The following is a 128,721-nucleotide window of genomic DNA, read 5'->3' as shown; positions in this document are numbered from 1 at the left end:
TGTCCTGGAGTATGGACTGTCTAACTAGTAGACCACAGTTCGTGTGGTCTACTAGTGTCAGACAGTGTTGTCAGCAACACAGGAGCTCCACAAGGGTCTGTCCTCTCTCCCTTCCTCTTCACCCTCTCCAACTTCAGCTATTGCACTGAGACCTGTCATCTCCAGAGGTTCTCAGATAACTCAGCTGTGGTTGGTTGTATCAGTGAGGGTGATGAGTTTGAGTACAGGGCTGCTGTAGACAACTCTGTCATGGTGTGGGCTGAACCACCTGCAGCTCAATGTGACAAAGACCAAGGAACTGGTGGTGGATCTGAGGAGGAGGACCAGGACACCAGTGACCCCTGTTATGATCCAGGGGGTCAGTGTGGACATTGTGGAGAACTTTCTGGGAGTCCACACTGACAAAAAACTGGACTGGGTCAAGAACACTGATGCTGTGTACAGGAAGGGCCAAAGTCGCCTCTACTCCCTGAGACGGCTGAGGTCCTTCAACATCTCCCGGACTTTGCTCAGGATGTTTTATGACTCTGTGGTTGCCAGTGCCATCCTGCATGCTGTGGTGTGCTTGGGCAGCAGGCTGACGGTGGAGGACACCAATAGTCTGAACAAACTGATCCGGACGGCCAGCGGCGTCGTTGGAGTGGAGCTGGACTCTCTGACAGTGGAGTCAGAAAGAAGGATGCTGTCCAAGATGGGGGCCATCTTGGACAACGAGTCTCATCCACTCCATGACGTGCTGGCCGGACACAGGAGCTGCTTCAGCCAGAGACTCATTTTACCAAAGTGAACCACAGAGCAACACAGAAAGTCATTTCTGCCTGTAGCCACTAGACTTTACAATGCCCAAGTCTGAGCTAATTAATTCAATTTTTCTCTGCACTCATTTATAGATTATCTATTGATTAATATATTTGCATGTGTGTGCTTATTTATTAATTTAAATTTAGACATATCTCATCATTCTTAGGTATATGGTTATATTTGCATTATTGATATTTAGTATCTCAGATGGAGTAGCAAATCCCCCTGGGGATCAATAAATTCTATTCTATTCTATTCTATTCTATTCTATTCTATTCTATTCTATTCTATTCTATTCTATTCTATTCTATTCTAATTAAGTACAACAACCACACCTCTGCCAGAGCGGTGTACCATCCCAAAGAGATCCACATGTACAGAATAACAACACAGATGTCACACAGCAGCGCACAGCTTAAAGAAGTAATAATGATTTGCGCCGTCAATGGATCAGTTTCAAAAATAGTTGAGCAGACAGACCAGACAGTATTGTCACAATTTTGAGTTTATTTATTTTGAACATGATAGAAGTATAAAATCAGACACATGAACAAGGAATGCAAAGACACATATTTTTGTACCACAATAATCTTAACATGTTCAAAAAGGAGTAGGAAGAAGTAAGAAACTTATGAACTGCGACTCCATAAACTCATACAATATTTTCAGATGGACCCTCATTATTAAATAAAAAAATAACAAACAGGTTAATTAATTTTCCATTTTATCTGGGTTTACGTATGTCTAGATAAAAACATCTATACATTCATATACACACACACACTCAATTTACACACATTAGTGCTATCTCTCACCCATATTTCTATATCTTGTGAAAATGACCTCCTTATATTTCCTTTTAAATTGTATTAAATTTTGACTTTGTTTTACCTCCTCATTTAACTTATTCCATAATTTCGTTTGTAAACTACAAATCCTTAAGTTTGAGTAACCCCTTAAGTTAAATCCCCCTCCTCTTTCCTTTGCTCCCCTGTATCATAATGCCAGTTTTCTCATAAAAAACCCATTTAGCATGGTTCATGTCTCTGAATTGTTAAATGATTGCTGGGACACTTAAATTCAGCTAATTTATTTAGTCTTCTTCTTAAATTGATAATAACCCACAGATTTCATCTGAGGAAGCGAAACCTTCAGCATCTTGTACCTTTATTGCATCTTCTTGGAGGGCAGTAGGGCCTCACTGACAGAAAATGTTTCACCACCACAGCGGCGAACAAGATCAGACACACGCCCAAAACAAGAAAAACAATGATGAAAGTGAAGGACTCTGCAAGACAAATGCAAATATGCTTTCAGTAAGATTCATAGCAAATCCAGCAAAATTCATCTAAGAACAGCAATTTATTGTTCAGTTTCAGCCATTGGTTCCCAAAGCAGAGACATCAGAATACCTCCATTGGGTCAGCATGTCTAGGCCACCCACTGGGGATTTACAAATCAGAAAAAAAGTTGTTGGTTTATCTTTGTGCTTTTCTAACAAATTCAAATTGTGTCCAGTTAATTTGCACAATATTATAAAATGATCCTGTATCATAGTTGGTGTGGCTGAGCCAAAGCACAGACAGGTGAGAGAATAAGATTTAGTGAAGGAAAAACAAAAAACCATATAGGTCTTACAGCAAAATGTGGAGCCATATGGACAAAAAAATAATATGGAACTTAATAGTTTTAGCATAACTTCTGTTGTTTTTACTGTTGTGGTTTTTGCATTTTCTGACCCTCCTGGGCCACTGCAGCAAGGTAGTAAAATGGCTCAAAAGGAGCAGAAATGTTGAACAAGGGAAACTGATGATGAGACTAACTGAACTATAAAGATCTGAAACAAAGTACAAAACCTGGCAAAAGTTTAAATGAGATAATATTCATGCAAGGCAAGGGAAGGCAATTTTATTTGAATGGTAAATTTTCAGCAACAAAATAATTCAACGCGTTTTACATGACTAGAAAGAAAATAAAAGAACAAACAGGCATAAAACATTACATTGTCGAGGCAAAGTAAGGGACAAAATCAGACAACACTTTATGATGTCCCAGTTGTTATTAAAGATAAATCTAAAAAAAGAAATAAAATAAAATTTCATCCTTAATTTAAAGGAACTCAGTGTTTCAGCATTTTTGCTATTTTTTTTCTAAGTGCATTCTGGATTAGTGGAGAATAAAAACTGAATGCTGCTACTCCATGTTTGGTTCTGAGTCTGGAGATGCAAAGACCTGAATGTTCTGGAGCATTGATATGGCGACAGCAGGTCGCTTAATGTGTTTTTGTGCTTAAACCGACAACGCATCTTGGACTTGGCCATTAAGTGATTTACAAACTAACAAAAGCACTTTAGAATCTACTGTCTTCACTTCAGGGAGCCAGGGTAGGAAATTTAGAGTTGGGCTTCATCTTTCTAGTTTTTAATGAGAACTAAAAAGCTGTTTGGTTGAATTTTAAGGCAGACATGTGAAGATACTCCATTACAGGAAACAGAACAAAGCAAAAACAAACAAACAGAGGAATTACCTTATACGGCAAAGCTTTAGAAACAACAGAAAAATCAACAGAATTTACCAAGAAAAAATGAATACAAATAACACAAGGTAAATAATCAAACATACACAAAAACCAACCCAAATTAACAACCAGCATGCTGATTGTTAATTTGGGTCAGCACATTATCACCAGCGACATAAACAATCGCTTATCATAGGCAGAAGTTGAAAAGTTTAGGAATGCATCCTGACACTAACCATCTTTCTTCAGAGATAAAGTTGCAGAGTTTACTGTATAGAAGCCTGAGCCTTTGCACTGAAACTTCTTCTCGAAATCTTCAGCTGAAACCTCTGCGATGGTCAGGATTGCTGTGGAGAAGGTTTCCTTTGAAGGAACCTTGATGTCTCTAAGAAATAAAATAAAATTTACTTCATTAAAACATTGGAACATGAAGTGAAAAACAATTACCTGTCAAGTGCTTACTTCAACATAATACATGATGAATAAATCGCTATGACACAAAATTGTTACGACATCAATTTAAATGTCAGTTTTCTGAATGGACATTTAAATAACTTTATTCAACTTGTTAAATAGATTATTACGAAATGTTTTGTTACCATAATGGATATCCGTAGGTGGAAAAAGTATAAATTCATAATAATAATCTAAATTAACCACAGCATAGTTAACATAATGTTCAGACTTACAATGTGCTGGTCTCGGTGTATCCTTTCATCTGCTTCACTGGGTTTCCATTAATCCACCATGTGGCCTCACAGTCCCGTTCTGCATTAATCCCACAGTAAACGGTGCAGTTCAGCTTCATGCTGGAGCCTGTTGAACACATGATGGTTTGTTACGTTAACATATAGTTTCCATTCACGGTGTGTGTGTATGTTTTATTTGTACTGAAGGGTTATTTGCATTCATCTGCAACCAATCTCTAAATCAGAATCGATTTCACACCAAAAACATTAATAATTTTTATATTTATAATTGTACAGAAATTCATACTATTTACTTGAAGTAAATATTCAGCTGAATCAAGAAGCTTTACCAAAATAAAGTTGTGTGGAATAAACAATATGAGAAGTGATTAAATGTTGCTCATAAACAGTGTCTAGAAAATTGTCTTTTTTTTTTCTTTTTAGTTTTATGGAGTCAGTGAAGTGTCAGTGTGTCAGTGTATTGCAAATCTATGCCAGACAGATAACGCCTGTTTGAACATGGCAGTCCAAAATAAAAACAAAGTTAACAATGCAACAAATACCACTACTACTACTAATTACATATAGGACCACTTTATACCTTCATCAACATCTCGTTTTATCAGATCATGAATCCAGAGGAACCCCTACTAGGTTATAAAATCTTATTTTTATTAAACATGGGGAACCAATATGAACTTCTATACTTTTATTTTCACTTGCTTTTGTTTTGTTTTGTTTGTATTTCCTTCCAATTCATGTACAGCACTTTGAATTGTCTTGTTGCTGAAAATGTGCTATATAAGTAAAATTACCTTATCATAAATATAATGAGAAAAAGTATTATTTTTAAGCAGTGAATTTTCTCTGACAACAGCTTTTCTGTGATAAAGCTCAGAAACTGAGACTGAGGAGTTGTGATGTTAATGTTTTAGGAAGTTTTCTTACCTTTCTTAACCAGCTGCTCTTTTGTATTCGGAGAGATGATTTTTACGTCTTCATAAACAGCTTTCTCTGTAAGGGAGCAAAGTTTGATAAAGTAAAGGTACAATTCCCTTTTGTTAAACCATAAACTATCTCTGATTATCCACGTTTTAGAAAGCGGAGTGCACTTTCACGAGCCACAGACTTAAATACTCCCAGATCTGCAAAAATCGATAAATCACTTAAGCAGAAGGCTAAAACGTCTCAAGAATAAATAAACCCAAGAACAGATCAAAAACAAGTTTATTAACGTCTATCAGTCTGGAGATGGTTATAAAGACTAAAGTGAGCCACAGTAGAGCCATTACTAACAAACGGATAAAACAGGGAACAGTGGAGAGTCTTCGTCAGTCTGACCAAATTACACCAGAAGATCATTAATTGCAAAAGAATCCAGAACAGCATCTAAAGATCTGCAGGGTCTCGGTTAAGGTTAGTGTTTATGATTCAACAACAAGAAAAAGACTTGGCAAAACTTGCCAACACCCAGCTAGTAAGAGGATGGCAGCAAACACACAATAGAAAAACAAAATGAGGATCGACAGGAACAGAATTGATCAGCTGAGCTCATAATGACCTTTTACCACCAAGAAAGACGCAACATACAATTAGGTTTAGAGGTAAATTACTTTTATACGAAGGTCGGGTTGGTTAACTTTTCCCTTAGTTTATGGAATCAGCATTAGATAACTGCTTTTAGTGTGCACTCAAGTTATCTTTGATATCAGTTTGATGAAACAAATGTGACAAAGAAGCAAAAACAGAGTGGAGGGAGCAAATACTTTTTCTCTTCAATTTATAATTATTAGGGCAAAGCACATGCCTGTCTGCATCTGAACAGCCAACAGTCTAAAAAGACTCACTTAAAACAAAAAGTCTCCTGGATCCAGAAGAGTTGTACAGCTTGTGGTTGTGAGTCCAGGTACATATGCAGGTGTAGATGTCCTCATCGACTTTTGTTGCATTAATTACCCACAGGCTTTCTCTGTGTTGACCAGGAATCAGATTCTTTCCCTGCAATAAAAACAAGACAGACGTTAGAAATGATGGAACAGAATTAAATCTTTTAATGTCTTAGAAACCGACCACTTTATGCGATGTGTTTTCACAAAATAAAGTAATCAGAGATTCCCTTACCTTGAACCATGTGAAGTTCCCATTGAATGTTTTGCATGTGTCTTTAACAGGCTGTGGACAAGGAATGTTTATGTTCTGGGCAGAGTTTCGGATAGCTCCATAGGTCAGATTCTCTCGGCTTGTTTCACTGAAGACCTCGATCTTCAGATGATAGTAGAAACATTTATCTGATGGCTCAATGTGCCTGTGGAGAAAGAAACATTCACAGATTAGCTGATCTCAAACATCAAAGACGAAAAAGGATCTTGTAGCCTAGAAATACAACAGAGTTAAAATACAAAGCTACATTAATAAATCTTCTAAAGGTCATGAATGTCCTCAGATCTGTTGCTGTGACTAAAAACTGATAATTTAAGAGTAAAAGTGCAGAATACACTACAACACACTACCTATCCACGGGCCAATAGTCAGTATCAAGGTATATTAACTAAAAGCTTTGGTTTCAAACTAATAACATTTTTCTTTGCATAAGATGAAAACCCAGAGAGTATCCCGTAGCAACCAGATATTTTTGTGGTTGTTTGCTGACTCCCAGTCGGCTGGCTGGTGCACCGTCCCCTCACTCACAAGAACACCAGATTATCTGGTTGCTTAACACAACCTCGCTAATTTGTCAGCCATGATCACCTTGTGGACTAACAGCATTAGACCATAAAATCATTATATATTTCACTATATATTATTGTATATAAATATTTCACTTTGCGGTCGACTAATATAACGTTTTTTAAAAAATCCCCTTCTCACCCTCTGCGGGTGGTCTCTCTCTTGTCCTCTACCAGAGGCCTGGGAGCTTGAGGCTTCCAGGCCTTCTCCAGTTCCTCTCTGAGGCCCTGGTATTTCTCCAGTTTCTCGTGCTCCTTTTTTCTGATGTTGTGGTCACTTGGTATTGCTACATCCACCACAACGGCTTTCCTCTGTTCTTTATCCACCACCACAATGTCCGGTTGGTTCGCCATTACCATCTTGTCTGTTTGGATCTGGAAGTCCCACAAGATCTTAGCTCGGTCATTCTCCACCACCTTTGGGGGTGTCCCCCACTTTGACCTCGGGGCTTCCAGTCCATATTCTGCACAGATGTTCCTGTACACTATGCCCGCCACTTGGTTATGTCGTTCCATGTACGCTTTCCCTGCCAGCATCTTGCCCCTGCTGTTATGTGCTGGACTGTCTCAGAGGCCTCCTTGCACAACCTACACCTTGGGTCTTGTCTGGTGTGGTAGATCTGAGCTTCTATGCTCTGGTGTTTAGGGCCTGTTCCTGGGCGGCCAGGATGAGGGCCTCCGTGCTGTCCTTGAGTCCAGCTTTCTCCAGCCATTGGTAGGATTTCCTGATATCAGCCACTTCAGTTATTTGTCGGTGGTACATCCCATGTAGGGGCTTGTCTTCCCATGATGGTTCCTCCAGCACCTCGTCCTCTGTTCCCCATTGCCTGAGACATTCGCTGAGCACATCGTCCGTTGAGGCTTTGTCCTTGATGTATTTATCCTGGACAGTGGCTCTAACACTCACTAGTCCTCTGCCTCCTTCCTTACGGCTTGTGTACAGTCTCAGGGTGCTGGATTTGGGGTGGAACCCTCCATGCATGGTTAGTAGCTTCCGAGTCTTAACGTCCGTGGCCTTTATCTCTTCCATTGGCCAGCTAATTATTCCGGCAGGGTATCTGATTACTGGTAAGGCATAGCTTTTTATTGCACGGATCTTGTTCTTGCCATTGAGCTGGCTTCTCAGGACTTGCCTTATTCGTTGGAGGTATTTGGCTGTGGCTCCTTTCCTTGTGACCTCATCGAGGTTGCCATTTGCTTGTGGCATTCCCAGGTACTTGTCTGTCTCTATGTCTGCTATTGTTCCCTCTGGGAGTGAGACCCCTTCTGTGCGGACGACCTTCCCTCTCTTTGTAACCATCCGACCACACTTCTCTAGTCCGAATGACATTGGGATGGCTTCAAGGGTGGTTTTCCACAGCCCCATCGAGTTTGCAATGAAGGCTTTTAGAGTTCTATTGATGTTGTACATCTCTAAGCATTCAATGATCCAAGTGTGTCCAAGTGTATTGAGTCATAGGCTCAATGCCACATATATATACGTTCCGGGCAAGAGGCGGGGTACACCCTGGACAGGTTGCCAGTCTGTCGCAGGGCAACACAGACAAACAACCATCTATGCATACACACACTCACACCTAGGGGCAATTTGGAAAGGCCAATTAACCTGACATGTTTTTGGACTGTGTGTGGAGTACCCGGAGAAACCCACGCATGCGCAGGGAGAACATGCAAACTCCATGCAGAAAGACCGTGGCCGGGAATCGAACCCAGATATATATATATATATATATATATATATATATATATATATATATATATATATATATATATATATATATATATATATAGTCCTGAGAAGCCAGCTCAATGGCAAGAACAAGATCCAAACTGGAGCAGTGGCTCAAACAGATCCCAGGAACAACATCAGACATCTCAGTCTAGAAATGTGCAGTTCTAGGCACAGCCAAGATACTGGAGGAGAACCCTCAAGCTCCCAGGCCTCTGTAGAGGACCCGAGCTCAGAGGATGAAAGAGAGAGACCACCAGCAGTGGGTGAGAAGGGAATTTTATATATATATATATATATTAGGGATGTGCCGATCAGGTTTTTTCCTCCCGATACCGATACCGATCACCCATGATCGCCGATACACCGATACAGATCACCGATACCGATCACATAATTATTATTTATTTATTTATTTTTTATCATAAACACTACCGGTTACATTATGTGGAAAAAGGAACCATGAATTCACCTTAATTTAGACAAAAACTTGTTTTTAATAACTTTTTCCAAGAAGAAAACTAAACAAAACAGGCATTGTGCAAATTGTACTGCTATTGATAATACTATCTTTAACAGACTGAAAACATATGAAGGCTCTGAAGAGGCTAAATAATGCAAAGAGTCAAAATAAAACCTCTCAACATTGCCAAAAAGTTCAAGTATAAAACTTAACATTCAAAGGCAAAAACAGGTTCCATTACAATAAACAATCCAGAGTTACTGAATGAAAACTTCCTGTTAGCATGGCGGCTAGCTGATTACTGCTAGCTCTGAGTGGCTGTTTCTGACTGAGCGGAGTAATTATGCAGATCAGGGAGGAGATCGATTATTTTTTCAGAGATTATTTGTCTCATGTTAGGACAGCGGAAGTTTTAATACGTAGGTAAAATGTATTTTTTTAGGTTAGATACTGCAGCTTTAAGCGGAGGTTCGGTGTGAGAGTCACTACCAGGTGGAGCAGAAGCGAAGCTCTGTCTGTCAAATATTACTACCTGTAGCGTAGCAGCGGTTCAACAGCGAGAGCAGAACCAGCGTTTTACATCGCAGCTCGAAGACTTAAATCATTTTGCGGGTTATTTGTTTAGCTTTCTGACCGTCATGCTAATCCTGGTGAGTGTTTGTAGCTGTGCGCTGCTTTACCTGCTATCTGATCCTCCGTATGTCTTTTTTACTGCAGTGAGCCTCGATGTAGCCAAATTCCGTCAAGTATGGCATTGTTTTTATGTCGTATTAGCTTCGCTGTGTTGATGCATTTTGACCTGCTTCAATTTTCCGCCGCAACACGCAAACTTCCCCATTCACTCAGTGCGTTATAGTTGCACATCGCTTAGGATTTGTTGTTGCGCGTTTGCACAGAGTGAAGGAAAGAGGAGACCAGCTGCACAGGCAGGCTGGGAAATGAGAAGCAGATGATCGGTATCGGTAAAAGAGACAATGATCGCCGATCACCGATCATGCTCTTTTTCACGAAAATCGGCCCGATTATGATCGGTGACCGATCGATCGGCACACCTCTAATATATATATATATATATATATATATATATATATGTGTGTGTGTGTGTGTGTGTGTGTGTGCGTGTGTGTGTGTGTGTGTGTGTGTGTAATAAACTGAACAATTATAGTTTTCCAAAAATAAGTTAGTAATTACTAATTATCTTGTTGAGACAGATCTCACACTTAAGCTAAGGTAATTTTATTTATATAGCTCATTTTGAGCAACAAGGCAGTTCAAAGTGCTTCACACTACCTGCTACATTTACAGTTAGAAAAACACTAAACTAAAACAAAAACTGGTTCTGGATTCACATTGAATCCAGAACCAGTTCAGTTTTTTTGTAAGTCATTGTGATATAATCTGTCATCTGAAGTTGTTTTTTTTTAATTGAATCTCACAATTGTGCAGTAAACTTTATGGTTAAGACTTGTGGGACTTTAGCTTTGTTTGCCACAGTTATTCAGTTTGTTCTTTAGTTTTGATGTTCATAGCGTTTACTTGGATTGTGTTTTCTAGATCTTAAAGGTAAACTAGATAATACTTCAAATACATGACGAGGCTTGAGGTTCTCTTCATTTCCGCATGTTAAGATCCACATAAGATAATTTTTTCAATATCCCAACGTGTATGGCAAAGTAACAAAACTAAGTGAACTTACCTGGCAGAATAGTAGCCAGCATCATCAGTGCTGATGTTTAAGAAAAGCAGCGCTCCTCCATGGTAATGTATCCTGTGTGTCTCGTCTGTGGTGATATTCATGACCTCTGAGCCGTTTTTGAACCACGTAATGTTTTCATCAGGCAGGTTGGGGTCATCCATATCGAAGGGCACATAATAAAATGCTTCGCCTTCAATAACTTTATATCTATCCTGGTCCAGGTGAAAGCAGGAAGAATCTGATGTTCCTGAAAGTGAGGAGAAAGAAGACACTTACAAACAAGAATGTTCAGCATAGAAAAGCATTACAACATTTCATTTTGCCTTCCTTTGACTACCTTTTTGCAAAGCTCTTTGTGGTTTTTACCTTTTAAAAATAAAAATATATTTTTTTTTAATTGAGGACTTAGGGGAGTAACCAGGATTCCTAGAATATTTGTTTTTCTCTGTCATTTGTCATGCAAGTCAGTAAAAACAAACTTTGCTTTGTTTCCTTTATATTTGCCCTCTGGTGTGCATGTTCACATTATGAACTGCATCTCTCATCATAAGCCATAAACTCTGCAGTCACATCACAAAGTTGATGATTTTTCTTACATCTTGCGTCTCATTCCTCTAAATGATGAAGAGTAATATATTTTTTTTGTCTATGTTCTTTGTGCACACACTACCTGATATCCCATCAGATGTGGACATCACCATGACGACGGACAGGAGAAGCCTCGAGACGTCCATTAGCTGAAAGAGACAAAGTTCATTCTCAAACTCTTCAGATCTTCAAATTCCTGTCTGCTTCTCACACATGTAGATAACCTTATTTTTCCTCCGTCTCTTAGGTAGATTTTCTTTGACAACAGGGGCTCTAGAAAGTTCATCAGTAAGCTTTCTCAGCAGATGATTACGATCTGTGCAGTTACAAAATCATTTTCTGAAGAACGTTATCAGAAATCATGTTTTGCAAACGAGAAAACTGCAAAAACAATGTCCTGTTTTTCTTTTCTTTGCAGAAGTCAATACAATAAAGCAGAAGCTGTTGTCAGTAAAAACTATATTTGATGTTCTTTCTCTGTGGTGTTGCTACTGCAAGCCAGTTTTCATGTTGCACATTAAGCTTTGCTTGGAGATTTGACTGCAACAGTGACTCAAACTTAAAACAGCTATTTGGCAAAGTGGCAAAGTGAGTAATTTAACTTCGGACCACTGAATGAACTCATATGGCATTGTTCATTTTCTTTGTGATTGGGTAAGGAACTGCTCAGTTGCCATTCTTCAAATCCAGAAACTTGACTGAAATGGTTGAGTGATTCATCAGCCTACAATACACAGTTTATAATTTTAACTTACTATCCTGAGTGTGAGGCTCCACAATTACATACACAACTGTAATTCGGATCGATAGACAGCTGATCCCTACATGTATTTTGTCAAAAAGTTCTTCTCATATTAAAAACAGCAAAGAATAAACTGCAAACAAAGTGAGGTCTTTGGGGAATATTTCCAGCATAATCATAGATAATACATATGATTTTTCTTAATTTGCCTCTGGGTGTACAACAGATACCTGACCATGGATGAATAAATGTTAAAAGAAAAGAAGAAGGTAGATTTAAGATTGAAGAAAATCTTTCAATAATCCTAAAGGGGCAGTATTGTGTGTTTTCACACCCCGATTGTAAGACGTATCGGGAGTTTCAGGGGGGTCGGCTAATATAAGCCGTACCCCGAAAGTAAGACATATGTCTTACATTTCGGGGAAACACCTCTCAGCTGTAGCTATGCACTGGCCACCTCTGTGGGAATTAAAGAAACATGATGCAAAAGTTTTATTTGTAGCTCGGTCACAGTTATAAAACTGAAAAAATAAAATAAAAAAAAATTAAAAAAAGAAAATATATAAAAGCAAACAGTAAAAAAAAGTAATGTAAATTTCTGCTTACCTCTTCTGCTCAGGTTGAGAGACTTCTGAGGAGTGGCTGCTGTTAGCGCAACCACTCCGACCTTTTTATCAACCGTCTCCGTGCGCAAAAGGACCAAAACAAACCAAAACAAAAGCAACAAAATAACCAGAAACAGGTTTACCCAAGCGCGCACTCACCCTTACGAGTCACCGCTCCGAGGCAGTTTAAGGAGAACCGGATGAAGAAACAAAGACGGCGCTGGATGCGGTCCTACTGCTTGTGGAAGAAATTCTTCACAGTTTGCATGTCTGTGGTCTGGCTCACGGCTCCCCTCTCTTTTTATAGAGCGCTGTAAGTGCCGAGTGATGGTCCTAATGGGCTTGTTTTCCCTCCTTTAATATAGACTCGTCAAAAATAGACGAGTCAATGTTATTAATTCCATGGAATTAATGGGACACGCATTAAGCTCAGGGTTCCTGGCATCACCATCAAGCTGTTGAGAGGCAGAGGTGCATTTTATTTTTATGTTTTCAATTCAGTCATGGTTTTGCCACTAGTCTGTTGATATTCCAGAGAAACACTGTCTTGTTTTGGCGAAAGCTATGGAAAAGCCTTAAAATGAGTTGATATTTTATTACAGTAATAGATCTCATGTTGATGATAAGATAAGATAATTTTAATAGTTTCCCATAGGAGAAGTTTATCTTGGAAGCAGGGGCAAAACTGCAATACCACAATAAATGCCCATCAAAAAGTCCAGTAACCATGAATAAATACATAAAAACAAAACAAAACAAAAAAAGCAGTAGGCTGTACATCCCCATAACCATGTCCATTCACGTACAAACATCCTCTACATGCTACTCTTGGTCATCGTCTGGACCTCCTGTTTCTCTCTCTGTCCAGGCCCCATTAGTCTGCCATTTATCAGCTTAATGGAGAGAGGTGCAAATGAATGTTTCAGACGGCTGTATTTGCACAGGGGGACCCTGAACCTTCTCCCAGAGTTCATAAGAACGTGTTCTGATGCGAGCACATGTGACCCATCAGACAAGATGTTCTGAGCTTGCCTGATGGTAGCCTGCTCAAACAGGTGTTGTGGAGAACATAGATCCAGAGTGTTGACAATCTTACTTGCCATCTTCACCAGACTTTGAATTTGAGTTTTTAATTTGACAATAACATTTCCAAACCATCCACTTGATGCCATATCTAAGAAAAGACTCAACGGTTGCCCTATAAAAAAAAAATCAACATTATCATTTTAGAAACACCACACAATCGAAGTCGTCTAAGAAAATAGAGATGCTGCTGAACCTTTGCGCATACATTTGTCACGTGTGCGCCAACTCAGATTGCTATCTATGTACGTACCTAAATATTTAAAAGATCCAACCTGTTTGATGGAGCAGCCATGTATGGCTATAGGTCACTGACTGGTGAGGTGTTTATCTGCAGCTTATGAGAGTAAAACAAACTTATCTACAGCAGCTTTATGACTGATAAGAGACCCAGAATAACTGTATCATCTGAAAGTTTTACTATGTACTGATTGGGTTGAGAACTGACACATTGATTTGTGTACAAAATAAAAAGGGTGATAATCGTTGTCAGTTTGAGGACATGCAATTTTTGGAACTGGAATGACAATTGAGTTCTTCCAATTGTCATTCCACTAACAGTATTAATTTTAAAAAATATATATTTTATTTTAAATACATGTAATTGAGAAGGGGGAAACATATGTAGAAAACAGTTATTGATAACTAAAAATAAATATAACGTAAATTTTTTGGCTTATATTTAACTTTTGACTTATTTAACGACATTCAAACAATAATCTTTGACGATACCTTGTCTTGTAAAAGTATTCATTCAGCTTAAAGTTTTCCTGTTGTGTTAATGCTGTATAACAAAAACAGGAAATATCAATAATAAATAAATACAAAGTAATAAATCATGGGCGTCAAACTCATTTTAATTTTGGGCCATTTGACAAATCTGAATGTTCTTAAAGGGGTGGTTGTGCCTGTATAGTTAAAACCAATAAAACTGTTAAAATATCAATAAATAACAGTTTTTTGCAGTCAAAATTGAAGATTTTGCGGTGCCACTTAAGAAATGTATGTATGATGTTCAATGTGACTTTTTGATTACTCGCCGTATCAATTACTTGATATCTAGTAAGGCTGAGGCTGCAACCCCAACGTTTTTGACCAATTCTGAGAAAATTTGCAATTTTGCAAATTTATAAAAAACTGGACTGGATTCCAAATTACTGATGTAATTTGGAATCTAGATGGCCACAAAAAAGCTACGGTGGGCCAGATTTGGCCCCCGGGCCTTGAGTTTTTAATCATCTCACAAAACACATAAAATGTGCAGATAAATCACATTATCATTATGCATGATATTTCTTTCTTAAATTTAACAAGCCTGCACTCTGCCGTGTTCCTAGACATAAAATTAAATACGCAGATGTTTGCAGTTGTAAAATTTCTAAATGACAAAATGTTCAAAGAGTATAAGGAACTTTCTGAGTCACTGAAACTTTGACTGGACAGTCATTCGTACATTGAAACTCACAAACTTCATACGTGCCACATTGGTAGGCATTTCAAACGAGGCGTTTTCCAATTTACTCACCAGATCATGTATGACTGAGTCAGTGACTCAAGTGACCACAATATCCTTGCTAATGTGATCGGTATGAATTATGATGTAGAAGACTGGAAATCTCCAAATGTGATTACCGTCAAAGAACAGAAGATGAATCCAGTCGATTTTTTTTTTATTCACTTGCAACGGTCATTTCCTTCATAACCGAGATTCTACGACCACTCTGTGTGTCACAGTAAGGAAATAAGGAGCTGGCCGATACAAAGTACAGACTTCACTCTGCCTCTTTCACTGCAGTCCATGTTTGAATCTACTGAATACAGTCGTGTGTTTTGAATATTGATAATTGTGATCCTCTGTGGTATTTTTGCTATTTTATCCCCACTGAAGCAGAGAAAATCACGTCTGCATTTATAAATATTTAGGTAGATATTGTTGGATCAGTTGAATAAGCATTTATTCTGCCAGTTTCGTTGTAAGTTTCAATTCCAGTTTCCTCCTCTGCCACAAGTCAGCAGTTCACTGGGAAAGGAAGAAATGACACACTGATGTGTGTATCTATCTATCTATCTATCTATCTATCTATCTATCTATCTATCTATCTATCTATCTATCGATCGATCGATCGATCGATCGATCGATCGATCGATCTATCTATCTATCTATCTATCTATCTATCTATCTATCTATCTATCTATCTATCTATCTATCTATCTATCTATCTATCTATCTATCTATCTATCTATCTATCTATCTATCTATCTATCTATCTATCTATCTATCTATCTATCTATCTATCTATCTATCTATCTATCTATCTATCTATCTGGAGAGGGAGAGCATTTGTTTGAAGTGTAATAGACGATTAAAGTGGATCTGATTGTTGTCTGCATCAGGATGAAAATAAACGTCCATTTCTTAGGAAAGAGGGAGTATGTTAGAGCCTCCTAATAGCCTTTTCACTGCAAATTACACAAAGGAAGTGAGTCAGTTGATTTTAAAGACTAAAGCAGAGGAATGCAATCCTTTCTTGAAATGGATATCAAATGGCCTGGTGTCTTTCTCGAGTACTCAAAGATTGGAACCAAATCCCTGCAATATTTATTTAGAATCCCAAAGTATGTGGGTTACCAATATCATGTATAATACATTACTGGTAAAAGCTATTTTTAAAATGCAACTGAGTGCTTTTCATTCAAAGAAACTCCATCCGTGTCCGAGTGAGAGCTAAAGCAAATGCTCTGAGTGAATTGTTGGAAATAAGAGCTTATGGCAGCCCTTTCCATTAGTGAGGCTTTATTCCAACAATAAGGAATGCTGTTAAGGCAAGAGTGTGAGATAACTTTGCTGTTATAGCTTCTTCTGAGAGTCTCCGAGAACTACGTTGCAGATGTTCAGAACACCTGAACGCTGCGTCCTCGTTGAAACATTTCTTGTTCAAACCAACGTGAGAAAAAAAGTCCCTCCTTTGTGGTTGAAGTTGTGTCCTGTCAGTGATTCAGTTTCCTTCCAGACAACTGCGTCATGTAAGATGCTGTAAAGTGTTTGCAGGTGTGATCCTGTGTGCTCCTTAGTGTTTACTCCCCTGCGTTCTGGTGAACTCAGCGGTGGGCTGTCATCCACTAAACAAAGTCGTGGCAAGTCACAAACAACAAAGAACTGAGTGGGGGAACTTTATTTGTTTAGGTTGGCCTTTTCCGTTTATTGTAGGTCGCTTTGATATTGACTTCATTTTTTGTATTAAGTTTAAGTTATTTTGGCTTGATTTGTTTTATATATGTTCTTTTTGCTAAGTTTGTAGTTTTTGTTTCTTGATGTTATACGTCCCCCTTGTGGTAAGTTTTGGTAAATCCTCTCCTTTGTTCTTTATCTGGTTTGTTTGAGATCAGTTACTGTTCAGTCGAGCTGGGCCCAAATCCTCGTTGTTTATCATTTGATTTATTTTACATTAGTGTTTGGGTCTTTGTTATACATTTTTTGCATCATTAAATTGATTCTCCCCCCTCCATTTTTGAACAGCTTTTGTTTTTCGGCTGTCAATCCCTGTGGTAAAGACTACAAAGACAAAATTACTTTAAAAACAGTTGCTTCACATGTTTCCTGCTGTGGCTAAGATGAATCAGTTGGTTACTGTCACAAACTTACTGCATCTCTGAATAGAAGCAAATGGGACAGTTTTTTTTTAACAATAATGTCCAACAAATATAAGAAATCAAAAATACTAAGTGTATTTATGGGATTTTTTCAGTCAAAACCAGTGCCTCCATTTTCATCAAGAAGAGATTTAAAAAAAAATGATTGTTTCTGGTCTCTCAAAATGCTGGATCCATGTGGATGCAAAAAAAAGGCTGCAGATACGCCTAACTTAGTGAGCAACAATTACTTTTACATACATGTCCTCTTTCCTCAGCTAAATGTTCTCAAAGTGAAATGTTTTTTTATTTAAATATTAGTCATTAACATACGAGTGCATTACTGCAATAAAAATATGTGTTAATTTTAACATTTACCACAATTACTCATAATAGTTTCCATCAAAACAAGACAGAGATTCTCTGGAACATCAACATGCAGGCTAGTAGCGAAACCATGAATGAATGGAAAATGTAAAAATAAAGTGCGCCACTGCATGCTGAGAGCTTGATAGTGATGCCAGGAAAACCAGGCTAGCTTTAATGTGTGTTCATTCAGAAGATGGCGAATCTGTGCAGTTAGAAGACACTCAGTCTAAAGTCAGATGCACTTACATATTCATTGATGGTATTCCATTAAAAATCTCTTCTAGGAACACAGCTTTTTATAGTATATGGTCTATTTATGAACTATATGTTGGTAACCTCTATAAGGGATTTACAGTACATTCCATTTGACCAATTCCATGGATGTGGGCAGATCTGGACCTTTACCAGAAGTGCAGTAGGGAGAAAAAGTGGCCCAGGAGATGTGTCAGTGATTGACAATAACATAATGGCAAGGCAAAGCGAGCTAAGTTGCTGCTTAGGGGCCCTAGACCTTCATGGGACCCCATTAAAATGCTTGAATTTTAACATTTGTTCACTGAGAATTGTAACAGTTTCAGCAGAGGTACATTTAAAGATTTTAACGTCAATGCCAACTTTATTTGTAGCACATTTCCAATAACTCCTGCTGCACAAAGTGCTTCAGAAGGTATATGCAACTATGAAAAAATAAAATACATAGGATCAAATATTAAAAAGCAGCAAAAAAGCAATAGAAGAAAAAGAGAGATATTTGGATTGACGTGCTAAAAGCCAGGTCATAAAAGTGAATCTTCAAGTTTAATTTCAAGTTGCTTGACGTTCACATTTAAGACAGGCTTTGTAAGAAAACGCGGGCATTTCAAACGTCACTCCGCACATACAAAGCTGGACAGAGCCATACAAAGATGCTTTATTTCATCTTTCTCTGCTTGTAATTTTTGTTCTTTTACCTGCCGTAAGCTTCGTCGATCTTCACTAATTGCTTATGTTCTTGTAATTTGTTGTACATATTTGTGTAAATAAAAAAGAGCCATACAAAGATGGAGTGAACCGTGAACCCTGTTCTCCTACGGCGATTCGTGAGCGTGAATGCGCATGCGCGTTCATTTCCGTTACTTCGTGGTTTTTTTTTTTTTAACCGTTAACACGATGGATAAAGATCCGAGCGCGAGCGAACAGCACACTTTTCTCAGAAGTCAATCAACGAGGGCGGTCGAGGTAAGCAGGAACTTACATGAAATCTTCTTACGCTCTTGTACAAATTGTGCTGTTAGAGCGGGAAACTAAACTCCCCAAACGGTATACTTAATAAGTAAAAGTTTTAAAATTATTACTGAAGAGCAAATAAAACTTTATGCTTCTTTAATGGCAAGGTAAGCAGCAACTATTTCGCAAAGGAAGTGAACAGGACCTCATTAGTTAATTCAGTGATATGTTACATCACCTTGTATCTTTTTCAAAATAGCTGTTGTAAATTTGAACCACTGTCACAAACTTAAACAACATGAGAAACAGCACCCAACATCTAAAATTGACTGTGACGTCACACTACTCTAATAAGATTACTGTAGTAGCACTGCAATAAAACTCCATAAAATGTCTGATGAGTTTTTATTAACAGTTTCTGGTTTATTGCATTGACAGCTGCAAAAAACAAACAAAAAAACAACAAAAAAAAACAGGACGATGTTTTTGCAGTTCTCTCGTTTGTGAAACATGATTTCTGATAACGTTCTTCGGGAAATGATTTTGTAACTGCACAGATCGTAATCGTCTGCTGAGACAGCTTACTGATGAACTTTCCAGAGCCCCTGTAGTCAAAGAATCTACTATGAGACGGAGGAAAAATAAGGTTATTTAAGCCACATGTGTGAGAACCAGATAGGAATTTGAAGATCTGAACAGTTTGAGAATGAACTTTGTCTCTTTCAGCTAATGGACGTCTCCAGGCTTCTCCTGTCCATCGTCATGGTGATGTCCACATCTGATGGGATATCAGGTAGTGCGTGCATAAAGAACATAGACAAGAGAAAAAAGTCATTACTCTTCATCATTTAGAGGAATGGGATGCAAGATGTAAGAAGTATCATCAGCTTTGTGACGTGACTGCAGAGTTTATGGCTTATGATGAGAGACAGTTCATCATGTAAACATGCACACCAGAGGTATATAGAATAAACAGGCAAACCACTGAGACAGCATAGCGCTGTCTATGTATTATGCTAGCGGCAACAATTGTTGCCATGTTTACATTCACTCTTCTTATTATTAAAATATGGATGAATGGATTAAATATCCACCTTGAGGATGGCATCTGTGTGACAAACTTGTTTAACCTGCCTCTTCCTGCACTTGCTTCTTTTTTTTTTTTTTTTTTTTTTTTTTGTCCCTAGGGGGCCACCCTACATGTGAACAGAGCAGGTTCCAGTGTGACACAAATCGCTGTATACCGCTGCGCTGGATGTGTGACGGTGATAATGACTGTCAGGACAGCTCGGATGAAGATCCTCGTTATTGTGGTGAGTTGAAACAAAACATGCAGCGATAACACTCAATAAAAACCACACTTAAAAAGTAAAAACAAATTTCCACTGTGTGACAAATACACACTGCGTGTTGGAAACCTGTGTTTGTTGACTGACTTTTATTTATGTATTTTTTATGTATTTTTATTTTGATAGCTGCCGATTAAACTCATTGTTACACATTGACATGATCATATGAGTAGTTTTTACCGAGAAATCGATCAGAAGCGCCGTGAAAATGGTCAGATTGACCGGTCCGCGTCTCTGGCTGCAATGCGCGCTCCCGTCACAGGGGGAACAGATTTTCACGGGGAACAGAATTTCTCATAAGACCTCTTAATAATTCCTGTAATGCTGGCACCCAGTGGACAGATTGTACTACAGCCATTTTGCTATTTTTAATCAATCAGATTTATTTATTTCTATAGCACATTTAAGCTACAAGTAAGTTAAAAGTTCTATTTATATATTTAAAAGCACAAATATACTAAGTAATAGAACATACAGTGAGTCAACAATCGAAACTTATAGTTTAGGATCTACGCATGCGCAGTTTGATCAAAAAATTATGCCCCGCCTCTTCCGTGACAATTCTCACACATTCAAAAAAAGGTTCGCGCTCTCACATTCAAAAAACGAGTCTCGCTCTCACACATACATAAAACGAATCTTCGTACTGTGTGTGTGTTCAACTTTAGTCTTGTGTATGTGAGAGATAAACGTTTGTGAATGTGCGAGCTGGTAGTAGTGAATGTGAGGGAGCTGGTAGCAGTGTATGTGCGCGAGCTGGTAGCAGTGTATGTGCGCGAGGTTGTAGTAGTGTATGTGCGCGAGCTGGTAGTAGTGAATGTGAGAGTGAGTTTGTGGTAGTGTGTGAGAGACAAGACGTAATTTTTTGGAGTGTGCGTGGCTATTTTTTTGAGTATGCGTGAGTTTGTGGTAGTGTGTGAGAGACAAAAGTAAATTTTGTCCTAAACGGCCCCTCATAGTCTGGTCATGTGACCATTCACACACAATACATGAAATGGGTATTACTTAGAGAAGACACCCTATTATTAAAATTTTAACTTCAATTAGTTGCCAAAAGCCAAACGAATACTTTTAGAGATTTAAGAAGTTAGAAAAAATGTCTGGTGACAATGTCCGGTGCTGCAACAGCGACAATGACTGCAGAGACTGGTCAGATGAAGCCAACGGCAGAAGTTGGCAAATGACCACAAACTACTGCAATATATAGTAACTACTGGATAAGTGATTCAAAATGTAGAATGTTTATAAAGTTGCATCTAGAAAATTCAATAGACATGAACCCATAATCCAGCCTGTGACACAGAGGAGGCTCCACTTTCAGGATGGCATCTGTGAGAAAGTTGTTTAACCTGCTTCTTGCATTTACTTCTTTTTTTGTTTGTCCCTATGGGCCGCCAAACGTGTGGACCGAGCAACTTCCAGTGTCGCACAGGTCACTGTATACCGCTGCTGTGGAAGTGTGACGGTGAAGATGACTGTCAGGACAGCTCGGATGAAGATCCTCGCTATTGTAGTGAGTTGAAACTGCTCCCCGGTGTGTTGCTTCAGGAGGAAGAAGTCGTGAAAAAGTGCTTATCAGATATTAGAGCAGGGTGGAGCTCTGCAGCTGAATTTCTGCCACTGATTTACAAGTAACGTGCAAACTGACATACACAGACTGATTTTATGTGTCATTTACGTGATTAAAAAAACCGTAGAAAGAATATTTCAAAGCATGTTTCAGTTGTTCAACTTTGCTTCTTAAAGTTTAACATTTTCAAAATCAAAGGCTTTTGAACAGTTACGAAAGAAAATGCAAACCGAAATTTGCAGTTTTGACACATCCATTTCCAATAACCGTATCTTCAACATTCTTCTTTTCCCTCATTTTCAGAAGCATCAGATTCTTCCTGCTTTCACCTGGACCAGGATAAATATAAAGTTATTGAAGGCGAAGCATTTTATTATGTGCCCTTCGATATGGATGACCCCAACATACCTGATGAAAATATTACGTGGTACAGAAATGAGTCTAAGATTAAGTTTATTACTGAGCTTGTGAATATTACCAAGATTGTGAATATTACTGAGCTTGTGAATATTACTGAGCTTGTGAATATCACCAAGATTATGAAAATCACCAAGATTATGAAAATCACCACAGACGAGACACACAGGATATATTACCATGGAGGAACGCTGTTATTCTTAAACATCAGCGCTGATGATGCTGGTTATTATTTTGCCAGGTAAGAATATTTGTTATGTTTGCTAGTATATTGAAAAATGTGTGCTACATGAGTTTTAAATATGAGGAAATTAATGGATTTTGTTAAACATTAAGTCTATACGGGAATTTTTCTGCCATAATTTGGTACCACACATTTTAATTTTGAATGCAGAACTTCATGTCTTTCGTCTCAAAACCTGCAATGCTTGTACTCAAAACTTCTGCAAATATTCACTGTGGTTTCTCAAACCTTCCTCCTCACACTCAAAACCTGTCTCTGCTTTTATCAAACCTCCACTTGCAAACATCTCTGCTCGCTTGCGTAACATTTTCTGCTCAAGCGTGAAACAAAAAAGTACTGTCGCCTGGGTGCGTTTGTTTCCTTCTAGTTTGTGTGCCTGTGTGGCTACTATTGAGACAGACAGACAGACAGACAGACAGACAGACAGTCAGTCAGTCAGTCAGTTAATCCGTTTGGGATTTTACCCTCAGGGAAACTGTAGTTCCCGTCTTCCTCGCAACACCAACACATCAATTACAGTTTTTACAATAATGCTTTCCATCCAAAACAAAAAAGAGTGACATAAAGTGACATTGCAATGCGTTCGTCTGCTGATAGACTGATAAAAAAAGAAAAAAACAACTCAAGCGAAAAACGTTCTTCCTCCTCTGCCTCAAAGGAGGAAGTGATGGTTTTAGTGCAGAAACATCCAGTTTCAGAGATTGTATTATCTGTTAAAGTAACGTTATATTAGTCGACCACAAAGTGAAATATTTTGCTGTCATAATGATTTTATGGTCTAACGCTGTTAGAGTCCACAAGCTGATCATGGCTGACAGATTAGTGAGGTGTGTTAAGCCACCAGAGATTCTGGTGTTCTTGTGAGTGAGGGGACGGTGCACCAGCCAGCCGACTGGGAGTCACCAAACAACCACATAAATATCTGGTTGCTACGGGATACTCTCTGGGTTTTTATCTTATGCAAAGAAAAATGTTATTAGTTTGAAACCAAAGCTTTTATAAAGAGTTAATATACCTTGGTACCAACTATTGGCCTGTGGATATGTAGTGTGTTGCAGTGTATTCTGCACGTTTCCTCTTAAATTATCAGTTTTTAGTCACAGCAACAGATCTGAGGACATTCATGACCTTTAGAAGATTTATTAATGTAGCTTTGTATTTTAACTCTGTTGTATTTCTAGGCTACAAGATCCTTTTTCTTCTTTGATGTTTGAGATCAGCTAATCTGTGAATGTTTCTTTCTCCACAGGCACATTGAGCCATCAGGTAAATGTTTCTACTATCATCTGAAGATCGAGGTCTTCAGTGAAACAAGCCGAGAGAATCTGACCTATAGAGCTATCCGAAACTCTGACCAGAACATAAACATTCCTTGTCCACAGCCTGTTAAAGACACATGCAAAACATTCAATGGGAACTTCACATGGTTCAAGGTAAGGGAATCTCTGATTACTTTATTTTGTGAAAACACATCGCAAACGTGGTCTGTTTCTAAGACATTAAAAGATTTAATTCTGTTCCATCATTTCTAACGTCTGTCTTGTTTTTATTGCAGGGAAAGAATCTGATTCCTGGTGAACACAGAGAAAGCCTGTGGGTAAATAATGCAACAAAAGACGATGAGGACATCTACACCTGCATATGTACCTGGACTCACAACCACAAGCTGTACAACTCTTCTGGATCCAGGAGACTTTTTGTTTTAAGTGAGTCTTTTTAGACTGTTGGCTGTTCAGATGCAGACAGGCATGTGCTTTGTCCTAATAATTATAAAGTGAAGTGAAAAAGTATTTGCTCCCCCCACTGATTTATTCTGTTTTTGCTTCTTTGTCACATTTGTTTCATCAAACTGGTATTAGATTCTCACTTTAGTTGATTTCAGTTCATATGTATAGTTTTTGTTCTTAATGCAACGCTCTGCAGTGCCTAACGAAGCACAACACAGTGAAAACGTTTCAAATCTGCTCCCTTGTAGAAACAGCCATCTTTCGAAATGCAACAATTGTCTCTCCAACCAGCAAGGAGCAGTTGGCTGATGAAGGTAAGAAAACAGCTTAAAACCTTAGAAAGGCTATCAATCCCTCCCTTAAACTCCTGGTGAGTTCTGGTCTGATGCTTTGCTTTAAACCATAACAGGGCATAATTATGTTGTAACTTTTTTTCCTAAAATCACAGGCAAGCTGTGAAAATTCACTGATTAAATAAATACTTAGGATGGATTTTCTCATTTCTTGTGTTGCTAACAGAAGTTTATTTTGTGCCGCCATGTTCAAATAGTCATTATCCATCTAGTAGCACATATTAGCATAAATTACAAAATAATAAAAATTAACACAATTTTGTTGGCACCAAACATGCAACATTTAATGGCGTCTGGTATTTTTTTTTTCCACACAACTTTAGTTTTAGTGTAGCTGTTGCTTCAGGTGAATATTTTATTGAATTAAATAGGGTTCATAAAACAATATGTTACCTTTAACCTTTTACCATCTGAAGTTATGGACACATAACACAGAGAGATATTTGTATTATTTCTACACTTTTGCTTTGTTTGCTTTTGTTTTAAAATTATTTTGTTTGTATATGAGTTTGTTTATTCTTTTATTACACCATGTACAATAAAGTCAAACTCAAATGTTTTTACTGATTAAAGTTTCAGTAGAAATGAAACATTGTTATAAAACACACACACATCCATCCATTTTCTAACACCCTTGTCCCTTAGTGGGGTCAGGAGGTCTGCTGGTGTCCATCTCCAGCAAACGTTTCAGGCGAGAGGCGGGGTCACCTTGGACAGGTCGCCAGTCTGTCGCAGGGCAACAAAGAGACACACAGGACAAACAACCATGCACACACACTCACACCTAGAGAGAATTTAGAGAGACCACTTAACTTTTTGGACTGTGGGAGGAAGCCGGAGTACCCAGAGAGAACCCATGCATGCACAGGGAGAACATGCAAAGACCTCGGGCTGGGAATCGAACCCACGACCTTCTTTCTGCAAGGCAACAGTGCTCTCTCTCTCACACACACACACACACACACACACACACACACACACACACACACACACACACACACACACACACACACACACACACACACAGTGAATGGAAACTATATGTTAACGTAACAAACCATCATGTGTTCAACAGGCTCCAGCATGAAGCTGAACTGCACTGTTTACTGTGGGATTAATGCAGAACGGGACTGTAAGGCCACATGGTGGATTAATGGAAAACCAGCGAAGCAGATGGATGGATACACCGAGAACAGCACATTGTAAATCTGAACATCATTATGTTAACTATGCTGAGGTTAATTTAGATGAAAATTCTGAATTGTAATCTTTTTCTGAGGGGAGTCAATGTACCATTAGAGTATTTTATAATAATGTATTAGAAAAATGGAGGAAAGTTAATTAAATATCCATTAAGGAAACTGACATTTAAATTGATGTCCTAGTAATTAAATCAATACTCAGTAAGCATTTATACACCACTGATGTTTGTACAACTTTTAATGAAGCATAATTTTATTCCTTAGAGACATTGTGGTTCCTTCAAAGAGAACCTTCTCCACAGCAATCCTGACCATCCAAAGGGTTTCAGCAAAAGATTTCCAGAAGGAGTTTATGTGTCGCGGCTCAGGATTTTATTCAGGAAACTCTGTAACTTTAACTCTGAAGCAAAGAGGTTAGTGTTGGTGTTCCCCTAAACTTTTCAACTTCTGGCCTAAGGTATCAGGGCTGCAGAAAATGAATGATCCTTAATGTTTGTGGTGATACTGAGCTATCACCAACACACCAATAAAACATGAATATAAAAGCCATTTATGCAGAATCAGCAATTAGCTTGCTGTCATATCCATGGCGGTTTGAGTTGGTTTTTGTTTGATTTTTTATTTTTTATTTTTTTGCTAACAACTGAACAAAAATTAGTTCAGTTTAATATTTTTTTGTTCTGCTTCCTGTAGTCAAGTTCAATGCTCTTAATACACTGCAGTGACTATATTTTTCAATTTAATTTTAAAAATGTGTTTATTTACATGGGGTAATAAATAAAAGGTTGGATATGTACGTTTACGGAGCACATTCTCATTGCTCACTGTTTTACTGTTGTTTGAGCCTCTGATTCTCCACCATTGCCTGCTGGATTCCTCAGTTCCATGAATGTTTCATGTTTGTCCGCATGCCACACATAGATGTAATTTCTGTTTTTCTTTCTTCATTGACCGTGTGTGTGTGTGTGTGTGTGTGTGTGTGCGCGCGTGTTTGTTTATAATATCTTGTGGGGACCATTTTCCTGACACATACTACGTTGTGGGGACCCACCGCTCCTTGTGGGGACCGAAGCCTGGTCCCCACAGGGGAGATGTTGTTTTTGGGTCAGGGATCAAATTTAGGACTAAGGTGTGAATTAAGTTTTGGTTAGGGTTAGGTTAAGGGTAAGGTTTAGGCCAGTGGTGCCCAAAGTCGGTCCTCGAGGGCCGGCATCCTCCATGTTTTAGTTCTCTCCCTGGTTTAACACACCTGCATCAAATGATGGCTCATTAGAAGGCCTAAGAAGAACATTGACAAGCTGAAAAGGTTGTTACTACCATCAGGGAGAAAACTAAAACATGCAGGATGCCGGTCCTTGAGGACCAACTTTGGACACCCCTGGTTTAGGCTGTAGAAATGAATGGAAGTCAATGGAAGGTCCCCACAAAGATAGGCACACAAACGTGTGTGTTTGTGTTTTTTTTCTTTTGTTTTGTTTTGTATTTTAAATCTTACCACTTTACTGTCTGTCTGTGCTTTGGTTCTGCTAAACCAAACTATGCACATGCTATTTTCTTTTACATTTTTATCAATGACTTGGATATCATTTACATTTGTTAGAAAAGCACTTAAACAAAAAAGTTTTAAGGTTTTGACATGATTTTTTTTTTTGATTGAATAATTGTGAAAAATATTTAACTTCATACGGGCGGCATCGCCAGAGGACCTGCGGTCGCCAGGAGGCCAGAGCGGCGCTGAGCTGAGGGCCGTTCCAGACTGCATGCAGCTTTAATTGTTGTTGTTTTTCTGGTTTTGTCATGAAACTCACTGAAGCCTTATTTATGCTTGTCTTCCAGAGTCCATCATTCCCTTCAGTATATTTAGAGGGTGTGTGTTTGTGATTGTTGTGATCGTCGCTGTACTGGTGAAATATTTTGCCATTGACCTCGCTCTGTTGTTCAGGACCTGCTTCCCTTCAGAAAGATGCAATGAAGGTACGATAAATTCAAGGTTTTCTTTGAAAAGATGAAATCAGGAGGTTGATATCAATCAAAGGAGATTACTCCAAACAAATGAGCTCAATTTAAGCTATGCAGCAGTGCTTTAACCAATCAGGAGAATGAATTGTTTTGACTCTATGGTTTGACACTTAAGTCAGCTCTCATCAAGAAACTTTCTTCACCTCATCACATACACTGTGTGTGTGCAGGCACCTTATTTTGACTTTTTTGGTAAAAATGCATTCATTTCAGCTTTTCTGATATTAAAGTAAGTCTGCTATACTTTAAGCAGTGTTTAGAGATCAATGCTGAGTCAACCATTTGCTCCACAGAGCCATAAACTGCTGTATTATTATTATTTTATTTTTTGGCAGAAGGGCATTTTCCTCAAACAGTAATCATCGCTCCACTTTATCATCTCTGGCTGGATATTAATGTTCATACAACAAATACTATTTTTTTCACTAGCCTTTGTTGTACCAGAGAGAAACTGCTGAGGGCAAACTTTAGACATTTTCCTGGTTTAGTTGAACATTAAATAACGAATGAAGAATCTGATGTAAAAATCCTACAATAGAAGAACCAGTCACTGAAAAATGTAAGATTCATTGTATGTAAGCCTAAAAAAACAGTACCAAATCGTTGTTTTTTGAATATACATACTCGTAGATGAAAAATCGATACTTTAAAATATCAATAAATGTCGTGCAATCGATAAAATTACACAGACCTAATACATGCACTAAATTTGAATATTATTGGAAAGTTAATTTGCTTCCATAACTTAATTCACTTAGTGAAACTCATTAGATTAATGATACATGCTGAGGTTTTGAATGTGTTATTTCTTCTAATCATAATTATTTTACAATGAAAACACGACATTTAAGACATTAATATAGTAAACCAATGAAAATCTTTATTATAATATGAGGGCTTGGTGAGAAATATGTTTAAAGATTATTTAATCTGATCAGTGAGCTTATCATGTATATGCAGTGTAAATTCTTAAGTTTTATTATAAAAATTGCATTTTTCAGGGGGCGGGGGGTTAATGGTGCATTAGGATTATTGTAGGCAGGCCTAAAACTAGATGATACAACAAACAACTTTAATACATCTTAAAAGCAAAAATTTGGTGCACAAGTTTAAATTTACTGTTCTTTATTTTTTAGTTTTTTTTAACTATTATTTTTACAGCTGCAAATATGTATTCATAAACCTGCTTCTGGCAGAAAAACAAAAAATGTCATTTCATTTTTATTGGTCCCTCATTACTCTTCACCAATAGTCTGAAAATAAAACAATCTGATAGTCAGAATCTTTAAACAGCACGTGATTTAAGTTAGCAGAGCTAGTCACTTCCTGCTGAATGTGAATCTTAAAGATCTTGTTTGTGTGACCCAGATATGAAGATGTACGATGCCTACGTTGTTTACCAGCCACAGAGCTTAGACATGGAAATAGAAAACCAACCGTTCAACTTTGTCACTGAGACTCTGCCCTCGGTTCTTGAAGACAAGTGTGGATATCGACTCTTCATCCAGGGAAGAGACAACATGCCGGGGGAAGGTCAGTCATTTAGTGCATTTCATCAGTGGATGAAATGCACTTGAACTAATAAGTATTTTTCTGGTCCATCAGATCGTGTGGAGCTGGTGGAGAGCTGCATTAAGCAGAGCAGGAGGCTGATGGTCATCCTGACACCAGGATCAGGACCTGAGATGATGGAAAATCCCACCTCAGACCAAACCTCAGCCATTGGGTTTGACTGGCAGGTAAAAGAGTCTGGGGGTCAAAGGGCATGGAGTGGGATTAATCCAGTTCATATTCTTCTTGTTTCAACTTAAATCTACATGTTTACAATGCTAATGGGAAGGCAGCAGATCACATTGAAGCACAATTTCTTTATATTAAAAACATATCAGTTGTGTTATTTAGAGAATTCAAAGTGTCAGTGAGAAAGTAGTGTGAAGTAGTGACAGTGGCTTCTGATCTGATTGATTCTGCTTCCAGCACTTCTTAAATAATAATAATAATTTTTTAAAATCTGAATGTGATTCATATATTTCCAGGTCGGGCTTCACCACGCGCTGCTGCAGAGGGATATGGGCGTGATTCTGATTCAGCTCGGAGAGATGGGGCCGCAGGATTATGCACACCTTCCTCCAGGCCTCCAGCACCTGATCCGTCAGAGCGCCCCCATCAGGTGGCCGAAGGGCTCACGGGCAGCCTCCAAATATAACTCGCCCTTCTGGAAGAGAGTCCGATACCTGATGCCAGTCCGACCCGCCAGAAAACGAGATTCATCTGCCATCATCTAAAACCGCTGCGCTTTGAAATGTGAACATAGAAAATTAAACTGAAATCATGGACAGATTCTCTACAATGAATAAAGATGAAGGACTTTATTAGGCAGGGCCGTGCAGAGACCACTAAAGGGGCAGGTGCTCAAAAAAAAAAAGGGCACCTCTTACCGCATTCTAGAAAAGAATATTAACAAAGCCACACAGCCTTCAGAGCTTAATAAATAATGATAAATTATGAAATTATGAGACATACAATATAAGTTATGGAAAATCTATATATAGAGCATAACACTATGCATATGTTAGATATTTTATTAGTAATTTCTTTCTACAGGTTTATTTTGTTATAAGTATTGCCATATTCAAACCTGCAATTTAGCAAAATATGTAAATCAGAGCTAGACCACCAGACACATTGTCTTTACAGAATTACACTATTAAAATTATAAACAAGGGCCTTTAAGTGTACTGTGATCTATATAAAAAAAGAGCTGCGTGTTTGCTACACTTACAGTGGAGATAAAGATGGTCCATTCAGGAAAACAGAGCTGCATCAAACTTTAACGTGGAACTGCAGACAAAAAAATAGCAAAAATTGAATTGTTAATGCATGTCACCATGACAAAAGCCTACTGAGACTTACTGCCTACCAAAATTTGTGTCTTAGTGTATTTTGTAAGTACCTATATACATTTTCTTCAATCTTTCCTTTTCTTTTTTTCATCTCAGTTTCTATTCTTTTTCTTCATTGTCTCATCTTCTCTGTGTTGAGTGGAGGCTGATGTCTCTTATTTATTTCAGGCTCTTTTTTCCCCCAAACTGAATCTAAGACTATTATCCAAAATCTTCTTTTCCTTCATGGTGATTTAACTGTTTAAAAACAAACTTACAACTTTTAAGCATGTTTGCTATTTTGTTCTCTTCTGTTCACAGCAGCAGTTTTCTGTTGGTCATGTCTCGAAAAATGTCAACGACCTCACTGTGAATGATTGGCACATCTTTCTCAATTGCCAACAAAAGAAGGTCTGACAACCTATCCTCCTTGCATAAGCTATGTAGTTTTGTTTTCACTAGCTTCAGTTTTGAGAAGGAACGCTCAACGGTTGCTGTAGACACTGGTAAGGTGGCATATGTTTTCAGTAGTCCAGTCATGTTGGGAAAAACCAGATCAGCATATTTTTCTTTGATGACAGACAGCATTGATGACACACTGAAAGACGAAAACTCCAAATATGATCTGTGAAAAACCTTCAGCTCCGTCTTCAATTTTTCTCGGTCATCAATTTCATAAAACTGGCAGAGCATCTTTAGTAGAGCTTGAAGTGCTTTTGGAGGAACTGTTGCATTGGTCCAGTTTTCTGGGACAGTAAGGCAGTGGAGGGCATTTAATATTTCCCAGGTAGCATTATCTCCTCCCTTGAACCATTTCTGAAGCTCTTGTGTAATGGAGTCTACAAAAACATAATATACCTGTGCACGGTAGGACTCCTTCAAGGTAGGGAAAACATGGTTATCAGAAGCACCTGTACCAACCGCAGTAAACTTTGCTGGCACTTTCCTCTTCCTTCTGAGTCCACTGACTTCTTCAGGGGGGTCAAGCCCCACAGATGCAGCCTTTTCTGTGGCTTTCTTATACATTTCGCCAAATTCTTCTTCTGATCTGCAACACTCCAGTATCTGTAGTACCCCTTCAACAATTTTGTAGGCTGCAGCCAGGTCCATATCTTTCTGCTGTAATGCATCTGATGCAACTGCAGTTACTTGGAAAATGGGGCAAGTAATTTCCAGACATAAGAATTCAAAATTGATATTCTTCAAAAGGATTGCTGCGTCACCTGCTGATGGATCAGGGGGGCTTTCCTGAGTCATATTCTCCAAGAACTTCATAACAGCTGGAAGGATCTTTTTGAGAGACTTCAGGGCTCTTTCTCAGCAGGCCCAACGAGTGTCAGACAACTTTTGTAGTTCAACTGGACGCTGATGTGGTTGCATTTCTTTCTGAACCTCTATAAATGCAGTATGCCTTTTTGATGAGTTCCCAATGAAAGCGTAAAGTTTTTCAACCAAGTTGAAAAATGTGACAAAACATATATTTGATTTGGCACTTTCAACTAACACCAAATTAAGACAGTGTGCCTGACAGTGGACATACAAAGCCTTGGGATTGTGCCTGAGATTTCTTGCCTGAAGTCCCTTGTAGTGTCCTCTCATGTTAGCTGCTCCATCGTATCCCTGACCTCTGATGTTATCCATTTTTAGATTGTTTTCCTTCAGTACGTCCAGAACCAGATTTTCAAGGTCTTCTCCACTTGTGGATTGAATGTTGCACACCTGAATAAATCACTCCTTAATCTGCATGTTGTGCACGTATCTGACCACAAATGACACTTGTTCCATGTGTGAAACATCTGTGGTTTCGTCAATAAGAATGGAATACAGCTCATTTTCTTCTATTTCAGTTTTGATTGCACGTCTTACTGCTATACCTAATGCTTTTATTATGTCATTTTGTGTTCCGTTTGATAGTCGTGAGACCAGTGGTATTTTGTTACTTTCCAGTGTTTCTTTCAAACCATCCAGGTGCAATTTAATGACACTATCATACTTGCCGAATAACTCCACAAGCTCTAAAAAGTTGCCTCGATTTAGGCTTCCTGAAGTCTCATCATCTCCTCTAAATGACATGCCCTGTCTTGCCAAATAAATTGTAATGGAAATCAACCGAGATAAAATTTCTCTGTTCCTCTGCTTTTCTTTGTCTTTTGCAGCTTGTGATTGAAGGTTACCAGTTTCCAAAAATGCCTCCAGTGATTTTTTCTGAAAGGTGTTCCACTTTACCATGGCATACATATGGGACTCTGATGCACTGTCCTCTTTAATTTTCTGTAATGCTTTGTTCCATCTGTTTAATCCTATTGTCTTCCATGATTTGCGGAACATGTACTTTTCTTCATTCAAAAAAACACGACAGCTAAAACAAAACATGGAATTTAAACTGGGAGAATACTCCAGCCATGGGTTACTCTTATACCATTTATTCTGAAAAGACCTCCCTTCTTTATTTTTAGGAAATGACAGCTCTGGTTGGCATGGTCCTTGTTTTACACAATTTTGGATAAATGCTTCATCATATTTTATGTTGAACTTCAAGACATGTGCTGGGTCATTTGGGTGTGGAAGGTCCAGTAAGAATGTGAATGGCCTCTCTCTGACTTGTTGCTCCGCGTTTTCGTCCATAGTGTTTATTTCTGACTGTTGTCCCTCTCCTTGCCTGTCTTCCTGTGTTGTTGACTGCATTTTTGTCTCCTCCTCTGATCTATCACTTTCTTTCTGTCCATCTGAGAGCAAGAAACAAACTAATCATTATTCTACACCTAGATTTAGTACATCTTAGCATAAGAAAAACACAACCGATTCCCTGTAATATTAAATATATTGTTCACTACCAAAAACTACATGTTGATAATGGTAAGAACATTTTTTTTGTTCTTACCTGCGGTACTCGTTCTGACACAGTTGGTCAACAGTCCACTACCTTTTGCTGCTTCTATCAATTCCTTTCTTTTTTGTTTCTGCAGTCTTTCTTTACGTGGCATCTTTGAACAGAAAAAAGCAAAACATAATGAATTATTATAAGAACACTGTATTAAACCACACTACCAATTCTTTACCCTTGTATTTAAACCAATATTTTTCAGTCCAAAGCACAATATTAATTTCAGAGAAAAGGAGGCCTCTGCTATGGAGTTCAATATGTTTCACAATTCTCCATTAAAATAAAAACTAACCTCAATTAAATAAAATACAATTGTGATCAACACATTTTGAATTGAAACAATTTTTAAACAAAAGTTTTGCTTCATTTTTAAAATTAAAATCAGAGATTTATGTCTCATAAAGTGAGACATAAATCTTTTCTTGCTATTCTAAGTTTTTGTTCGTGATTCAAAGTTTTGCTTGCTTCTCACAAGACGTCGTGGGCAGGGCCGAAAATTGCAACAAAAGATTTCTGATGTGTGCAAATAAAAGTTTTAAGTTTTACAAATAACTTTTTAAGTTCACAAGACAAAAATTTGTTATTTCATTAAAAAAATTTAAATAAAATTTTTTGTTTAAAAAAAATCGTTATAATTCAAACCGTTTTGAAGGTGCTATTCTCCTTCAAGATACATTTACCTAATGCTAGAATAAATGCAATGTACATTATGCAGCAAAGAAAATTAGATAATCGGACATATATCCATCATGGAGATGACAGGTTTTGGATCGTCGATGTGGCCCTATCAGCAATAATGAAGAATGACCGCTATCATTAGCGATACAGGGAAGAAGCTTTAGTTATCTTGTTTTGCTAGCAAACTCGTTAGCTAACAGCTACCTAATAGGACAACAACAACAGCCTAATGTCTGTATAATAAAATACTGAATCGATAGATAAGAACAGTTTGTCCTTACTTTTCCTTCCTTCCTCCTCCGCGTTGAGCTCTGCAGTAAGCTACCTTGTCTCAATGACTGAGCGGGAGGCAGCTACGTCATGCGTCACGGGCAAAAGGTCATAGGTAACAGGTGACCGGAGAGCTTATTATGTTGTTTTTCTTGAAATAAAACAAAAAAAACCCTAATAATTTAGTACATGTCAGAAGAGGGCTTGGGAAAAAATAATAGTAATAGTAAAAAAATAAAAAAATAAAAACAAATTTGGACCCAAAGGGCACTTGGGGGCAAGGAGCAAAAAGGGCAGGTGCTCAAGCACCCCCAGGCCCCCCACTGTACGTGCCTGTTATTAGGAGTATGTAATTTCTGCTCCTCCTTAGCTCTTCAGATGTAAGATGTATTTCACAATATATACTACATATAGTTCATCTGCAAAGCTTCTTTAGGACTCTTCTGTTAGCTTCAGCATAGCTTCTGCCATAATTAAGAGTAAATGCAGACTTGCATAAATGACTCTTTATTAAATAATTATAAGATCAAGTCCCAGTTTGACAAATAAGTCTGCCATTACATGCAACTGAATAATATTTTAGTAATTGATCAATTATTAGGTAAGACTTTTATGAGCAGTAGTTGTGAAATACTCTGTAAGTTTTCTTCAGTTTCTTAATTAAATAAATTCTTTTGATCAAACCTCTTCGTCTTAGTTTGAGTTCTACCAAACAGCATTAAGACAAAGTCCTTTTTTCCCTTCCATGTGCATTACTACCCAGATCTACTTAAAACATATTTCTCAAATTCTGATATTTGCTTTAATTTACTAAGTATTGAAACGTTTTCTGTTCTTACATACCTGCGGTTTTTAAAAAAAAAATTTTCTGCTTGCCATCCTGACACAGCTGGAAATGTAAAAACAGAGGGAGTGGTTTTGGGACAGAGTGTTCCCTGTAGGAAGTTATTATCTGACTGAGATGACGATGCAGTTTGAGGTTGGCTTCAGCTCTGTGGAGTCAGCCGGGTCTTCCTCACGTTTCAGAGTTGGGTTCGTTCTCTGCCTTCTCCCTCCTCCACACAAACGGTTCCCAAACACTCGAGGAACAAAAATTTATAGATTCCACGTCTTGTGACTCTCTAACACAGAGGTTCCCAAACTCCCACAGTTTGGGAATGTCTGTGAGACATTCTTAGAGATGGAGTTTCTAAGAATCCTCTTCCCCACCTCACAAACGTCGTTCAACCAGACAGCTATTTGTAAGCCATAGGGGGGGCCCAGGAGAAAAGTTTGGGAACCACTGCTTCATTCTATAAGACTATAAGAAGTTCATTCTTATAGTCTACTAGAGCTCTGGTCAGATTGTCCAAAATCAAACTTCCAGACCTTTACTTCAATGTCATAGAATAGAAGTGAGTGTTTAGGATGATTTTAAAGTTCTCCAACCTTTCAGCAGATCTGAGGTAAAATATTCCAGACCAGATTCTTTTATGATTAAGGGCATGCAAATCTGAATATCATCTGCAAAACAATGAACTGGGATAAACACATTTCCAGAAATAGAACTCATAAGCAGCATACACAATAAAAACTAGGCAAGTCCCAGAACAGAGCTTTGAGGAACTCCACATTAGACGAGCTGTATCAGCCACAAGCTTCAATGAATTTGAGATTTAATTGACCAACCAACACAAAGTGGTGCATAAAGGTAAAAGGATGCCATGAAACACACAATCATGTTCTGAGTTGGGGTTTTTTGTATTCACACAAGTTTATTTTTATTTTCCAACCTCGTGGATTGCAGCAATGTTGTGTTATCGGAGGAAATATGGTAGTTTATCAAATTTCTCAGCCTCTCGGTAAAGTGCCGAGGCGACAGACCTTGTGGTGAGAACTTTTCAACAGAAAAGTTCTCACCACAAGGTCTGCACCACATGAAACTGATTCAGAGATTGGTTGGTTTGCCAGCAGTCACAGCAGCAGATACGGGCTGTGGGGATAGAAGAGATTATTCTGAATTTTGGGAACTGCTGTGGTTTGTGATCATTATATTAATAGTAAAATGTGACCAAACAGCTGATTAATATCATCTTTGAATCCTCAGCACTCAACAGCAAAAATAAATTTATCCTAAAAAAGGTTTGCTTTTTATTTAACATCACAAACCATTGTCATTTGGGACTACTTTTATATCTATTACATAGAATATTACATAATTTAATTTGCAGACATGAGGATATATTCACACCTGTTGAACTTTTTGCTCCGATTCCAGATTAAAGTCTTTGGTTGTGTCTCTGCAAATAGGAAAATTAAATTCTTCTCGTTGCATTTCACTCTTTCAAACCTTGCCAAAGATTCCTAGGTCTGGACTTTGACTGGGCCGCTTCAACACATGGGCTTGTTTTTAGCCAAACCTTCGTGTGTTTAGGGTTGTTGAGTAGGCACCACTAAGACATAACATTAAGATAAACCCAATGTTTGTGGTTGTATAGTACGAAAATAATGAAAGATTCAAGGAGTTTGAACACATTTCTGAGTCACTGTACAGTGCAGCCTTGACTTTTCTCTCTAGGCGGTTTCACAATCAATCAATCAAACATTGCAACACACGACCAAAACACTTCATATTGGCCACATTGGGCGACATTTCATAAGAGGTAATGCCTGTTCTGACTCACTGGGTGGATGAGTGAGTCAGTGACTCATGACCACAATGGCCTCGTTAATACAAATGTCCCAAAAAATGACCGAATCCCAACCGGTGATCGAATGGAAGAAAGTTTCTGAGTAAAAAGTGAAACTTCTTCAGGAAACAGAAGAATCCAGCTGTCCTGAATGATTGAGAATCTACGTCAACACTGTGTCACAGTGAGGAATACGTTTGATGAAATATAAAGTTAAGTGGAAAGTTTTATATTTTTAGGACCTAAATGACAATAATTTCTATCAGTAACAGAAATAACAAAATCAGGCAAAAGAAAGATGTTTCCAAATCTGTTTATTTAAAAAAAAACTGATTAAACTTTAACAAAAACTTCAGGTGTGTGTCTGTGTCTGTTGATTTTTTTGTTAAAACATGTTTGTTTTTCATTCAGTAGAAAATCCAGAAATTTTACAAGTAGGAGCAGAAATACTTCATAATAAAATTACTGAAGTTAAAGTAGAAAGTACAACGTAATAAAAATATTCATAAAAGTAAATTTTTCCCGAAAAGTTCCTCAAGTAAATGTATTTGAGTAAATATAACTAGTTACAAACCAACTCTGTCTGTGAGACATTGAAGCTTTAAGATATCTGACAGACTGTAGTATTACACTAACATTTGAGGAGTTAAAGTAGAACTAAAATTAAATGAAGTCCTTCATCTTTACTCATTGTAGAGAATCCGTCCGTCATTTCAGTTTAATTTTCCATGTTCACATTTCAAAGCTCAGTGGTTTTAGATGATGGCAGATGAATCTCGTTTTCTGGCAGGTCGGACTGGCATCAGGTATCGCACTCTCTTCCAGAAGCGCGAGCTGCACTTGGAGGCTGCCCGTGAGCCCTTCGGAAACCTGACGGGGGCGCTCTGACGGATCAGGTGCTGCAGGCCTGGAGGAAGGTGCGAGTATCCTTGTGGCCCCATCTCTCCGAGCTGAATCAGAATCACACTCATCTCCCTCTGCACCAGCGCGTGGTGAAGCCCGACCTGGAGAATATTTAGACCTCGTTCAGTTGACCGGTTTAGAAAAACAAAAATATTTTATTATTATTTACGACGTGCTTGAGCCACAACCAGCCAGCGGTTCATAGAAGCAAAAAGAGACCGTGGCCCTTGTAGACAACTTCACCTCAGAGGCAGCTGTTGCTATGGTAACACTGTTTATCACGCTTTATATTTTTTTCTTTGGTGCTTTACTCACATCGGTTTTGACATTTGCACAACAGTTAGTGTATTTTTAAAGCGGTACAAATTGCAAAATCTGAGTGATATTCTGCAAAAGCTCGTCACTCACAGTTCAGTCCTCAAGTTCAATAGTCCATGTCAATGACGGCGTCAGCGAAATGAAAAGTCCTGACGCCGTGACTATGAATCAGAGGGTCAAATGGCCTAAGCTGGACTTCAGTATGACATTTCAGTCTGGAAAGGTTTTCTAGTGTGAAAAAAGCTTGAACTACTACTTGAAAATACCCAGCACAGTAGGAGACGCTGTTTGAAATATAGAGTCGCTGTGTTTAGTGAATATGATGCTTCACTCCTGGGCAACATCGACGTGCGAGTGCTGTGTTTTGTTGTCCATTATGTAACAGTTGATTGGAAGAACTCAGACACTTGGCTGTAAGTTGTTCTATTTGACGGTAATAATTATTTGATATCTGAAATGTTTTGCGAACCAAACGTGTCACTTTGACCACGAGCGTTCCCGTTTAGGTCTGTGTGTCAACGGTTTCAAAAATGTGGAGTCTGAGTTGACAACTTCGTCAACGCAATCAATAAAAACCGTAAGTGACTGTGGGTGGGAGGCTCATCATCGGCTCCAACTCATGCTTCACAGTACATTAGTAATTTAGACCTCGTCTTAACCTCATTTAACCTTAGAGAAACTGTTCAACTTGGGAAATACTTTTAGGAAAATGACATGCAAAGAATTAGCTTGACTGGTTTTGACATCCTGTTCAATAAAATTAGGTTTACAGGTCTTGTAGGAAACAACTCATTCAGCTTTGATAGATATAGTTGAATTTGACGGACATTATGTAAGGAAATAAGGATGTTCAAAAGCAGCAGAGAAATGTATGGAAACAATTGATTTAGGTTGGAGTTTCTAAGAATGAAATTACAGATGTTGAATTTGCTAATCAGAGAAATACACCAAAGCACCTGGAAAAAAACTGTAATATGAGAATATCGAGTTGCAATGTGATCTGCTGCCTTGCCATTGGCATTGCAAACACCTAGATTTAATTAAAACAAGAAGAATATGAACTGGATTAATCCCACTCCATGCCCTTTGACCCCCAGACTCTTTTACCTGCCAGTCAAACCCAATGGCTGAGGTTTGGTCTGAGGTGGGATTTTCCATCATCTCAGATCCTGATCCTGGTGTCAGGATGACCATCAGCCTCCTGCTCTGCTTAATGCAGCTCTCCACCAGCTCCACGCGATCTGATGGACCAGAAAAATACTTATTAGTTCAAGTGCATTTCATCCACTGATGCACAATAATCCTATCTCTTTATTCTCTGTATTCACACCCCTTGAACTTTCTCTATAAGCCGAACCTGAGGACAAACAGACTAAAATGACTGACCTTCCCCCGGTATGTCGTCTCTTCCCTGGATGAAGAGTCGATATCCACACTTTTCTTCCAGAACCGAGGGCAGAGTCTTTGTGACAAAGTTGGACAGTTTGTCTTCGGTCTCCTTGTCTAAGCTCTGTGTCTGATAAACCACGTAGGCATCGTACATCTTCATATCTGGGTCACACAAACAACAAGATCTTGAAGATTCCCATTCAGCAGGCAGCGACTTGTTCTGCTAACTTAAATCACAGCTGCTTCCTGAACTGTTTACCTCTCCTTCAACACAACACACAGTAAACCCAGCTCTTCAGCCTCTTACACTCTAAACTCAAAGTTTGCCTTTTTTTTGATTTGTTGAAAATGTGTGCTACTAAACTACATGCAAGGAAAAACAGCTATCATGTCTGATGAGTAACTGATTACAGATCATGATTTGGATGTGGTCCCATTAAACTTCTTGGTATTTTTTCCTCACCGCCATATTTTTTTCCATTTCAGACCACTTGTTGAAGAGCAATGGGGAGATTCTGAGGCAAACCTCTGATTGTTGCCAGACATGGGCTGTGAAACTCCCCAGATGGTTTGACGTAAATTTGAACTATTTTTAGCTGGTCGTCTTCCTTTAGTATTCCACTCAGTTTGGTCAAATTTCTGTCCAGCTTGATTACATTAATTTTAGACTAAGTGTTTCTTTCTTAGTTGGTATTGAGGAAGAAATACCTTCCAGTTCTTGATAGACTTAAAAAAGTTCTCGTTTCCTGGGTTGTTCTTGATCATCGTAACCAATTTCATTTAATCTTAGAGTAACATTTTGGGTCATGATGGTTGAAACGTGCAGACAAGTCAAGCAATATAAGTTAAGTTTGCATTTTTTGTGATCAACACACTGCCAAAATGTCACATATTCAAACTTGTACACTACATTTTTGTTTCTCAAATTCATTTAAATTGTTGTATCATCACTCCGTCCCAAAGAAGAATGGTTCAAATTAACCACAAAAGGCCCAAAATGAATGTGATATTCACATAAAGTTAAAACAGAATTGTATAAAAAGCAGTTATTTAGCATTGTTCAGTTTTGTGACTGGTTAAAATACTGATAAGTGACTTAAATTCAGCTTATTTATTTAGAGCCTTTTGCTTCAATTGATAGAAATCTCCAGATTTCATCTTTTGAAGAAGGAAAACCTTGACTATTTCGTACCTTCATTGCATTTTCCTGGAGAGAAGTAGGGCCTGAACAACAGAGCGAGGTCAATGGCAAAATACTTCACCAGCAGAGCGGCGAACACAGCAATCACAAACACACACATCCCCGAAACGATGAGGGGAATGATGGACTCTGGAAGACAAATACAAAGATGTTTCAACAAGATTTGTGACAAATCTAACAAAACTCAGCTACAACAATTAATTGTGGGGATTAAGCCAAATGTTCCCAGAGACGTCAGAATACCGACGTCAAGGCCACTGGGATTTAGAAATCAGAAAAACTATTGAAACTTATTTGTTTACTTAAGTGCTTTTCTAATAAATGTAAACGGTAGCCAATTAATGCATGAGTGTGATGGGCAAAATGCAAAAGCCTCAATGCAACATCAAAAGGTTACAGAAGTCATGCTAAACGCGAATGAAACAGAAGCTAACTAAATCAGAAATTATTACTTTACTTGCATGACTTTCATTAACATTGCTTGCATTGTGGCTTTTTGTTGTTGAATTGTGCCTTTTCCTGTTGTGTTGCGGCTTTTGCATTCTGTTGGCCCTCTGTGGCCACCGTAGCAGGGTAGTGACGTGACAAGAGAACCAAGAGATTAGTCAGAAGAATGAAAGAGAATAACAAGGAAACTGAGGAAGGAGACTAATTAAGAGAGAAGCTTAAGTGAGACTAAAGTGATCTGAAATCCAAAGAACAAAACCTGGGAAAAATCTACAGAAAATAATATACAGAAAACTGAAGACAAAAACAAACTAAAATAGAGAAATGAACTAATATGGTAACATCTTAAAGAGAGAAATTGGCAGATTTTGACAAGAACAATGGAACTTAAAAGAAAATCCCGACCCAAACGGCCATGGATATGACAGAATGCTGATTATTGATTCTACATTAATTACTTTTATCTTTGATTTAGTTTTTTTTTTTTTTTTTTTGCAACATTAGCATAGTATCTCCAGTGACATTAAGGATTATAAGCTCCTGTAACTCATATCTTAGGCCAGAAGTTAAAAAGTTTAGGGGAACACCAACACTAACCTCTTTGCTTCAGAGTTAAAGTTACAGAGTTTGCTGTATAAAATCCTGAGACTTTGCACTGAAACTTCTTCTGGAAATCTTCAGCTGAAACCCTTTGGATGGTCAGGACTGCTGTGGAGAAGGTTCTCTTTGAAGGATCCTCAATGTCTCTAAGAAATAAAATAATGTTCCATTAAAAGTTGTACAAACATCAGTGGTGTATAAATGCTTACTGAGTATTGACTTAATTACTAGGACATCAATTTAAATGTCTGTTTCGTTAATGGATATTTAACTAACGTTCCTCCATTTTTCTAATACATTATTATAAAATACTCTAATGGTACACTGGTTCCCCTCAGGAAAAGTTTACAATTCAGAATTTTCATCTAAATTAACCAACTTGTTAAATAGATTATTACGAAATGTTTTGTTACCATAATGGATATCCGTAGGTGGAAAAAGTATAAATTCATAATAATAATCTAAATTAACCACAGCATAATTAACATAATGTTCAGATTTACAATGTGCTGTTCTCGGTGTATCCATCCATCTGCTTCGCTGGTTTTCCATTAATCCACCATGTGGCCTCACAGTCCCGTTCTGCATTAATCCCACAGTGAACGGTGCAGTTCAGCTTCATCCTGGAGCCTGTTGAACACATGATGGTTTGTTACGTTAACATATAGTTTCCATTCACTGTGTGTGTGTTTTATAACAATGTTTCATTTCTACTGAAACCTTAATCAGTAAAAACGTTTGAATTTGACTTTATTGAACATGGTGTAATAAAAGAATAAACAAACTTATATACAAACAAAATATTTTTAAAACAAAGCAAAAGTGTAGAAATAATACAAATATATCTCTAAAAAATGTGTCCATAACGTCAGATGGTAAAAGGTTAAAGGTATCATATTGTTTTATGAATGCTATTTAATTCAATAAAATATTCACCTGAAGCAACAGCTACAATAAAACTGAAGTTGTGTGGAAAAAACCATATCAGACGCCATTAAATGTTGCATGTTTGGTGCCAACAAAATTGTGTTCATTTTTATTATTTTGTAATTTATGCTAATCTGTGCTACTAGATGGATAATGACTATTAGAAGATGGCGGCACAAAATAAACTTCTGTTAGCAACACAAGAAATGAGAAAATCCATCCTAAGTATTTTTTTAATCAGTGATTTTATAACATTACAGCACAATTATGCCCCATTACGGTTTAAAGCAAAGCATCAGACCAGAACTCACCAGGAGTTTAAGGGAGGGATTGATAGCCTTTCTAAGGTTTTAAGTTGTTTTCTTACCTTCATCAGCCAACTGCTCCTTGCTGGTTGGAGAGACAATGGTTGCATTTCGAAAGATGGCTGTTTCTACAAGGGAGCAGATTTGAAACGTTTTCACTGTGTTGTGCTTCGTTAGGCACTGCAGAGCGTTGCATTAAGAACAAAAACTATACATATGAACTGAAATCAACTAAAGTGAGAATCTAATACCAGTTTGATGAAACAAATGTGACAAAGAAGCAAAAACAGAGTGGAGGGAGCAAATACTTTTTCTCTTCACTTTATAATTATTAGGACAAAGCTCATGCCTGTCTGCATCTGAACAGCCAACAGTCTAAAAGGACTCACTTAAAACAAAAAGTCTCCTGGATCCAGAAGAGTTGTACAGCTTGTGGTTGTGAGTCCAGGTACATATGCAGGTGTAGATGTCCTCATCGTCTTTTGTTGCATTATTTACCCACAGGCTTTCTCTGTGTTCACCAGGAATCAGATTCTTTCCCTGCAATAAAAACAAGACAGACGTTAGAAATGATGGAACAGAATTAAATCTTTTAATGTCTTAGAAACCGACCACTTTTGTGATGTGTTTTCACAAAATAAAGTAATCAGAGATTCCCTTACCTTGAACCATGTGAAGTTCCCATTGAATGTTTTGCATGCGTCTTTAACAGGGTCCGGACAAGGAATGTTTATGTTCTGGGCAGAGTTTCGGATAGGTCCATAGGTCAGATTCTCTCGGCTTGTTTCACTGAAGACCTCGATCTTCAGATGATAGTAGAAACATTTACCTGATGGCTCAATGTGCCTGTGGAGAAAGAAACATTCACAGATTAGCTGATCTCAAACATCAAAGACGAAAAAGGATCTTGTAGCCTAGAAATACAACAGAGTTAAAATACAAAGCTACATTAATAAATCTTCTAAAGGTCATGAATGTCCTCAGATCTGTTGCTGTGACTAAAAACTGATAATTTAAGAGTAAAAGTGCAGAATACACTACAACACACTACCTATCCACGGACCAATAGTCAGTACCAAGGTATATTAATCAGTTTTAAAAGCTAACCAATGACATTTCTCATCATATAAAATTAAATCCCAGAGATAATGTCTCAGTGACCAGACTTTTCTCTGCATTTTTGCTGACTTCCCAGATAACTGGAGGCCACTGCTCCTTCCTTTCATTTATAAGAACACCAAATTTGGTTGTTTGAAACTATCTCTGGTTGCTTAACACACAGACTAAAATAAGAGGAGCCCCGCCCGTCACTTCACTGTGTTCTTAAGCATCAGCTGGTAAACCAGGGGCAGTGTGTCTACTAAGCCAATGACTTGCAGACTAGCTACAGGAGCAGACTGTCTTGCTAACCTCACCAACCACTATCAGCTTGTGGATGAACAGCGTTATGCTATTAAACAGCATGACAGCAAAATGGTCACAAATTTAGCTTTTTGGTCTGCTAACACAATGTTACTGTCACTAATAACACAATCTCTGGAATTTCCCCTTATATGTGGGAAGTTTCTGCACTAAAACCATCACTTCCTGCCTTGATGTGGAGATGGGAAAACTCACTTTTTTCAGCAGAGAGACTCAGTGCAATGCAGCTTTTGTTGTTGTGGCTGCTGAAGCATTATCTGTGTGTATGATAAACTGAGCAGTTTTAAAGTTTCCAGTAATAAATGAGTAATTTCTGGTGTTTGTTGAACACCTATGGATGCTATTTTGACTTTGTTTGCTGGCACAGCTAACCACAAAACACTGTAGGTGCACAATGTTTTTAGTTCTTCCTGATTTACTTTAAGCTCTCCTGATAAATAGTGTGCCTACACAGGTTACAGTAAATCCATTGTGCTCAAAAGGCCTTTAAGGTCAGCAAGGATGAAAAAAATGTTTGTTGAAAGTAAGTAGTAAGAATTGAGCAACAGGTTGATTAAAGTAAGCGCGATGTACTGTGAAATCTTTGTAAGCTGTACTTTAAAAATCTTATCAATGAGTCAGTGTAAGATGTGAAAATAGAAAGATAATTATCTATGTTCTTGTCTTGTTGCTTGAGAATTTTAGAGAGTATTTGAAAGTCTGCAAATGATGGCTCATTAGAAGAAGAAGAACATTGACATGCTGAAAAGGTTGTTGTTACCACCACCAGGGAGAGAATGAAAGCATGCAGGATGCCGGCCCTGCAGGACCTACTTTGGGCATCCCTGCTAAGCACATGCCATGAGATTTATACTATGCTGCATGTGCTTTGGTGACAAACATGGCGGACTGCCACGTCTCTCTTTGCAGATGAGGACGGTTGTTTACAGGGCAGGCAACTTCTGGTAAGCTTTGTAGATTCATATTGGTGCATTACCCATGTCATCGCCAAATGTTGGTGTTTGGCCATGACAAAACACCAACATTTGCATGACAAAATATGATTGCTTCCCTCCAACAAGCAATCGTTTCTTAATAGCTGAGACCCTCTGTACGAAGCGAAAACAGTAACTTAGAGACGGTTGCGTTCACTGATGCGTCTTCTGGAAATCTGATGGGGTATTCAAGGTGGGTATTTCATTGGGCGACGATGGTTGGCTTCCTCCCATTTAATGGCAGTCAAAGAGAATTAAAAGCATTGTCAGAAGCACACCTGCAGGTGAAAAACTAGCTTTGTCTGTTTTCTGTACTGTTCGTCTTCCACACAATCTGTGTCGCTGATAACTTCTCCCTTTGGCACTTACGTCAATTAAATGTGTTGCAGAAAAAAGACTTTGCTTGGTAATCAGTTCAATTAAAGTGGTGCAACTAAGAAAGTTCAGTGTTACGTGTTGTAGTCTCAAATAGAAGACCAACAAACATGGATGCATCCACAACCTTATTACTTAAGGCTCTTGATAAAAGACGTCTTCAGTTTGCCATTAGCACATGTAATGGGTTTCATACTCTTCATTATGTTGGTGATGAACATGGCAGAATAAAGTTCACCAGATCCAACAGATTAGTTATTTTTACTGGCTAACAGGAAGCACAACTATTGTTGTTGAGCTCATCATTTCTCGGTTCTTTAAATAAATGTAATCTTTCCTCTGATCACACACTGTTGCTGTGCAGGTGTGCAGAAAAACATGCACTCAGAAAGAATACGGAAACTGATTTTTTGTACATATTACTGTGATACTGACACCTAAAGTTGTTTTTAATATTATTGAGTGTCAATATCTTACTGTAAGTCTTCAGTTTTAGAACCTGTGAATTTTGGTTTTGTTAGTCACAGTTATTCTGTGCTCATTTCACTCCTTTGTTTCAATATTCAAAGTGTTTGTGATTGTTTAGTCATCCCTGTGTTTCTCTGTTGTCATTACGTTACATAATTTTTATTTATTTTTTTATTTTTTTGCCTGTTTTTGTGAGTCTTTTTCCTATGTTGGCCCTGCAGGCTTTACTTGTCAGTCTACATCAGCTGCCCCAGATTATATTCCTAAACCATTGCAACGAATCAGCCTGATCATTTACCTAGTAATCCCCCTCCTCTGTGTTTATACTTTTGCCTTGTAGTCTGTCAGATCCATCCATTCTTTCACATTTTTCTTTCTGTGCATCACCATGTTGCTCTATGCTATTCTCCCTTTGTTTTTCCACTTGTAAGTAGGTTTAAAAATCCTCTCCTAATGATTCTGCCAAGCGTTTGCCTGGCAGAATCATTACAGGCACTAGTGAATAAGACAGATTCAACTATCGGTATAATTCCTGTGGGTTTTTGACTGTGAAGCAAAGAGGAAAAGAGGGAGAGAAAAAAAAACTCATAGCGTATAATTACATGATTACAAATATAATCTAAATGGAGCGATTTATACAAAAATGTTAGTTTTTTTTTTATGTTGATGAAACTATTAAAATAGGTAAATAAGAGTAGCTGTTTTGTCAGCCGCTATAAAAGATGCAGTAAGTGAAAGGATAACAGGAGGAGAAACCCCAGGCAGGCACCAGGATAATCCATATTTGTGTAATATGTGAATGATGTCAAGACTTATATATTTTCAGAAACTTTATTTCAGACAAATTGTGATCAATAAATAAAACCCAGTGCAAGTTAGACCTGTGAATTTGGTTCAAAATGTTTTACCGATGAACTATGAAAGGGAGTCAGTTCATTTTAATCTGGCTGAACGGAGGTAAAAATGACATTTTTAGGGGTGATACTTCAAACACATGACCAGGCTTAAAGTTTAACATAATCCATTAATTTCCTCATATTTAAATCCATGTAGCATTAATATTTCAATATAGCACCACACATGACAAAGCAGCAGCTAAAGAGCTGAACATAAACAAATATTCTTACCTGGCAGAATAGTAGCCAGCATCATCAGTGCTGATGTTTAAGAAAAGCAGCGCTCCTCCATGGTAATGTATCCTGTGTGTCTCGTCTGTGGTGATATTCATGACCTCTGAGCCGTTTTTGAACCACGTAATGTTTTCATCAGGCAGGTTGGGGTCACCCATATCGAAGGGCACATAATAAAATGCTTCGCCTTCAATAACTTTACGTTTGTCCTGGTCCAGGTGAAGGCAGGAAGAATCTGATGTTCCTGAAAGTGAGGAGAAAGAAGATACATAAAAGCAAGAATGGTCAATGTTTAATGGAAATGTACTGCAACATTTAATTTTACCTTCTTTTGGCTACCCTTTTGCAAAGCTCTTTGTGGAACTGATCTTTTAAAATGTGCTTTATAGAGACACTTTCACTTTCTTTCTTGCTTAATTAAGGATTTAGGGGATTCAGATTTATTTGTGTCCCAAATGGGCAATTGATGTTACAGCAAATATAAAAGCTAAAAAATAAAGTATGAAAGTAAAAAAAAAAAAAAAAAATCAATAAGACATACAAAAAACCCCATCAAATATAAATAAATAAATAACATGAGCGTATTTCATTGTCGATCGACAGTTGCTATGAACACTAACAATCAGGTGCGAGTCCCTCTACCTTCATTAAAAGAGAAATTTCTGCAGAAACAAAAGAGTTTGTACCTGTTAATTTTTAAACTAGCAAGTCTGAGCTGGAGGCCTGAAGGCAGAAACTGGACCTCAGCATGTGAAGGATGAGAGCTGCCAGCAAGAATGCCTTTAGTTTTCCTGATGATCTGAGCAGTTCTGTAAGTGAGCATTGTTCAACTCCTAACATCTTATTACTAGCATGTATTACTCTGCTAAGGGCATTTTTTGACCTGATACTAAGATTTCCAAGCCAACAGAGGAGAGAAAAAGTCAACACAGATTCAGAACATGATCTATAAAATAAGATCAATGACTTATCAACCTGAAACTGCGAGCTTTCTTAGACCAAACAATCTTTGCTGGCCTTCTTTTTTTTCAGGTTCTCTGAATGGCAGGTAAATTTTAACTTATTATCCGAAATAGTCCTGAGATATTTGTAGTTTTCCACCGTCTCCACTGTCTGTCCTTTAATTACCGTTTGATTTGTGTTATGGCGCTTCTGTCTAAAATCAATGCACATTTGTGCATTTAGGGGAGTTACCAAAAAGGTGTCTAAGGTGTGACATCATTCCCAGAATATTTGTTTTTCTCTGTCATTTGTCATGCAAGTCAGTAAAAACAAACTTTGCTTTGTTTCCTTTATATTTGCCCTCTGGTGTGCATGTTCACATTATGAACTGTATCTCTCATCATAAGCCATAAACTCTGCAGTCAAAGTTGATGATTTTTCTTACATCTTGCGTCTCATTCCTCTAAATGATGAAGAGTAATATTTTTTTCTTTTGTCTATGTTCTTTGTGCACACACTACCTGATATCCCATCAGATGTGGACATCACCATGACGACGGACAGGAGAAGCCTCGAGACGTCCATTAGCTGAAAGAGACAAAGTTCATTCTCAAACTGTTCAGATCTTCAAATTCCTGTCTGCTTCTCACACATGTGGCTTAAACAATCTTATTTTTCCTCCGTCTCACTGGTAGATTTTCTTTGACAACAGGGGCTCTAGAAAGTTCAGCAGATGATTACGATCTGTGCAGTTACAAAATCATTTTCTGAAGAACGTTATCAGAAATCATGTTTCACAAACTAGAAAACTGCAAAAACAACATCCTGTTTTTTTTTCTTTGCAGCTATAAATACAGTAAACCAGAAGTTGTTGTCAGTAAAAACTCAGACACTTTATGAGCTTTCACTGCAGTGCTACAACGGAAAACCTGTTAGCAGAGAAGTGTGAACTCACAGTTTTTACATTGTGCAGGCCGACTCTCATACTGTCATGTTTCAATTTCATCTGGATTTGACTGACAGTGGTTCAAATTTACAACAGCTATTTTGAAAAAGGAACAGAGTGATGTAACTTTATACCACTGAATGAACTAACAAGGTGCTGCTCATTTCCTTTGTCGGTGGGTTGAGTCAACTGTAGCTTCACTGTTATGATTGGATGACTCATCGACACAATATCTGGATGATCAGTGAACTGTTTTTCATTTTAACTTACCATTCTCAATAATCACACACAGCTACACGACTAGAACTTGGATCCACACACAGGTGATTTCAGGTGATCTCTACACTTACTGCTCCTGGACATGAAGACGCCACTCGTTGCTGCGGTTCTCTGACAGCGACCTTTGGGGATTTTTGTGACCTTTGTGCTGACTAAGTGATCTTGAGATACTGTCTTATTTGCCACATTTCCAGTCGTTTACTGCTTGGCCTGTAGCCATTTTCTTGCATCCATTTCCTGAGTCATGAAGATCAATAAACGTCTTTCCCGTTGAGAACAATGCCTGATGGCTTACGAACGGCCTGACACTCGTATGCAGCTAAAATATTGTGATGAATAATTAGTGTTGGACCAAAAGCATTAGGGTGTCTTTCCCTCTCAATACTAAGCTAACTGTCACACACAAAAAGATACCTTGTCGTGGTTACAGAATAGTCCGGTGTTAATTTTTACCTCAAGCCACAATGTAAGTTGATGTTGTTGCTTGGCTATCACCAGAAACTCCTGGTCAGAAATCTGACCAAGACAGGATGTCTCATTCGATTTCTCTGAAACACTGTGATGTTTTGTTACACAGATTATGTTCCTGAGATCATCAACACAGGCGATGAGTAAAAGCTGTCAACTCGTGTCATAATGCCATTTAAAGAGAATAAACCTATTCCACTGGTTTAGAGTTCACAATTTATTTATGAACATCTTCTAATCCTCAAGTTTTACTGATGCTTTTGTGTCAAGATGTTTTTTTCAGCATGTGAAAACATTAATAGTTTTAATGAAAAATTCAGGTTTTATATTAGCGTTCATGTTCGTCTGTTTGTGTAGCTTGTCATAAATGGATGGGTGGGGTTATAAGAATGCTGTGTTTTGAAGTGTGTCCTTACAGAGGACACTATAACATTTGATTGACAGTCAAATCAATCAAACAAAGCCAATGTGCACAATTAAAGACCATTTGGAAATTTACATTGGAACAGACTTTGTATGAAGTGTCACCTTCAAACCACATTTCAGCTCAGATTCAAAAAGTCAGTGTCTAAACTTTTGCACTTAAAATGATCAAATTCTTTCCAGATTTCTTACAAAAGCAAAAGTTACCATTTAGGGATTTGCTGCAGTTTCACAGAGATCAGATCCCAACTTCAAAGTGCATGTTGACGTTTTCGTACATACATTATGCAACATAGAGGGGCTGTCCCTCTGTATTGATTGGATATAAAGCAAGTTAACATCTGAACAAACGGGTTCAAAGTGTGTCTGATGGATCTGTTTTTGTTTCTTGAATCTCATTCGGCTGAATGAGCCACATTGCCCACATTAAAAACAACCACAAGTGAAAGAACCCCTATTTGGAGGATGTTGAAAAACCTTTAGACGTCAGGTTTCTGTGTTGTAGTGTGATTTTAATATCCAGTCATACAATACAGCTGCAAACACAAAAGCTTAGATATCTAAAGCTTTATGCATTTTGATATCTAACATCTGCAGCTATTAGTTATCCAAAGATTTGCTGAGAAATATAACTCACCAGACTGGGAATAACTGTTTAAAAACACCAAACAATGACAGATTTACTTTATAAGGATGACACTCAAATATATAAAGTTATGAACAAAGTCAAGTATTTTAAAGACTAAAATGAAAACAATATAACAAGTATACCACTATAACTAAATGTCAAATTGAGCCAGAGAGAAGAAACATTTTCCAAATGTTTTTCCTTTTCAATACTTGTGAAGCTCGTAAAAATGTCAGAACAGGCTCTGATAGAAAATACCAGAGCAATGATGCATGTGTAAAACAAATCTCACTTTAACATAAACTTTAGGTGTGTTTATGCTGCATGTTTTGGTTAAAATGTGTCCAATGTGACTCACATCGGTTAATGTTTGCAAAAATGTTATTTGAAAAGAAGCAATGCAGTATGATTATAATCACTCAAATAAAATAAAAACGTGCGGCGAAGGAAAACTACTTAGAAGTATATTTTCCCCAAACAGTTCCTGGATTCTCAATCTGCAGGAAACATGTTTCAACCAAAAATTCACCAGACACAGACGCACACCTGCAGATTTTGTAAAAAAAAACAATCACAATTTTTATTGAAACATCTTTATTTGTCTAATTTTTTTTATTTTTATGTTTTTTTGTTACTTACAAGAATTATTGTCATTTTGGTCCTTAAAATACCAAAACCTCTACTCTTATATTTTGGTCCGTCTGATGATGTAACTGCTAAATATTAATTACGATAACCACTTACTCAGTACTCTGAGGATGATTTTTACCAAATAATTGCTTTACTCTTTCGTACGGCTACTTTTTTACTTTTAATTCTTGAGTAAGAACATGTTGAAGTAGTGCTGCTCCTACTGGAGGACAGTTTTCGGGTACTCTGCCCACCTCTGTCTGCATCTCAATCCTAACAATAATACTAGGAACAGTATATTTTGCCAAATTCTCTAATTATAAGAAACGTTTGATGATTTTAGCAGCCCGCTCGTTTGTATAAAAGCACGCAGTACACCAGCGCATGTACATTCAATGTAAGTTTCTGCTTACCTCGACTGCTCAGGTTGACTGACTTCTGAGAAAAGTTTGCTGCCAGCCTGAGCTCTTATCTTTTGCATCGACCCTCCTCTATTGCTAGAAAAAAAAAAAAGAAACAAAGAAACGGAAATTAATGAGGATTAAACGCGCGCGCGCTCACGCCAGAGCTGCTTAGAGAGCCAGAAGAAGAAGAAGAAGATGAAGAAGAAGAAGAAGAAGAAGAGCAGCAGGAGCGCATCCAGCGCTGGATGCGCTCCTGCTGCTCTTACTTGTTTGTGGAAGACGTTCTTGACAGTTTACAGTTCTTCAGCCTGACTCACGGTTCTCTAGCGCTGTCCTGCCTTATATGAGCCGCGTGCGGGTCCTAATGGGCTTGTTTTCCTTCCTGGATGTGAATTAACCAAGGAATAGACCTGGACACGTCCATGGGATTCATGAAATAGAATACACCGTGAATCCCATGCAACTATACGCGCCTAAAAATAGGCAGTGTCCATCTGCAGAGTGAACACACACTAAGGCTACACTCTAAAAAGTGTTTTTGGATGTAGTTAGTTAGTTTTTTTGTTGTTGTTTTTTTTACATTAATCTAACTTAATTCATTTGGTTTATTGATGACAACTTACTTACAGGTGCTGGTCATAAAATTAGAATATTGTGATAAAGTTCATTATTTTCCATAATGTCATGATAAAAATTAAATTGTCATATATTTTAGATTCATTGCACACCAACTGAAATATTTCAGGTCTTTTATTGTTTTAATTTTGATGATTTTGGCAAACAGCTCATGAAAACCCAAAATCCCTGTCTCAAAAAATTAGAATATTATGAAAATGTTCTCTGAACGAGCAATAAAAATAATCATCTGAATCAACAAAGTAACTCTAAACACCTGAAAAAGATTCCTGAGGCCTTTAAAAACTCCCAGCCTGGTTCATTACTCAAAACCGCAATCATGGGTCAGACTGCTGACCTGACTGCTGTCCAGAAGGCCATCACTGACATCCTCAAGCAAGAGGGTGAGAAACAGAAAGAAATTTCTGAACGAATCGGCTGTTTGCAGAGTGTTATATCAAGGCACCTCAGTGGGAAGTCAGTAGGAAGGAAAAAGTGTGGCAGAAAACGCTGCACAACGAGAAGAGGTGACCGGACCCTGAGGAAGATTGTGGAGAAGGGCCGATCTTTAGGGCATAGAGGCTAACAAAGCAGATCACAAACTCTTCTGGGTTGTCATTTTGTCCTGCTAACTCCTAAAGGTAGCATAAGAAATGGACCGTCTGTATTTTGGTATTAATAAATGGAATTCATGAATTCAATTCTCTGACTCTTCTTTAACCTCATACATCAAGAACTCAGCATGGAGAACGGACTAATTCTCCACAAAACACAGCTAATGAGTTACAGTAGTCTATGTGTGTCGTAATAAAGACATGACAGACTTTTTCAAAATCTCCAAAACAGAAGCAGGACTTTACTTTGACTAAACGATTAGCTGAAAGATCTGACATTTGAACTCTCTTGTTTTTCTAGCTTTTAAAAACAAAAACTGTCAAAGAAAGTACAAAGATGTCCAACAGAGAACCACTGATGTTTTGAGTCAGGGACCAAAGAATCTTGTCAGGGTTAAAAGAGTTGTTGTTGTTATTGGTTTTTTTTTGTTTGTTTGTTTGTTTTATCTTTATGGACATGCAAATCTAAATGAAATGGGATATTAATAAACTTTCAATAAACAGACATGTAAAACACAATGTGAGATTTATGAGAAACGGAGTCATATTTTGCACCTCAAATCTTTTTAAAATCTCATCTCACTTTCATGAACTCTGTGTTGTGTCTCGTCTTATTTGCATCCTTGAGGTTGAAACTGAACATTTGCAATGCAGAGCGATTGAGATTACAAACCCAGAGACGCAACCGGCTCGTTTTAATATTCCTCAAAGCTGCCCATCAAGTGAAGTGCAAATGTGTGGAGAGCTGCAAACCTGTTGAAAAGCACGATCTGTTCAGAGGGAGTCGCAGCGTTTCCTTCTGATTGCTTCAGCACAGGAAATAAGACGGAAACCAGATTATATGATTAAACTGAACTGAACTCATGGGTTTCCACTTTTGCTGACTTTTGGTTTAGAGTGTCCTGATTAGGGTTATTTGGTTTCTCTGCCCAAAACACTCAGCATTAATGGAAAACAAACATTTCTTTTTGGCTTTTCGTTGAACCTTGATTACAGAAATTCTTTTTTTTTTCTTTTTTTTTAGCTAGAATGCAGCTTTGAATCTGAGAGAAAATCTGTGGAGAGAGCCAAAGATTGGGGTGACAATGAGGCCTTTTCGAGGGTTTGAGTGGTGTAACTCCAAAAACAAGAGATTTCTCCATTAATTACTGTATGTGGGGCCATGCTTTGGAACCAGGAAGTTTAGTGACATCATCCGTTAAGGTTGACAAAACTCTGCAATACAAAAACAGAGTTTTGCTTATAATAAAATCAAAAATAGTCATTCCACTTGACAAGCAAACTGAGTTTTTGTCATTTCTCTCCACCTTTTACCCATCCGGCTAAAAATGGAATCAAAATATTTAATCTAAAAATGCATATTGTCATCCAAATGGTTGATGTGTTTTCATTTAATTTGTGTTCTGTCATTGTTATTTGTGTCTTAGTGAAACTACGTTCTTGGGTTTGCTTCTGAGTGCCAGTAAAGCTACAGCTCAGCCAGATGTGGCCGATGCCTTGTTCCAAGAGGCTTTATTTATTCCAAAACCAGTTACTGATCTGATTAATTAAAGGACGGCAATGGCAACTAAGCATTTGGTGCAGGTAAACGAGGAAAGTGTTAGCTTTGAAGAGCCCTCCGACTAGCATAACATCTCTATTTAACATTTGACCGAGTGCTTTTCATTGAGAGAAAGTCCGTTAGTGTGTCAGTGAAAGCCAGTCCTCTGAGTAGACTGTTGCAAATAACAGCTCAGCTACTGTCAGCTCTTTCCATTAGTGAATCTCTATTCCAAAAATTTAAAAAATGCTGCTAAAGCAAAAGTTTGTGGTAACTTTACTGCTATCGTTTCTCCTGAGAGTCTTCTGAAAACGTCCAGCCTCACTGAAACAATATTCCTCGTTCAAACCACCATGAGTAAAAACCTCCTTTTGGGTGTTAACTGTTTTCCTCAGTGACTCAGTTTCCTTCCAGACGACTGCATCACGTAAAGTGGGTATTGCAAACTGCTTGCAGGTGTGATCGTCTTAGACAAAACGGTCAGCTCAGCAGAGGGTCTTAATGTTTGGAAAGAGAAAAAAAAGTATAAGGAATGGTGAAGTCAGACAAATAGACGATGTTGGTTTAAAAAAGAAAATAAGAGAAGACAGAGGCTCTTTCACCCACAGCGATGCTCAACTCTTACATTACAAAACTGATCTGACATTCAAAGACACAATATTAAATCCATCAAGCCAGTGGTTTTAATGTTTTTTTAATTTAAAATCAAATACTTAGCAACACTTTATTTGACGAGATGCGCATAAGACTGACATAACACCTGTTATGAACATGAAGGAGTCTTTATGAATGTCTATGTCAATGAAGTGTCATTTGGTAAATAATGATACTTTTAATGCAAAGTTGCTCTAAAAGTTGCATTGGAAGTCCATTAAAAATGCCAACTTTGCATTAAAGTGTCAATATTTACAAAATAATGCAAAGTTGGGGCTTTTAACAGACTTTTAATCCAAGTCTGATTTGTTATCAAAGTTATGCAAGATGTGTGTAATGTGTACAACTTGGTATAATCTCTTGACAACAAAAATAATACTATTTATGTCTGAAAACCCTCCAGTGTGGCTGAAATTAAAAAATTCTGCAAGGAAGAGTGAGTCAGATTTCCCTCGTAGTGATGTTAAGACTGATTGATGGCTATCAGAAATGCTTATTGGCATTTATCACCAATAAGGGGGCATTTACTGCTTCTCACACGGACAGGTTGCAACAGCTGACATGCTGTTAATTGTACAAATGTTCCATTATAATTTTTACTGTTCGCTTTGATTTGTGAAGAGGAAATCAAATCTCTGGTCTGCATTGGCATCCAAACCTCCAGTTTGGGAACAAGTACAGCAAAAGCTTTCATGGAGGCTCAGCTCTACGAACTGAATCAACGCTCTGTTGTCACAATGAGCGTTCAAGAAATCTGAGATGCTTCAAAACAACACCAAAGACAAGAAAAGTAACACAGCTCGGCTCAGAAAAGGTCCTTTACTTTATAAAAGTATACGTTATCTGAAATAAATAATCCACGTGGCGACTCAAACGTTTAGTCCCCGCTTGTGGACGACTTCAGAAGACAGACTTCTGAAAACTGAAGCTTCTGATGGATGCCATCTTTAAACCTTCCAGGTAAATCAAAGTACGTTCACCGCTTCAAGCGATACTCTGCGGCCTCCTTGCAGGTACAGCAGGCATGTGACAGCGCAGGCTCTTCCAAAAGTTTCTTTTCAGGTACATCTGAGTCAGTTTGTTGGTTTCAGCAAATGAGTTTTTCCACTCCAGAGCTCCTTGTGTCCGTTTGATGTAGCGCAGTGACTCCGGCAGCTGACTGTAATCGACCGGACCGTCTGGCAAGAGAGAACAGGAGAGGCGACTGCATGAGAGGTGATGCGTTAAAGTGTTTTTATGCACTTTTAAAAGGCTTTCAATTTCCCTTTGGTTTAGATTTTACCTCCAAGTGAAAAGGTTTAGGAAAAATTCAAGTTAACTTGGTAAAACCTGAATGAAGAGGCTTAGAACTCTCTAAAAACATAAACCGCACGTCGCTTCATTCGTTATCTCAGGATCTTACACAGGAACTAGAGATGCTTGGCTTCAAGCTTTGAGAGAAATTATCTGATTCTTCTCAAGCCGTGAGATAAAACAACAGTTTCTTGCTTTGAGAACATTTTGGTCTAATGAAGTTTGCTGAAGTTTTAACAACATGCTGCGCTCAGACTGGAGTCTGATCAGTGAGAAACTCGAAAATCCTAGATTTTTTTTTTTTTTTTTACCAACGGTGAAGGCATCACAGTAAGCCAGGCCGGGGTGAGATTGACAGCATTTCAAAAGTCAAAACATGGAGCCTGACCAGAGTCACTTTGTGTCTTTCTCTCCCCTGCATGGAACATAACAGATGTGGGAAGCAGCTTTTTTAAGTCTTAAAAGACCAGGTAAGGAATTACCCTCTATTAATGTGGGCAAAAAGTGCCAACAGTGAAACCTCTACTGATTACTAATGTATGATGAAAAGCCAATTATTTAAGAGAAAATGTTCCTTCTTTGTCTTGCGATGGAGAGCTTCTTGTCATTTGTGGCGTGAACGGTTACTGAAGTGCAGATTAGAGTTCGGTCTTATCTCAACGCCACAGGGAGTTAAAGTCATGTCGCAATCTGACTCAACCGTACGCGAGTGGAAACTTAGAAAATTTTACTTTATTGCAGCAACTTGTTGAAGAGGCTAAATCATTAGTTTCTTCTTTTTTATATGCACACTGCAAAATAAATAAATAAATAAATAAAAAATTACAAAGTATTTTTGATCTAGTTTCTATTGCAAATATCTTAGCACACTTGCAGTAAGACAAATCTAACTTTTTGGCAGCCTATAGAAACTTGTTTTAAGTCAATAATTCCTCCATATTAATGAAAATGTACTAGTTCCACTGGCAGATAATTTCACTCATAGCGACATATTTTTCCCATAAGCGAAATAATCTGAAAGTTTAAATAGTTTTTCATCAGCATTATGAAAATATTGATTTAAAATAAACTCCTATACATTGCTGAAAAGTTACTTGGAAGTCAGTTTAGTTTTATTTCAAATGCACTAAAACATTTGCACTAGAAATAATTGGTATAATTTTGCAGTGTTTTCATCCTTCTGACTTAAGCTGCACTTCAGATGTCTCACTAGGACCTGATCATGAATATCAAAAGAAATAGTTTAGTGAACATCTGTCTTGTTTTGTGACAGACAAACACAGAATTGGTTGTGTCTCTCAGCTGAGCAGAAACAGCTTTTATGCGTTTCTGAGTCTTACTCACAGATTTTTTTGGCAAAATCACAACAATCTGAGGGCGGGAGAGGGCAGACGGACTGGCATACCGGGGGAATTCCCCAGTGGGCCTGGTGGCCTGTGGATGAGCTGTCGCCTTCACCCTGGACTCATGCAGTTTCCTCTTGTTTTACACGATGCCTCAAACTACAAAACGTTTTATGATGATGTGTGGCAGTCACACAGTGTACAGGGTGAGAGAGCTGCTGGTATTTGTGTTGAGTGGGAGGGGAGGGGCTACGGACGCAGCAGCGCAGCCAACACTCTGTCAGCATTGAGCAATGAGTACATGAGGATGATTGACAGCGCTAAGACCATCCTCCTGGCTCTGATTTTGTTATTTTTGGTCGGGAGTTGTGCATTTCTTCATACGACAATAGTCTGAAATAATGTCTGAAGCTCACGGAGGAGGTGAAGATGGAGGTTTTCACAGATCATCAGTCTCTCATGTCACACTGTCACAACATAGTGACAGCTTTAACAAACATGCAAAACAAAAATAAAAATGGCATACTGCAGATTTAACGTTCACAAAACTCAAGTGAGAAGACTCTTGGCCCTTACCGACTTCCACCAGAATGACTTTAGGGTCGTTTCGCATCAAGGCGTCGTGAAGGCCCACTTTCTGCTCATACGTGTGCAGGCTGTGATTCTCCCAGAACTGCACCGTCTCCTTTGATTTGCCAGCAGACGACAACACGATAAGCAGTCGGCGGCACTGGCGCACCGCAGCGGAGATGACGTCATGGACCGCTGTAAGACATTTAAGACAAGAAACGCAAGTCGTGACTAAGTGATTACACCCAGACACTGCGAACGGAAAACCGTTCGTGTGCAGCGCGTGGCAACAGCTGTCGTAGTTTTGTGGTTGCAATCGCACAAAACGGGAGATTTTGGAAGAAGCTGCGCTTTTAAAAGGAAGTGTTCAGACAGGTTGTTACTAGAAAGCTCTCCTTTCCCATGACGTGGTATTTTTGTGGTTCCTGACCTTCTCCAGGGCGGTCGTCCCGACCTCTGATGAACAGGGAGTAGCCGTGTTTCTGCTCCAGCTCCTCTGGCAGGAGCCGCAGGGTAAAGCAGGCCACGCCGTCCAAACCCAGCATGGCCGACTGACTGACACTCACGTAGGCGTCGTAAAGCTTCCCATCTGGAACTGTTGGAACAACGAGTGATCGTTGTCAAGTTGAATGTTATTTTTGCTGCAGCTGTGCAATAAAAACAAACTGTTTCTTCTCACTGAATGACATTAAATCTCTTTCCTGTTTTACCAAGATATCCTCTCAAGGGATTTGAAACCATGTTTCCAAGAATCTGGTCATTTGGACCATGTCACGTCTTTGACCCTCGATGTGACCCCATGAGTGGCGATTCCCTGATTTCCATTAAAGCAGCGTACACCCTTTATCTAACACTCATAACAATTACAGTAGAACAGAAACATTAAGCATATAGATCCCCCATTTCATTTGCCCTCTGTTAAAATTAATATTTTATTTATTTTCTGTAACTTCTGTTTGTTCTCTATTTTTTATTTATCCACCTTCTTCGATATGAAAATATTTTCTGTGCTTTTTTGTGTGCTTTGTTTTTATCTCTGGCTTTTGTTTTGTATTGATTTGTGTTTATTACTCAAATTGCCGTTTCATGTCTTTACTTGAATGTCTGTATATGGTGTTCATTGTTGTGCTAAAAGTTAGAAATAAATCATGATTTTAAAAAAAGGATTGCCAAAAGTAATTTATATTCCCTGAATGCCAGACTGATAAGAGATATATTTTTCAGTTCCTTCTAATCCAGAAGTTTAGATTTGTTCCTTTTAATATTTGTCTGAATTGCCTTTTAAACTCTACGACTCGGGTCAGCTGGGATTGCAGGGATTTTGGCCCATTCCTCCTTCTGACACAGCTGCTGTAATCAAGTTGGGTTTGTATCTCACACTCACCTTTTCCACTCTGCCCGATAAATTTCCACTGTAGTGAGATCAAGGCTTTATGATGGCCACTTAAAACGTTGACTTTGTTGCAGCTAAGCAACTTTGTAACTAATTTTGGAAGACCCATCGGTGCCCAACCCTTAGCTCCAATGCTGTGAGGTAAACCATCAAGAGTCCTCTGGGCTTTCGCAAATTGTTTAAGAACTTAATATTCTTAATGTCTGATCTCGAATAAGGTGGCAATGGAATATCCTATGATAATTCTGCCATTTAGCAAGTAAATATGGTTTTGTTCAGCCTAACTGACTTAAAGAAAAGGGAAAGTTTAGTCCAACAGTGAGAAGAGATGGCTATATGTCTTTTTATACAGCGTATGTAAAAATCTGTATGATACAAGACGAACTGCTCACCTTGTTTAGAAAACAATGTCTTAAGTGCCCTGTATGCTAAGAAGAGGTTGACTTTACAGATGAGGAAGAAGGCCGTCAGGATCAGGATGGTAAAGAGGGCCGAGAGCCAGAGAGACACAATCATGTAGAACGTGTTGTGTTCAGTTGGGTCAGCTGAGGAAACAAGGCAGACAAACACAAACGGCTACTCAACATGAAGCGTGTAAACAAGAGTCAACAGGTTTTCTGGTTAGACCGGACACCGAGCGATCACTTTAATGCATCCGAGACGTTTGGAGCAAAATACCTTCTTGGAGCCGGGCCTCCCCGACCTTCTCTTCAGCCGGGCTTGAGATGTGGCAATTGATGGGGATGTTCAGGAACTCGTTTCGAACTGTAGCGATGGACAGAGTGGACTGACCAAATACTTTGCCTCTTTCATGGACACTAGAAAAGACAGTAAAAAAATCTGTCATTTAAAAATATGAACCCTAATAGACACTTATTACAAATCTGCTTCTTAAACTGCCGTGACCAGTACGCTTGAAGCATGTTTTGTACAACAGGTTTTGTCTTTTAAGACGTAAAGTAGTAGGGGCAAGTAGTTTTCATTCACCCCTGTTGTGTATATTGTGTGTATTTGGGAATATAAAAGGTAAAATTGGAGACATTTTCAGTTGTGGCAGGATTTTTAAACAAACTGATCATCTGACGATGAAAACTGAATGTTGAAAAATATTAGGAACCAAATCAATCAAAAAAGTGGACAAGGCTGTGATCATTCGGAGCCTTTTCAAGCAATTATCATGGCCAGGCGAGTAAATCTTCATCAGCGCAGACAGAAAGTCGGCATACCTCAGCATGAGGTTAAATTATATTATTACTGGGTTGTTGCTGTAACATCTAAGCAACACTTGTGTAAATTCCTGATATATGGTGGCTTACAAAGGTACTCATACCCCTACAACTTTTCCAAATTTTGTCACATAGCAGCCACAAATCAAAATATAACGTATATAAAGATAATTTTCTTTCTACTTCACAATTGTGTACCACTTTCTGTTGGTTCTTCACACTAAAATCCAATTAAATATATTCATGTTTGTGGCAATAGTGTGACAAAATATGGAAAGGTTCAAGGGGTATGAACCCCCTTTGCAAGGCACTGTATAGTATTAACTTTGACATTCATGATGCAGAAATTTTTGGCATGGGTAAAAACTCTGGGACAACCAGGTTTACCCTGAGATCAAATGACATTAAGCAGACATGGTATTATGTTGTTTACTAAAGCTGCTTATGTTTCTTTGCCTTTGAGATACAAGACAAGTTGCAGTAGTGTGACTGCTGCACATGGGAAATGTTCCTGCTGCTTTTCTTTTGACTTGTTTAAGAGCCTCGTGTTTATTTCATCTCATTATCTAACGATGGCGAGTAGATTGACTCGTGACGAATAAAACAACGATTGTCCCCTGGGTCTTCAACATTTCTTCTTCTTTTGCCAACAGCCCCATCCAGGTCAACAAATTTAACCACAACAACATGATAAGACGGAGAGACTCACAATTTCCAGGACTCGGCAAGCCCGCTGATGTCGCTAGCGTATGTCCCGTTGATGATCCAGTACATGGCAATCTCTTCGTCCTCACTGAAGCCGGTGTAGGCCTTACAGTGCAGCTCTGCTCTCTTGCCTGGTTGTCAAGTAAAGTGGCAAACAAACCAAGCAGAAAGTGAATGACAAATCTGCTTTCCCACCAAATCATGGAAGCAAAAACTCAACAAAATAAGGGATGCACAGAACAAAGAGATAAAAACAATAAAGCTAGAAATCAGAATGCTTTGTTTACTTACCCACTTCCACTATGACCACCTCGTTTTTGGGCCTCACAACATGAATCTCTGGAAAGAGATCTGGAGTACCTACAACCACATAAATTTGAAAATGATATCAGGGAACAGAAAAAAAGAGCACAACACTTTATATACAAATACAAGAGTATTTATGCTGTTGCAGCAAAGACAGATATCAGGATTTGGTGAAAACATGAGGGAGTTGTGAAACTAACCCTAACCCTAACCCAAAACAAATGAAAAACTGGAAACATTACAGGAGCTGGTGGGATTTCTGCCAACCCTTTGTGTGTCCTACATGGAACAATGGCCGCCTCTGTCTGTATGTCAGTACTGTTTTGTCCGTCTGTCTGGGCTAAGGAGTCGAGTTACATGTCAGAAATCTTTACTTCCTTAGAAGAAACTCAAGCTGGAACTGTGACTGGCATCAAAAGCACAAAATCATCCACAAAAAGAATGCTGAAACACGATGGCTACTTCATTTTTGGGGGTTTCCTTTTCTTTGGAAGTGGAGTTTATGTTGACGTGGCGGTAACAAATTAGTCCCAAATACTAGTCAGTTACTTTTGAGCGTTTGATTTTGACATCAAAGTGTTCACTTAAATCAAACAGCAATGGATTGTTGCTAAGCACATTTCATGCTTTGAAGGCCTTCAGACCTGAATCTGAAGGAACGTCTGTTGGGCCGTTTGAGGAGAGCTGGGATTCAAAAATCTGTTCTCACAATCTGATCAATTTGAAGAATGTATTAGAGATAAGCAGATGTTGTCCAGTCAAGATATGGGGTGCAAACAGACCTTTTACGAAATAAGACCGAGTTCTGAAATTAATTCAAAAAAGCTATTTGTATATCACAAAAATCCTCCACTTTAACTGTCCAAAGTTGAGATATACTGTACCGTTTTTGACAGTCATCTGGACGCTGCGTGCTGCGGTGTAATTCCGGCCGTCTACAGTAACGTCTATGTGACACGTGTATTTTCCTGCATCTGCCTCCGAAACCTCCGCCAGCCTCATTAAGCCGTTTGTGTTCAGAGAGATGGACTCTCCATCCGGCTGCACCTGCTGACAGTCCTGTGTACAAACAAATAAAATGAATTCTTTGTTTCTTTTCTTTTTTAGGGGGGGAAAGGCGGGGATTGACGACAAATTAAATCATTTTTAATTTTTTTACTGTTTGCAAAAATGATTTAGAGTTGAAAATCACAAAGGAACATTTATCTCAGCAGAAATGTGCTCTTATAAGACTGACAAAGTAGTAATTTTGAGAGAGTAGTCATTGTTTTTCTAGTTGATTTTCTAAGCTGAGATGATTCTGATTGCTGCACACAGCATGTAAAACACTGACTGCTCCAAAGATACAACTTAATAAAAAAAATAAGAAATTATAAAAAAAAAAAAAAATATATATATATATATATATATATATATATATATATATATATATATATATATATATATATATATATATATATATGCATATATATATATATATAACCCCAAGCAAATTTTTGAGAGAGCACACAAAAAAGTTTTTAAACGATGAAATATTTTACTAGGCAAAAACTTTAGCAACATATTATGGTCGTCTAAAGAAATTTAACAAAGTTATTGAGCGTTATCAGGCTGGAAAGGGTCACAATGCTTTAAGACTTCAGTCATTCACGCCAAGAAGACTCAACCAGGATAAGTCGTCATTACAGGATTTGCCTCAGTTATGGTAAATGTTCCTGATAGAACCATAAGAAAGAGACAGGGAATAAACATAAGACTAGGCCTGTCGCGATCACCAGCGACAATCTTAGATCGGCCAACGATCTAAGATTGTCATAAGGGGAAAATAGGGGCAAAAAATCGTGCAGTATGAACTACTGCATTAGGTAGTCGGATGTGCCCATCTTCTCTATTTAAATCTAGTGATTATTGAAGGGCAATATAGTATACAGATTTCATAATCTGCACTCTTTTGGTTGAATGCAGTATTTATTTCAACTTTGGCTTCATGTTGTTTAGTTTTTATTTAAGTATGTTTTTTGTTAATGGAGACTGAGAATCCATTTTATTTTTGTTTGTTTTGTTTATTTAGGTTATCAGTTCCAGTGTTATGTGTTCTTTTGAAAATAAAGTGTATCTATCTATGGCAGGAAATCAGTGTCAAAAGGTCTTGAAACAATATTATCGTTTATCACAATAATTTTTTAGACAATTAATCGCTCAGTAAAATTTGTTATCGTGTCAGGCCTACATAAGACCAATAAGTTACGCACTCTGGCAAGCTGGTCTTAATGGAAGAGTGGTGGGAAGGAAGCTATTAATGAGGGCAAGCCTGAAGAGGTGTTGTTTCCAGTCTGCTATAAGCCATGAAGGGAACACAGCCAATATCTTACAGTGAAATGTGGCAGCAGCGTTGAGCGTATGACAAAAACAGATAAATAAATACAAGTTAGCGGCTACAAAGACTTGAGAGAGGATCACCCTACTGAAGAGATAAAAGCCCTAAACGTTGCTAAGAACAACGGACAAAATTTTCAGGATGTAGATGTGCGTTTCATTGAAAAAATATTTTGGAAATACTTGTAAATTTGTGGCTGTAATGTAACAAAATGTGTAACTTCTGCATAACTGTACTGTATGTACACGTTGCTTGTTTAGGCAGATGCATTGTACAAGGTATGCCAAAAGGGGGCAGTGTTGTTAAGTCAGGAACCATCAGACATGACGGGGAAAAAAACCCACAAATCACAGCTTTGCTTTCAGCCGCAGTTATGAAACAACTTTCAGCTTTAAATGTTTACTGATAACAAATATTTATGTTCATTTCCTAATGCGTTCTTTGTCATTGATAACTACTTACAAAGCCAGTGATGTGTGACCATTTTATAAAAGAAAAACTATTTACTAGACAAAAAAAAAAAACCTTCGTCCATCGTATTTTCCTTGGGAGATTCAGTCTGAAGATCTCTTTCTGTTTGCACTGAAGAAATTCACCAGTTTCCTTTGTAGCCACAATCTCTTCACTTGGATCAGGGCAGTTTGACCCGGACACTGAAACTCTAAATCGTCTTTTTGATGGTTTCGTTTTATTCCTGCAGAAAAAGAAAAAGAAAACACTTAAAATACTCCAGAGAAAAGCTCAATATAGTCTGTAGAGCTTATTTCTTATAGGATTTTCACGACAGTACAGGATAAACGTAAAGACATATATGTGCAGGATGTTGTCTGACCTTTTTTCACAGATGTAGCTTCCACTATGAGTCATCTGCACGGGTAGAAACCACAGCGACCCGTTTCTGACCTCCACCCCAGCGGGGAGGCTCTCATCGCCCCCGTCTCTTCTGCTCCACTTTATCTCGGAATGAGCGCCAGCAATCGGGCAACTCAGCAGAAACAAGTGACCAGCACTCACGTGGTAGGTGTCTGCTTCCCCCTGGTGGTCTGAAAGAGGCATTGCACAGAAAAAAAAAGTCAAAGGTCACCGAGTGCTGCCTGAATAATAATAATAATAATAATAATAATAATAATAATAATAATAATAATAATAATAATAATAATAATAATAATAACGATAATAATGATAATAATAATAATAATAATAATAATAATAATAATAATAATAATAATAATAATAATAATAATTCGAGCTGATTGTGACCGTTTTTGTATTAAGGGTCCAGTAACATCTTCACTGTATTTTTTTTTTTATTTTACAAAATTTACAGCAGGTAAAGTGTTCAAATAAGCCTGAATCTGTTGCAAAATCAATCAAAAGAGGAGCATGAAAATAGCTCTGAAAATTCAACACAAGCTACTAAAATGCCACTTTATTCCATCCGTAAATATGCAATACTTGATTAAGCAACACAAGCAGAGAGCTTCCAGGTCCTGGATTAAGTGTAAACCTGCCATGAAATGTCAACTGTGCAGAACATCATATCATCAATGTGGCACTGTTTACTTTAACACGAAATGTCATGTTTCCAAAATGGATGAAAAATTACAAAATGACATACAGAGGAAAAACAAACATATTATTCATGGCCACTTTTCTATGGGGAACTTTATTGTTTTTGCTGCCTAGAAATGACAGCAAAGCAATGTCCAAATCTGACAAACACAATCTCTGACAAAAGGAACAAAAGCACAAAAAAAAAGAAAGAAAACATACAAAAAAGAAAGAGAAAATGACCAAACAACTCACAAGACGCGCAGATGACCCGTATTAAACAGATAAAGAAGAAATTGCACAACAAATGTAAAAGTGTTTTTTCCCCATTAACTATTGGGCTTTATGTTTACTGTGAATCTCTTTTGGAAGTTGCAGAATTGTAGAGTCTGACTAGTGACCAAAACAAACACAAAAAAACTGCAATCAGACAAAAACAATTTGCATCCTACATTTATCTGATACGTTAAATATAGAAAGTCTATCTGTCATTGTTAAAACGAGACCTGGGAAAATACATTTTTGATGCAACATGCATCCTGAACAACTACCAAATGCAGGAGAAAATATGAGAAATAAATAGACTTTAATGATCTGTTGTGCACTCTACAGTTAATTCTTTGTGATTTTGGTACAGCTGTAGACCTGCTGAGTCTCTCCAATTATATGTTAACACTTTTATGTTCATTTAGTTTGCAGACACCTACACATGCATACTGCACTCATGTACAACTTTAAACTTCTCATCTGACTGATTGTAACCCTGTTGTTGCATCCTCTTGATTGCACAACTCTGTACGTGACCTACAGATGTTCTCAAAACAGCAAGAAAAAAAAACCTGTTATAACACCAACACAACAGTTGCACTGCAGCGACCGACTGCTGAAACCAAGCAGACATTGTGTAGCAAAAAGAGTGCGCATTACTCAGATCTGATCATAATATTAATATGAACTGATCATGTCATGTTTTGTTGAAGTTGACCTATATGCAGAGAGGCAGAGGTCGAGTGGATGCTGGAGGTTTTAATCGTAAAGTGATGATTATACAAAACTTAAAAGCAGCCAGATGAACCACAAGCAGGAAAAAAACAGGAAGTGGGAAAATGAGGCGCATATTGGAGGAATTTAATGGAAGAATCCAGCAAGGAGTGACTGAGAATGTGTATGTATATAAACAGTACATATATATTAATTACTGAACAAGGAAGAGATGGCTGATTAGAAACGGGTTGCAGGTGCAAGAGGAGAGAGAGAGAGAAAGTGGCCAGGGGGCGAGGGAGAGCACACAAACTGGGTAACTAATCAAGCCGTCACAAAAAGCCAGACATAAGGAACCTAGTAAAACTAAAGTAACTAAAGGACTGAACTAAGGCAAATCAGAAGCTGATCTAACACTAAAGAATAACTAAACATAGTTAAACTGGAGTAACTAGGAAAGAAGTGCAGCAAAGGAAAATCGAAACACGGAGGATCTAATGAAAGAATAGAAACTAAAGAAGACAGAAATAATGAACAAACCTAAAAACAATTCAGACCCTCACAAACAATTTCTTAAATCGTCCTACACTCCCATCCTCCTTTATGAAAGCAAGTCAAACATGTTTTATTCTGGATTTTTGTTTTTTTTTTACATTAACTTTGCTGCCTAATAATATTTACAAGAGCTGCCAACAAATCTACATGATTTCTTGTCTTATTTATTTATATTGTAAATTAGAAATCATATGTAATGAACACAGTAAGTCATAGCTGCCCACTTATTCTTTACATTTCCTCAAACTTATGCGCTTCTGTTGCAGTGCTATTAATTTTTCTGTTTGTTATACGTTGGATCATATTATTATCACTTTTCCTTGACTGTTTCCGGACCAGGAAACGTTACTTCATTTTCAGCATTTTTGGCTGCAACCTACAGAGAGCTCTACTCATCTGAAAGTCTTAAACAGAACCGTTTGTTTGGGAAAATGTTTTTTTTGTTTTTGCACAACTTATGCAAAGCTGCCTTTTGTCACAGCACAGTCTTCCTGTGTGAACAATCTCCATTTTTTCGTGCCGTGCTGACGTCTTTCTTGCTTCCTGTAGAGCGCCAGGAGGGCGATTCTGAAGTCTGCGCCTCATTTGCTCATCGGTGGAGGCAGCATGAGAGAACTATACTGGCTGGTATCTATACTGGTTATACTGAATCTATACTGGTTGATTCAGTATAGATTTTAATGTTTAATGAGTTTAAAACAAAAGAAAAAAAGAAGAAATCATTTGAAGGCGGATGGAACATTCGCATCACAGTTTATGAGTTAAGTCTCAATATGTTGACACCTTTGCAGGAAGGTGTTTCTAATGGACTGAGAGTTTGGCAGCAGGTGCAACACTTGTGTGGGTGGGTGTGGGGCCAAGTGATGTAAGAAATGATATTATACTCGTGGAAATGACACACAGAAATTGATGTGGCTTTAACACCTCACCAAAGAACTCACTCACTAATGTAAGAATATGCTTCTTTTTTTTTTTCTGGGATTTCAAGTATTAGTACAAACGCGATTGTTTATTATTACGACGTAAATCACACAAACGTCTAGAAAAGCCACAGAGGCTACGTCATTGGCACTTGTTGCCTGAATGTCACCTTGCTGATCCGCAGCTCCTGACTCAACAAACACAACAAAACACCCACATCCTCGACAAAGCTGGTATAACCTGACCCATAAGAAACATGAGCTGAATACATGTATAACCGCTGATCTGGTTAGACAGGTTGATGCATCGATTAGTTTTGAAGCATCTTGCTAAAATGATCTGTTGTGACTATAGAATAACTTAGTTAGGGTTTGATAAAATACGGGGGTTTCTAACTCCAAGAAAACAAGTTAAAAATGTATTTTTGTTTGTTTGTTTGTTTTATTTTAACAGCTACATTAAAGGTCTTTATGAATCCCATAACGTGTTTCAAGTGGGTCGAATGTGAAATCATTCAGCTAAATTCTGAACAACCAATGGATGTAAAATTTTGAACTGGAGATGGTAAGGCACAAAAACCACCAACATAGTCCTACAATTTAACTCCAGTTTGTCCATCACTAAGTTCAGGGTCACTTTCCATTCAAGGTGGAGCAATAAAGAAAGAAAGAAGAAAAAAAAATCCTTTTGGGGTTTAGTTTTGGTCCACCTCAAGTCATCCCTCCCTCCCAGATCAACCATATCAAAAACCCACCAATGTTCAACACATTTTGTTTTGTTTTGTGTGTATTTACTATGAAATACTGCAGAAATGTCAGAAACTGTCATGTGGTGTGTGGTTGGTGGTGAGGAGACGACGCAGGGAACCCAGGTATGGTGAAGATGAAGATTTAATGAAGGCTCAAAACAGTCCAACAGGCAGCACGGCAGAGAGATAGGCACACAGCCAAATACCGGTAGCAACTGATACACAGGACTGGAAACGAGAGCTAACGCTATCCAGGACTTAACAGTTCAACTGGAGCGAACACAAAACCTAAGACAAACTTAGACAAGGACCTGAGAGCTACGCTATCCAGGACTTAACAGTTCTACTGGGGTGAACACTAGACCTGAGACAAACGACACTGACTACGACAATACACACGACGAGGATCCGACGAGGAACACAGACAACAGGTGGGATTAAATACAGACGGGGTAATCAAGGGAATGAGACACACCAGGGAAACAATCAACGGGGAAGACGCAGAGACAGACTCAGGGAACAGGACTACACAGAAACTCCAAAATAAACACGGAACATGACAGAAACCTGTCGAAATATGAAATATGCAATGGGGACTCATTATTAGATTTTGATATGCTCTAGATTTTGCACACAATTATTTTTTTGTTATTTTCCAGAAAGCATAACTTTTAAGTTAAAAGTGTTCGCACCCCTCATAAAACGCCACCAATAAATACCTTCCACTTTACATTCACATAAAAGTGTCCCATAAAATTTAACTGGAAAACAACTGAGATGGAAAATAAGATAAATGAATAATGTGCAATAACCTGATTGTTGTCAGCTAAAGTTCACATCTTTAAATGAAGCACTTAGATAAAGACTTATTGAGTTTCAGCTTGTAGTCTCAGTAAGTGAGACCCCAGTTTTGATTTGCCAAGTGAGCTTTAGTTTTGCACTCTGGCCACGCCACAACTTTCATTTTCCTCTTGTGAGCTCAGACTTTTGACCTTTCTTTACAATCGAATCACTCTCCTGGTAGAAACCATGTTCTTTTTGTCACTTCTTTGACAAAACGAACATGATGCTACAAAGCAGTCTGTTTCACGTTGCGTCAAATCCTACAGACCACGACACGTCCGTCCACATGGATTTGGAGGATATTTTTCTGTCTTGTTTGGAAAGTGTAGATTGAGATTTTAAGTCATTGTTCTTATTCCAGACATGGAGAACAATAGGGTTGTTGTCACACAGTCAGCTCTTTAGAGTTGCTTTCATTTTCTTTGCAGCTTCACTCAACAGTTTGTTTCTCGAAACCTTTAAGTTTACCACATGTTGCCTTGTTTCTTCTACAACTTGTTGATATCGTAGATGACTGTGTTTATTGTGCCATTTCACAAATATAAAGCCCTTTTTTATTTTTTTTCCTAACTTATACATATGTAAACTGAGATCCATTGGAGCTGTTGCCAAACGCATGTAATCAATGACTTCAGCTAAAACAAATTTTGAAATTAGAAAAAGATATGAAATTCAGACAAAATGTTATTTCTGCTTGACCATACTTATTAATTTACGTTAGGCATAAGAATGAGTGCTGAAATGAATAAGTCTGAGCAGGATTGGTTTAAAAGTGTCTGTTTCCACTCCTGAAGGTTTTCTACGTGTTTCAGTTGAACTGAACGGTGAGTCACATTAAAAGCAGAAAAGGGATTTCAAAAACTATTTATGTTTAATTTTTCAAAACAGGGAACACTTTTCCAAAGTGTGTTTTTTTTCTACGTGCAGAGAAAACGACCTGAAAATGAACAGATTGTCATTGGAGAGCAGTAGGAGAAAGTAGCAGAGTGACAAAACGTCCTCAACATGTCCTGCAGCGGCCTGAGCCTTTAGCTGTTAGCTACTGAGATAAATCAGGATAACACCAGTTAGAGGAAAGTGTAGTTTTAACCCTCATCTAAAGAGCATGGACAGAAACGTCAAGCTGTTTACATAGCGGAGGAATCTGATAACTCCGATTCTACTTTTTAAAAGTCTAAGAACAGATAAACCGGCCGTCTAAAAGCGATGTGCTCTGTTATCAGAATCAGCTTTATTGGCCAAATCTGCGCACACAAACCAATAATTTGACTTAACTCTGAATGTTCGTGTATAGTGGGAAATTAAAAAAAGAATAATTTTAATATACATAAGAATAGTCACAGTGTTTCCACATGAGGTAGAATTAGTGTAGAAACGCATAGTGTTGGTTACGATTCACCCTGATTCACTGTCATCCTTTAAAGCCTTAATGATTAACTAGAGCTGATGATTCTCGGGGCTCTACGGAGATTTAAAGAAAAAAAACAACATATTTTGTTCTCTTCAAAAGCGTAAAAGTAGAGAGTAAAAGTTAATTTTTTTTAAACTATGTTCTTCTGATAAACTCACTTGCTGAAGATCCGATTTGTTGAAATAACATAAAAATTTTAATGTGAGGAAGCGATTTCTGAATGACCTGTTTAACTGGTTTAGAAGAAACCACAGATGTTTTGCTCACATGAAACCTTTCTGTCTTCCTGAGACTTTTAGTCTTTTATGATTAAAACTTGTGCTGCTGGTTTATTATTTAGCCAACAAAACCATCTTCGATGCTTTAAGTCTCTTACAGTTTTGACATTTTGCTCTTTGTAATCATCTATAAAAAAAAAAAACTATTGTTTTTTTCCAACCTCTACTGAAACTGAAATCAGTTAGATTTCACAGAATCAGCGAATCCTTTGATCCAAACAACTGTGTTACATTTTACCACATTTTAGCTCTACAGAGACACAGCCTGGCTCTACAAGTCACCCCAGTGTCAAAAGCCATTGTCTTAGTGTGAATGATCCCTCCGGTGGTGTGGTGATCGGTACTCACTGTGACCCTCAGCCAACGCCAGAGACAGGAGTCCAGTTAGGAAGCAGATCCAGCCGCCGGCCGCCATTGTTCTCGCCTGCGGGAGCGTAACAGGTCAGATTCATTAAACTCCTGAGCGTCTCCTCCGACGGGGCTCATTTTCTGAGCCAACTTGTTACTCCACTCTGCAATTGGACAGTGCTTCTTAACACATTTCCTGGCAAGGTCATTCAGACACCCACTGCTGTTGTTAGGGAAGTGAGAGATTTTGGTTGCGCAGATCGCACAAGGAAGTCAGAGCTGAAACACTCCCAGTGAAAAAGTCCAAGGAAGTTCCACACACTGGCTTTTCTATTTGGAAAAGTTATGAAAAAGACCAACAAAAAACCTGACTGTCATTAAAAAACAAAACAAAAAAAAAAAAACAAGGATGACTGTCTTTAAATGAGCAGCAGAATGTGAAAGAAGTTGCTTCTACTTTTAAGTTCTAACTTACCAATTTAAATGTAGACAAACTTCTGGTTACTTGCACCAGTCCTGTTCTCTGGGCTGCTGGGTTTTCCATGCTGCTGCATTTGGTGTTTTGTCTCATAACCCCTACTTGAAGTTTCCTCTCAGCTTAAAAAAAACACAAACACCCCACACTCTGCAGTACAGGTGAAGTGTAATGATTCACCGAGAGTCAAGCAGGGTTTTGGTTGTATGCAAATGTAGATGTAGGTCATTTGACCTCAAAGTTCACATATGAAGTTTTAGAAAGTGTATGCCGTAACAAACAAGAACTGATGAACCAGTTGAACCAGTTGGTTAAGAAAGAAGGTTGTCTCTCAAACCTGTGATTTGTCGGTCTAAACATGAGGACTTTGAACTGCCTTGATTTTTGAAGTGCAAATCTAATTTCCTTTATTTGTCAGTGAATCACAGATAAAAAGCATCTTAGTAGGTCATCTCTCGTACACATTTTTGTTACATTGTGAAAATGCCTTTTTCCCAGCTCTGCACAGCCTCTTTCTGTCTTTCCTTTGTACTTCTGTCCTTCCCTCATCCTCCTCGCTACTTTCACAGTAGTCTTCAACTTTACTTTCTTCTCTTTCATCATCCTCTTTTGTCTCGCTTTGCCAAAAGGTGAACGGACCAAACACACGTGAAATGGACACGGGAAACGTTGACGTGTTATGATTGATTCAGTTCAGTCTGATTTGCTTCAGTTATTATTTGTTAATGCTCATATAGTAAAATGCTACCTATATCTGTTTGCTGTTCAATAAACCACTAGGTAGATTATGCCTGGGGTCTGCCAGATAGTCCAATCTCAGATTCAGGAGGAGCTGTGTGGTTTTCGTCCTCTTGGTGGAAAACTCTACCAGCAGCTGTTTTCTGGGAGTTATGGACTTGGGGAAGGTTTTTGACTGTGTCTCTCTGGGAATCCTGTGGGCGATTTATGGGGAGCATGGGGTACCAGGCCCTTTGATACAGAATGTTAGGTCCCAGTACGATCAGTGTCAGAACTTTGGACTGCTTTGGCACCAATAAGTCGAGCTAATTTCTGGCAAGAAAATTAGCCCGGCTCCATCTAGGTCGTCTTTTGTCTCTGATTTTGTTCATAACCTCTTTGGTCAAAATTTCTAGGCACAGCCACGGTGTTGAGGGGAAAGTTTTGGTGTCTCTGACTTTTGCAGATGCTGTGTTCATGAGATCGTGATCTGTGGCTTTCGCTGGAGCAATATGAAGCTGATTGAGGTGGCTGGGATGAGGACCAGTGCCTCCAAGCCTGAGACAATGGTTTTGAGCTGGAAAAGGTTAGAGGGTCTTCTCCAGATCAGGGAAGGGATCTGCTGTCCCCAGAGGAGAAGTTTTAGTATCTCAGGGTATTGTTCACGAATGAGAGAAAAACAGAGCAGGAGGTCAATAAGAGGTTTGGCGCCGAGTCTGATGTGGGCGCTGTACCGGTGAAGAGACAGCTGAGTCAAATGGCAACGCGGTCGATCTACGTTCATATCCTCATCTATGGTCACAAGCTATGGATAGTGACCCAAAAAACAGGATCACGGATACGAGCGTGTGAAATAAGTTTTCTCTAAAGGGTGTCTGGACATGGGGCGAGTAGCTCGGTCATCCAGGAGGAACTGCTTCTCCTCATCAAGAGAAGCCAGTTGACCATCTGGTTAGATACCTTCTTTTCTTTCCCAAATCCTCTTCCGTAGGCAAACATTTATTTAGTTAAGATTTTAATAATCTAGCACATTATGTAGAAATCTATTTCCAGGTATTTGCCTGAAGTATCTACTATCTATCTATTAGTATATTGTATATATTGTATATACAATATATTGTATTTATTTTGGATAAATATACAATATTTATCCAAGATATTGTATATTTTGAATAACCTTTTTTGCATGCTTGTTCATGACATACCGCATTATAATTGGTATGCTAATGCTATTCAGAAAGGAAAAACTTAAACTAAAGGGTTTGAATGACTGGCAGAATGTTCTAGTCGCGGTTTGAGCGTCTTTTTAAACCAGAGCTGATTAAAGGTTGGTAAAAAAAATAAAAAATTGGACGGACTAGCCCTTTAGATATTTACTGAATGGGAAGCTGCATTTAGCAGCCATTAACTTCATATAGAAAACAAAGTCGGAGTTAAAGGCTATCTGTGTGAAAGTACCATGATCAAATTAATTACATGCCGCTTTGGACGAGTGTAGAAAAACAAAGGACAGAGAGAACTATGCAGGCTGCAGGGAGACACGGTTGTTCGTTTCAGGCTATATACTGTAGTTAGTATTTTCTGCCAGCCGCAAGTGACCAATGTCCGGTATTATTTGTTTCTCACAGGAGCATTATTTCAACTGCGGCTGGCAAAAAAGACTACAGTATATATGCTAAAACGAACTAGCTTGCATAATGTGTGTGATACAGCCCCTGTGTAAGCCGGACAGAGAGAACTTCCGGGTCAGAGGTGAAATTAACAGCTCGCTTTCCTTGTTTTTCTAATTTTGTTTTAAAAACGGAATAAAAAAAAAACACATGGTTGTTTTGTTTTACCAATTTTATTTTGAAACGAAAAAACCAAAGAACGAACCATACACGGATTGTTTATCCACAAACAGGTTGATAATTTATTTTTGACAAACCTCTTTTATCTGAAAGCTTAAGACAATGTATAACACCAATAAATATAAAATGTTACATGGAAAATCTTGAACTGTTGATTTCACATTTCACAGTAATATGTTATATTTACATGTTTATGCTTTTTTATGAGCATTTTCAATAATGATAAGCAGCAGGAACAAAAAAAATAACAGCTTTCATATTCTTTATGTGACCTTATAAATATGGAAAACATGTACAAATACTTTAATAACTTTCACAATTTACATTTACAATTTTCCTTCTTTACATGAACACTTAGAAAATAACAACAAATGCTGGACAGATAGGCTGGTTTTACTGCTTCTGATTATTCTTCACACGTTTCTTTGACTTCACTACGTGTCAAACAGTTTTGGACTCTTGACTAAACCGAAATATTCTGCCAACATTACAAAAGATTAAAGTCAAATGTCATATTCAGTCGAGTTTATTTTTCATCGCACCAATTCACTCAAACATTTGCATCTAGCATCACAAGTTCAACAAGGCAGTTTTCTCTGGATAAGCCGCCCTCTTGCCTCTAACTGGCATATGATACCTAATTTCTTTCCAAAACCTGGAGGAAAGAGAGAGGGATGGTGACACTTGTGAGTCCTTTCCACGTCTCTCCTCGTCTTCTCTCCATGTCCTCCATTTCTGCCTCGTTCGGAGAGACTTCCACCAGCACACGGCGCCCTGTTTCTTCCTCAGGTGGCGAACCGACTCGGGGAAGAGGGCCAGCTGGGCCGGGGTGATCTCCTCCAGCTCCACCAGAATGACCTGAGAGGACAGAACTCCATTAGAACCTCTTTGTTGAGGACACTGGAAGATTCTACGTGAATAAGAGTTGCTTATTGGCCAAACTGTGTGACTTTCTGTGGCTATACGATGACATTTCTCTGTCTTACCTTTAAGGAGCCCTCCAGCAGCGCTCTGTTCATGGATGCCACACATTCCAGATGCTGCCTTGCGTCCGAAAACGCTTTGTCGTCACCACCAAAACCCACGCTGCCATTGCCCTCGCTGGTCCTGCTTTCGATTTTATGAACCTCCTCGCTAATCTTCGTAATGTTGTTGTTGTTACTGCTGGTGCTGCTCGTGTGCCTCTTTTTAATGAAAGTGGAAGCGGTGTAGAGCAGGAGAACACGACGACTAGCCTGAAGGTTCTCATCCACAGAGTCCACGATGGCTGCAGGAAGACAGGGAGCAAAGAGAATGATGAGAAACTGTTTAGAACCGGATGCTTCATGCAAACCATCTCTCTATGTAGCACTAGCTGTATTTTTGGCATCAATGTACTGCTGTAAGTTGAATCCATGTCCTGGTCTAACATTTACTTTCAGCCTGCCTTTCATTTAGCCCTATCCAAAGACAACGCATCATGATGCTTCCACCACTATGTTTAGCTGCAGACCAAAGAGTTTAACTTTGCTCTCTTCTGACCAGCGGACCTTCTTCTACATGCTACACAACTTTATGTTTGTTTAGGTGCAAAATTCAAACAGCAAAGAGGCAGGTGCATGGGGATGAGATCATTTAATTATGACGATACAGGACGCGACAGACCGACACGAGCTTTTCCCCTTATGAGGCTAACTTTCCCATGTGGGAGACTTACCCTGCCCCGGCAGGCAGTCACGGCCCGCTATGAATAGTTTGTAGCCACAGGCCTGTTCCAACACTTCAGGCAACGTCTGCAGGGCGAACTTCTCCACTTCCTCACTGAAGCCAAAGGCACCAGGATTGGGGTATGCCACATAAGCGTCATACAGCTTGCCATCAAGATCTAAAAGCGAAAAGTTCTCATTAGATGCACAACAAGGCTGCCGTCTGAACGCAGACAATACGATGTCACTTCAATATTTGTTTTTTGGGGGGTGGCTGAAAACAATAACCAGCTCGTCAACTAGCTAGCAATCATTAAAAAACATAACGATGACCGTCTCGTGGATGTTTGCCGTGAGTCATTTTTGCATCCAGGAGTTTTTCACGTTGGTCCCGCTCTGCGCAGCGCTGACGTTGTCGGTTAAGAAAGCGCCTGCGGCCCCTTTGAATGAGAGGCGGGTGACATTTTATCTGAAAGAGTGCAGGCAGGCCCTGTGGTTTGTGTGCTTCCTCTGTTTCTTGCACTGTATGAAGATGTGGTGAAACGCGAGATAAAACTTTGAGATTCTGTGACTTTGGAATAATGTGTGGGTACGCTGCAGCTACTGTATCTGTTTGTTTTTTTTAAGATTAGACGACGTTGATTGGGTGCTTCCATTTTATTCCAATGTGCGATCGCTTTTCAAGCGTCGAAGTATCCGCAGCACATTTTTATCTTCACCTCTGCTGTAAAGTGTTACCTTTATTTGTATAAAGGACTGGAAACGCTCTCCTGAAGCACAGCACAATGTCTATCCTGAAGATGTAGTAGACGGTGACGCTGATGACGAAGAGAACAGTCACTCCAACAAACACTAAACCGATGGGAAGGATGATGTTCGGATCTGTGGAAACAAGAAATCACATATCTGAGTAAAATCAGTTTACATTGAGAATACTTTGGTTTAGGCAGATTTTCCTTATAAATCCTCCTCTAAATCAATCTGAGTTAAAACCTACAAAACAAAAATTGTTTTTAAGCAACAATCTTTTCACTCTACTTCATCGATGCCTCCAAGGCTATGGATCTAGCTGGATAATCATAACAAGCTGTATTAGTGCAAAGCCACTCGTGCATCTCATATTTAACTTGAGACACCAGAGCAGGAAGTCACAGCTAAAGAGGGGGAAGTCCATCGGGGGTTCAAAGGCAACTAGAATCAACATTTGAAAAGCGCGAGCAGCAAGCGCTAACGCCAATGTTTTTTTTGTTTTGTTTTTTTTGTCAGGCTAAAAACTTGAGAGGAAATAAATCTCAGGTCACAACAATGAGGCTGTTGGAACGTATTCAGGGCCACAAAATGACAGTTTTATGACCCATAATTATGAAAATGAGGGTAATATTGTGGTTGGAATATGAAGTGATGATTTCAATAGATCTCTTTCTGTTAAAGATGAACTTCTACGTGTTGTTAGCGGTGGTTTTGGGTCCATCGTTCTCCGGTTGTCCAGGCAGAAGGATAAATGGAGACTAGAGAGGCAACGGCTTCCTTTCCTTGTTCTATTCCGTATTTGTAATCCAGTCAGTGGAGAGCAGATATTTGTCTATGTTGTGTCAGAAAGTATTACCACTTATGATGGGTGAGTAGATGTCTTCTGATTCAGAAACCTAAAGAGCTTTTTCACTACTTTGATGTATCTGGTTCAAAATCTAAAATACCTCACATGTGGTCAAATCCAAATCTTAAACGGAGCCAAAAATTCTTAGCGATACATATGTAGTGTATTACGTGAGAACAAAAGCAAAACAGAAACACAAATGCTCTTTAAACACAGAGTCAATGAAGAAACGGTTTTATAAGGTTAAGAGCAGCGACATTTGGCACGACAGAATCAAAGCAACACAGTTTATGCGCTCAAGCTTTACCTGTTGGCAGCAACGTAAAGTATCTCTCTGAATTGCCTTGGTAATTGAAGACCCTGCAGGTGTAGTTGAGGTAGAAATCCTCCTGCCTCAGTTCTGAGAAGATAAGCAGCTGCTCCAACCACTCACCCTTTGGTTCATCTTGGGTCCGCTTACTGTTAAAAAGTCAAATCATTGAAAGCGTCGGCCTTAAAAGGTGGCATCATTTGTCCATTTGCAGAAGCTAATTTAAATGTACCAACCGCAGGGCTGATGTGTAGATGCGGTCAGATGGCTCAGAATCAAACATGACCTTATTTTTGTCCAACCAAATGACGTCAACAAAATGTTTCCCAGCACCAGGAACAAACACCAGACAACGCTTTGTGAAATTCGACCCTAAAAGCAAGAAGGAAGAAATTACAGATCTCTCAGCTTGAGTGTACTTGTTGAGATAAACCACAGATGTATTTGAATTTTGTCTTTTTTTATTTTATTTGTTTTCATTCATCTCTTTGTGAAACAAAGGAAGAACAAATTACAAATCTTTAAGGCCTGGATGTATTTGCTGAGGTAAAGCAGAGATTCGTCAAAAATAGTTGTCGTTTTTTTATCTGATGATTTAAAATCAAATCCAGTTCAGTAGGTTTGAATGTCAGAAGATGCAGAGCAAACTGTAGTTGAATTACATGCAACCTAAAGCAAATCAGCATGAACTTATGCTTTCTTAAGATATACTGAGATACTTGACCAGTGTTTAACCAAGTGATGCAAACACTGCACGGATAGTCATAAATAAAACTCGTTTAAACTGGTTTCTGGTGTGAAGAACCTGTTTTATTGCTGCTCTGATTTGTTTTGTAGATGGTGCTCATCTCAAGAGTTTTATGTAGGTCTGGAAAGTGTTGTGACTTACATCCGCAGTGAAAATGACACCAATAAAGAAATGGGTTATTTGTGCTAAACAACCCGGTTTTTAAGACTGCCTCTGTAATAAACACCTGAGAGACTTTTTTTTCTGAGAAAGAAAGTCTAAAAGACGACCTCACCTTTTGCTGCCTTTATAATTTCATTTTCCGGTTCATGGATCTGTGGAGGCAGAAAGTGCTGCTCTGATAAGACAAAAAAGAAGAAAAAAAGAAGAAGTTACATTTAAAAAATATATATATGTTATTTTCTGGTGTTATTTGTTGTTCTTGCCTTAGTCAAAGATTTCTCCATCAGTTGGTTCTTTGTGTTTGCTTGCTGTTTTAGTACTAACTATAGTTGTACCAGCTGTTTAATGTCTATTAGAAAAAAATCCCTGCATGAATTTTTAACTCCAGTTTTTTTCCCTTTTTGTGTGTTATTTAAAAAAAACAGTAGATATTTCCAAAGTTGGTTGCATAAAACATTTTGCTGTTGAATCTGAACTGACCTGTGACCGTTGCATTAATGGTCTCTGACACAGACCTTGTTGCTCCATCCAGGGTAAAGGTCAGAGTGCAGGTGTATGCCCCACTGCCTTCAACTTTTACCATGTAGTGGTTCCCCCCCCTGATGGTATGACGGCCTGTGTCCTGTATCAGGACACAGCCCTGAGTTGGAAGAGAAAAAAAAATTATATATATATATATATATATATATATATATATATATATATATATATATATATATATATATATATATATATATATATACACAAAAATTTTCACTATTATTAAGAGCCAATTTGATTGACAGTTCAAAAAAAAAAAAAAAAAAAGGCCATGATCATTTGTATTTTTAAAGGGGGGATAAATATTTATCCAATCTTAACCAGTCAATTTTATTTTCTTACAATCTGAGACTAAAGCAGAGAATAAAATTTTTATGTTTCAGGCAGTTGTGCCAAAACCCTGTTGAATATATTCTGGGTTTATCTGCAGCGCCATCTACTGTTTCAAATAAGAACTACAGCCCTTCAAACGCTTCCTGAAGGAAGAGATCGCGGCTGAACTCTCCGCCAAGCAAAAATGCACCTGAAGGTGGAGGATGCGAAAAGCCAAAAAAAAATAAATAAATAAAAAAAGTTAGTGTGAAAAAGAAGGAGAAATCTCCAAGGAGATGCCGCCAAATGTGAAAATATTAAACATGTCTGCTCTCAAGTTTCAACTTGTGCAGCAACAGACATTAAACAACAACATGAAGGAGAAGAAGAAGAGACGTTTCCTTGCTCGAGGAGCATCCTATTGACAGTCCACTATCAGTGAGGTGCTGTGGCGTTTCTGCTATGGACAACATGAGCAACCACCCAGGGCAGCATCTTGTGGGGACACCCCCCACCTCCACCTGCCCCAGGATCTGAATGTGAACAGGGAATAATGCAAACCTCCCCCCAGACTCCTCTCCAAGTTTTTTTATATTTAAAAGGTCTTACAGTTCTACTGCTAAATGTTCTTTTGAAATTAGTTTTATGACCTCTGAGAGGGCTGTGCTCACATTATTTTCATGCTATTAGTTAACACTGGTCTCAAAATGACAATGTTATCGTTTATCACAATATTTCCTAGGACAACTAATCGGCCAGCAAAATCTGTTATCGTGACAGATCTAAGGACTACGGCAAAATCCTTGTTTTTGTCCAATCCGCCCTCCGACCGTAAAATATTTACCATGTATGACCTCTCAACAGAACAACACTTCAATATTAATCCTTAAAAATTCTGAACTTTTTAAGGATTAATATTAGCTAAGCATAAAAAAACCTTAATCAAGGATAATTAACTGGTGTTAATCTGAACAGAAGCATTTTATTCTCTGACTCAGTGTATTGAATTTCATGCTACTCACTTTGTACCAACTAACAGAGACGTTCATGCCGTAGGTCTTCAGTTTGTGGATATAATCGCTCAGACGGCATACCACGTTTGTCCCCACATTTCGAGAATCTTTTCTTGGCCTTCCACACTCTCCAGCAACTGGCCGATCCATCACCAGCTTCGCGGTCTGCATGTAGCACTGAGACGGAGTTCTGCATGGAAAGACAAAGCAATGGGTTTGGCATGACGTCTCTGGCACAATACAACTGTGTTTGTCCATCTCAAATGTAATTTCTGGATCTTCGTCAGCTTTTCTTTTTTTTTTTTACGAGTTTTTTTTATACTACTTGACAATTTTTCTGCAAAGAGAAGTTGTTTTTTTTAACAGCAATCAGAGGCCTGTTTTACTGTAAGTCATGGCAGAGAGCTAGAAAACATAAAGTAGGTCAAACAGGAAGCCGTGGTTAGAAACATGATGAGGGAAGCTTGCATCTCTTAGGTTCACATCCCCATTGAGCTCTTCTTCTTCCGATAATTTGGGAGGGGGGGAAAGTGACAAACCTTGATGTCACGTTGCGGCTAACAGGAGCCTTTTCAGTTCTAACTTCCCAACGAGGAGAAACGAACGTTTGGTGATATCCCCACAATTTCTATGGAAAATATTCAGAGTAACCAAACCGTCTGTGGAGTGCGAAGCCACCAATCACGAGTAACTTATCAGGTTTGTATCTTTGCACTTTTATCCAAGTAAGCAAAATTGTTTAATTTTATTCTGACTTGGTCTGCTAAAATAATTAATATGGAACACAGCTGCTGGTACGACACATATCTACCCCTCTTTATGTTTTAGTATTAATCTATCTATATTATGTTCCAATGTTAATATATTTATTGCTAGTAAACTGCCTTGTATTGAAGAGAGTACCCCATATAGTTTGCTAATAAATAGTTCTAGACCTGTTATTAATTAAACTCTAAACATCGTATAAATAACTGTTAATTATGCATCAATTAGTACAAAGAATATCCACCAGTTTCTTGCCAAATAGTGAGCCAAATGTATATTTTAACTAGAGTTATTATGCTAAACATATAAGACCATCTTGTAAGCACAATAAGCTTTTATAAATGGAATCTTTTAGCATGTAGTCTGCTTCTTGTCTTTAATTAATAAAGAATAAACTGCTATTAGTCATTTATAAAGTGTTTGTAGATGAATTGATAACATAAAAGTTATTTATTAGCCATCTATAAGAGGAGCCTTATTGTAAAGTGGTACCAATATCAGTTTTCTGTAGAATAAACACAACTCTCTATCAAAGCTTAGCAGGGGACTTTGCAGTGTATCTGTTGTCTCTTAGTCTCTTACCGCACTATGGCGAGGTATTCCCCATCGTCGTCCAGAGTGGTGTTGAGGAACCAAAGTGTCTCCTGGAGCACCAGAATCCGACCGGTCTCGTTTCTCATCTCCTGTCCCGTCTTTGCGCTGAACCAGGTGATGTTGAACGGGACGGCGGTGAAGTTAAAGACGTCCGGAGACAGCAGGGTGCTGTAGAGCATGGCCGCGTCCCCGGGCACAGAGAACACTCGTTCAAACACGAGCTCGTAGTTGGTGCAGTTATCTGCAACGCAGGTCACATCGTTTATATCCAGGTGTTCAGTTCTCAACTTTCTGTCAAATTCTAGTTACTAAAATTAGCTTCACATCATGTCTGTTCATCAGAAAACTCATGCTGTCAACTTAAATGTGTGACGTCACTTTCAATCCTAACGAATGACTGTGGATCTCCCTGTTAAAGCTCATTTTTAGCTATCAGGTATGATTCAAACTTCATCAATTATAACTTGAAGCAAACTTGTTTTAAACAAACTCGTCATTGTTAGTGAGCAACAGAGTACAGACGTCCTTTCTGTCAACTTTATTTGAAAGCAATGCTGCAGTTGCCTTGAGTAGGTGTACATTTTAAAACTGTGTTCCAGTCAGAGTCCCAACTTTAATCTGACAGAGAATATCTGGAGAGAGCAAAAGATTAGGGTGATGGTAAGGAGATCTTCCAGCCTCAAAAATCAACCAAAAATGAAACCTGCAAAAAGCTGAAACTATAAGACAGGTGTGATTGCTGTAATGTCAATAAGGGTTTAAATTGTGGCACGCCAGGGTTCAATAAAAATGTAACAGATGAGGAAGCTGCTAGTGAGGGAGTGGAGGGGTCCATCTACCCCTTCTCTTACTCATTGGTATAGCTCAGCTTCCTGCCTTAGAGAGATTATCTTATAGACCAGGGGTGTCAAAGTCAAATGGATGGAGGGCCAAATAAAAAATTTAGCTACAAGCTGAGGGCCGGACTGATCGAATGTTCATTGAAATTTTTTTAAATGACGCATATAGTCTAGTGAACCTAATTGAACCTACTGAAAACCTAACAAATATATTCCAATATGATCATATAAATAAAGCAATATTTTCTTATGGCTCTGTCAGTAATCTTTAATTTTCAACAGACACAACTGAAATATTTTTAAAATATAATTGGATTGAAATACAATAAAATAAAGTGCAAAAATCTATTAATCCACATATGTCAGAGTCAAGGCATTTAGATGTGTCGCCGGCGACACATCTAAATTTGCAGTACCGTAATTCCGCCACACGTAGCGCTAAGTGGAAAAATTCCAACGGTTTCTGAAAGGGGAGACGTTGCACTTTCCAGCAAGTATCGGGTTAATACGGTAACTTCGCAGCTGCAGCTGCAGAGAGTGTAATTAATCCGGGGGGCACTCGTTTAATAGACGGTATATTTCGGCAATAACTTGGTGGATATTGAAAGTTCCGGTTGTTATGGATACATGGGTAAGTACATCATCTCACAGAACATTTAAAGAACTACTTACAGTTCAAATAAGGAAGATATTTTTTTTCAGACGGGGTGCCGGCTTGCTGCGGTCTGCGGGCCGGTTCTAATAATAAATCAAGATCATCCCAGGGGCCGTAAAAAACCTTCTCGCGGGCCGGATGTGGCCCGCGGGCCTTGACTCTGACATATGTGTTATAGACTGTTAAATAGGGTTGAGGAGTACAACAGGAAGTGGTCCCACTTCTTCTCATATATGGGTTAAATGGCATTTCCAGCTCAGATGTAATTAGACTAGATGAACTTATGGTAATACTGTAATTATCTAAATGTATCAGGGTATAGGGCACTGTTATTTTATGTATGTCAATTTTCATTTGATGTTTATGTGTCCTGTCATTTTTTTAATTGTAATTTTCTATTATTATTATTATTATTATTATTATTATTATTATTATTATTATTATTATTATTATTATTATTATTATATTTTTTTGCTTCAAGTAATTTCTGCTAACTGTATTGGCCTCATGAATCCACAAGGACTAACCATTGTTTAGCTGATGCTACATTGTGATATGCTAAGTGTGGAATTATGGTATATTTTACTGTTGGAAAATCAATAAAGTTCGAGTCATTAAAAAATGTAACAGAGATATTAGTCACTGATACATTTATTTATTCATTGCTTTTGAGAGACGTGTGGATGTTATAATTTTGTCCACAAGAGGGCAGTGAAATGCTTACATGTGACTAGTGGAGGCTGTTGACATAGCCAAACCAGAACTGGTGGTCTCATATATTTATTCATGTGTTTATCACCAGAAAGGAAGTAAAACCAACCTTTCTTCATGAGCTGAGCCTGGGCCAGTCCACCACAGATCCCTGAAATCCAGAGGAACAACAGAAAGCTTTCCAGCGATGAACTCGGGCCCATTGCTGGAAACAAACGGAAACACATAAATGACCGTGCCTTATGGATTACTGCAGCAATCTGAACATCCTGTGCCAGCCAGTGGGTCTCTGACACAAACCTCCAGTGTAAAGATTTTCATAACACTTGTGTTTCTCTTCCTCTCTCTGCTCCTTCCTTCCCCATTCTCCCACCCTCTGCTCCTCAACCACAGATACCGGTACCGGAGGAGTCACAGCGGAAACTGCTGAAAAACGCTGAGTAATGCTTTCATTACGGTGAGAGGGTGGAAGCATGCTTTTCATTTACAGTTTTTCTCAGCGTCTTTCTCAAAACCCTTAGTTCATACCTCAGCAGTAAACCAGTGAACTCTTCCTTCACCTCCACAAAGTCTCAGTGGACAATGCTCTTTGTTGATGCAGCGTGGAAATAGTCTTTTCAGAATGAGGAACAGAATGAGAGGAACTCCATCGGCATCCTGGTTGAAAACCATTGCCCGATGATGTGAGAGCGATGGAAACTGGAATTTGTCTTCGGCCTCGCTCCTCTTCTTCTTCTCTCTGGCTGTTGACTCCATTCAAACCCTTGTCCTTTAATGACTTTTATTGTGGAGGTTACGACTACAGTTCCTTTTGCTCAATATCACTTAAGCAATTGATAATGTTGGAAAAGCAGAGAATTGAACATAATCATCTGTACAAGTGATTTGAAGATTGAACTAGTAGTTCAGTTCTGGTCTTAGAAATGCACCAAAGCGACTGAGGAAAAGGTGCAGAGACTTTTGAGAAAAAAATCTAAACAAAGTAAGTAAAATGTTAAAATCATATGAAATTATCCTATAAAAGCAAACGTGAGAATTGATCTGTGATGAAGCTCAAAGTTTATGAAGTAGACATTTAACACAAACAAGTAGGACAAAGCAAGGAGAAGATTTTTACCTAAAGATGGATTGTTCTCAGGTTTGAACTACGGTTGAGGGGAATAGTGAGAGTCTGAGGATACAAATGGGATTTTTTTTCTCAGCAGTTTTGTCTCCCTGGGAACTTCAGGAGGAGTAAGACTTTTCGTTTTCAATACCACCTCACAAAAAACTCAGCACGTGAAAGAAACTAGGTCAAAGACATGAAGTACAGCTCTGGCTCTCACTCAACGGTACCAGAGGTTTGAAGGAAAACCGCTAAACGTGGACAGGTTGGCAAGAGTCAGTCAAACTGAAGCTGAAACGAAGAAGAAGAAAAAACAGAAAGCTGTGTGAGACTGCTGCAGGGAAAATACAGAGAGGGGAAATTAATCTAACCACAGTACCCACTGCGCTCCAGCTTCAGGAGAGTCCACAGTTAAAGAGGCAGGTGGAAAACATGTGGTTAAGCTGCGCTGCATGTAGCGTAGATGAGGTAGTTCCTGTGGTTTCACACTCATGTTGTTTTTCTTTCTCTGAATAGATGTTTAGGTTCTGAAGAACAGCCATAATTTTTATTATTATTCTTACCGTACTTTAAAGGGATCCATTAAGACATTTTAGGGGCCAGCGGGAGCTATGTCTTAAACGTCGGCCCTTCTAAAAAAGACGGTACCCCAGTCTTAAATCTAGAAGAAATCATGAATAACGACGTGTTGCAAACTGTGACATAGTCACCAGTTAACTTGGTGACTATGAATTGGTAATTAAATTTTTTTTGTTTGTTTTTGTGGGAAAGAAAAGCACAGATCAGTTTGTGGGAGGAAACAGAAGCACCCAGGGGAAATCCACAGATGTACGGGAAAAACATGTCAGATCTCAACCAAAGCTGTGTCGGGCTTGATGTGGTTTCCTCTTTCTTCAGAGCCCAGGGCAGGTTTACATGCATGTGGAAGTGAAATAAACTTGATGAGAAACAAGGAGCAACACGAACACCCAAAGCTTTGCCGTCAACCTTCAGTCCCCAGCCGGCGCCTCTCGCCCCGTCAGACTAGCGGCAGCAGCAGCAGTCAGCAAACACGTCTGCTGAGCTTGTTGAAGAAATGACTTCTCAGTCTGACGCTCCTAATAACGGTTGTGAAGAATTGTCGTGTTGACGCGCAGAACGGCGAGTTTCAGAAAGTGTAGGCCAACATCAAGTCATCCGATACGGCTATGATGGGAAGTCAAATTACATTTAAGTTATTCTGGATAAACACCCTTTTTGAAACAACTTAAAGTAACGTATTTATTTGACTGCGCTATAAAACATCACCACATAGCTGGAAATTACATAAAGCTACAACCCGCTTACAACCCGCTTATTAAACTGCTTGCTCATCCACGTCAAGGAGGCGGAGCTGCGAAGTGTGGAAAATTTATTTTTACTTTTACCAAACTGATTACTAATTATCTCTGAGATCAAATTTCCAACTCATAGTAAAACACACTTCCAACTTGCCCTGTTTGAACTACACACACCCTGAATAAAGGTAACACTCCCACAGCAAACCTGATCATCAACCGTTGTCTCGCTTCCCTAAGAGATTAACAATGGCCAACACCAGAAATGACTGTAGATTCCTATTTAAAGTAGACTGACTAAAAAAAAAAGAGGATTGTTCACCTGTAACATATAATAAAGACACATTTCTATGCCTGTCAGAAATGTTCTATGCTTTAAGCCTAACATTTCTGTCTATGCCTGACAGAAATGTTAGGCACAGAGCATAGAACATTTCTGACACGCATAGAGAGATCTCTATCTTTGTCTAGTGATTGGTTGGTCTTTGTCTTTATTTAGTACAGAAAAATACTAGAAGCCCCCCCCACACCCCCTCCTCGTCTTTATTTCTGTCTGCTTCCTTTTGGTCCTCACAAAGCCCACAGAACCACAAAACGTGTCAAAAAGAAAACAAATAAATGCTCGAGTGGGCAGTTTGATCAACCCCACAACTTCCTATAACCACAACCATGAGGACAGCGAATCATGTCTTCATGCTCTAATGACAGTGGAAGATCTCCAACTTTGTCTTGCAGCAAGAAGGCATGTTCTGCATGTTCTCCTGATATATGGATGGGTTCTCTACATACACCATTGGACTTCCTCCCAAAGACCAAAACATGATTGTTAATTCACTAAACTCTAAGCTGAGTGAGGGTGGCATTAGTGTTTGTCCTATTCCTATGTGTATCCGTCTATATGTTGGACAAACAGGCACATCTTGTCCGGGTTGTGCCTTGCCTCTCGCACAATGACCTCTGGAGACAGGCACCAAGTCAAGTGGGTCTCTCCTGCACATTTCAGCAACAAAGAAATTCATAAAGCTTTAAATCATAAAAGCACCATAGACATTAAGCAATAAACAAAATCGTCATGCAAATACACATCAAATATGTTGATCGATGTTCCGGTTACTGCTAGTCAAAGGGTTTTAGGCCTTGATTTATGGGAGCTCCGTGTTTCAGCTGTTTTGCAGTTTTCTGGAGGTTTGTTTGAGATTTGTGGCACATAGAAGCTGAATGCTGCTTCTACATGTTTGGTTCTGGTTCTGGTTCATCCCCAAGACCAGAAGACCTGAGAGGTCTGGAAGGTTGATACAACAACAACAACAACAACAACAACAACAACAACAACAACGTGCATTTTGGTGCAAAGCCGTTTAGTGGTTTATAAACTAACAACAGTATTTTAAAGGCAATTAAACAGGATAAAACTCTTTGAGATCAAAGATCTCTTTTACAATCATACAGTTCAATCAGTTAGTTACAAAAAGCACAACATCAGTAACAGAGTGGAAGTCATCAAGAAGCTTCTGGTGCTGGAAAAGTCATCAACCGTTTTATTTACTCACCGTCACTTTGTACAAATCAGTTTTCACTTTGACATTTCATAGTTTTTTTTAATAAAAAAAAATATTTTGTTGATTATGTATGATTTGTAAAAGCAATAAAAAAGGTAAACATCCAAAGGGGGCGAATTCCTTTAATAGGGACTGAATAAAAACCTTTCTGAGGTCACGGCCCTTTCTCTCTTCAAGAAATTATTTATCAAAAATTAGTAATAATAATAATCAGTAAGGCTTTATTTGAAGGGATGTTCATAAGAATGACATGACACTGTCATGACATATCTGTTATGATGCTGATTCATAAAGACTCTTTATGAGTCTTAGTGAGTCATAAGACATTCATAAAGAGTCTATGAATGTCTAATGACTGTCGTCAAGAAGTGTCATTCGGTAAGTAAAGACACTCTTAGTGCAGAGTTGCTTTAAAAGTTGCATTAAAACTGCCAACTTTGCATTATTTGGTAAATTTATACACTTAAATGCAAAGTTGGCACTTTTAATGCAACTTTTAAAGCAACTTTGCATTAAAAGTATCATTATTGGGGGTGCTGTGGTGGCGACGCACGACCCACGTATTGAGGCCTTATTCCTCGTGGCCGTGGTTGCAGGTTCGATTCCTGGCCTGGCGACATTTACCGCATGTCTTCCCCCTTCTCTCATTACCCGGTTTACTGTCAGACTTTGAAATAAAGGCCACTAGAGCCAACAAAACCTTAAAAACGATTATTTCACTTCATGACAACATTCATAAACATTCATAAAGACTCCTTCGCGTTCATAACAGATGCCGTCATATTTATGACAGTGTCATGACAGTCTTATGCACGTCCCTTCAAATAAAGTGTTATCTAATAATCATTATAAGATTTCAAAAAATGTTGTGCAATCAGACTTTAACTGAGTGAGGGATTATGTCTGGTTGGTAAAATCTATGATAATCTGGAGTTTGTCTCCTTCCTAAAACTGTTTGATTTCTCTCTCTGGCAGACGGATGCCGCTCACAGTTGCTTGTTTAAAACGTCCATGCCCCGTCATCTGCCCTGCATTTCCCAACCTGTGGTTTTGGAGGTGGCACAATCATCACTAATATTCTCCTCTTTAGATGTTTTGCATTTTGGGTTTCCTTCCTGTTTTCAGAAGCCTCTTCTGCTCAAGACTCGTTCTCCTCTGTTAGAGAGCGTGGTCTGAAAAACTACATCGCGTTGTGGTGAGATGCTCTGAGAGATTTCTGCCTGCCGGATTTATCACACAACTGAACAAACTGTGCTCTGGCAAACCTAGATTATAACCCAGCAAACGGCATCGAGTAGAAACAATGTCCAAATCAAGATCAGCGAAGTATGCTGATTTTAAAAAAGGGTGATGTGAAAACAAGCAGAACTTGTTCTGAGTTTCTTAGATGAAACCCAGTGGTGGTTTACTGTCTTGTTCTATTCATTAAATGTTTAACCAAATCCTGACCAGAAGCAGCACAGATCATTAAAAGCACATGTTAGGAAGTCCACACCAGCTACAGACAGATGTAGTTTAAAGTATCACATCATGCTTTTCTATATATGCTTTATAATGGAACATTTTCTATACAATGCTTAAGAATAGTTACTACAGTTTCTCCATCTGCAACATGAAGAGAAAGGAAGTGAGCCCTCTTTTGAGGTTGGACTTAAAAAGCTCTTTAGTCGGATATTCAACATCCAGCCCTCAACACTGTGTTTTATTTACTTCCTCTTAATGCAAATGAAAGTGTGCAGGTTGTATTAGATGGTTCAGTTCCTACAGGAGGGTTTAAAAAAACTGAAATAAAATAAAAATCTGTACCCTCGGATCAAAACAAACATGCAAAGTGCATTGACTCACCTATAAGAACAAGCAACGAGACACACAGGAAGGATTAGAGAGTTTGCTCCAGATGCCACACCAAAAAGAATAAACCTCACCTCTGACCCAGGCGTGCAAAGTGCAGCTCAGCCAGTTAGTCAGCATCTTGGTCCCACCTCCACGGTACGAAACAACACAGAGAGAAGTTTTCCATTAAGGTAAAGCCGTGATGTAGGGTGTTCACATTGTGGTTACTCTGCCACTCCCCGTGAATCTGGTGGAGATTTTACTGTTGAAAGTCTGCATGAGCAAAGACAAAAATGATATTCACTTCACTTTAATTATATCAATGTCAAGCATATATAGTTGACTTTTGCATTTTAACTTTGAAAGACAAAAATGTGTGAATTTAAAAAGAACTAAATTTCTATTTAATATAAAGATTTTTGTTTCTCTTTAAGTTTACCTGTAAGTCTTCATAGCAATCTGATTTTATGTTTTTTATTTGACTTTTTTGTTCAAAAAAGTCAAATAACCCATAAATAATATGGGTTATTATTTATGGGTTATTTGTTGAACGCAAATATTAACCATGTCAGCCTAGAAATGTGCAGGTGTCGGCTGTGAAGCATCTAACACCTGCACATTGCTTCAAGGTTTCAAAGCCAGGTGCAGCAAGAAGATATTCACACACACACACACACGCACACACACACACCTTTGTACTACTATCAGTCCAAGGGATTTATTTCGACATTCATTTCAGTAAAACCCACACACACCCACATGCTTTCTGGGAAAACCAAACACAGTGTACAAAGTTTAATTACTGCTTACATAAAAAGCTTCTCTTAACTGAAACAAAAATTAGCAGCTAACTGCTATTGAATGACTGTTAAAATAAAAGATTGCTGGATTTGATTTTTACAAAAAAAACAAAAAAAACAAGAGAGGACAACAAGTCATACAGCTACGTTTAATGACAGGAAAAAAAAGTGTCAAGTCCTAATATCAACTAAAATTTGTCTTTTCATAATCTAGGTCCAAAATGTGAGTTTTTGTTTCATATTTACAGTTACATGGAAAAAATATCATCATGTAGAGCCATAATGTTCACAAAATTCTTCTACGGGGAAAATGTGGTTCATATTTGAACGGTTTGTGGTTTGTCCACCTCACTGGATAAACCACCATGTATGTTTTTTTGTCAAAGTAGCCATATTTGACTCACCATTCATTGTTTCTTGGCCAGACTTCGAGTTACGTTTTGATTCCTGAGTTCTGTGATTCACCGTCGTCACCAGTCAACTGCCTTATGTTTGCCTTCTACTTAATTTTTCCTTTATTTCTCAAATTAAGGACATGATATTGAGCTACACACAACCCGGTTAAAAAGGAAAAGGCTTAAAAAGGAGCAATATGTCCCAGTAGGCTCAAAAGACAATAATTTTTAAGGTTAACAGATATTTTAGCCACACAAATTACAAAATGTAAATCCAGAATCGCAGGTGAAGAAGTTAACAAAAGAAACAAACGTTGTGTTGTCTTCCAGAAATGTTGAGTCATGAGTTTCCCCATTGAACTGAAGGTTTCTCAGCGAACATGTATTTGCATTCATTATTCCCTGCGCACAGGAAAATGGCTCATTTTCAACGAAGACTTTCACAGAACCAACTACAACCCACAACGCAACAGCTTAATACATCTCAGCCCCAAAAGCTGCGTCATATAAAGGAAATCCACAGGATGTTTACCTTTTTATCTCTAAATACGGTTGATAATAACGCATACCAATTCTCACATTTAAAGACGAAAGTGTTTTTGTTATTTTTGATTTAATGTTTTTTTTTTTTTGCTGCTGAGGATCCATCCTGCATTGTTAAGGCTCTTGATAGCCGCTTGTGATTTAGATTTCTACAGTTTTCTTTGTTCCATGACTGAAACGTAGAAATTTTTAAAATGTAAGGTAATTGTTCAGATACATCACATTTTAAAAGATTTTCACACTTTCACCCATAGATTGGTCACAAAAACTGTCTAAACCTTAAAACCATATATATTTCCATGCATTTAATAAGGTTTTCATGAATTCAACACAAAGTAGAGCATAATTACCCATTCAAATCCAAATCCAAACCGTGTGGTGAGTATTTGTCATCATTAAATATTCCCCCGTCAACTGGTATTGCCATTATGACAAGATGAAAGTGATTGGTAACAAAAGCTTCTCGGCCACAAAGTTGTCTGCCACGTAAAACCAAAGCATAGAGTCAGTGGAGGATAAAGTGCACAGGGTTCAGAGGTCACCAGCTTTCTACTGAGTCATCAGCAACGGCAATCTGATCTTCACGTATCGCTCAGAGCTGCTCAGGAACAGTACATTGGTTAGCTTCGTGTAATGATTTTCCGTGGCCTAGCAGCAGCATCCTAGCCTTACATCAACAAGTCCAATGAAAGGCGCTGGGAGCTGTGATGTAAAACACACCACAAATAAGAGTATAGTGGAGACTGGTTCTTTACAGAGCCACAAACCGTATCTCATTCTAGTTTGTTTACCCTCCGCCTCATCCGAGGAGGTTTGATGCAGACGGAAAAAGTGAACTCTGGTCTGACTAAAAACTTAAAAGTCTTCAGTTGAAGGTAACTCCATCGCTTTTTCTGGCACAGTTCAAATGTATATGAATGTCAAGTGGACCAGAGACGCCGCCAAAAGCAAGAGGTGGACTATGGCGCACGGTATAATGGGTAAATACAACCAAAACAAACATACGAATCTAACCATAGACATAATATAAGAGTAGACGCCTCATGGACCGCTCTCGCCTATTGTCGCTGACGAGATTTAGGGCGGCCATCTTGGAGCGGTACTCCACTCCACTCAGCGTTATGTGTTTAGCAGGAACAATGACGTATCAGCGCATTTAATCGATCATAACACACTTTTTTGTTACTGGAAACCATATTCAAACATCTATCAAAGCAACATTTATAAACAATTGTATTTTTAAGTATGTTTTTAATACATAGTTCATCATATTTAAATATGCTTAGTGGCTATAACAATAGAACAGGAATGGGATATTCTGATATCGATGTATGAAGAGCATATTACAAAGCACACAGCCGTTCATAATTTATTTAATCAATTATTTAGTAATATCAATACATATTTATATAACTATACAAACACAAATAAATAATGATTAATAATGATACAAATAAATAATGATTATTACTGAATAATATTTATTGGATGCATGTTTATATGTATATACATACATACATATACATATATGTATATGTTTTTGATCCGACGAGTTCTAGCTTCAGTGATTCAGCAGCTGAGATTGAGTCCAAAATCCGATGCGAGATTCATCCGTTTCTCTTTATAGACATTTCCCTCTTCTTCCTCACATCGTGTCTTTATGAAACCTTCAAAACAAAAACGGAAGATTTGGGAGCCATCTTACTTTTGACAGAGTGAAAGAATTACTCTTTACCACCTGTGTAAACTTTGCCGGTGAATGTTATAACACATAGTATAAGTTTTACATTGTTTCATTTCCAATATAGGCTCTTGTGTCAGATAATCTAAGTCAATGTTAGAGAATAATTAATTTTTTTTAGATTTACAGAATCTCAGTTAGCCTTCATAGCGGGGCTGAACCCGTATTACACCAAGCACTGTAGCTAATATTAGCTGGTATCTCGCCGGTGGACATAAATACAGTAAAGTAATATTCTAATCACAAAATATACACAATAATATGTCCATCTTACTTATGAAATGTTGTTTGTCAAGCCCTCACATCAATAATCCATAGATCCGAATAACAATATCCCTCAATGCTGAGGCATCTCCTGTTGTTTTGGTTGAGCAAAGTAGGAGGGACGACCGCTCCAAGATGGCCGCCGTATTTCCTGCGCCGGAGCGGCCAATGCGGGGTCTACTCTTATATTATGTCTATGAATCTAACACTTGTTATCGGGAGAAAAGGCTTTTTCTCTTGTTCCAAATATTGTCTTCTTCTGAGATTTCATGTATTACATCGTATTAAACCCCATTGATTGGGAGCCACATGACATTGGTATTGGTGTCACAGTCAATAAGCCTTGTACGATTAGTAAAACTATACTCAAAAATACACATTAAAGAATGAAGCTCACTTTGATATCTTTATCCACAAACAAGTTAGTAATAATGATTGTTGAGTTTATTTTTGATAAACTTCTCTCTTATTTAAAAACCTTTAAAACAATGTTTAATGCTAAAATATATTTAAAAAAAAGTTTGATGAGAGTCATTTCACTGTTTTGCAAATGGCTTATATTTACATTTATAGTGTACAAAGAAACTCACAGCTTTCATTTTCTCTATACAACAATAAAAAAAGACCAAATATGTACAAATATTTTCATCATTTTTACAACTGTATTTACACTAATTTACATAAATACTTAGAAAATAATTCCAACACTTGTTTTCAGGAAGCTTTGGGTAGCTGTCATGCTGTACACATCAGATGGTTTTGAGGTTTCTTCGATTTCAGTACATGTTGCACAACACTGGACCCTTAACTGACAAGAAGTGGCAAAAATGTCCTCTGACCATTTGGGTCATAAGTTCAACAAGGCAGTTTTCTCTGGATAAGCTGCCCTCTTGCCTCTAACTGGCATATGATACCTAATTTCTTTCCAAAACCTGGAGGAAAGAGAGAGGGATGGTGACACTTGTGAGTCCTTTCCACGTCTCTCCTCGTCTTCTCTCCATGTCCTCCATTTCTGCCTCGTTCGGAGAGACTTCCACCAGCACACGGCGCCCTGTTTCTTCCTCAGGTGGCGAACCGACTCGGGGAAGAGGGCCAGCTGGGCCGGGGTGATCTCCTCCAGCTCCACCAGAATGACCTGAGAGGACAGAACTCCATTAGAACCTCTTTGTTGAGGACACTGGAAGATTCTACGTGAATAAGAGTTGCTTATTGGCCAAATTGTGTGACTTTCTGTGGCTATACGATGACATTTCTCTGTCTTACCTTTAAGGAGCCCTCCAGCAGCGCTCTGTTCATGGATGCCACACATTCCAGATGCTGCCTTGCGTCCGAAAACGCTTTGTCGTCACCACCAAAACCCACGCTGCCATTGCCCTCGCTGGTCCTGCTTTCGATTTTATCAACCTCCTCGCTAATCTTCGTAATGTTGTTGTTGTTACTGCTGGTGCTGCTCGTGTGCCTCTTTTTAATGAAAGTGGAAGCGGTGTAGAGCAGGAGAACACGACGACTAGCCTGAAGGTTCTCATCCACAGAGTCCACGATGGCTGCAGGAAGACAGGGAGCAAAGAGAAAGATGAGAAACCGTGAAGGGAATAGGATGCATATATAAACTATGCCAAACCACCCCAGGAATGACAAGTGAGATGGAAAACCAGATAAATGGACTCCAGTCGGCTGAGTGAGGACTTGAACAAGGTAGCTAAGGAGAAATGGCGCACTCTGAATGATCACCAAGGGATGTAACTGGACAATAAATTATCTTACACTCGAGGTGCCCAAATCCAGTTCTTCAGAGCTGCTTTCTCCAAAACTGGTGAATCAAATTATTTGATGTTTAACAGGCCTTTAAAGAGTCGAGTGACTGAGGATGTTCTGTTATGAAGCTGGAAATGTTATTTTTTCAAAGACTAATTTTGTCCATGCAGGACAAAAAAATTGGGAAGTCTGCCCTCATGTGTTCATGTTACGCATTGCAACTTAAACTTTTATCTGGATGAAAACTTTATTAAACAAGTAGCAGACAAGCAACATGGTAATGACGTCCTGTTGGACATAACTGCAGATATTTTTCGCTTCAGACTGCATTACATGTATGTATTAAAGGAATAGTTTAGTATCTTTGTTTCTGCTTAAGATGTAGCCCACCAATGCGTTATTTGACTGTGAAAGTAGTCTTTTTGTTATGCAAAGTACCCGCGATTTGCGAGGTTGTCCAAGATGGCGTCTGTAGTGTAGGTTATAGACGTATTTAGGATGTTAATCAGTAGAAGTTATGTTTAAAAGTGCATTTCATATTCATATTTTTGTTGTATTAATTATCTTGTTTTCAGTTTCACACTAATGAATGTCATTAAACCTGCTGACAACGATGTTCAGACTTTTGTAAAATGCTCTTAAAGGGCATCTTTGTTTTGAGTTGATATTTTGGACGTTATTTAACATGTCAAACTTCACTTCAAACACATGAGTAGCAAACTTTTTTTTCTGTTTTTTGTTCAATTTTTTTCAAAAATGACTTTTTGCCACTCTTCCATAAGGCCCAGACTTACAGCACAGTTTGCCTTCATACTGAGGTTTCACACCAGTGCTAAATTAGCTTCAGAAGCTAACTTTCCCATGTGGGAGACTTACCCTGCCCCGGCAGGCAGTCACGGCCTGCTATGAACAGTTTGTAGCCACAGGCCTGTTCCAACACTTCAGGCAACGTCTGCAGGGCGAACTTCTCCACTTCCTCACTGAAGCCAAAGGCACCAGGACTGGGGTATGCCACATAAGCGTCATACAGCTTGCCATCAAGATCTAAAAATAAATTTGAATTGGTTGCATAAAAAGCTTGCTTCCTCAAAACAGACAACAAAATTGTACCAAGTTAAATAACAATGGCTTCAGAAAATAATAATAATAATTAATAATAATAATAATAATAATAATAAAAACATGAGCGCACAAATGAAACTTACAGGGACCAATTAAACTAAAATGAATGCTTTGAATTGAGGGAGGAAGCACAGAGAAAACATGAATTAGAGGAACAAGCACACTCCATTCTGAAAAAAACCCTTGGTGGGAATTAAACCTTGCACCTCCTTGTTACAGAGCAACAGTGCCACCTGCTGTTCCACTGTGCAACCCACAACAAAAACACAATCCATTTATTTATTTCACATAGTGATAATTATAATCAGGCAGTAAGTTTTTTTATTATAAACTGGACAAAGTCAGAAAAAGTTATTTTACCAGGAACTCAGTTTTGAGTACAATTTAGTCAAAATCATAGGCGGGTGAAATTTTATCTGAAAGAGAGTGCAGTGCTGTGGTTTGTGTGCTTCCTCTGTAAAGATGTGCTGAAATGCGAGATAAAAAATTTTGAGATTCTGTAGCTTTGGATTTTTGTGTGCTACTGTATCCTATAGCTGCCGTATTGTTTTTTCTTTGGTTTGTTTTCAGGGAGAGGCTGCTAACTGGGTGTTTCTACTTTATTTCCAGTGATGGTGTTGTAGTATCCGCAGCACATTTTTATCTTCACCTCTGCTGTAAAGTGTTACCTTTATTTGTATAAAGGACTGGAAACGCTCTCCTGAAGCACAGCACAATGTCTATCCTGAAGATGTAGTAGACGGTGACGCTGATGACGAAGAGAACAGTCACTCCACCAAACACTAAACCGATGGGAAGGATGATGTTCGGATCTGTGGAAACAAGAAATCATATATCTGAGTAAAATCAGTTTACATTGAGAATACTTTGTTTTTAGCTACGTAGTTAAACAGACTTTGCTTATAAATTTGTTCTGTAAAAGTATTCCAATTACTGAATTGAAAAAAGAGATATTTTTTTCTGAAAAATGATCAAATCTGCTGCAAAATCTCAATATCAATGCTGCTGCTCAGGCTCTCACTAAAACCAGGAAGATAGATGCACATACAGTTTATAAATCACTGAACTGTTTTGGCACCACAATACATTAAAGATCTGCTATTGTCATAGCAACCTTCCAGACCTCTCAGGTCTGCTAGTTCTGGTTCTGCTCTGCATCCCCAGAGCCAAACATGGAGAAGCAGCATTCAACTTCTATGCACCACAAATCTGGAACAAACGTCCAGAAAACTGCAGAACAGCCGAAACACTGAGCTCCTTTAAATCAAGACTAAAAACCCGCCTGTTTGTAGCTGCTTTTGCACCACAATTAATGAAACACTAACAAACATTTTGATGTGTAATGGTGGCACTTGGAAAAATGCAGTCTCAGTTGTTGCATTTTGTGTTTTTATAATATGAAGCACTTTGAATTGCCTTGTTGCTGAAATTTGATTTGATATAGAAAAACCAAAGTTTGATTTTCATTGCAAAGAGCACTGAGCTAAACTGTTTGTTTTCTACCTTTAGAAATGCTTAGAGTTGAATGAAGGTCATTCTGTCTATTACTCTTAATTTCTTTATTTTCACTTTTATGGGAATTTGCATGCTTTGATTCAAACGTCACTGCTGAGTCACCAGTAAGGGACAAGTAATGTTATTCTATTCTAAGTCATCATTAAAAACTGTCATTTTCGCACACGTGCTATAGGTTGTTGATCACATGACTATTTCCATTGCCAGTTTGCAAAATACACAAATTTTGATTCTGCCAGGAAAAAACCCCCACCTCATTCTAGCGCAAAACTTTTTTATCTAAAAGCATGTTGTTGTTTTTTTACTAGTGTTTTTTCAATAAGCTGATTTATTTTTGTAATTCCAATTTGTGTACAGCTCATGCTATGTAATGCACAGTGGAGCACCGTAAGAAAATCTGATGCCCACGAGCTTTACCTGCTGGTAACAAAGTAAAATATCCGTCCGGGTAGCCCCGGGAACTGAAGACCCTGCAGGTGTAGTTGAGGTAGAAATCCTCCTCCTTCAGTTCGGAGAAGAGAAGCAGCCGCTCCAACCACACACCCTTTGGTTCATCTTGGGTCCACGAACTGTTAGAAAGTCGAATCATTGAAAGCGTCGGCCTTAAAAGTTGGCATCATTTTTCCACTAGCAGAAGTTAATTTAAATGTACCAACCGCAGGTCTGATGTGTAGATGCGGTCAGACGGCTCAGAATCAAACATGACCTTATTTTCGACCAACCAAATGACGTCAATGAACGGTATCCCAGCACCGGGAACAAACACCAGACAACTCTTTGTGAAATTTGACCCTAAAAGCAAGACAGAAGAAATTTGTCAGCCTGACTGTGATTTGCTGAACTCAACCACTGATTTATTTGAATTGTCTTTTTTATTTGATATTATTTGGCATGTCTTGTTCAGTATGTTGAAGAGCAAACCAGTTAAATTAACTGTACTAAACAAATCTGGATGTATTTATGCTTTTGTAAAATACGCTAGACATGTTCGAGCAAACTTTGCACGTCTGATAACATTGCATGGACATTTAAAACACTTAAGACTGTATTGATTAAAAACTAAATGTTTCAAACATGCAGGCACATTTATAAAAGCAAAACATGTCAAAAGGCAGACCTCACCTTTTGCCTCCTTGATAATTTCATTTTCCGGCTTATGAACTTGTGGAACGAGGGAGTACTTATCTGAAAAGAGAAAAAAATTAAAAATGTATGATTTTGTTTCTTGCTATTTGATCATCTCTTTTGTTTGCTTGGTCAAGGCAATTGAATTCTGCCACTGTTGGCATAATGGCATAATAAAAAAATATAATTTAATGGTAGTGTTGCTACACACTCATGCACAGTAGGTGGCGGTGTGCACCTACTGTGCTTACGAGCCGTCATAATAGAAAAGAAGAGTGAATGACAGACTGACACTGGAGGGAATTCTGATCAGAAACTGTTGAGAACGAGAATCTCAATCGACTTACTTATTTTATTAACTTTCAGCGCTGAAAGGAGACGCTTTACCATTACATCCGAGAAGAGTTTCTAAAAAAGTCTGTGCAGCGTCTGAGGAGAAGGAGGAGGGTAGCTGATTATATGAACTGAAGACACTCCCTGAAATCACACCATGTCTCTTGGCCTGATAAGTTTCTGTTTCTCGCGAGAAATGGACCTTGGTGTCTAACAGAATCAAAAATGTAACTCTTTACTATGGGCCCTTTGTCTAATAGCATGTGACTCTTTCTCGGCCTGGTAAAGCATCTCAACAAAACTCTAACAAAGTAAATCTGACACCTAAAATAAGAATCCAAACTAACAGAAGGAATGAACTAGAACGAGGTCGTACAAAAGCAAATGAGTCCAAAACCTACTTTTGAAATATTTAACCAGTTACCGTATTTTCCGCACTGTAAGGCGCACCTTCAATGAATGGCCTATTTTAAAACTTTTTTCATATATGAGGCGGACCGCATTATAAGGCGCATAGAATAGACGCTACAGTAGAGGCTGGAGTTACGTTATGCATCCACTAGATGGAGCTGCACTAAACAGAATGTCAACAAAACAGTCCGACTCCGGTCGGCGAGGAGAGCCTTCCGCGACTGGGCCGGGGCGTGGCCGGATGATGGTCACCCTTCTCCATTCGCACACAGCATGTTGGTGGAGAACGTGGTGCTAAATGATCTGCAGACGACCTGATTATAGACGATCGGTAGGTAGATAGGTCAGTCAAACTTTATTAACAACCAGCATTCTGACAACTATCCCAGCATGCACCGCGCGCTTCTTCTTCTACGGGCGAAAATGAAGTCGGCGGCTGCTTACCGTAGTTACTAGACCTGTTGTGGCTCAATATTGGTCCATATGTAAGGCGCACCGGATTATAAGGCGCATTGTCGGCTTTTGAGGAAATTGAAGGTTTTTAGGTGTGCCATATAGTGCAGAAAATACGGTACTTCAAAAGTAGGCAGTACGAATAATTTTTGCTGTTATGTATAAATGCACGATCTGAACTGACCGTCTACCGTTGCTTCGGTGGTCTCCGACACGGTTACTGTCACGCCATCGAGGGTAAAGGTCAAAGTGCAGGTGTAAGTGCCGCTGTCTTCAGTTTTCACCTTGTAGAAGGCCAGTTTGTTCCTGTCCTGGAAGGTTTGGATGCCTGAGTCCAGTATGGGGTCACAGCCCTGAGTCGGATGAACAAAAAATTATGTTGAACTTTAAAGACCCACAAGGACTCAACATGATTTAATAACTTGACAATAATAATAACAAAGGCTATGATTATCCATTTTTAAGGGTAGAGGATAAGATTTTATTGCGTTTTATACTTTGTTCCTAAAGGGACAGGTGCGATTTTCCTGAACTGCGGTTCTGTTGAGAGGAAACTGTTGCATACAACTCATCAGCACGAAACCAGATGCATATAAAAAAAACCTTCACCTGCAGAAAGTTGAACTTGAACATACTTAGGAAGGCATTCATCTCATCTTCATAAGGAAAAGAGAGGAAGCTTTTTATTCCAAGTGTTGTAGACATTCTCTTGACTGTATAGAAAATTGTTTCACAACAATAATGCGGGAAAGCTAGAAAATAATTTGTGGTCCGCTGATTTTGCTGTGTTCATGTAGACCTGGGCTGTGAAGAATTGGATGTTACTCACTTTGTACCACGTGACAGAGGAGCTGATGCCATATCCATCCAGTTTCTCAACGTAATCCCCCAGAAGGCAGTTCACTCTGTCAGCCACATCTTTTGTGAGAGATGTAAACGCTTTCTGTGGCCTTCCACACTCTCCAGCCTCTGGCAGATTTATCACCAGCTTAATGGACTGCATGTAGCACTGAGAAGGAGTTCTGCATGGAAAGACAGTGCAATGTTTTCATTCAGAGTGATTATTGTCTCTTTATGCAACAGAGGAACCCAGATGATGATGATGATGATGTCATGGCTTTGGAAACTTCTGATAGGCTAACATGTTTGAATTAATTGAAGAGTGGCAGAATCATAGTGTGGTGCTGTTTTTGCTGCAGGAGGAAATGGTGCGCTTCATAAAATAGAGGAAAGAACATTATGCGGAAATCCTGAGCCAGGAAGTTTAGATGAACTTCCTGGCTCATCTAAAGACATGAGCCAGGAAGTTAAAGTTTGGGCACAGATTGGTCTTCCAAATGGACAATGACCCTAAGCATAGGACCAAGGTGGCGACAAAGTGGCTTAAGGACAACCAAGTCAATGTTTTGGTGTGGCTGCCACAAAGCCTTGATCTCAGCCCTTTGGAGAAGTTGTGAGCAGATCTGAACAGGCCTGACTCAGTTCCTGTCAGGAGGAATAGGCCAGAACTCCGGCAAACTATTGTTAGAAGCTTGTGGAAGGAACCCCAAAAGGTTTGATCCAAGTCATACCGTTCAAAGGCAATGCCACCAAATACTGAGGAAATGTGCGTAAACTCCTGCGTTTGTGGCATTTAGCAAGTAGAAATAATTTTGCTAATAGCAATTAACCTAAAATAAGAGAGGTTTGGTCTTATTTCATGTCAAACAGTGAGGAAAAAAAAGATGTAAATGTCTTTATTTGGAGTAGTTAATGTAGAAAGACCCTACAATGGATATCAGTTTTCCAACAAGTAGTAGCCTAAACAGAAGCCTTTACAAAAGCCTTTGCTTTGTTGTAATGACTTTGCCTTCAGACAGTCTCTTACCGCACTATGGCGAGGTATTCCCCATCGTCGTCCAGAGTGGTGTTGAGAAACCAAAGTGTCTCCTGGAGCACCAGAATCCGACCGGTCTCGTTTCTCATCTCCTGTCCCGTCTTTGCGCTGAACCAGGTGATGTTGAACGGGACGGCGGTGAAGTTAAAGACGTCCGGAGACAGCAGGGTGCTGTAGAGCATGGCCGCGTCCCCGGGCACAGAGAACACCCGTTCAAACACGAGCTCGTAGTTGGTGCAGCTATCTGCAATGCAGGTCACATCGTTTATATCCAGGTGTTCAGTTCTCAACTTTCTGTCAAATTCTAGTTACTAAAATTAGCTTCACATCATGTCTGTTCATCAGAAAACTCATGCTGTCAACTTAAATGTGTGATGTCACTTTCAGGTATGATTCAAACTTCAGCAACTATAACTTTAAGCAAACTTGTTTTAAACAAACTCGTCATTGTTAGTGAGCAACAGAGCACAGACATCCTTTCTGTCAACTTTATTTGAAAGCAATGCTGCAGTTGCCTTGATTAGGTGTACATTTTAAAACTGTGTTCCAGTCAGAGTCCCAACTTTAATCTGACAGAGAATATCTGGAGAGAGCAAAAGATTAGGGTGATGGTAAGGAGATCTTCCAGTCTCAAGAAAATCTCCTTACAATCATACCAATGGAATTGGTATGATTCAAAATACCAATGGAAACCTGTAAGACTATATTATATTATAAGATATAATATAATATATTATAATATATTATATTATAAGACTATAAGGTTTGACTGCTATAATGGCAATAAAGAATTTTCCTATATTATTGAAAAGGATATAACTAATTTTTCACATGCTTCAATAAAATGTATAACTGATCCATCATATAATTTTCTTTTGTGAGACGGGTGGATCATGTTGCATTTTTGTCCACAAGAGGGCAGTAAAACGCTTGCACATGACGAGTGGAGGCTGTTGAAGAAGCAAAACCATGGGAAATGTCGTACTTGTGATTTAATAAACAACATTACAAAGCAACAGCCTATTGCCTTTTTTTTTTTTTTTTTTTCAAAAGACATATGGTACTTTGGTACATTTATGTCAAGACAGAAAACAAAACCAACCTTTCTTCATGAGCTGAGCCTGGGCCAGTCCACCACAGATCCCTGAAATCCAGAGGAACAACAGAAAGCTTTCCAGCGATGAACTCGGGCCCATTGCTGGAAACAAACGGAAACACATAAATGACCGTGCCTTATGGATTATAGCAGCAATCTGAACATGCTGTGCCAGCCAGTGGGTCTCTGACACAAACCTCCAGTGTAAAGATTTTCATAACACTTGTGTTTCTCTTCCTCTCTCTGCTCCTTCCTTCCCCATTCTCCCACCCTCTGCTCCTCAACCACAGATACCGGTACCGGAGGAGTCACAGCGGAAACTGCTGAAAAACGCTGAGTAATGCTTTCAAACCAGGCACCGTCTGGTGTCCATGGAGACGCCATTCTCCGTATCTGATGACTAAATTAACCCAAATGATTAAAAAAGAAAAAAAAAAAACACCCAGTCTCCCTCACTGTTGAAGGTATTCTGTTCTGTGCTTAGGCTTGTATGTCTTTAAAAACTAAAGAGCTAATGCTAAGGTCAGACTGTCAAAACTAAAAACAAGGCTAAGTTTAATGCCAAGAAATGTTCTTCCTGCTGGGTTCATCTTGAAGATTGTAATGATTGTTTTTCCCCTCTGCACCTTCATATTTTATCTCCTCAGTCAAATAAAACTGCAAATATACACAAGTTCATGTTAGAAGTTTTCATAACCATGCCAAGAGAGGGAAAGCAATTTAGGAGTAAAATGGCAAGAAATTCTGATGTTTTTTCTAAAAGTGTGTTTTAAAGCTGTTAAGTAAGTTAAGTACATTTCCTCCATGCTCTGGTTGTTACATTAGTTGTTTTGCCAGGATTTCCTTCCTTTAACGTGGCCAGGAAAGAACCCATCAACATCTATTATTGGCAATCTTTTTTTTTTTTAAATTAACATGAATAAAAAACTGGATTATGTTGATCCATACTGACTTGCTTCCTTTCTTTCTTCAGAGAAGAACATTTATGTTTACCTGAACGCGCTACAATACTTTTTTTTTTCTACAGTGTTTGATGGAGATTAGAATAACTTTTTAGATTTAACATAAAGGTTGTTTTGGAAAATGCAGCCAGTCGAGCGAAGTGTCAGAAACGCCGATGCGGCGCAGCAGACCTGTTAGCTAAGTGTGACTTCCTGTTCCTGCCTAAATTAAACAGCAATACCTTTACAGTATTCATCCTCTACATCGCACCATAGATTATTTACACCTATATGTTCACACAGAGCGTGTACAGCTTCAAATAGGAAATGGCTATGTTTTTGTTTTTGACTGTCTCCATAGCGACGTCCCCCCCCACCAGTGTCCTTTGTCCATCAGAGGAAGGACGCTGTAATGTTTGGAGCACCTCAGGGCTCAAACACAAACTGGCAGTGCATTAACAAGCAGTTCAGGTGCTGGTTACCATGGATACAGAAATTACACTTTTTTCTTTTAAAGCTCTTCCTGCTGCTTGCGTGTCAACATTTGTGACAGGTGCAGCTTGATCTGCATCTGAAGACCGATGCGGCTTCATCATCATCGTTCTCTAGACTTAAAGAAGAAGAACAAAATGAAACATTAGTAGTCTTATAGTTTCATTGGTTATATCTGTTTCTAACACCACAGATTTTCCCACGGAGAGTGATCTTTATCTAACCACATCCTTCGCCAAACGTGTGACTGACTGACAGTGGCAGACGGGGGAGCTTCGCTATTCATTTCCAAAGCAATGACTGGGTTCAGTTTTGACTAACAGTGTTGAATCATTTGACTAAAAGGGGTTTCAGGTACAGTTGCGTGTCTGTATTATGCCTTTGGGACTGTTTAAACTCTCAATTGTAGTTTCACAACAATATTGTAGAGATCTAATCTACATGGATAAGATGATATTTCTGAAAGAGATGTGTGTGATGCATGTCCTCCTGATGTTCCTGTTGAATTAAAAGCTAGGAAAGCAAAATCCTCGACCTGTTTGTTACAAGTTGGAATTAAAAATATCTAATTTACAAAACAGTTCAGATTTGGAGAAATTTATTCTTCTCTTTTTTTCTAACCTTCACTTCTGATCGGGCTGCATTTATTATTCTTTGGACACAGAAAGTCCAAACTAATCATGTATTAAGTTTGATTGTTTTCTCTCTTTTTCTTTTATTTGCAACTTACAATGCAGTTATATATTTCACGAATCAGGACCACTAGTGGCTGCACCAGTAAATGACTGAATAATATCTAAAAATCAGGTCTTTCTCTTCTATTTAATACAACAAAGACAATTAAAAAACTGTTTTTTTGTCACTGAAGAGACTTTTAGAAAAAAACTAAATAGATAAAAATAAACAGTTATCAACATATAAAAAGCATCCTACAAAAGCAAGATCGTAAGAAACCTGATTGCACAAGTAAATTTGTAAGATCCGTGACAAAGCCCAAAAATTTATAAGGTTGAAATCTACCTGAGGTGCTAAGCTTTTTTTTCCAAAAGACGGATTGTAAGGGGAGAACATGCAAACTCCATGCTGAAAGACCCCAAGCCAGGATTTAAAACCTGCTGCCAGGCAACAGCTCTACCAGCTGCACCAATGAAATTAACCTCACGGCTTAAAACCAATTTCAGACACGATACGTCTGGAGCCGTTTTGGTTTAAAAAGTCAGATGCTAATTTTCAGCTCTGATCGGAAGTCAAATAAGTCACAGATTTCAGAAGAGAAGAAGTCCAGCTAATCTGGCTCAAGCACCTGGGATTACTCTGACTTGAGTGACTAAGAACCTGCATAACCATCCAGAGTCGTTGCAGAGTCAGAGCATGCCGAGCATAGTTTAAATCTGGGACAAGCTTAGACAGAGCAGCACGGGAGAGGAACCCAGGAGGAGTTCAGCAGGTCGTCCTGACAGTGGGTGGATGGAGATGGATGACTCTCATCAAAGGGAAAATTATTTTGTCTCAGCATTCTGACTTTTTTTTATTTATTATTATTCGAGGGACTTATTTAATCTTATGAGATCAAAAGACATAATTCTGAGGGAAAAAAGTCAGAATTCAGAATTTCAGATTTTTTCCCCTTTTTTTATTAGATTTTTTTTACTTTAATCTTCTGAGATCAAAATTCTGCGAAAAATCACAGAATAATATTTTTGTTTGTTTTTTTGTTTCTTTTTTATCGGTCCTAATCCTCTTCCATTGTGTCAGTAGCTAGTTGTGCTAGCAAAAAAAAAAAAAACTGCATTGAAAATCATGTTTAAACTCAAAATTTGATTTTCCAGACCTCAGATTAAAGGAGAGCCAAGCTTCTTTTCTTTTTTTTTTTATCAGGATCTACTTAATCTTCCAAGCAAACAAAGCTCCATGTTACTACCGCCTATGGAGACGGTGGAGAGGTTGAGAGAGCGATAAAGTGATTACTCTGTTTGTCCTTGTCAAAGAGGAGGAGCGGTGGCTGCCTGGAACTGGAAAATTCATCTTTATTTTATTGAAGTGATAACACACAAATCTCTGATTGCTTCCCGGACGGACCTTTCTGCTCCCAACAAAACAAGCTCATTCATTCTCCAGAGCAAAGCACAACATGTCCAGCAAATGCTTGCGAGGCAGAAACCACAGCGTGCGACGCTGTTGGGTAATGGGCCTCTCTAACGGAACAAATTTGTGCAACGATTGATTTCACGACGGAAAGGTGTTTATTTCTGTTTGCCTTCAGTCAAGTGCTAGCAGGAGGGAGCTGTCCTGCTCAGTCACGCGAACTTTGTCCATCTGTTTGTGAGGCGACCGTTTCAACACTCAGGCTCAGGAGCGAACACGGGTCCAAGGTCCCGACGACATGTAGGGAACCGATAGGCTCGTAAACATCTGACGTCAAGGGCTTCGTAGTCAACACTGTGTCATGTTCACAAGCTGAGAAACCAAATCTGAAATTAGGAATGAGTTTAGTGTTACTCATAATGCAACAGAGATGTGGTTGATTTGATGCAACAAAGCACTTAAGATTCCTGACAAGTCAGAAGGGAACAGAAAGAAAACGACAAAGATACAGATTAGACTTTTACTGGCGAATTAAATGTAAACGTTACAAAGACCAGTGGTTTTAGTCTGTTTTCTCATGGTTGCATCATTCCAAACCTCAGGTTTTCTGTGGCTCTACATTTTTGAACTGAGCTTTTGTTTAACTTTTATAAGAAGGTAACATTTTGCATGTCGTAGTGACGTTTCTCGGGTCTTTGTTCAGTAGATTAGTTGGCCCTGTAGGCTGAAGCTACAGTCAGTCTTACTGTCTGAAAACAAATGCAGTTTCATAACACAGGTAACAGAAACACTCATTTATAAACCTTTAAACCATCATCATGTTTGCATTAGATGGTTATTTACAAAGAAGCTGATTGGTCCACAGAAGTGATGTTGGAGGTGGTGTACCACCATTGAGCTTCCTGTGTGAAACACACATTGAGGCCAAAACATGCAAATCATTTCTACTAAGAGAAACTGTCAGACAATAAATTACAAACCAAAAATATAGCTGTTTCAAGCTGCGTTGCTTTTCTGTTATACAGTTTGTCTCACTGGAAATGCTTTACGTCTTCATGTTTCCCAACAGGTACGTTGGTGATGCACCTCAGTTTCACCTCTGAATGTAACTCTGAATATAAGGTGTATTAATATGTACACCTTATACACAACATGATTGTTTAAAAGTTCTTGGGGTTTGCGACGTCTCTCCGTCTCCATTCATTTCCTATGGAAGTTGCACGATGAGACACAATCGCTCTCCCTCCTCTAGCCAAACACCCGACAAAATCAGTGCATGTGAAATGTCGAGCTCGTATGTGTAGAAGTACACAAGTGAACTTGTGTAACGACACAGGAAAATTGTCAAAATTGTGTCAAAATTATTTGCTGATTTAAAAAGGTTAGCTTAGGACAAAATTGTTTTGGGGTGAAGTTCACATCAGCTAATTTAGTTCCCATTCCTTATATTACTAGGAAGAAATGGTAAGCTAAGCAAAAATGACAATTTTTCTTTAAAGGGAGAAAGATTTGATTTCTTATGAAAAAGGGGAATTGAAACCTCGATCCTTGGTTCATGCACTGAGTCTGCGAGGCGAGTCCCAACTTGCTACGCTGACTGACACACGCCCTGAATGGGTGTAGAGTTCCCACCACAAGTCTGTTCATCAAGCTTTGTCATTCATTCCTGACCAGAGAGATCAACAACTGCTAATACCTGAAATAACTGCAGACGCCTATACAAGAAGGTCAGTTTGCTACTACTCCACCTGCTGTCTAGACCGCCTGAAAGAAAGAAGGAGTTCTTGTTCACCTGTAGCAGCTGATGAAGACAAAGGAGTAAAAGTCAAACAAAATGAATGACCATGTATAACATTTCCATGCCAGTTAGAGATACTTTTAAGTTCCAGTGTCATTTAAATAGCCGGGGCTGCATGAGGTGTAGCTGTATTAGTCCCCAACGCAGTCGTCCAGGGTGCCATTCCTAACTCTTGGGAACAGCATATCCATCCCCACCCTTTTTCTTTTTCCTTGCCCACTCCCTGTACAATTAGTGTCCTTAACGGCCTGTAGCGCCACGAAATCATAAGCCTTGAAAAAGGAACAAAGACACACTTGAATGGGCTGTTTGATCAACCTCAACAACCTTTCAACCGCCTTCAGGCATCAATAGATGTACTTCTGCAGACTTCTGCAGATTTTTCCTTTAAAAAAATGTTACTGTTCTTACAACAGTTTGAATGTGTTGATCAGTTTGTGAGGTTTTTCCTCAATCACTCGTCCCTTGCAGCAAGAAGGTCCAGAGTGCGACTTGCGGTCTGGGGTCTTTCTGGATGGAGTTTGCTTGTGCGTAAGTAGATTCTCTCTGCGTACTTCAGATTCCTCTGACACTCTAAAACATGACTCATCGATATCTAAATTGAGAGAGTGTGCACATGTTTGTCCTGCTTGTCTCTGTTGCCCTATGAAAGACTGATGAACTGTACAGGGTGTACAGGGTGTTGCCCAATGACCACTAGAGATAGGCAAGAACAAGCAGGTATAAAAAATTGATGGATGGTTTCATTTTTCCTGTAGGTTATGAAACTGTTTCAAAAAAAGGTCCACTTGCAAGTTTTTGACAGGTTTTTAGTTGGTCTAGAAGTTCCTAAAAGTGATGAGTTCTCCAATCATCCATTAGGGAGGCCATTGTGGTCAATAGCTGAGGCAGGTTGCCAAGGCATTACAAGGCATCACAGACTTGTGTAATCACCTTTTCACTGTCAATGAATGAGGGATTGTGTTTGGTAATATTGCCGATATTTAGAAAGTTTTCCTTCCTTGTAAAAATATTTAATTTCTCTCTTTCTACTAGACGGATATCAAACATGCTCCATGAAAATGTTCTTGATTGTTAAAAATGTCTCCCACCCCCCTCTCATCTGCCGGTTGCGGTTTGGTGGTGTCGGGTTTGTCGCTTCTGTTCGCATCTTCGGGTGTTTCTCACATTTGGGTTCGCTTTCTGTTTTGGAAAGCCTTGCGTGCTCAGGATCAGAACTGGACGTGCTTCTCTTTGTCAGAGAGCGAGGTCTGAACCCCGTTCTATTTTTAGCCAAGCATGAGAAAATATCTCTCAACCAAAGATGCAGAGTTGGGGTAGACGGAAGGAGCAGCTAATCTCAAGGGTGTCAAAATACATCGTTTCAGCGAAAAAACATAAGCATGACACGAACTGTAGTGGCCTTTCCAAGTGTAATTACTGTAATCTCCGTAACTGAGATTGATGAGTTACAAGCCGTGGGAGGCTGTCAAAATCCATGACTCATTTTGCACTAAAGAAGCAACACAACGGGAGTTACCTCTGGCGCAGCGCGGCACGATAGCTGGGGATCAACTTGACACAGGGCAAGACGGAGAGAAACATTCTGTAAAGTAAAAGCGTGTCTCGTATTCTTATTGTGAAGATCTTTATCTGCTTTGGTTTGTGGTGAGATGCTCCGAGAGATGTCTGATTTATCACACCTCTTTCAACAGTAGCTGTGACGCAACAGAACAAATTGTGCTCTGGCAAAGCTAGATGTTAACGAAGCAAACAGCTTCAAGAAGAAACAATGCTCAAATCAAGATACACGAAGCTCCATGACTTGGGGAAAAAAATGGGGAATATGCCAATATAGACTTGTTTTTGACCTCAGCTCAGAGTTTAGTCTTACACGAAACCCTCTGGTGGTTTACTGAACGACAACTTGACTTGTTCCATGCATGAAGTGGCTAACCATGTCCTAACCAGAAGCAGTGATTGTTGTTAAAACACATGTTGCTGCAACTGCAGAAATAAATGTAGACAGAAGAGCAAACAGGGAGGACAATAAAATCCCGACACTTCTAATTAGTAATCCCAAACCAATCTAGGATAAGCACAGGTTTAAGGTGCTGCATCATGCTTTTCTATACATGCTTTGTAATGGAAAAAATTCTATACAATGCTTGAGAATAGTTACCTTTACTACAGTTTCTCCGTCTGCGACAGGAAGAGAAAGGAGGTGAGCCCTCTTTTGAGGTTGGAGTTAAAAAGCTCTTCAGTCGGAGAGTCAACACTGAACGCTGTGTTTTATTGACATCCTACTTATACAAATTTATTATGCGGGCAATATTAGGTGATTCAGTTCCTACAAGAGCATTAAAAAAAAAAATCTAAAATAAAATAAAAACTCTGTACCCTAAGCTTAAAGCAAACATGCAAAGTGCATTGACTCACCTAAGAGCAAGCAACGCGCGAGGCGGTGAGACACACAGGAAGGATTAGAGAGTTTACACGGGACGCCAGAGCAAAGAGAGGAAGCCTCACCTCTGACCTGTGCGTGCAAAGTGGAGTCTCCACCATGCAGCTCAGCCAGTTAGTCAGCAGCTTGGTCCCACCTCCACGGGACGAAACAACACAGAGAGAAGGAAGAGTGTGTTTGGATTGCGGCTGGACGCTCTCCGTTCACCTTCCTCTTGCATTTCAACACACTGATAAAGTCTTTCTGATGCCCATCCCCAGGTGAATAACTGACCGTAAGCTGGCCTAAAAATAGCTTCTCCTAACTGGAGAAAGTGTTAGCTGCCACTGTGTCATGACTGCAACTGGAAATAATTTCCTGGACTCAATAGTTACCAAAAAAAAAAAAATTATGGAGTTACTTTGGCACACACACACACACACACACGCACGCACGCACGCACACACACACACACACACACACACACACACACACACACACACACACACACACACACACACACACACACACACACACACACACACACACAAATAACTCCCCTCATTATGATCCTTTCAAGTTCCAAAAATTGGAAAGTTGCCTTTTCATAACCTATTTTGAAGGTTATGCAGCGTAATTTATAATGCATAAATTACGGCTGATATTTTAGAAAGCAAACATTGTTTTCCTCTAATAACATGACACAACCCAAAGTTGAGTAATGTGGACACACCAGACGTGATGCCATGGCAACGAAACAAAAGCTCTAGCAGACTCAGCAACCTCAAGGTAACTCCCGAGTGTTGTTTGTGAGCATAAACTTTCTCAAAGAAGAATAGCTTTTCACAGAATAATTGGTTTTCTTTTTCTTGTTTCAATAAACTAAGCTTGCTGACATCCACAAACTTGGTTATAAAATAAATCAATAAGTGTTTATCCTTTATGTTTATCATCAGATAAATTGTAAATGCATTTTTACTAGTTACATTATTACAGCATAAAATTCTCATTATATTTGTAGTAAAGTAAGACTTTCTGCAGCTTCCGTTCACTAGATTTATGAAACCACTGAATGCTCCACTAATATAAAGAAGCATATTCTGCTGACTCAGACGCTTGGATTTAGAGAAAAAATGCTGGTCAGAACTGGAGCCAAAGGTCTGTCTTTGAGAATGCTAACAAAAAAATAATGTTTTTTTTTGTAGTCACATTTCCCATCAGAAGCATCATATTTCTTTAATAACTATATTCTCAGCTACTTCTAGTTTTACTCTGTTTCATATTGCTCATCTTAGAACAATCATCCATGTCGTTAAGTGCTGCATAAACTGCAAAAATGTACATTTAAAATGACAGGAAAAAGAGTATGGTTTCCCATAAAACAAGCATATTGCTGGCTGCCAGAAATGTAAGGCTCACGGGTTTCCCCATTGGATTATGACTCGATAACTTGTTTGATAACGTCACAGTAATCATACATTAGCATTTAGTTATGAGTCGGTCTCAATCATTCACAGCTCACTGCAAAATGTCACATTGTTCGAACAAAGCGTGAACCAACTACAACCCACAAAGTGACAATAAGCAAAATCCTGGACTTCTTTTTTTTCCTCCTGAGTCATATAAAGATAAATCCACAAGATTTCCCCCCCCCCCCACGACAAAAAGAAAGAAACTTTCTTCAGTTCAGATTGCAACACTACAAACATTTGAGCAAATCCTCCCTCCCCAGAAAAGAAAAGAAAAGAAAATCATCTGGAGAACGCTACGAAATGTTCAACAGTGAAAGTACAACAGTGTGACCCGGGCTAACCAGCTGTGACGGATTAAGAAAACAATTCATCAGCGAAATTATTTATTTGGGAGCAAATATGAGTCATGTGATTCAAACATACGCTGTTCCAGAAAGATCCGCGTACGATGAGCAGTGGCTGTTAAATAACCAAATCCACATTCAACAACTTTATATATGCCCATAAATTAACTCAACTGATTGTTTTTTCATTCCACGTCTGGAAGAAGTGTGATATATATATATAAAAATAAAAAAAATGTAAGCCAGGCATTCAGATAAGCCACATTTTAAAATTTAAAGTTCGGACATAAAAAGAACTTTTCTTTGAGAAATTTTGATTGGACTTGATGATGATTGTTTATCGAAGCTGTCCAGTGATTTCGTCATCAGTAAAAAGCGAAAACAAGTTTTGGCAAAAATGTTTTGCCTCTTGTTTAAACTCCACTAAAACGTCTGCGACAGCTGGGATGAACTCCACATCACCTTAGCAGTGCCTTTAAAGTGACCTTCAACTTTCCCACATTCTGTTTTTTTCATGAATTCAAAACAAAATCGTGCATAGTCACCAATCTGGAGGAAAATTATGGAAAAAGGTTTCACAAGTAAAAACCCAAATATTGTAGTTGGAAATTATGATAACCTCACCTCAGTCAATACTTTGGAGAATCACGTTTCACTCAAAGTACGTCAGTAAGTCCTTCAATGTAAGCTGATATCGGTTTCGCTTATCCAGAAACTCACAATTTTGCTAATTCTTCCTTTTAAAAATATCTCCAGCTAATTTTGGTTGCCTTCGAACACTGATTTTGGAATCTTGCGTCTAACTTTTATTGAATTTTGCACTGGAATTATTTGTTTTGCGTGAACATCACTTTCTTCTTTCTCATGTTTGCTGTGCCGCCTGGACAGAGTTTCTCTCAACTTCCTTTCAACAACAGCTTTCTTCCCGACACTCTTTCACAAGATTTGTGTCAAAGTCAGTTTCAGTTTACAGACCACACCAGCCGGACCGCAAGATCAACTTCAGATAAAAGAAAATCCCAGTTTAAAAGACAAAGCAAACATCGGCTTACCAAACTCCCCTAAAAAAATAATAGTCAATGAAATAAGTTGGGTTTTGCACATCTACTAGTTTTTCTGCCCATTGATTCTCCTACCTAACTTGCACATTTCTGCAGCTCCTCCAGAGTTAGAGTTGGCTCTAGGCTGCTTTTCTGCTTTGTGCGCTCATTAGCCAGCCTGCATGTTTCAGCGGATGGTCATGCCTTGGCAGGTTAGCGGTCGTGCCGCGGGGGTTTGTCAGATGGTGGATTGAACGGAGCTCTGTGAGGCGATCAGAGCGTGGGATGTTGATTTAGAGCCTGACTAAACTTCATAACCTTCTCCCTGAACTCTCTGCTGCACTGAAAAAACAAACACGGGGCTTCATTTCTTACATGTCATAAAGTTAAGCTTGTCAAACTTGCTTTATTTACGTTTGTTTAACATGACAGTTTAATATATTTACTTGGATAAACTGATTATTTGTGACAAATTAACTTTTTTCTGTTTACAGTGTGTTTTTCATGATGATGTCTTTTACTTTCATGTTCTTTAACTAACCTCTGAGGCCTTCACTGAACATCTGTATGTATACTGACACACAGCTGGATGTCTTTTTTTTTTTTTTTTACTAACAATGTGACTCGTTTTATTTCACTCCATATCCATCAGGTGTTTCTTTGTAAAATTGTTTTAAAACTCCATAATGTTTTTCTCCCACTTTCCCCCATTTGTTTTGTTGGCTTGTGTTGGTCCGTCACTTAAAATTTGGCTGAAATGCATCAGATATTTTAGTTGTTGATTTATAGATCCACATATTTTCATGTACATACTTGCTCTTATTTCAATTTATTTACTTCATTTATTTATGTTTAGATCATATTAACTTGTAATTGTCACTTGTGTTATACTATATTGGCTAATATTTAACACTGGAAAGCAGCTTGTCAAAAAAAAAGAACCAATTTCCCCTCAGGGATCAGGAAATATGTTTTTATGATTACACGATGTAAAGCACTTTGAACCGCCTTGTTGCTGAAATGTGCGAAACAAATCAACTTGATTGACTGATTGGTTAATTAAAGTATATTCTGATTTTTCGGACTCTGATTCTGTAACGTGACAAAATGTGGAAACTATTGTTAAAGCTTTTACAGATTGTCCTCAAATCTCTTAATCGTCTTAAGTTTGAAACAGTGATTTTCTTTTTTCCCCTCCAATACGTTTTTCTTTTTTACTTTGTATTTGGAAAAATAGCTCAGTATATCAGACGTGCTAAACGTCAAGAATTTTGAGTTTTAGACAATACAAGCAAACATTGTTGGAATAAGTTTGGTGCTTTGTGACCAAAGGGAAATCTAACCACAGCTTTATATTAGCTCCAGCAGCAGTGAGCCCTGAAGAGAGCCATAGGACGTCCCACATGGGAATTCCTGAGGTAAGACATGACAAGTCAAGGATCTCTTCGTGCTAATGCTTTTTCCATGAATCAATGTCGTTTAAAGCGTAGAACTCACCAGCCTGGTGTTATGTTAGTTCCTATGTGAAGACACTCTCTTCCTCAGGTTCCATAAAAAGCCACTATAAACATCTTTATGGAGGGAAAAAAAAGAAGAAAAAAGTAAGCTGAGTCGTCGCGTTCTTCCCAGCTCTTACTTCCTCTTCTGGAGACTGAAGCAATTTCCTTTTTAGTAATCTTATGAAAGCCAGCAGATGTGCTAACATGTTGAGCAACAGCTGGGAGGAGAGCAGTCTGGGATCATGCTCTTCATGTTTTACACACCGTGCTCAGCTCTTACATAGCAGATATTAGACTTTTTTTCCCCTTTGTGTTTTGTTCCCAGTAGCAAAGTTTAAGTCATGACACTGCTGCTAGAATAAACAACGTGAGTCGTTTCCCAGCCTGCTGGATTTTTCCAGCGTTTCTGAGCCCGGTTTCCCTCGGGACTGTCCTCTTCCACACGTGCATTTGGTTTGTGTTCGAGCATGGAGAGACCTCTTGTGGTTGAAGTGAGAAATTACACAATATTTAATAAATGCCGAGACGGAGAGAAAAAAAGAAAGTCCACACTTTTGTAAATATTGTAAATAATTACATTTAATGTTTAATTTCTATATTTCTATGAATCTGAATGAGGTTAAAGATTAATTTACTGTGGAGCTTTGTGTGCTGTCGAGTACGTAAAAACGCATTTATGTAGTTTCTGCTTCTAAGTCGAGGCTTTTTTAATGTAGTTTTTCCCCTCTATGTCTGTGCGCATTAGAATAGTACTAAATGTTTCAAGTGTAATATTATTTAGTTCATCTTAGGTTTTATGATGAGTTCTTATTTGCTCCCATCTGTCAGCAGCAGAAGGATAAACTGTGTGGTCAAAATGTGACAAACATCAATAATCTTTGGGGGAGAGGGAAATGCATTCTAAACTGCATTTGTCACTGCTTTCTTCTCCTTTGATGTCTTTTGCTCCTGGATGACTTCTTCTTAAATGTACAGTTAAATTTTTTAAAACAGTTCCTCACGCATATTTAGGACACAGCTGGGAGGATACCACGGGAAGTGCTTGCTTGCTTTCAAGCTAATTTTATAGCTTAGAATTGTAAAGATCTGGACTGTATCATGTGGAGTTTCCCATTAAGCTACAGTATGTAACTTTTGTTAAAAAACAATATGTTTTTTTGTTTGTTTTGTTTTTACATATTTGTTAGGACAATATGAGACCAAAAACAACCAATTAGAGCCAGGCGGAAGGTCTTAGTGTTGTCAATCAATGTTGCTAAATGTGCTAATGGCGGTGCTAATGGCGCCATTAGCCTCCGCTAACGGCTAGTTAGCATGGGCACGCCGTCGTTGGTGCCCAGGCTAACTAGCCTTAGCATTCACAACAGGCTCTGTAATCAGGAAGAAGCCACAGCTTAGCGGAAAACAAGGAGGGCAAGAGGAAGATATTGAACTGCTAGCTGTTAGCATGAAGCCACATTACCTACCAAGAGAGTTTTTAAGTGTTATCGTGATAACTATTCGTCTCTCTGTTACTGACAGTAATAACCTGGACAGCCCCACTGTAAATATTTATGCACACTGAGGCTAAAAATAACACCAGACCATTCATAGGAGTCATTTAATTCATTGGGTTGTTTTCTATGTAAGATACAACAGCAGGAGTATTACATTCAATAACAATAAAAAAACATGTATTAAAAGTTGTCATTTCTTTCCTTTAAATGTTTATGACATAAAAAAAATAATCAAAAGATTATACGTTTTCTTTAATATTCAATTTCTCCCTGAGAACATTTGCTGCATTTTTGAAAAAAAAAAAATCCATTATACTTAATGCATACTACAGCAAATGAGCAGAAAAAAATACATTATGTGTAACATCTGGTAACTGAGGTAGTCACTTTATTTTATTTAGCAAAAGAAAAAAAACTTAAACTGATGGAGGTTAATATAAAAGGGAGTGGTACCGGTTTAAACTACAGAAGTGCAAAACCACAGCAAACAACTTCATCATTAAATCAATTAGTGGTGCTGATGAAACGTTTATCGTCGTAACATCTTCCTTCTTCCTCTCCAGTGGCTGATACATTCATGAACAAAAGGACTTGGTGTGAGTGCCACGTACAACGTGATGGAGGTCAGATTTTTACATAGTTTACACAAACACTGTTTAGAGGAGTGTTTTTATTTGCCGGAGAGAGCGTGTGAAAGAAAAGCTAAACTGAGAAGGTGCTGCTCTGGCGAGCGAGAATGTAATCCATTTTCTTCTTACTCTTTGGCTTGAAGAGGACGTAAAGGAAGACGCAGACCACCATCAGGAAGCAGGACGCTGTGACCACGCCTACAACCAGCCATGTAAAGGTAGTGTCTGGAAAAAAACAAAAAACAGGACATTAAGATTTTTATTATGATGTGACAATACCGTTGATTCTGATGTTCCCAGTGTGTTTTCTACGGGAACATCAGAATCATTGTGTTTTGGCCCAGACAGGCCACAACGCAACAACAAAAAGCCACAACGCTATGAAAATCGGAAGTTGCGAAAAACTTCTGTTTTAGCAGAACTTCTGTTGTGGATTTTGTTGTTGCGTTGTGTTTTTGCATTTTGTTGACGATTGTGTGACACTGTCGGCTTTAGCTATTTGCTTACATTTTTCTGACACGGGAAATATTACTTTAGCTCCATAGGCCACTCACCTTCTAGGCGAAGCATTGTGACAACTTCCTGTTTCCCGCCTGTGTTCTGAGTGACACACTTCATCTCCGTCTTCTCATCTTCTTCAGTTATAGCCGAGATGATGAACCTCACTTCAATCTGACACCTTCCAGAGACCCGGGTTACCCTAAAAACAGCAAGGCAGACACAGATTTAGTGGATATTAGATTTTATTATGTGTCACAGTGTAGTGTCTTTTGATGGCTTTAGATAGTTGTTTAAGAGAATGGTCAACACAAAGAAGAAGACAAGGAAGTGACGTTGGGTGAGCCAAAAGGAGACAGAGTACAGACAAAATGCCAGGATGTATTTCTAAAGAGACGGTTGGGTTGTTCAGTAGTTGTAATTAAACATTGGAACCAAATGTGCGACACAGTCCGAGACAAAACGAATAGGAGCCTTTACATTCTTAACAGGCAGCCATTTTGAGCCATACTGCCGCTTGATCAGAGTTCGCAAAACCTCTTCAACAGGACAAAATAAGAAACAGCAAGATGGTAAATTACATTGTCACATAATGTTAATGTCAAAAACCTGTTTAATGATCTTAACTAGACACTAGAGAACAAGTTTTTTTTTCTTCCATTTATGATAATGTAGTTTTATCTGCTGATTAGCTTGTGCAAGGTAGTGCTAGCTATGTTCACTTTCACCGAAGAACTGGTCATGAAGTCATAAGGCCTTGCGGGCAATTATTTGTGAGCACAATCTCTACAAAACATTATTAGTTTGGTATTTTTAGTTGTGTTTTATTTTTTTTATTCTTTTTATTATTAAATATTAATATTAATATTATTTGTTTGGTGGCAATAATCCTTTTCAACCCACTCTTTATTCACTTCAGACAAGTATTTAGGGATGTCTGATATTTTCAAATTAAAATCCAATTTTCCTTCTTGTTTTCCCCCCTGTTGGAGTCTACAAAAATAGTTTCTTCTATGGACTTTCCCTACAGTAATTTTTAAGTCAAATCTTGATTCTGTTTCTTTTTCACACTTTGGTTTACACATAGCTGTTACCTTCTTCCTCCCTGCAGAGCCCGCCTGTCGAGGTACGATGACTCCACTGATTGGCCGTTTACCAGCCATGTGACCGCAGTGGAGTCTGCCAGTTGGCATTCAGTGACCACCTGACAGAACAGCTCCAGTCCTGAACCTGGTTGGTAAAAATACAAGAACACTGGTCAAGTATTTGGTTAAACATACTTCAACAGGAGACACAAAGTAACCACGTACCGTGAGAGCTTTCAAAGATGGTTCCATCGATTGGCGAGACAATCACTGGCGGTTTCATGACTGCAGGATAAGAAATGCAGATATTCATCAGTTAAATCTAATTTATTCTTTTCCCAGAGGACGCTGGATCAGTCAAGGATCACAGAAACCAAACAAAACTCACTGCTAACAGTACTGAGGGTGCTGCTGCTGGGCTGACCCGGACCTGACGGCTTGGTGACGACAGGCACGGAGGTAGTGACCGCAGGGTCTGAACCTGGCAGACAAACGCATCCAGAATGAGAAACTCAAATGACAGGTATTCCCCTACCTGGCAACCCTTTTACCCTGATAATGTTCCCTTTTATATAACAGCTTCTTTTGTTTTTTAGCAAGACTAGTTACTCAATGTCCAGGGACAACGGATGAAAAATAGCCTTTTGGCTAATTCTGGCACATTTACAGAAATATTAATTAATGTGCATTGTCCACGCTGAATAAATTAATACATTTGAAATGTTTATGGTGAGTTTAAATACACACTGTTGGACTCTGTTTAGTAAATAAGTGAGTTTTGGAAGGTAATTGGTTGCACTACATAAAAAAAACAACAAACAAACAAAGTAAATGTATTTTATTTTGGATTTACCTACTACAATTTGTATTATTACTGCTAATTTTTATGTTTTGTAAGGACTTCCTTGAAAATGAGATGATACATCTCAAGAGGTTATCCCTGAAACAAAGTAATTAAATAGATTTTTTTTTTCCTTAAACGTTGGAGTCATTGTAATGCGTCTGTTTAGTCAGCAGAGGGCAGTGCACACTTATTCTTTAATTATAGACTAACGCCAAGAGATTGTAGCCAGTGACGAAGAGAGACTTTTAAAGTTGGGAGGGGGGCAAAAATGAGAATGTGTGTGTGTGTGTGTGTGTGTGGATCTATAGATAGATCCATCAATTTATTTGATAGATCAATATATGCATGTATACACACACATATATATATATATATATATATATATATATATATATATATATATATATATATACGTCATCATGGAAAATAATATATAATAATAAAATCATTTATATATCTATTTTTCTATTTATGTACCTATTTTTCATTTAATTTAACCAAATCTGATGATTTTTTTTCTTCAAAATCGCTGAACTTTCGAATTTTCCCATTCAAATTCTTGGAAGCAAAGCCGGTGAGGCAGCAGGAAGCTGAGCCTCACCTGGGATTGCGCAACCTCTCACTAACTGCACTGGCTGCCATTCTATGGGAGCATGCTCCTCCTGTCTGTACGCCGGCAATAAAATGGTTAAAAACATTTAATGTATGAACTGATTTTCAATAATTTAGCTTATGTATTTAATGTACTGTGTTTTTATTGTCACCAACTGTGTGTGTAACGTGTTTCGTGTGCTAAGGAGCGATCAGAAACGGCAGAGAACAGATTCGAGGTGAGGCAGGCAGTTCTCGTGTCTCATCGCTGGGGGGCGCTCATGATCCCAGATATTGCAACTGTACAACTGCAGAGTAAGAGACGGTAACAGCGAGCTAGCCATACAGTAGCTACGTTGATACAGAGAGCGAGAAAGACGTGGTTTTGAGTTGTTTCTCCCTTTGCTGTTAAGCACAGCACGAAATTAATAATATCTACATGTCTAAGTTTGATTGAGATAACAGAATTATTCTGCGGCGGCGGCGCGGCTAAGCATCACATGTTAAAGAATAGTCTTTTTGCCCTCCAGCATTGTAGGCATGCGCGAAATTTCCTTAGGTAAACAATAACATGCAGGGGGTCAAGTTAATTAGACCATAACATGCGGGGTCGCTGCACAACCAATGCGGCCGCGGCTCCACCACTGCAAAGAATTAAACTTAACTCACCCTGCGGTTTTAATAAATGGAGCTGAAGACGTCTTGATAGAACAGAGAGCAGTTTGCTGGTTTCATATCCAGACAGTGATGAAGCGCAACTGACCACTTGGTGCGCAGACAGTTTCAACTTTACGCACAGAGAACATCGCGGAGCTCATTATTAATCAATATAAGAACAGTATCTGTCAGAGCATTTATCTGATCTGGACGCTTTAATGGACCAGAGGTTTTTGGAGCGTCTAGCACAGCTGATCCGCGCCTGTGGGGATTTTCTCCCGCCAAAGGAAGTGAGTGCGGGTCAGGTAACCATTGTCGCCCCCCTCTCCCTTCTTCAGTTTTTGTTGTTGTTGTTGTGGAGGATCAGAAAATAACTTATTGTTGTTTTACCATCACCATCTAGTATGAGGAATGCTTTAGCCTTTGAGTTGCACCACAGCGCAGCACAAGAGAAACATCCAGGAGATCAGTATCAGCTTGTTTTTATGAGTATTACCATAATGGAGGCTGGTATCATGCCTGATATAAATCTATTTATATCACATAGACCTATATAAAGTTTTATAGATTTTCTTTATATATTTATTATTGATATTCTTCTTTAGATATTAAGTTGGTTTAGAATCCAAATAATGTATAGGAATGACCTGGTGCTGTTACATGTTAATCATTAAGGGGGGCACTGCCCCCCCTAATGATCCCTCTCTGGCTCCGCCCCTGATTGTAGCGTTCCTTTAATAGCTGAATATGAATGGTTGAGAGAGAGATTCCTTTTTTTAAAAACCCTCATATTTACTGTTATGTAAGTGAAAAGTATATTTGTAATATGGATGAATCCATTGAGATCATTCATAAAATCTGGCGGGACCAACCTTCCACGTGGAGCAGGTAGGCTCTGCTGACTTTGTACTGCAGGTTGTTGATGAGCACCGTCAGCCGGCAGGTGTAGACTCCAGCGTGGGAGAGTTTCACAGCAGGGATCGTCAGGGTAGCTCTGCCCGGCTGAAGGGGAGCGGAGTTAAAGTCCTGTCAGAAAAAAAACAAAACAAGACGTTGTTACTTTTAGTTCAGGCTTTAATCTAAAAGACACATAATCTCAGCTGCAGGGTTCATTCCCTCACCTTGTGCCACTCTATTGGTCTGCCTGTCTTGTTGAAGCGATCCAGAGCCGGACAGTGAAACTCCACGTTCTCACCAACCTTGGCCGACCACGGATAGGTGAGAGCCTTTACATCTGCAGAATAGGACTCATACATATGCAGTGTGATGCTCCCAGTGACACAGAACGTTTCATTCCTGCACAGAGATGCATGGAAAGGAGTCAGATGGAGTGAAGACGACGCTGTGGGTGATCATCACAGCACATTTTTGAAGTTTTGAAGGTTTATGTTTCTTTAAAAGAAATTGGTCTGCAGTTGGTAAGAGGTGTGTTTTCATTATGATTAAGAATAAAAAGACTGGGGTTTTCAACACCAATCTTCTGAGCATTACAATATAACAATAATAATAAAGCACTGCCAGTTTTTATAGCTACTAAATGTAATGCAAAACAAAACTGACAGAAAAAAATTATATATGATAGGAAATGCATATTTTTGCATAAATCATTTTAGAAGCTTTTAATTTCTTAAGCCTCTTAGGTACTAATAGTCAATATGTAAAAATAAAAATAAAATAAATCAAGGCTAAAAGTCCACCTGTTCTGTTCACCACATAAATTAAACACTGACCAACTTTTCTGATGTGTATCGACGGTTTTGATGATTTCATTCGTCAAAATGTAACGCTTGCCTCTGGTTTCTCACTTTGTATTTTTTGTGTTTTTATGACGTTAAGCACTTTGAATTGCCTCGTTGCTGAAACGCGCTGTGCAAATAAACTCGACTGATTGATTGGAAACTTTTCCTTTTAAAAGAGTAAAGGGTACCTGTAAGTGCAGGTGTATTTTCCAGAATCTGAAAGCCGAGCCGGGAGGAGCCACAGCTCTCCGCCGTGCTGCTGGACCCGGCCCTTGTCCTCGTACGCCGTTTGCTCCGTTCCGTTGTTCCTGCTGATGACATATTGGGCAGGTGGCGGGGCGATGTCACGGAGTTCAAGGGTCCGCATGAAGATCGGGAAGTAGAGGATCACGGCCTCGCCCTCCACTCGGAAAATATCCACCTCTGGAGACGCCTGGTAACAGCCGTCTGCGTGGGGCACAAAAACTAAAACTAAACCCAAATCCTTTTCCATACGACTAACTGAGTCATTCGCAGGCCTGTCACAATACACAATAAATCAATTAATTGCATGATAACTTAAAACAAGCGCAAAAATCTCCATTTTTGTGATTTATCATTTTTCTCTCGTCTCTCTCTTTCCACCAGTCTGGTGCTTTGGTCTCAACTAGCCCTTTTTATGAAGGACAAATTGTTTTAAAAATACTTCATCATTACCACTGTATTATTCGAAAATGCCCTCAAAGCAACAATGTCATTGGTTATCACAATAACTGCTGGGACAATTTATCATCCGGAAAAATGTGTTATCGTGACAGGCCTAGTTATTCAAGCTTTTAGTGAATCTGTTAGTTTAATTTCCAGTTTTCATGCAGGACAGGTCAGGACACCTAGTGGGACACATGTGGCCCAGTGGTCAAAAAAGTCCAAATAACCTACTCTAGGGTTAAAGCAAAATAAATCAGATTGAATATTTACAACCGTGTAGTTTTTATTGTACAGTAAAAAAAAACAAAAAAAACTCACTTTCCACTGGCAGAGAAGGAAGCCAACGTTTCCCATGAACACCTGTGGCAGTGATCATGACGCACATCAACGTAAAGTAGACCATGGTGGCAGTCTGCAGGAAAAACAAAGATCTGAACTGTGAGATCCACAAGGCGAGGCGCGCTCCTGTTTGGGTCCGAGGATTCGGTCAGATGTCGTGGAAAACGCAAAGGCGAAGTCTGTAACATACAGCTAAAGCACGAGACACAACAAATAAATATCAGGGTTCAGAGCTCCAGACGCTGGTCATAACTCGCTGTTCTCCCCTTTCTGACAGATGGATTCATTTCTACTCTTTTATGGGCCGTAAACTTGTGACATCACAGGATTATTACCATTGTACGGCTGGTCCTCCCACACTTAATTTAACCACAGGACTTTAGTAATACCACCACTTGATTAGTCATGTCTGTGTGTTCAGAGTCACTGTGCCAAATGTCGCCGAAATTTAGGAGAAATGACAGATTAAAAAAAAACAAAAAACACATTTATTAAGAAAAACAAGATTTCCTGATTTTATTTCAAACTTGATCTAGATAATTTAGCACATTTTTTATTGTTTTTTTTTAAACTTGTAGTCTGAAGATTTTATCTTGATGGAAGTCCATACGTTTAAATTCATAAATATACGCCTACTTTTGTGATGCAATTTGTTTTAAAAAAATAATTACATTTGTTTAGACAGGGGGAGGATTTAGATGGGCTTTTTAAAATATCAGAAACTAAAGAATCACATGAAAAAAAGCGAAATATGTACTTATATATACACGGATAGTTTCAGACATAAGAGAAATATGTAAAAATACATACCACACTGCCTCATACATTCCTATTTTAATGTGATCGTAAATATTTATTACAAAATGCACAGATTAGAATCAAGTGAAATTGCCGTCGTTTTGTACCGTCTGATTTTGTCAGACGGTACAAGCTGTTACATCCCCAGTGAGCCATGGGGCCAGTTTAAAAATTGCTGCTTATTTCCATGTTCACCATCTTTCAAATCATTTTTTTCCCATCTGAAATGTGTTTACAGAGACGATCATAATGAAAGACGAGCTCAGAGGCCTGCATAGAAAGCAGCTGAAACACTAGTCCTTAAAACTGACAACGTTTAAAGCTGAGCACTAAGATTATGCAACAGGAAAACAGTGATAAAAACATCAGATAGCACCAGAAAATATTCTTCCCTTATACTTTGATGCATCACTGGAAACATGGTAAAGTTGTGTGTGTGTGTTTCAGGTGAATACCGCTTTCCAAATCTAGCTAACTGCAGTACATCCAGGCTGAGCTGCAGACAGTCATCAACAAGCATCATTTGCCGATTTTCACTTCTGTTTTCCTGCTGGTTGTTACAGCGAGCGGTCGAGAGCGGTCATCACTTTCTCACTAAAATCCCACATATCACACTGAGGGAAATGATGCGCTTTTTCCTCGATCAGCTCCTGGTTTCTCTGTGTCGTCACGGCGCAGTCCATTCATAGAATGCCGTGGGAGTGTCGTTACCGTGTCGACCCATTCACAGCGGCTGGAGGAGTGGTGATGTTGTAACTGACTCATTAACTCATGTGACATGAAATGGAAACTTTGCTGACTGATAGTATCGCTACAAGATAGTGGGCATGACACTGACACTGCATCAAGTTAATTTAAATTTAATTTCATTGCTTTCTTATTAAAATACACCTGGAATGTCTTTTAGGTGATGAGTATCAGTTCAAGAATCAAGCAAATTATTATTATTATTATTATTATTATTGGACATTTTCAGATGTTTTAGAATGCAAATTAAATTTTTGATTTAAATACATTATTCAGCAAATAAGTTCATAAATCACTGAAATGTACAGACCTGGTTATATTATTATTATTATTATTATATTGGTTTAAGGTTCAAGGATAAATAACTGAAGTATGTAAATCCTTTACATGTGTTGTTAAGATATTTGACATTTTGTTCTGGATAAGTCAGTTACATTTTTTTCTATTTAAAGGTTATTTACTGACAAAGTTATATATATATATATATATATATATATATATATATATATATATATATATATATATATATATATATATATATATATATATATATATATATATATATTTAAATCTAATATTTCTGAAATAAACATTTGCAAACTAAAAAAAAAGAGAAAAAAAACATTTGGGTATTTTGAATAATTTTTAAACTAGACTAAAAAAAAGTCACAATAAACATGGATTTAAAAAAATAAAGAAAATACTTGAGTGTAACAATTGAACACTAGTTAATATACATTATCTGGTTAGAAACAAAATAAATTTGTGCACATAATGTATTAAAAGAATTTCAATAAATGTTATTTTAAACCAAGAATGTCTTCCTGGAGCTGGTTCTAAGAGCAAAAGAGCCACCACACACACAGTAACTGTGACACGATTAAGCAAAGATTAAAATAGTACTCACAGTCTGCTGGTGGTTCTGGACGCGTTCTGGTTCTGACAGAGCGGTGTGCTGTCGGCATGGACCTCAGGGCGAAGTGATCGATGTCCTTTGGGCTCATGGGGAACCTCAGCTCTGCTTTTTAAGGTTCCCACCCGTCATGAGATGGAAATTTCTCAGGTTTCCCAATGTAACGCAGTGTACTGCACAGCTCAACACACTAGTGTGCTGACTCCTCCACACACACACACACACACACACACACACACACACACACACACACACACACACACACACACACACGCACACACACACACACACACACACACACACACACACACGTATACACACTATTTACAGCCAACATATTGTGTAAGAAGACCTTTAGGTTTCCTTCATGTTAATTCATAGAAGTAAGCATGTTTGGTTCAGTCTTCACACTGTTTACTGCCGTTTGCTCCATGGCAGGAACTTCCTCATGACGTTGACGGCAGACATCTTTATTTGTTTTAGAGCAAAAACACACACATACATGTACACACCTGTATGTATGAGGGGCATTCCCATGCGAGCGCAGAGGGGGAGTTACAAAACAAAATAAAACACTGTTACATACAAGTTTGTTTTTGTTTTTTTTACCCGTTTCTGTCATGTTTACCCTTTGCAATTTTTAATACAATTTTCTTCCAAAATCAGACCAAAGGAGAAAATTTTATTTTCTGTTAAATGCTTGGCATGTATTATTATTATTATTAATAAAAACTGAATTTAATATGCTCTGAATGGACATTTATGGTTATTTGACTGCTCAGTCAAACCCTGTGTTCATTTTCTGAATTAAATTCATCTTTATTCACTTT

General features: G+C 38.6%; 8 protein-coding genes across 18 annotated transcripts; 1 reads left to right on the top strand and 7 right to left on the bottom strand.

Annotated features, from left to right (window-relative positions):
- Window positions 1–1,288: 1,288 nt before the first annotated feature.
- LOC106910984 (interleukin-1 receptor type 1-like) lies at window positions 1,289–13,712 on the bottom strand. 3 transcript variants are annotated; one of them, XM_088011105.1, is made up of 9 exons: window positions 12,559–13,712; window positions 11,293–11,359; window positions 10,623–10,869; window positions 6,130–6,313; window positions 5,856–6,006; window positions 4,957–5,022; window positions 4,009–4,135; window positions 3,556–3,704; window positions 1,289–2,089 (listed from the first exon to the last, which is right to left on the bottom strand). In XM_088011105.1, the coding sequence occupies exons 2-9, from the start codon at window positions 11,354–11,356 to the stop codon at window positions 1,953–1,955; spliced, it is 1,125 nt and encodes a 374-aa protein (XP_087867231.1). In that variant the 5' UTR covers window positions 11,357–11,359; window positions 12,559–13,712; the 3' UTR covers window positions 1,289–1,952. The 3 variants fall into 3 exon arrangements, with proteins under 3 accessions (XP_087867231.1, XP_087867236.1, XP_087867240.1); XM_088011110.1 differs by having other exon boundaries at window positions 12,717–13,712; XM_088011114.1 differs by lacking the exon at window positions 1,289–2,089 and having other exon boundaries at window positions 2,145–3,704.
- A 5,625-nt stretch (window positions 13,713–19,337) lies between these two features.
- On the top strand, window positions 19,338–30,451 carry LOC148160449 (interleukin-1 receptor-like 1). Its single transcript, XM_088011096.1, has 11 exons — window positions 19,338–19,638; window positions 22,068–22,422; window positions 23,675–23,858; window positions 23,981–24,131; window positions 24,401–24,466; window positions 25,581–25,707; window positions 25,972–26,120; window positions 27,544–27,681; window positions 29,095–29,259; window positions 29,332–29,465; window positions 29,763–30,451. The coding sequence occupies exons 1-11, from the start codon at window positions 19,575–19,577 to the stop codon at window positions 30,009–30,011; spliced, it is 1,782 nt and encodes a 593-aa protein (XP_087867222.1). The 5' UTR covers window positions 19,338–19,574; the 3' UTR covers window positions 30,012–30,451.
- A 472-nt stretch (window positions 30,452–30,923) lies between these two features.
- On the bottom strand, window positions 30,924–33,611 carry LOC148160448 (uncharacterized). Its single transcript, XM_088003877.1, has 3 exons — window positions 33,490–33,611; window positions 32,947–33,334; window positions 30,924–31,356 (listed from the first exon to the last, which is right to left on the bottom strand). Exons 1-3 carry the CDS (start codon window positions 33,590–33,592, stop codon window positions 30,924–30,926), a joined length of 924 nt encoding a protein of 307 aa, XP_087860003.1. The 5' UTR covers window positions 33,593–33,611.
- A 3,795-nt stretch (window positions 33,612–37,406) lies between these two features.
- Window positions 37,407–49,346, bottom strand: LOC106911195 (interleukin-1 receptor-like 1). Its single transcript, XM_014977971.2, has 11 exons — window positions 49,032–49,346; window positions 47,566–47,812; window positions 43,862–44,045; window positions 43,589–43,739; window positions 43,262–43,327; window positions 42,471–42,597; window positions 41,965–42,113; window positions 40,912–41,049; window positions 39,717–39,881; window positions 39,438–39,571; window positions 37,407–38,113 (listed from the first exon to the last, which is right to left on the bottom strand). The coding sequence occupies exons 1-11, from the start codon at window positions 49,093–49,095 to the stop codon at window positions 37,865–37,867; spliced, it is 1,674 nt and encodes a 557-aa protein (XP_014833457.2). The 5' UTR covers window positions 49,096–49,346; the 3' UTR covers window positions 37,407–37,864.
- A 6,389-nt stretch (window positions 49,347–55,735) lies between these two features.
- On the bottom strand, window positions 55,736–73,273 carry il1rl2 (interleukin 1 receptor-like 2). The gene is made up of 12 exons (XM_088011092.1): window positions 73,036–73,273; window positions 72,561–72,636; window positions 65,757–65,967; window positions 65,450–65,618; window positions 63,432–63,606; window positions 62,533–62,601; window positions 62,246–62,372; window positions 60,989–61,128; window positions 60,703–60,855; window positions 59,348–59,512; window positions 58,924–59,112; window positions 55,736–56,889 (listed from the first exon to the last, which is right to left on the bottom strand). Exons 1-12 carry the CDS (start codon window positions 73,129–73,131, stop codon window positions 56,696–56,698), a joined length of 1,764 nt encoding a protein of 587 aa, XP_087867218.1. The 5' UTR covers window positions 73,132–73,273; the 3' UTR covers window positions 55,736–56,695.
- A 2,303-nt stretch (window positions 73,274–75,576) lies between these two features.
- On the bottom strand, window positions 75,577–91,543 carry LOC148160447 (interleukin-1 receptor type 1-like). 3 transcript variants are annotated; one of them, XM_088011082.1, is made up of 12 exons: window positions 91,439–91,543; window positions 85,643–85,738; window positions 83,317–83,569; window positions 81,979–82,159; window positions 80,585–80,744; window positions 80,217–80,279; window positions 79,431–79,566; window positions 79,192–79,343; window positions 78,026–78,169; window positions 77,299–77,466; window positions 76,589–76,869; window positions 75,577–76,460 (listed from the first exon to the last, which is right to left on the bottom strand). In XM_088011082.1, exons 1-12 carry the CDS (start codon window positions 91,482–91,484, stop codon window positions 76,173–76,175), a joined length of 1,968 nt encoding a protein of 655 aa, XP_087867208.1. In that variant the 5' UTR covers window positions 91,485–91,543; the 3' UTR covers window positions 75,577–76,172. The 3 variants fall into 3 exon arrangements, with proteins under 3 accessions (XP_087867208.1, XP_087867213.1, XP_014857216.2); XM_088011087.1 differs by having other exon boundaries at window positions 91,359–91,445; XM_015001730.2 differs by lacking the exon at window positions 91,439–91,543 and adding an exon at window positions 85,834–86,385.
- A 4,080-nt stretch (window positions 91,544–95,623) lies between these two features.
- Window positions 95,624–117,125, bottom strand: LOC106926662 (interleukin-1 receptor type 1-like). 6 transcript variants are annotated; one of them, XM_088011045.1, is made up of 12 exons: window positions 116,867–117,125; window positions 104,782–104,877; window positions 103,671–103,923; window positions 102,633–102,825; window positions 101,988–102,156; window positions 100,604–100,666; window positions 100,138–100,273; window positions 99,899–100,050; window positions 98,635–98,778; window positions 97,721–97,888; window positions 96,353–96,633; window positions 95,624–96,224 (listed from the first exon to the last, which is right to left on the bottom strand). In XM_088011045.1, exons 2-12 carry the CDS (start codon window positions 104,873–104,875, stop codon window positions 95,937–95,939), a joined length of 1,941 nt encoding a protein of 646 aa, XP_087867171.1. In that variant the 5' UTR covers window positions 104,876–104,877; window positions 116,867–117,125; the 3' UTR covers window positions 95,624–95,936. The 6 variants fall into 6 exon arrangements, with proteins under 6 accessions (XP_087867171.1, XP_087867187.1, XP_087867181.1 ...); XM_088011061.1 differs by lacking the exon at window positions 116,867–117,125 and adding an exon at window positions 114,954–115,532; XM_088011055.1 differs by lacking the exon at window positions 116,867–117,125 and adding an exon at window positions 112,600–112,927.
- A 1,329-nt stretch (window positions 117,126–118,454) lies between these two features.
- On the bottom strand, window positions 118,455–128,109 carry LOC106926664 (interleukin-1 receptor type 2-like). Of its 2 annotated transcripts, XM_015001737.2 has the most exons (10): window positions 127,886–128,109; window positions 125,413–125,506; window positions 124,596–124,854; window positions 123,790–123,964; window positions 123,541–123,694; window positions 120,965–121,057; window positions 120,802–120,861; window positions 120,586–120,721; window positions 119,548–119,693; window positions 118,455–119,218 (listed from the first exon to the last, which is right to left on the bottom strand). In XM_015001737.2, the coding sequence occupies exons 2-10, from the start codon at window positions 125,495–125,497 to the stop codon at window positions 119,067–119,069; spliced, it is 1,260 nt and encodes a 419-aa protein (XP_014857223.2). In that variant the 5' UTR covers window positions 125,498–125,506; window positions 127,886–128,109; the 3' UTR covers window positions 118,455–119,066. The 2 variants fall into 2 exon arrangements, with proteins under 2 accessions (XP_014857223.2, XP_014857222.2); XM_015001736.2 differs by lacking the exon at window positions 127,886–128,109 and having other exon boundaries at window positions 125,413–127,267.
- Between the last annotated feature and the right edge of the window lie 612 nt (window positions 128,110–128,721).

This window comes from Poecilia mexicana, unplaced genomic scaffold (assembly GCF_051168715.1).
Source record: "Poecilia mexicana isolate PSO_F unplaced genomic scaffold, ASM5116871v1 scaffold_2, whole genome shotgun sequence".
NCBI lineage: Eukaryota > Metazoa > Chordata > Actinopteri > Cyprinodontiformes > Poeciliidae > Poecilia > Poecilia mexicana.
This window is presented reverse-complemented; position numbering and strand designations above follow the sequence as displayed.

Coding starts and splice junctions, on each gene's coding strand:
- il1rl2 (XM_088011092.1), bottom strand. CDS start 73,131: ATGAGACAAAACACCAAATGCAGCAGCATGGAAAACCCAGCAGCCCAG. Junction 65,619..65,756: donor AGCTACATCTGTGAAAAAAG/GTCAGACAACAT, acceptor CTTTTTCTGCAG/GAATAAAACGAAACCATCAA. Junction 61,129..62,245: donor CTTGCCGAGTCCTGGAAATT/GTGAGTCTCTCC, acceptor TGTCTTTTCTAG/TGTCCATGAAAGAGGCAAAG.
- LOC148160449 (XM_088011096.1), top strand. CDS start 19,575: ATGGACGTCTCCAGGCTTCTCCTGTCCATCGTCATGGTGATGTCCACA. Junction 24,467..25,580: donor GGAGCAGTTGGCTGATGAAG/GTAAGAAAACAG, acceptor TGTGTTCAACAG/GCTCCAGCATGAAGCTGAAC. Junction 27,682..29,094: donor TTCAGAAAGATGCAATGAAG/GTACGATAAATT, acceptor TGTGTGACCCAG/ATATGAAGATGTACGATGCC.
- LOC148160447 (XM_015001730.2), bottom strand. CDS start 86,017: ATGAAAAGCATGCTTCCACCCTCTCACCGTAATGAAAGCATTACTCAG. Junction 79,567..80,216: donor AATTATAAAGGCAGCAAAAG/GTGAGGTCGTCT, acceptor TCTTGCTTTTAG/GGTCGAATTTCACAAAGCGT. Junction 77,467..78,025: donor AGTCCTTTATACAAATAAAG/GTAACACTTTAC, acceptor TTTCGCTTTTAG/ATCTTGATGGCAAGCTGTAT.
- LOC148160448 (XM_088003877.1), bottom strand. CDS start 33,592: ATGCCACGTAAAGAAAGACTGCAGAAACAAAAAAGAAAGGAATTGATA. Junction 33,335..33,489: donor TGTCAGAACGAGTACCGCAG/GTAAGAACAAAA, acceptor TCTTGCTCTCAG/ATGGACAGAAAGAAAGTGAT. Junction 31,357..32,946: donor TGTCGTGTTTTTTTGAATGA/AGAAAAGTACAT, acceptor CCTTACTGTCCC/AGAAAACTGGACCAATGCAA.
- LOC106910984 (XM_088011105.1), bottom strand. CDS start 11,356: ATGGACGTCTCGAGGCTTCTCCTGTCCGTCGTCATGGTGATGTCCACA. Junction 6,007..6,129: donor GGAACTTCACATGGTTCAAG/GTAAGGGAATCT, acceptor TTTTTATTGCAG/GGAAAGAATCTGATTCCTGG. Junction 2,090..3,555: donor TTTATCTCTGAAGAAAGATG/GTTAGTGTCAGG, acceptor TTTGTCTTGCAG/AGTCCTTCACTTTCATCATT.
- LOC106926664 (XM_015001737.2), bottom strand. CDS start 125,497: ATGGTCTACTTTACGTTGATGTGCGTCATGATCACTGCCACAGGTGTT. Junction 120,862..120,964: donor CACCCTCAGTACTGTTAGCA/GTGAGTTTTGTT, acceptor CTTATCCTGCAG/TCATGAAACCGCCAGTGATT. Junction 119,694..120,585: donor GCTCTGCAGGGAGGAAGAAG/GTAACAGCTATG, acceptor TGCTGTTTTTAG/GGTAACCCGGGTCTCTGGAA.
- LOC106911195 (XM_014977971.2), bottom strand. CDS start 49,095: ATGGACGTCTCGAGGCTTCTCCTGTCCGTCGTCATGGTGATGTCCACA. Junction 47,813..49,031: donor CACATCTGATGGGATATCAG/GTAGTGTGTGCA, acceptor CCTCACTTTCAG/GAACATCAGATTCTTCCTGC. Junction 42,598..43,261: donor GGAGCAGTTGGCTGATGAAG/GTAAGAAAACAA, acceptor TGTGTTCAACAG/GCTCCAGGATGAAGCTGAAC.
- LOC106926662 (XM_088011043.1), bottom strand. CDS start 105,159: ATGGCGTCTCCATGGACACCAGACGGTGCCTGGTTTGAAAGCATTACT. Junction 98,779..99,898: donor TTTTACTTTGTTACCAGCAG/GTAAAGCTCGTG, acceptor TTGTTTCCACAG/ATCCGAACATCATCCTTCCC. Junction 96,634..97,720: donor TGACTGCCTGCCGGGGCAGG/GTAAGTCTCCCA, acceptor GTCTTCCTGCAG/CCATCGTGGACTCTGTGGAT.